The 124,150-nt window shown below is 41.1% G+C and overlaps 19 protein-coding genes across 79 annotated transcripts; 11 read left to right on the forward strand and 8 right to left on the reverse strand.

The window, feature by feature from the left end:
- The first annotated feature begins 944 nt into the window (after window positions 1–944).
- Reck (reversion-inducing-cysteine-rich protein with kazal motifs) lies at window positions 945–11,499 on the forward strand. 4 transcript variants are annotated; one of them, XM_034335908.2, is made up of 8 exons: window positions 945–1,087; window positions 5,639–5,691; window positions 7,687–7,770; window positions 8,057–8,093; window positions 8,189–8,536; window positions 8,603–9,035; window positions 9,103–10,480; window positions 10,663–11,499. In XM_034335908.2, the coding sequence occupies exons 1-8, from the start codon at window positions 1,015–1,017 to the stop codon at window positions 11,047–11,049; spliced, it is 2,793 nt and encodes a 930-aa protein (XP_034191799.1). In that variant the 5' UTR covers window positions 945–1,014; the 3' UTR covers window positions 11,050–11,499. The 4 variants fall into 4 exon arrangements, with proteins under 4 accessions (XP_034191799.1, XP_076545289.1, XP_076545288.1 ...); XM_076689173.1 differs by lacking the exon at window positions 945–1,087 and adding an exon at window positions 1,088–1,226; XM_076689174.1 differs by lacking the exon at window positions 7,687–7,770.
- Window positions 11,489–15,918, reverse strand: Prp5 (pre-mRNA processing factor 5). The gene is made up of 6 exons (XM_034335901.2): window positions 15,385–15,918; window positions 14,960–15,190; window positions 14,610–14,757; window positions 14,224–14,541; window positions 13,819–14,149; window positions 11,489–13,690 (listed from the first exon to the last, which is right to left on the reverse strand). The coding sequence occupies exons 1-6, from the start codon at window positions 15,402–15,404 to the stop codon at window positions 11,613–11,615; spliced, it is 3,126 nt and encodes a 1,041-aa protein (XP_034191792.2). The 5' UTR covers window positions 15,405–15,918; the 3' UTR covers window positions 11,489–11,612.
- A 1,145-nt stretch (window positions 15,919–17,063) lies between these two features.
- On the reverse strand, window positions 17,064–26,813 carry LOC117609518 (uncharacterized). Of its 6 annotated transcripts, none has more exons than XR_013062400.1 (4): window positions 26,681–26,813; window positions 23,560–26,586; window positions 20,121–22,285; window positions 17,064–17,923 (listed from the first exon to the last, which is right to left on the reverse strand). XR_013062400.1 is itself a non-coding variant. In XM_076689176.1 (4 exons), the coding sequence occupies exons 1-3, from the start codon at window positions 24,975–24,977 to the stop codon at window positions 20,124–20,126; spliced, it is 369 nt and encodes a 122-aa protein (XP_076545291.1). In that variant the 5' UTR covers window positions 24,978–25,034; the 3' UTR covers window positions 17,930–19,838; window positions 20,121–20,123. The 6 variants fall into 6 exon arrangements, 1 of the variants encoding a protein (XP_076545291.1); XR_013062402.1 differs by lacking the exon at window positions 17,064–17,923 and adding an exon at window positions 17,930–19,838; XR_013062401.1 differs by lacking the exon at window positions 17,064–17,923 and adding an exon at window positions 17,930–19,838 and having other exon boundaries at window positions 19,925–22,285.
- On the forward strand, window positions 18,719–28,458 carry LOC117609499 (MOXD1 homolog 1). 2 transcript variants are annotated; one of them, XM_034335905.2, is made up of 10 exons: window positions 18,719–19,723; window positions 25,033–25,185; window positions 25,607–25,780; window positions 25,867–25,950; window positions 26,387–26,576; window positions 26,732–26,997; window positions 27,065–27,483; window positions 27,535–27,749; window positions 27,837–27,967; window positions 28,037–28,458. In XM_034335905.2, exons 1-10 carry the CDS (start codon window positions 18,719–18,721, stop codon window positions 28,244–28,246), a joined length of 2,847 nt encoding a protein of 948 aa, XP_034191796.2. In that variant the 3' UTR covers window positions 28,247–28,458. The 2 variants fall into 2 exon arrangements, with proteins under 2 accessions (XP_034191796.2, XP_034191797.2); XM_034335906.2 differs by having other exon boundaries at window positions 27,550–27,749.
- Window positions 28,459–28,782: 324 nt separating this feature from the next.
- Window positions 28,783–30,618, forward strand: LOC117609501 (uncharacterized; the record flags this gene model as incomplete). Its single annotated transcript, XM_034335909.2, has 3 exons — window positions 28,783–29,118; window positions 29,381–29,545; window positions 29,676–30,618. Coding segments are annotated over exons 2-3 (1,107 nt in total), but the record flags the coding sequence as incomplete, so codon positions are not given.
- A 2,787-nt stretch (window positions 30,619–33,405) lies between these two features.
- Window positions 33,406–39,445, reverse strand: LOC117609496 (uncharacterized). Of its 3 annotated transcripts, none has more exons than XM_076689171.1 (6): window positions 38,528–39,445; window positions 38,018–38,302; window positions 37,831–37,930; window positions 34,118–37,743; window positions 33,838–33,999; window positions 33,406–33,679 (listed from the first exon to the last, which is right to left on the reverse strand). In XM_076689171.1, the coding sequence occupies exons 1-6, from the start codon at window positions 38,564–38,566 to the stop codon at window positions 33,455–33,457; spliced, it is 4,437 nt and encodes a 1,478-aa protein (XP_076545286.1). In that variant the 5' UTR covers window positions 38,567–39,445; the 3' UTR covers window positions 33,406–33,454. The 3 variants fall into 3 exon arrangements, with proteins under 3 accessions (XP_076545286.1, XP_034191791.2, XP_076545287.1); XM_034335900.2 differs by having other exon boundaries at window positions 34,106–37,743; XM_076689172.1 differs by having other exon boundaries at window positions 33,541–33,679; window positions 33,774–33,999; window positions 34,106–37,743.
- A 108-nt stretch (window positions 39,446–39,553) lies between these two features.
- Window positions 39,554–42,362, reverse strand: LOC117609505 (uncharacterized). 4 transcript variants are annotated; one of them, XM_034335940.2, is made up of 3 exons: window positions 42,041–42,362; window positions 41,884–41,956; window positions 39,554–41,173 (listed from the first exon to the last, which is right to left on the reverse strand). In XM_034335940.2, the coding sequence occupies exon 3, from the start codon at window positions 41,162–41,164 to the stop codon at window positions 39,689–39,691; it is 1,476 nt and encodes a 491-aa protein (XP_034191831.2). In that variant the 5' UTR covers window positions 41,165–41,173; window positions 41,884–41,956; window positions 42,041–42,362; the 3' UTR covers window positions 39,554–39,688. The 4 variants fall into 4 exon arrangements, with proteins under 4 accessions (XP_034191831.2, XP_034191830.2, XP_034191828.2 ...); XM_034335939.2 differs by having other exon boundaries at window positions 41,839–41,956; XM_034335937.2 differs by lacking the exon at window positions 41,884–41,956.
- A 4,149-nt stretch (window positions 42,363–46,511) lies between these two features.
- On the forward strand, window positions 46,512–50,937 carry tkv (serine/threonine receptor kinase thickveins). 2 transcript variants are annotated; one of them, XM_034335944.2, is made up of 4 exons: window positions 46,512–46,717; window positions 49,024–50,023; window positions 50,107–50,422; window positions 50,504–50,937. In XM_034335944.2, exons 1-4 carry the CDS (start codon window positions 46,627–46,629, stop codon window positions 50,630–50,632), a joined length of 1,536 nt encoding a protein of 511 aa, XP_034191835.1. In that variant the 5' UTR covers window positions 46,512–46,626; the 3' UTR covers window positions 50,633–50,937. The 2 variants fall into 2 exon arrangements, with proteins under 2 accessions (XP_034191835.1, XP_076545073.1); XM_076688958.1 differs by lacking the exon at window positions 46,512–46,717 and adding an exon at window positions 48,495–48,534.
- A 1,748-nt stretch (window positions 50,938–52,685) lies between these two features.
- lark (RNA-binding protein lark) lies at window positions 52,686–64,604 on the forward strand. 25 transcript variants are annotated; one of them, XR_013062339.1, is made up of 7 exons: window positions 53,715–53,873; window positions 54,648–54,810; window positions 54,994–55,539; window positions 55,727–55,796; window positions 55,911–56,010; window positions 57,392–57,478; window positions 60,609–61,694. XR_013062339.1 is itself a non-coding variant. In XM_076688972.1 (7 exons), the coding sequence occupies exons 2-7, from the start codon at window positions 54,667–54,669 to the stop codon at window positions 60,655–60,657; spliced, it is 957 nt and encodes a 318-aa protein (XP_076545087.1). In that variant the 5' UTR covers window positions 53,715–53,873; window positions 54,648–54,666; the 3' UTR covers window positions 60,658–61,694. The 25 variants fall into 25 exon arrangements, 20 of the variants coding, with proteins under 20 accessions (XP_034191810.1, XP_076545090.1, XP_076545087.1 ...); XM_076688972.1 differs by lacking the exon at window positions 57,392–57,478 and adding an exon at window positions 59,785–59,832; XM_076688973.1 differs by lacking the exon at window positions 57,392–57,478 and adding an exon at window positions 59,788–59,832.
- A 29-nt stretch (window positions 64,605–64,633) lies between these two features.
- Window positions 64,634–68,332, forward strand: Adk2 (Adenosine kinase 2). 2 transcript variants are annotated; one of them, XM_076688959.1, is made up of 6 exons: window positions 64,634–64,812; window positions 64,943–65,143; window positions 66,936–67,143; window positions 67,223–67,498; window positions 67,581–67,989; window positions 68,145–68,332. In XM_076688959.1, the coding sequence occupies exons 1-6, from the start codon at window positions 64,667–64,669 to the stop codon at window positions 68,270–68,272; spliced, it is 1,368 nt and encodes a 455-aa protein (XP_076545074.1). In that variant the 5' UTR covers window positions 64,634–64,666; the 3' UTR covers window positions 68,273–68,332. The 2 variants fall into 2 exon arrangements, with proteins under 2 accessions (XP_076545074.1, XP_034191815.1); XM_034335924.2 differs by lacking the exons at window positions 64,634–64,812; window positions 64,943–65,143 and adding an exon at window positions 65,811–66,362.
- A 605-nt stretch (window positions 68,333–68,937) lies between these two features.
- Window positions 68,938–85,757, forward strand: enok (histone acetyltransferase enoki mushroom). Of its 8 annotated transcripts, XM_034335898.2 has the most exons (7): window positions 68,938–69,060; window positions 69,249–69,358; window positions 73,000–73,781; window positions 75,691–76,154; window positions 76,385–78,276; window positions 80,220–80,617; window positions 80,744–85,757. In XM_034335898.2, the coding sequence occupies exons 3-7, from the start codon at window positions 73,236–73,238 to the stop codon at window positions 85,595–85,597; spliced, it is 8,154 nt and encodes a 2,717-aa protein (XP_034191789.2). In that variant the 5' UTR covers window positions 68,938–69,060; window positions 69,249–69,358; window positions 73,000–73,235; the 3' UTR covers window positions 85,598–85,757. The 8 variants fall into 8 exon arrangements, with proteins under 8 accessions (XP_034191789.2, XP_076545072.1, XP_034191782.2 ...); XM_076688957.1 differs by lacking the exon at window positions 68,938–69,060 and having other exon boundaries at window positions 69,304–69,410; XM_034335891.2 differs by lacking the exons at window positions 68,938–69,060; window positions 69,249–69,358 and adding an exon at window positions 69,893–70,048.
- Window positions 85,758–86,661: 904 nt separating this feature from the next.
- On the reverse strand, window positions 86,662–89,858 carry GXIVsPLA2 (phospholipase A2 group XII). Of its 2 annotated transcripts, XM_076688979.1 has the most exons (5): window positions 89,348–89,858; window positions 88,954–89,021; window positions 88,187–88,859; window positions 87,690–87,839; window positions 86,662–87,570 (listed from the first exon to the last, which is right to left on the reverse strand). In XM_076688979.1, the coding sequence occupies exons 1-3, from the start codon at window positions 89,580–89,582 to the stop codon at window positions 88,542–88,544; spliced, it is 621 nt and encodes a 206-aa protein (XP_076545094.1). In that variant the 5' UTR covers window positions 89,583–89,858; the 3' UTR covers window positions 86,662–87,570; window positions 87,690–87,839; window positions 88,187–88,541. The 2 variants fall into 2 exon arrangements, with proteins under 2 accessions (XP_076545094.1, XP_034191843.1); XM_034335952.2 differs by lacking the exon at window positions 86,662–87,570 and having other exon boundaries at window positions 87,821–87,960.
- Window positions 89,859–89,965: 107 nt separating this feature from the next.
- Window positions 89,966–90,665, reverse strand: LOC117609514 (uncharacterized). Its single transcript, XM_034335956.2, has 2 exons — window positions 90,325–90,665; window positions 89,966–90,251 (listed from the first exon to the last, which is right to left on the reverse strand). Exons 1-2 carry the CDS (start codon window positions 90,421–90,423, stop codon window positions 90,054–90,056), a joined length of 297 nt encoding a protein of 98 aa, XP_034191847.1. The 5' UTR covers window positions 90,424–90,665; the 3' UTR covers window positions 89,966–90,053.
- Window positions 90,666–91,332: 667 nt separating this feature from the next.
- On the forward strand, window positions 91,333–95,965 carry Clic (chloride intracellular channel protein 5). Of its 2 annotated transcripts, none has more exons than XM_034335949.2 (4): window positions 91,333–91,560; window positions 94,326–94,631; window positions 94,699–95,025; window positions 95,087–95,965. In XM_034335949.2, exons 1-4 carry the CDS (start codon window positions 91,492–91,494, stop codon window positions 95,165–95,167), a joined length of 783 nt encoding a protein of 260 aa, XP_034191840.1. In that variant the 5' UTR covers window positions 91,333–91,491; the 3' UTR covers window positions 95,168–95,965. The 2 variants fall into 2 exon arrangements, with proteins under 2 accessions (XP_034191840.1, XP_034191841.1); XM_034335950.2 differs by lacking the exon at window positions 91,333–91,560 and adding an exon at window positions 92,121–92,144.
- Window positions 95,966–96,859: 894 nt separating this feature from the next.
- On the forward strand, window positions 96,860–105,686 carry Tab2 (TAK1-associated binding protein 2). 7 transcript variants are annotated; one of them, XR_013062341.1, is made up of 11 exons: window positions 96,860–97,115; window positions 100,995–101,133; window positions 101,835–102,084; window positions 102,163–102,300; window positions 102,498–102,896; window positions 102,961–103,179; window positions 103,977–104,128; window positions 104,224–104,317; window positions 104,406–105,215; window positions 105,316–105,372; window positions 105,449–105,686. XR_013062341.1 is itself a non-coding variant. In XM_034335942.2 (10 exons), exons 2-10 carry the CDS (start codon window positions 101,026–101,028, stop codon window positions 105,472–105,474), a joined length of 1,764 nt encoding a protein of 587 aa, XP_034191833.2. In that variant the 5' UTR covers window positions 96,860–97,115; window positions 100,995–101,025; the 3' UTR covers window positions 105,475–105,686. The 7 variants fall into 7 exon arrangements, 2 of the variants coding, with proteins under 2 accessions (XP_034191833.2, XP_076545096.1); XR_004582607.2 differs by having other exon boundaries at window positions 101,856–102,300; XR_013062343.1 differs by lacking the exon at window positions 100,995–101,133 and having other exon boundaries at window positions 101,729–102,084.
- A 142-nt stretch (window positions 105,687–105,828) lies between these two features.
- Window positions 105,829–106,972, reverse strand: LOC117609510 (pre-mRNA-splicing factor SYF2). The gene is made up of 4 exons (XM_034335951.2): window positions 106,776–106,972; window positions 106,504–106,644; window positions 106,131–106,426; window positions 105,829–106,043 (listed from the first exon to the last, which is right to left on the reverse strand). The coding sequence occupies exons 1-4, from the start codon at window positions 106,854–106,856 to the stop codon at window positions 105,878–105,880; spliced, it is 684 nt and encodes a 227-aa protein (XP_034191842.1). The 5' UTR covers window positions 106,857–106,972; the 3' UTR covers window positions 105,829–105,877.
- Window positions 106,973–107,101: 129 nt separating this feature from the next.
- On the forward strand, window positions 107,102–112,244 carry Ire1 (serine/threonine-protein kinase/endoribonuclease Ire1). 3 transcript variants are annotated; one of them, XM_034335902.2, is made up of 14 exons: window positions 107,102–107,343; window positions 107,410–107,943; window positions 108,020–108,149; window positions 108,228–108,270; window positions 108,353–108,732; window positions 108,836–109,055; window positions 109,142–109,410; window positions 109,491–109,831; window positions 109,969–110,135; window positions 110,214–110,500; window positions 110,566–110,862; window positions 110,956–111,131; window positions 111,260–111,451; window positions 111,521–112,244. In XM_034335902.2, the coding sequence occupies exons 2-14, from the start codon at window positions 107,815–107,817 to the stop codon at window positions 111,890–111,892; spliced, it is 3,003 nt and encodes a 1,000-aa protein (XP_034191793.2). In that variant the 5' UTR covers window positions 107,102–107,343; window positions 107,410–107,814; the 3' UTR covers window positions 111,893–112,244. The 3 variants fall into 3 exon arrangements, with proteins under 3 accessions (XP_034191793.2, XP_034191794.2, XP_034191795.2); XM_034335903.2 differs by having other exon boundaries at window positions 109,972–110,135; XM_034335904.2 differs by lacking the exons at window positions 107,102–107,343; window positions 107,410–107,943 and having other exon boundaries at window positions 108,090–108,162.
- On the reverse strand, window positions 111,258–118,135 carry LOC117609508 (putative inorganic phosphate cotransporter). Of its 2 annotated transcripts, none has more exons than XM_076688982.1 (4): window positions 118,015–118,135; window positions 114,266–114,498; window positions 113,285–114,182; window positions 111,258–113,193 (listed from the first exon to the last, which is right to left on the reverse strand). In XM_076688982.1, the coding sequence occupies exons 1-4, from the start codon at window positions 118,016–118,018 to the stop codon at window positions 112,856–112,858; spliced, it is 1,473 nt and encodes a 490-aa protein (XP_076545097.1). In that variant the 5' UTR covers window positions 118,019–118,135; the 3' UTR covers window positions 111,258–112,855. The 2 variants fall into 2 exon arrangements, with proteins under 2 accessions (XP_076545097.1, XP_034191839.1); XM_034335948.2 differs by lacking the exon at window positions 118,015–118,135 and adding an exon at window positions 116,299–117,301.
- A 1,224-nt stretch (window positions 118,136–119,359) lies between these two features.
- LOC117609503 (cilia- and flagella-associated protein 52) lies at window positions 119,360–123,804 on the forward strand. 3 transcript variants are annotated; one of them, XM_034335930.2, is made up of 11 exons: window positions 119,404–119,535; window positions 119,825–120,128; window positions 120,210–120,409; window positions 120,522–120,699; window positions 120,791–121,040; window positions 121,164–121,431; window positions 121,494–121,666; window positions 121,825–121,973; window positions 122,070–122,215; window positions 122,289–122,440; window positions 122,525–123,804. In XM_034335930.2, exons 3-11 carry the CDS (start codon window positions 120,266–120,268, stop codon window positions 122,985–122,987), a joined length of 1,923 nt encoding a protein of 640 aa, XP_034191821.2. In that variant the 5' UTR covers window positions 119,404–119,535; window positions 119,825–120,128; window positions 120,210–120,265; the 3' UTR covers window positions 122,988–123,804. The 3 variants fall into 3 exon arrangements, with proteins under 3 accessions (XP_034191820.2, XP_034191821.2, XP_076545095.1); XM_076688980.1 differs by having other exon boundaries at window positions 119,825–120,122; XM_034335929.2 differs by lacking the exon at window positions 119,825–120,128 and having other exon boundaries at window positions 119,360–119,535.
- The last annotated feature ends 346 nt before the right edge of the window (window positions 123,805–124,150 follow it).

Genomic DNA, 124,150 nt, shown 5'->3' on the forward strand with positions numbered 1-124,150 from the left:
CTTTCTGTTCAGCCTGATGCGATGAAATTAATACGAATAACTTGTTTCTTCGGTGGACGATCTGTCGTTTAGGACAAGAAAAAGCAAGTACACGTTATTTGGGTTATTTCTGACAATGAGATATCGGTGTTCGAGAGATAGCTTTACTTGACGACCGTCATATTCGTAATACCTTTGGTCGTTATCGAAACAAGAATGTACATACACAAGCACGGTACTATAAAATTATCAGTTTATAGAAAGGAGGAAAAACATTGAACCCACGGGCTAGAATAAGCAGACTGATGTATCTTATTCAACTATTTTTTCTACTGCAAATGTCAATGAAATCTCGTTCGATTAGTTGTAAATAAAAGACACGTTTATAGAAAATTTGTCACTCTAAACGCAAAGACTTTCCTCCGCGTCTTCGTTGAATTACCCGCGCGAAATTCCAAGAAAAAATATGCACGAGCAGTATCGCGAAGAAGAGAGTGAGAAGCGAAAAGCGAAAAGCGAAAAGCGAAAGAAGGAAAGAAAAAAGAAAGATGTGGGTATCGTGGGTATCGTGGGTATCGTGGGTATAGCTGGAAGATGTGACAATAGCAGTTGCACTGCGTGACAACGGGCCACGCGTCTTTTCCCTCCACCTACACGCAATCCCTCCGTCCCTATCTCTCCCACTCTCTCTCTCTCTCCTTCTGTAATCTCTCCGTTTCTCGCCTTCTCTCCTTCTCTCCTTCTCTCCTTCTCTCATTTTCTCCTCTCTTTCTTCTTCTCACCCACAAAGGGCCGAGTAAAAAGCTTACTGGAGACTCGAGGCCTCAAGTGCCAGTCGAAAAGCTCAGTCGTCCGCGGTCCGCGCTCCAGTGCACTTGCTTTTTGCACCAACATGCCAACTCTGTCGCGTTCCCTCCTCGTACGATCTACACTTTACGCGTTTCTTATTGTTTATTGAAGCGATCCGCGCCGATGCGTACAATCGAATCACGGTTTAGGGATTCGTTGAAACGCGAGTTGCGGTGAGATTGCAGGATGTTGTCGATCGGTTTGCTGATGACCATGCTCGCACTCGTCGTCGCCAATCCTTTCCTCGATGCCACGCAAGGTAAATCATCTCGATCGTCTATTATCGTTTCCTGAAAACAATCATTAGATTGTTAGTGTGAGAAAGAAACAGCATTTTCTTCGTAAACGGACCAGCTACCCACTGTAGATGTTAAGTTTCACTTGCAATGTTGTCACACGTACGTATAATGAATAATGTTCAAGTTATTCGTCAACTGTTACGCAACATATACCGTGGCGAAAGGGATAAAATTAAAAATGAAAAGAAAAAAGGCAGTTTACGCGGCAATTTATCGTTGCGCCGCCGTGCCGCCGCGCCGCGCCGCCGCGCCGCGCCGCACTGGGCCGATGAACCGCGCCGGATGATTATTTTTAAAATAGCCGATGTCAACTGCTAGTATTTCGCGGCTGCGCTAAGATTTAGCGAATCCATCTCCGCGGATCTTTGTCATCGACGACAACTTCTTGGCCACATGTGTTCTCCATCTTTCATTCTCTCTTACTTACCATTTGCCTCCACCACTCTATTAATTCTCGCTACTTTTTTCCTTTTTCCGCCTCTTCCGCTCTTCGATTCGCGCCTTCTCGAACCTTATCGTCGCGTTTCAGCTTCTTTATCGAGTTTCCATGCTCGAACGTAAGTAGGTACATGAGAAGTTTGCTTCTTCAATTCGTTTGCCAACTGTACGCGCGACAAAAAGTCACGTTTCCTTCCGCAATCGTCGTTCGTTACTCCTATCTATCGAGTATTCACCTTCCCAACGCAGTCCCGTTTACCTATTTTTTATCTACTCAAATGGAGTATTTTACTTGATCGATCTTTAATTTATCCGTGTCATTCGTCAAGCGACATTTCTGTCGAAATTTACATGGTACACGGGCGTGTGAACGATGTGTCACTAACGGTCCTTTGCCTTTGCCTCTTCGAAAGCGTTCAACGGACCTCTGTGGCAAATAAAAGGAAGGAGAGTTGCAAAGTATATGTATTCTCGTACAAGTATATTCGCATAGCAGAGTCGAAGGTGATAACGCGTCTCGTTTCTAGCTGTTCCTTTCGCCTTTCCGTTCATTTCATTTCCTCCTCGATGGAACGCGTTGCTGGAATTTCATAAATTGAACAACGAAATGAAACAATTCTGTCTTTAGTTTTTACCGATTAGCGTATTAGCGTACCTGTGATGAAAATGAACAGAAATTGCATTCGACTTAAACTCCACTTGAATTGATATCTCGTAAATCCGTCAGCACTTTTTTCTTGTATTTTTCTTTGTCAACCGACTAGTTTGCGTTCTTTTCTATCTTCTATCTTCTATCTTCTATCTTCTATCTTCTATCTACATACATACATACATACATACATACATACATACATACATACATACATACATACATGTATATGAGTAAGCATATCGTAGCAAGGCGCAAGAATGAATGTTAACGTTGTTTTATAGCCTCGGTAGCAACTCCGATATTTATGCCATACAATGCTAATGCACTAAACAAGTAGCCTATCGGTTTTATCGAGGCTCGAAAGGCGTCGCGTCGATTTGGTGGGACAGTGTTTCTTTCCATGTTAGAGCAAGTTTCTTTTCTTTATTTAAAGTCTAAAGTCTAAAGTCTAAAGTCTAAAGTTAAAAATGTAAAAATGATTATGGATGGTGTTCTGCTAATTAATGTACGAATCGTAGGAAATTTCATGAAATGGCCAGTGCGACGCGCGTAAATCCTTTCTGTGGCTCGTGCAATGTCGTTCGTCTTACAGCTGGAAATTGGAACGCACCAGTTGCGTAACCGATTTATGGTAACACTTTGAATACATCGATCGAGGTTGATCTTATTAATTATTAAGCATACTTGAAGACTGAATCAAAGTTTAATCGAACATTGTTAAAAAATCTTGTTTGGGATCGAATTTTGAACTGGAATTATTGTTAGATACTTGATAAGATTATAGTTACTCAGGAAAATGATCAAGGCCAACTAAACGTTTGCATCGAGTCAATCTACTCTACTGTACTCTACCCTACCAACTTATTGAAATTAGTTATATCGAGAATAAATAAAATCGTGTTCTTTCCCCCGTATCTCTATGGTAGCCGTATCTCATGAAACCTTTATAAACGTTAAACGATCATCGAAACACCGATGGCAATTAGAGGGACGTCCTTTCAACTTGTTGAAGGATTTACGTCGATCCTGTTACCTCTTGTTGACCTCTTACAGCCAAGATCCTGAGGGACCAGTTGTCGCGAAACGCGTTGTTCAACGAAAGAAAAGAGAAAAGGCGAGGAGGAGGAGAAAGAAAAGGAAAAGGAAAAGTAAGAACGAAGGGGTTAAAGGAGAAGGCGACTTCCAATCGACACGGTCCAACAGCCGCGTGTACGCCTGTATACAAGCGTATTCTGCCTCTCGATACGCGTCCAGAAAACCAGCTGAGATAAATAAACACATAAAACCCCGTGACAGCTTCGCGTTGGATAAAAACATGTATCTCGATTCCCTTCTTCTTTTCTTTCTGCTCGACTGACGACCGTTCAAAAGGAACGTTTCTCTTCCTCTTCGACACCTTTTTATGTGGTCAATTCAGCTGACGGTTTTCATTGTAAAATTAAAAACTGACCCACCAACTTGCTCGTCGGTATGATAACTTGATATGTATCAATTAGTAATTAGTTAATAATTAACAGAGGGAGAGAGAATATCCTTGCCGGCTTCCTTCCACCCTTTTTCCTCCCGGTTACCGTGTAATTAAATTCCCATTCGACTAGCATCGGCTGCGCGTTTTTACCAGCAATATGACCGGAAAAATTCTTGGACCGAGGTTACCCAACAAGCTAATCCCCAAGGTTATCGGTGCGATAAGGGTGACGTAACGAAGTATCAGTCACGAGCATCCTCTCTCGTTGAAACGAAACACGTGGATAACGTGGATAACGTGGATAACGTGGAAGGATGCTAATTAGAATGGCTTGTACAGGGTACAGAATACAGAGAATTCAGTCCATTAGCTGTACTAGATTTTACAACTACGATATAATTATCTACACTGTTGGCTTGTGATTTTATAATATCTTCCATCTATCTTCTGTCAAAGACTATTCCTTTTCTTAAAAGGAGTTAAAACAATTTCTTTTCTTTTCTTTTTTCTTATTCAGCTGCGTCTCCATTTGATTTCGTACATTATTGTAAATATTTGAAATATCGCATGTCTTTTCACTTATCTTTTCCATCTGGTTCTGCCGAAAGGATTATTATCGCGAAGCGTGGGAGAATTGTGCGTGTTTTACGAGTGCAACAACAACGTGGATGTCACCGTTGCTCGACACGATATGACACGATACGACATGGCACGAGACAGCCTAAAGGTGCTGCAGCTGCGAGGCTAGTCAATTTCTTTTATATGCAACTGTATCGCATTTGCGACCAATTTCCATAGTCACTGTGCTTTTTATCTCGTTTTAGTCTTTACAAGAACGTTGCCTAATGGTTCACGTTGACGGTGATTTTCAAAGAGGACTAAAGTTGGCGAGTTGGCAAAGTGAAGGAGGTCTTGGTTGTTTCATTTCATTCGAGTGGATAAAATTAAGGGGACTTTCGCGGCTTAGATCGGCTATTTTAAAATCGTCCGCGAGAAAAGCCACAAACTCGCGACCATCTACCTACTTATATATCTTTACCATTAGATTATTTTTTATCTAACCATAGCTTTTCATCTAATAATGGTCTAAAGAATGGTGTAAAGGAAAGGCTACATCCCTGGATGAAATCGATATTCGAGAAAATTCCTACCTCCCTATGAAAACACGCTGCGACGCGACGCGTCATTTCCGATTCGACCAACTGTACAAATCTCTGTTGAATAAAATTCGAGATAGATTAAAATGATCGAGCTGTGTGCACGAGAAGAAAATATACGATGTACGAAGCGAGTCACGCAGAGGAACGTAGTACCCAGTCGCAATTTGTGTCCGACTGCTATCTATTAACTTAATTGTAACACGCTTCGAACCCTCTTGTCCACAGTCCAACTTCTATGCTCGTGTGCATCCTTTATTGTTCCCGACGTTCACGAGTTCGGTTGCTAGTACTCATAAGCCGGCAGTTTGACTGGACCCGCATACGGCGCACGTAAAGTCGTAAATGATCACTTACGACTTACGTTCCCACCCGTAAGATTATTTAATAAAAATAATATCCCCTTCAGAAAAACAACAGAAATGCTTGGAAGAAACTGGTATTTAAGCAAATTAAAACTGTATTTTATCAATTTCTAATCAATAAACGCACCAGCAACGAAACAGTTTTCAATTTTCAAAGAATTTATAATAATTTTTTCTTTTACCTTTTCACGATCAAAGAAAGCAGTTTGAGAGATGGTCCGAGAGAGTCCTTCAGCTTTGACATGCCTTACGTATCCTCATCCGGCAGCAGAAAAGCAGATCCTTTCTCTATCCGAATTGACGTAACGCAGGACACGCATCTGTTTTGTGTCTAGGGAAAATGCGAGGAAAGGATCCTCGAGTTCTAGTTGCCACATGTTTTCGCATCCTTCCGATAGATCTCCTATTCAATTCTGCTTTATTTGTTCCAGAGATGTCCTGTTGTTCTTTGGCCGCCGGATCGTGTCGCAGTGTCTGCTCCAAGGTACGCTTCTCTCAAACAATTGCCTAAAATAATGTCTCCAATCAGCATACACACACACACACATACACAAAAAGAAGAAAAAAGAAAAGAAAAAAGTTGAAAAGGAAAGAGATACTATCGCGTAGGTCGTATCAACTCGTGTGTTCTTATAAAAGTCGTTTCTAGCGTATCTATTACTTACACGCACGAAAGATCCCCGTGGGAATTTGAAAAAGACAAATTCGAGGGGTATAATTTCGCTGGGACGAACGCGATATCGCGGCAGCGGCTGATAAATATCGGTGGCCCGACCTCGCCACGATAAAGGATACAAAATATGCCGTGTCCACGGATATATTAGGATCCTCTCGAGTATAAAAAGTAAAGTGCGAGAAGGATGGAACACAAGTTGAGGGTAGAAGAAAGAGAAGAGGAAGCACGGTGGTTTTTCGACAGGGTCCAGCTGAAGAGCGAGGCGACGCGACACGGGGTGCACGCGTGGTTGTAGCTTCTTTAAAAGTGGCTGCAGGGCCCCATTGGAGATAATATCGGGAGACAGTGGGGCCCGCTGAGAGATTTACGCGGGACCCCCCTGGGGGTCCCTAGTCTGCTCATTCATACGCAAATATTACGAATTGACGCGCTCTACTCGGACAGTCGGACAGTCGGACAGTCGGACAGTCGGACAACCAGACAGCCAGACATCGTGTATCAATGATATCGCGTTTCCGTGCAATTTCTTACCGCGAAAACGGATCTTTTCCAACTTTTTTTTCTGATCTAGGATCGTACGAGTCGAGTAACTTCTTCAACAATGAATTCGCTGGGTGGTCCTTTGCTTCGTAAAAAATTTATCAAATACCTTCTATCGTTCAGATAGATATCGGTGACTCAACAAAGACCTTACCTTTCATCAAGTTTCATCAATGTCTGCAGTGACGAGTTACTCGAAGCAGGCTGGCCGACAGTCTTTACAATCGTTATTGTAAAACATACAAGTCGTTCTGCAAACAATAGTACAAACTGGTAACTAATGATTTTATCTAAAGATATAAGTGAAAATGAAAGTGAAAGTAAAAGTAAAAGCAAAAGCAAAGTCGTTACCCTTAGTTTATTTATCTTTAGCTGTACTTTCAATTCTCAGACAATGAAATTGAACTGGATCGAAAGAACGTTCGCCACTCATCGTGTCTAGTTTTTTGCAAGAAAAATGCAACCCTTTCGAAAATGGCGACGAGGCTTGGTAGCGCATAGCTCCCAGAATATACCGCGACAAAAATACCTGCGTCGTCTCCTCGGTTCGCTATCGTTTACGTCCTTAACGTTCGCAACACTTTCACTGCAAAGTTGTATTTAAAACTGCTCGATTCTTCGTTCTCTCTCCCTCTCTCTCTTTCAATGTATCTAGAAAAGAGAAAAGAAAAAAAGAAAAGAAAGAAGATGCTTTTAAAGTTAGAGACCGTGAAAAAAAAGAAAAGAAAAAGAAAAGAAAAAGAAAAAGAAAAAGAAAAAGAAAAATAAACGTCGTCCAATCGATAGTTTTGCGTTAAACAAGAAACGAGACATCTAACAGGATCCATAGTCGGGATAGTCGTAACTCTAGCTCGTGACAAGAGTACGAAATAGAAGCCGTGCGTCCTCGTGGTCGACGTCGATTGAATTCGAAATGAACTCCTAAATGGTGAAAACAGTCGATATCCGTGCGTGCGGTCTATTAACATTCAGTGGCGAGCAACAGGAAACTGAAAGCGTGTGACGAGCAAAGTGTGTGCTCCTCTCCTTGATTCTTAATAACTTTGAACCGGGTTGTAGCTCGCATTTCAGAAGAAATTGTGGAAACTGCCATCGTGAAATTCAGACGCACGGCTGTGTCGTCATTTTTCCTTCTTTCATCGTCTCGGTGTCTATTTTCTCCAATTCCATCGCGTACCCTCCACTACCCTGTCTTTTTGTGTGTCGCGCTACACCTTTAGCTTCCGATCATCAACATAAAAAATGTGATGGCGGTATTTTCAGATCTCTTTGGTGGTGTTAGGAGCAGAAGCAGAGGCGAGGGAGAACGCGACACGACGCCTGTTGGAGTTTTGTTCCGTAGAGCTGGTAAGCCGCCCTTTAATCGATCGCCTTTTTCATTCAATCCATCGTACTTATAGATTTTTTCGATCCTTGCTTTTGCCCTTGCTTGCTGCGTCACTTGTACAGATTCGAGTATATAAAAAAAAAAAAGAAAAAAAGAAAGAAAAAAAAAAGGTGGGACTAGAATAGATAGAGATGATCAGTGGCGGATAGAGTTCGAATCGTGTTACAAAAGAATCTTGCGATACCTTACTTTTTACGTTCGACTCGATTTACACTTTTTCTTGGACGACTATCTTCTTCCTTTCAGAGCGAATTCTGGGCCTGCGTCAACTCGACTCTACACGGTAAGCCAGTCAACGTAACTCTTCTTCTTTTCCATTGTAAACCCTTTTCGTCAATAGCAAAATTACTATTAATTCGTTACTATTCGCGTGCGTAGAGGTAAAGAAAGATGGAAACTGGACTGGTAGAGGTTGTTGTTACCTGGCGCAGAATCCAATATGTCGATCCAGCTGCGCTCTAGCAGGATCTAGAAAGCATCTGAACGATACTTGTCGGCCAAGCGACGAGCTCGAGTTCTTCTCGTGTTTGGAGAAGCGAGAGGAAGCCGAACACTGCTGCATCACCGTCTCCAACGACACCTGTAGATCCATATGTCAAGATCTGTTTTATAAACCCGGTAAAATGTCTAATTTAAAATTGTACACAAGCAAAGGGTGTTTTCATCAAGTTCCAAAGTGTTTAAAGAGCGTCGCCGAAGTGAAACACGCAGAGGATCCTAAGCAACGTAAGTAAGTCTTAAACGACAAAGAACTTAAACTCTTTTCACTCTTTTGTTTTATTATTGTTGCAGATCTACATTGTTGCAACGAAGCTAGTAGCCCAGCCTGTCTGGAAACGTGCAAAAGGATTCTGCACACCGCGACCACCGATCAAGAGATCATGGACGCTCTGACGGAGAAATGCAAACCAGTTTTACCCCAATCGCCGTTCTGGAGCTGTTTGCTAAAGTCTGGCTCGTCGAAACCGTCTCGTCTGCCGTTAGATGCGGGTAAATTGTCGTGCTGTACCAAAGCGAACAAGCCATCGTGTCAGAACTTGTGTTGGAGAGCGTTTCAATCTGACTGGGAGTCTGGCTGGCTTCAGCTGGACGCTGAATGTCTGTCTTCCAGTTTGGAAGGAGAGCTGAGGAGGTGTCTCGAGGATGCTGACGATCCTTGCGAAATCGGCTGTTCAGGACTATCTTATTGCGCTCGATTCAACGACAGATCAACGACACTCTTTAGGTAGTTGATTCTTCTTCTTCTTCTTCTTAACGCGAAGCATTTTCATTTCTTCCTCTACTTTCGTTAGAAGTTGCTCGACCGCTGCTGACGAAGCAGCCAAGTGGGAAGCCGACCACTGGTCCAGAGGTGGAATCATTCGAGGTCTGGGTGTTCCCGTTCGCGCTGCTGCCTCCTGTCCAGCGGAAACTTTGCGTGCAGCTGCCTGTCTGCTGCAACTGAGACCTTGCGAGACGAGAATTCACGAGACCAGACTCTGTCGAGAAGATTGTCTAGAATTAATGGCCAGTTGCGTTGATTGGACCGCTATCACGGAACCGCCGTATACCGCAGCTACGTTGTGCGGTAAGCTTTCACCTAGCAGTTCCGACGCTCCGTGCGTATCGTTGAAACCGTTTATTCTCGAGGATACTCGAGACAACGAATCCGTCCCAAGTCTCGAAGAGGATATCGTGACTCCTTGCAAGAGTAACCCTTGCGCTCAGACAGAAATTTGCCAGCCGCTTCGGTACGGACAGTCGTACCGTTGTTTACCGGCTTGCTCTTTGGGGGAGATGTCGAAACAGTTGGTACCGGTTGGATCCTGGCTGCAGATACCGCGGTTCGATCAACAGGGCTGTCTTAGAATCTGTCAGTGCACGTCGCACGGCCTCGACAAGTGTAGAACGTTGAATTGCTTCAAGTTCAATTCGTGCTGGGTGCACGATCGATACATCGCGCATAAAGCCAATTTTTATCTCGAGTGCAATCCTTGTCACTGTTTCGAGGGCGAATTTACCTGTTCGAAGAAGAATTGCGCAGAAATCCGAGTTCCCTCGTTACCTTGCGATTGTCCAGCTCATTACGTACCAGTCTGCGGACGGCTCGGCTTCACTTTCGCCTCTGCCTGTCTGGCGAAATGCGCCGAGATGTCAGCCAACGAGGTGGAGTTTGGTAGATGTTCTTCTCGAGACCCTTGCGCGTCGAATCCTTGCGACACCAGCGAAACATGCGTCCGAAGGAATAGGGTATGCTTGTCCGGGCTTCACAAACCCTGCCGTCAATACGAGTGCGTGCCCCTCGACTGTGATCCTCGGGACGAGAACACCGGTCCTGTTTGCGATAAGGAGAACCGTCAGCATCCTTCCATCTGCGCCATGATTCGTACTGGAGCTAGCCTAGGCTACAGGGGACCTTGCCTCGAGGGTTGTACGCTGCGTGGTCCTGTTTGCGGTGCTAACGGCGAGATTTACGCGAACGAGTGTGCTGCTTGGGCCGAGAGAACGGTCCTCGACTACTTTGGACCCTGTCTAGCCGTTGGATTGATCGGAGATCGAGCCGAACCTCGCTGTGCCCATCTCGTTCAGTGTCCTCGATTGATCGAACCTTACTGCGTCGGGGTTACACCGCCGGGTGCTTGCTGTCCAGTCTGTGGAGGTGCAGCCAAATTGTTTTACTCCAAGAAACAGGTACCATTTTTATCTTCTTCTTTCCGTCTTGCTACATCTATGCATCTCTAATACCTATAATACCACGAGTAGTACATAAATAGAAAAACTCTTTCTTTATTTTCTTATTTCTTCGATTGAAATAAAAACAGTAGAATATCTGTCACTTAAAGAGATATTATTATTCATTTGATTACTCTTAGTTGGAAAGGATATATTACATGATGGACGAAGAGGCGGACAAGGATTCGGTCACGCTGGACGCTCTGCTGACTGCTCTGGCACGGCAAATTCAAGTGGCGCAGTGTGCTCTTCGTGGAATGATGACACCAGACCGAGATGTATTCATCGTTATACAGTCCACCTCCAACAGACCTTCGACACTCCAGCTACGGGCCTGTGTGACGGAGACTGAGAAACTAGTTACCAGAATTTCCGAGAGAAGCCCTAAAATCGCGGCCGAAGTGCCTTTAGGTGCTCTTACCAGAGCAGAAATCGCTCATAGTTATATATCGAGTGCCATTACGAGCGGAACATGTTTTCCGCCAATGTTTTTCGGGATAGTTCTCCTTTATATTGTCATTTCTTGAGAAGACAAAAAAGAGAACCGAAAGGAAAAACAAAGAATATCACTGGTTGCGTCAATTTAAAATCGCAATCAGTGATTTACCGCCTATTTTAAAAGGTGCTGAGCGTTCTTCTTTTTTTTTTACCTAATGGCGTTATCGTCCGCGATATCGTCGATTTCATGACTGTGATTCTTCTAGTGCCTACGTAATATATATATATATATAGAGGAGAGTAGTTCTTTTTATCTTACCAAAGAAAACGGGTGTGTGCGCGTGCGTGCGTGCGTGCGTGCGTGATTTAAGGATGATTATGTTGCAAATTGTAAATAAAATCTTCCCAAACTAAAGTTACCAAACGACGACTACGCGTGGTCCGTGGATTTTTCACAGATTTGTATTAGTCACAGATACTCCCTTAAATGTTAAGCAAACTTGGTTATTGTATCGTTAAATACAAAGTTTTTTATCTTTTTTATAGTCATTTGTAAGTTTAATAAATGATAATACGCAATCCGATGAAATTCATTCTACTGCAGAGCATAAAAGTGCATATACAACGGAAAGCGAACGTGTTTCATCTTTTTTTACAAAACTTTATATCGTCCACGAGACGCGGTATGAGCCCCAGACGCTTGTAATTTGATCAATTCTTCCTTGATGAGTCGAGAAACCTCCGCCTTGGCTTTGCTCACCGCCAATTCACTGGTAGACTCGATGGCGAGATATAATTTCCTTTCTCCTTCTGGCGGGGCCTTGCCAGGAGCGATATAAGTTCCTCTGACGGTGAGACCGGCTTCCGAGTACTCGGAAATCTGTGCGAGAGCTTCCTTGCTGGTTACTCGCCATCTAGCTTGTTGCGGAAAGTCGTTGATCTCTAATTCCTCTTCGTATTTACGGAAGGTTTGTTCACCGGCCTCTGCGTCGCTCTCGACGAGATCTTCCTCGCGAGGCTGATAGTTTAATTTCGTGTTCAACTTGGCTGCTAGTTGTTCCGCGACCGTTTTCGCTGTAATCAGATTGGTAGGACCAGCTCCTTTAAGTATAGCTTCGGCAGCTTGTTGCGTAGCACCTTTTGCCTCGGCTCCCAAATTTTTCGCTATGTTGATCTTGGAGGCCAACCGCCTAGCCAACTCTAATTTATCGGTTGCGCTAGCTACGGGCTGACCAGCTACCGCGATGTTGCTAGCTGATGGTCTAGCAATTTCGCGAACCGTCCTTTTTGGCGCGAGCATGCTCTCTATTTGCTGGTCGATGTCGTTCTCTATATCTTCGTCGTCGGAATCTTGCAAACCGAGAGCCGCCTTTTGGAACTTTTTCTTCTCGTTGGCCAACGCCGCCTCGGACTCGTCAAACTTGAATCCTTTCCCGCTAAACCCACCTCCGGTGTGCACTTTCTTCCCGTCTGCCGCTTGTCGTGCTTTGTATCCTTCCCAGAGCTGACGCAAAGGTTCGGGAACCGGAACTCCTGCCAATTCGTGAGCACGCAGTATATCGCCAGCGTAACGTTCCTGTTCCGACGTGATAAACGTATACGCGTACCCCTTGTTTCCAGCTCTACCCGTTCTTCCGCATCTGTGCACATAATCTTCGTAATGATTCGGACAATCGTAATTTACTACCAACACCAAGTGTTTCACGTCTAGACCTCTGGCAGCTACGGATGTAGCAACCAACAATTTCGTTCTACCAGCTTTAAAGTCTAATATCGTCGAGTCCCTGTCGCATTGATCGATACCACCGTGAAGCGACATACACGAGTAAGAGGCTTTCATTAGATCTTTCAATAAAGTGTCCGCGTTCTCTTGTTTATCGACGAATATTATAGTAGAACCTTTATCCTGATAATGACCAAGGATTTCCAGCAACTTGTAAAACTTTTGATCTTCTTCGAGGACCACCACGTGCTGTTCAACGTCCTTGCAAACGATCGATCGTCCTCCGACTTGAACTTCTACGGGTCTGGTCAATATCCTTCTAGCTAGTGCTTCCATTTGACGAGGGAACGTCGCGCTGAACAATACAGTTTGTCGGTCCGGTCGAACGTTTTCCATGATCCGCATCACTTGAGGCTCGAAACCCATGTCAAACATTCTATCCGCTTCGTCAAGAACTACGTATGTTACTCTACGAAGATTAGTCACCCTTCCGCTATTCGCAGCAAGCATATCGATCATTCTTCCGGGAGTACAGACTATTATTTCAGCGCCTCTCTTTAGTTCGGCTATTTGTTCGGATATACCGGTTCCGCCGTAAACGCAAACATGAGAGAGTCCCAACGACTTGGTGAATTTTTTCGAGTCCCTTCCAATTTGCATACACAATTCTCTGGTTGGTGTCATGATCAATGCGATCGGTCCATCGCCGTCCGTTAACGGAGACTGATCAAGAATATGCCTAAACATCGGTAACAAAAATGCCAACGTTTTTCCACTACCTGTCTTTGCTATGCCTATCAAATCCCGACCAGACATTATTGCCGGTATAGCCTGACACTGTATCGGCGTTGGTTTTTCATAACCGAGTTTCTTCAAAACTTCCAACTCCTTTTTCGTCACACCACACTGGGCCCATGATTTGATGGGTTTTGGACAACCTTTGCCTTTCACGCGAATCCCTTCCAACTCTTCTTTATACGCTTCTACTTCTTCAGCTGTCATTCTTGCTGTACAAACACACACAAACACAACACGCAACAATTAACAATTGAAAATTGAAAATTGAAAATTGAAAATTGAAAATTGAAAATTAAACTAACTAAATTAATTATGCGTATATCGATCGATTACTTACCGATTTCAGGTACTTCAACGTAAAACGATTTTCTAAATGGCTGGTACTCGGTCGTTGCATGATCAACTTTCGCTAATTCTCGTTTCTGTTTATTTGCAATACCGGCAGCAGTTTCGTGCAAGTTTTCCCCTTCTTCTTCGCTAGAATATTCAAGACCATCTTGATTTTGTTCGATTAATTCTCCCTTTTGCTTTTGCACCTTCTTTTTCGCCACACCGGTAACGATAACAACCCCTCCACTTTGAGTACTTCCCGTACCACCCGTTCCGTTATTTGCGCTCTTTCCACTTTTACTATCAAGTTTGTTCACCTTACGAACTTCTTCTTGAACCTAAATACAACACGTATTTTCGTATAAATAAATTTTTCTTTCCGTATATCTACTTTTAATATATGTATATCTACCTCTGCCATGAAAGCATCGAGAGGATCAACTTCTTCTTCGTCGTCGCCTTTAACTTCTTCCGTAACTTCCTCCACCTCTTCTTTTGTTTCGCCATCTTCTTTCGCTTCCTTCTGGCTATTCTGAACGACAGGAGTCTCTTCGTCACTGTCATCTTCGAGGGACCACTTTTTCATAGGGAGCTGAAGGTTGGCTAATATAGATGCCTTACCATCTTTCTTAGTTGCCTCTAGTTCCTTCTTTTTCCGTTCTGCACGCCACCGTTCTATTCTTTCTCTCCTCTTTTGCATTTCCAGTTCCAATCTTTTCTGTTCTTCCTCCTATAGTGAGACAGACGTTAGGGGGTGGTTAAAAAGAAACGAAAGAATTTTCATACGAAATACATTACCTTGTCCAATTTAGTGTGATCGAACGGTAACTCATCGCTGTCGCCTTTCTCTTTCTCCTTGCGCTCCCTTGATCGCGATCTATTCGATCGGTCTTTGCCTGAACGCGAAGACTTTGAGCCTGTAAGACGCTTTTCTTTACTGTCTCCACTAGTATACCGAAAACAATCAATGTTAAAACATTATTCCATTATTACATAAATGAGAAATTTAACGTTTGAGAAAATCAACGACGTTCTATCTCTTGGACCTCTGTCTACTTTCAAAGTAGAAAATTATAATTTTAATTAATATCTTTTATTCTATAATAATAATAATAATAATAATAATAATAATAATAATAATAATGTACCCTTTTCTCTCACGATCTCTCTCCCTTTCTGAACGATCTCGTCTGTCGCTTCTTTCTCTTTCCCTTTCTCTGTCTCTGTCTCTGGAACGACTTCTTCGTTCCCTGTGTCGGCCCTTGTCTCTTTCCCTATCTCTATCCCTATCCCTGCTCCTAGAACGCCGTCGTTTCTTCTCCGGTGTGGCCGATCGAGACCTCGATCGCGATCTCGACCGTCTTCTGTGATGTCTATCCCTGTCAAACGAATCAATTATTATTTACCATACGTGTCATCGTTAACACGATAAATAATCGAATCCACAAACGTGTAGGTACATATTTACATGCATACCTATTGTAGCAATTTATAAGAAGCTACTTGTATACTTAACAACTTACGATTAATAAACTTAACCTATAAGGTTTGTCGAATGAAAGAATACACTTACTTGTCGCTACTTCGAACCATGCTTATCGTGGTTACTTAACAGTATAGTAAACACTGTTTATATATTTAGCTGTCTATAATACGAGAACATTTATAATGATTTTTTCCCAATTTTATCAGAAAATATACGACACAACTGCTTTCGTTTACAAACGCAAAGGCAATTTGCACATTTGCACTGGTCACTTAACTAGTGCTGCCACTCGACTCGATAGTCTATAGTCGATAGCCGATAGCAATGAAAAACTCTATCGGTATACATGAAATTACAGTTTCCAAACTTACTAACACACATTATGTCAGTAAATATTTAAATATTAGCTAATTTGCATCCGGTTTAGACAATATGTACGAATACGAATGATACCAACCGAAAGTTCCTGACTTTCGTTCACGTTACAATATAAATTCAAGTATCGTACGGAGTAGCTAAAACTATAATCAAGTTACCGAAGCCTTGAATCGAACAGTTCCTTCTTCGTAGGAATTTCCAGCTCAATTTAGCAAAATTTTGCATACCAAATCACGTACATAAAATATATTGCGTGCACGACCGGAATAATACACTGAAATCATTGTTCATCTATATATATATATACATACATACATACATACATACATACATACATACATACATTTTAGAACACTGTCATATATGTAGAACTGTCGCATATCTGGCAATCGAAATTCGAAATACAAAAAGGCAGATGGTGTGAACTCTCGAAGGAAAATTACTTTATAGCAGGTGTTCCCTGGACAGGGAACAGGTGACTGCAACGACTGTATATTATATGTATAGATATTACCTTTCTTCTTGATATTTTTAGAATTGATATAAAAATTGTACACGAAGCAGTAAGAAAGAAGAAACATTAACGATATACGTACAAAATATAAGAATAACTGTAAAACGTACCTAAAGTGAGCCGTATTGAATGCTAATTGAGAGACGGTCTTTCGATCAGTCCGTAAGTTGACTGGCGTTCGTGCTTACGAAATGATAAAAATCACTGATTCACTTCTTATGCTTCGTACCTATCACGAAGCTTTGGTTTTTCCCAGGACAACGAGATTTCCGAGCCGATATCGTGCCCTCTCTGGTAAATAACCCACGTGGAGGATGTTGAATAAATTCGCCAGTGGAATACTAAACGGCAGTTGAGTAGCTTCGCTTAATTCTCTGGACAGAAACGCGACGTCAGACAATTTTTTACTAATTTCCATCCTCTTGGATCATTCGAGGCACCTAGAAAATTGTAAAAGAATTAGAAAACGTTTGTAGAATTGAGACAATTTGAAAATCTAGAGAACTTGTGAAACTTAAAAGAAAAAAAAGCCAGGAAAGCTAGGAAAACTTCAGACTTCCACGTATCGTCTACCTCTCCTGTTTCCGAAGAATTCGCAATTTCTCCTTATAGAAAATGAAAGGTTCCTTCTGGCACGAATCCCAATCGGTCCACGGATTCCTGCGAACAAAGAAATAATGCAGTAAGCTTGCTTCTTGACCGACGACGTCTTTTCGCAATAAAGAAATTCTCTTTCACGATAAGCGATACCTGACTGAAAGAAATTTCTGGAAAAGCAATTCCATCTTCCATTGCCTATTAAAAGGTGAACCGAGTATCGATTCGTGTCAAACTTATTTACAAATAAATGTTTTTTTTTTGTCGAATTCATTCACGAAAGAATATGAAAGATTGCTAACCCTTCCTTGCAGAGTATAAAGTTTCAATGTTAGTTACCGGAAGTAACTTGATACAGAGTTGGCTTCCTAACACGCGTGCGGACGCATTTTTATGCGGTCATTTAAAGATTTGACAAATCAAATCACATAGCAGTTTATGGATACTTTGATGCTTTTATTACCATATGTAGTGACGCTTGTTTTACCCCAGATAAAACGAAATGTAGTAGACTCAATCAGTTGACGTAAGACAAACAATTATGATTGGTGTGTTTGTCTGATTTGCCGTCTGAATGAGAACCACTGTCGTCGCACAGAAGGGCGCGTGCCAAGAGTTCACATCTGCCGCAGTTGTTTTCGCAGCCCCTCGTTTCTTTCTGGAACACCACCACCACCACCACCACCACCACTGATAAATGCGTCTCCGGTTTCGAAAAAATGGCTTCCGCAGGAAGTAGCAGCAGCAGCAGCAGCAGCAGCAACAGACCTTTCCATTTCCCCATTTCCATTTCCTTTCCTTTCGGTCGGTCGCAAAGAATCCACCCTGGACGGAAAAAAGTTGAACGTTAGAAGGATTTTAGCCATCTTTCTACAAATTGATAAATAGCTCAAGTACACGTAGCTTAAGACTCGTCACTGTTCCATCCTGAAATATAAAAAGCTGAACGATGATTGCCCATTGTCTACTCGGTGCAGTATGTTTTCTTTACAAATTGTCTAGACGCGGAAGAGAATAATCGTGGAAGGAAAATAATAAGAGGAGAAGCATTCAGACGGTGTGACGATTTCCTCTTCCTTTCTCAAAAGACCCTTCTTCGGCTGTTTGTCGGCTTTGCAACGTCTCTTCAAGAATATCCTGAAAAAAAAAAAAAAACTGTAATAGACTGAGTTTTTAATAATTACAAATAACGTTGGTAAATACTTGAAAATTCATCGAATAGAAAGAGGTAAATGTTGAATATTTGTTTGAAAAAAAATCCGAGTCAATTAGGAAGCAAAATGAGTGTTGTTGGCTGAGTGGAATGGATCGAAAGGATAGGAGGACGCGACGAGAAGGTGAAAAATGTACAGTGGGGTGTCTGAGAAATAGAGGTACGGTCCTGAATAAGGGGGCCCAAGGAAGAAGGGGACGAACGCAGGTAAGCAGCTGCAAGTATCTGCAGGGGCAACAGCAGCCGCGTGCTTAAATTAGTCCCGGCACAACTGTCGTTCGTGTAACACGTCAAGAGACATCGTTCTGTGCTGTTAAAGAATCACGAATCACGAATCGCGAACCGATACACGAGTATTGTAATTGTAACAGAAAGAATCTGTATTTTTGTCTAATTTCGTCTTCTAGATAGCTGTTGTGAAACATTTATACGATAGAATCGATAGGATAAATGAATTGAAAACCATGATACAGGTAGACGTTTAAAGAAGATCATTGAACCAGATCGTTGGACTTTTAGTTGAGATATACGAACGAATAACGAACGATGAATCAGAAAGTGAATGTTAATAATTAAAAGAAGCTTGTGTAAAAAGGGCTTGAAGAACGTTAAATTAAGTAGTAAATAAACGGTTACTGATCGTATGAAGGTTGAAGAAGAAGAAGAAAAAGAAAAAGAAAAAGAAAAAGAAAAAGAAAAAGAAAAAGAAAAAGAAGAAGATGCTGATATTGAAGCTGTTGGTGGTATCGAGCGTTTGCTGGATGGCCAGGTGCGACCTGTTGGACCTGTACGTGCAGCACATGGACGAAACGATGAGGACTATGGCGTACAGCAGGAGCAGGCATCATCCAAAAGACATTTCGTCCAGGATAAAGAGAAGTTTCCGCGATGAACCGGTGCTCAGAGTTGGCACGTTCAAGAAACAACGTTTGGACGTTGACAAAGAGTGGTACGCACAGTGGAAAGCGAAAAGAAAGATTCATTACAAGAACGATGCTTTGGACTTTGTAAATTCTAAAGAGGAGAACCTCGAGCCGGATCAACACGAATTGTTGAAGAACCAAAGTGAAACTGTAGGAAAAGAGTGTGAAGAAACTACGACGATTACCAGCAGGTTGGAAAAGAAGGAGACATTTTCAGACGTGTTCGATATCGAGCTTTCAAACGAAGAATCCTCGACGTTAAACGACACGAATGATTCGTTTCCCAAACGAATTAACGATGAAAACGATGATGATTCAGCGGTCGAGATTGGATTCAGCGATCGAGAAGAGATGGTAATTGAAATGGAAACGGAGGAAACTGATTCAGAGAATCAGTTTGAGATGATCAAGAACCAGTCTGACCGAAATCTCTTCGATGATCCTATATTGAAGAGAAGGCCAAAATCGCGAGATAGAGTACCAAAAAAGTATATCCCATCTACAGAGAAGCTAGCCAAGGTTGTTCGTGGCTGCAAGTATATGGAGTGCACCGAGGATAAGCTGGACAATAGAGAGAAAAGAAGCATCAAGGAGCCAAAGTTCACGAGACACGAGATACTGGATGACAATGGCGAGGTTATCCTCGAGTGGGATCCTTCTGACGAGAAAATGGTCACGTTCAAGGTCACCGCAAAGACCTTGGGCTACATTAGTATCGGCTTCAACGAGAAGAATCACATGAAAGGAGCTGATATCCTGCTTGCTTGGGTGGATGATCAGACAGGCACCGTCAATCTGCTGGTAAGTCCTTTTCTATTCGAAATTTTGCTATGCGTATCTCTCGTTCGTGTGATCGATGAGAGGGACTGGACTGGTTCAGGTATTCCGCCCAATGATCGATAGCCTTACTCTCCTTCTGAAAGAATCAATTTTTTTATTATTATTATCATCATCATCATAACATTTTTTCACTAACAATAATTTTTTTGCTAACAGACTTACGTAAAAGAACAAGTTTTTCGACTGATTTCGACTGATTTCGACTGATTTCGACTGTCGAACGTCATCGGTCGTTTCTTCTCATACTGTTAGGTGATAATTGATTGTTAGGGAAATGAGAATTGTACGAAACGAGAAATATCAAACAACACCTTGCAACGTGGATTCATCAACGAAAGAAATCTCCTCCTTCCCTTACCTTTCAACGAAGCAACAAGTTTTTCGCGATTCTTCCCTCTACACGGGACAGCTGAAGATCTATCGACCTGGGTCCTCGTTGCCATGAATCGAGCTGGAGAGAAGGAACTGAAAGAATATAAAAAGAAGAGGTAACAAAGAAGAAGAAGTGGAGAAAAAGGAGGTAAAAAGAAAGATTAAGAAGGCAAGGCGGTCGAGGCAGAAGGAGAGGTCGAAAACAGCAGTCTGAAGAACCTGCGGAGCTGAAAGAAGGAAAGAAAGATGAAAAAGAAAAAGAAAAAAGAGAATCGCGAATTAAAGTATCGGCCTCTTCTAACCGACCGCGACCGTACGACGAAATCCCTTTCGAAAGGGATATCTCTTTGATCCCACGTTTCGCGTGCACCTTTCGTATTAACGAGTTTCGTTTAATTAACGCATCACAATTGATTCTACTCGATTTTAAAGAACGGAATTTCTACCGCAACACGATAAAACTTTGAACCGAACGCCAAGTCAACTTTCAGTCAACTTTGAATGAGAAGATATGCAATAAAAGGATTAAATTAAAAAAAAAGAAACTGGTTATCGAAACCTGCTTGAAAACTACAGCTTCTCCGAATTCCTAATCTTAATTAAATTTATATCCGTCCAAGGTATGCAGCGTCAACGGGAACCTGTTCACTGTACAATTATCCAATGCGCCTCTGTCTGTGTCTACGATTTACCATTTTTACTCGATGCAATTAACTTTTGGAAAACGATAGAGATTCGACCAAGGGGTAAGAACGGTGCTTAATATGTGAAACAAATATGAATCCTTTAAGAATTTAGCCGATTCTCGTCCTGTGATACAACGAAGGGTTGAAAAAGAAAGAAGAGATGCGAGCAGGTGGGAGAGAAGAGAGAAAGAGAGAGAGATAGAGAAGAACGGCTGGTAGAAAATTAACGAACGTCGTTCCACCGGTCGAGATAAAGTCATGATAAATTTACGTCCGTCGAGGGCAGCGAGGCATTTCTCGCCCCTTTTTTACCTTGACGAATTCGGAACCCATGACCGCTCGTCGAACGCATGACTGGACAGATTACCCCTGGAATGGAATTACCGAAATGAAGAAGAAAAAAAAGAAAATCAAACTGTCAATTATTATTGAAAATCAGTGAAACATTTGCATTTTTTACTAATCGACATGAATCGATGATTATTGTGTTCGGTTAACGGTAATTGTTGTTTGAAATTTCTGTATCGCCTGGTGTATCGTAGGTTACAAAAGGTGGCAAAGAAGGTATTGGAGAGGTTGCGTGACTAAACGTGCGACCAACACACGTATGGAAAGGATCGCGACGCGACGGCAGGCAGGCAGGCAGGCAGGGGTTCCAATGGGGCCCAGTCAAGGCCTCCAGACATTGGCGAGGGGAGGCTATACGCTATACACGAATCTTTCGGTATCGTTGCGAAGAAAGAAAAAAAGCCCTCCATTTCTCAGCCATGCGATCGTTTTCATTAATAATAATTGAAATAGAAAGAGGAAAACGTCTTCTTTTAATTTCTACGAAATTTCACGCGAAACAATCTCATGGGCGGAGAAGAAAGTTGAGCAACTCGAAAGTTATTCGCATGGAGCAACGGGACGTGCACGTACAACGATTACGATCGTAATTTATTACAGAGGCAAGGGAACGCGTTTCGCAAAGTGAATTTGAAATGCAAGCTAATCTGCGATCCGTCCATCTCCTGGTCCAACAACAGGCTTACTCGGTGCATAGATCGTTCCCCTTACCTTCCGACGTGATCTTTTTCTCATTATCTTCGACATGTACCCTCTTCTTCCTCTTCTTTCAAAGCCCGCGAATACAACCAGTTTTCGTTTGTTTTTTCGCTGCAACTTCACCTCCCACCCTTCCTTTTCTTTGCCCGATAAGGCCGATAAGCATTATTTTTCACGGGGACGTAATTAAATGCGACTTGACAGCTCTCTTATCGAGTTCATCCAAGATAATTCAATGTAGAAAGAGAAGAAAAAAAGACAATTTTTACCCACTTCTTTCTATGTAGACTTTTCGATTCGCCTTGAGGGCTGAGGTGAAAATTATCACTAGCTGGTTGAACCGGTGCCAAACTGGTTCGCGGAAGCTGATTCCTCGTGCTGCTGCTTCCGAGCCGATCAATTCACACGGTAACCGGATCTGTAAATCATATTAAGTATGTTAAGTATGTTAAAATCTTTCTCAATCGAGGCATTGTTATCCTGATTACTCATCGATCACCAGCTCAACCGGTATTTGAAAAAATAAATAAATAAAGAAATAAAAAGGGTTGAAATGTGCCAAAGCAAAGTGCGCAATTCTAAGCGAGAAAGGGAGAGTCAAGATCACAGACCTTGACAGCAACGTTTCCACTAGATTTTAATTCGTCGATTATTATTCCGCATACGCTCGTAAAAGTAAGTACGATGAGCTATAACGAGCCGGTGAGCATAATTGCGCGTAGCTACTTTTCTCACCGTTAGCGTACACGTGTGAGAACCGGATCGACTTGTACGCTGGCGACATGTTGGAAATTACTCGTATTATTTTACGAGAGTTTAATACAATAACGGTAGACGGAAGATGCGTTAACTGGCTGAAACTTTGGAAAATTATAGATGGGACCATCTAAAACAGGATCGGTTTCGATTGGACTTTAGCTCCGCTTAGAGAGCGGTTATCCCCTTTCAAGAGTTCGCTTTGCGCTACCAGCTGCTGTTTCTGCCAGGTGGTAAAAAGGAGAGCCCCTATGACCAGGGAAGAGACAGAGCAATGAAACGAAAGAAGGAGAGAAAGAGAAGAGTATGTAGGGAGCGAATAGTCGGCTTTCTCGAGGCGTTGTCGAAAAGAGAGGGGAAAAAGTTGGAGGGTAGAAAGAAAAAAAGAAATGAGAAAGGGAAAGGGAAAGGAATACCGGCGAAACGTTCGAAACGTTCGAAACGATCGAAACGGGTAGAGAAGAGAAAGAGAATGAGGCTCTACCCCAAAACACCTGGCAGTTGGCAGGCATCGTCCTCCTAGTGGCGCCTCATGAGAGAATTTCTCTCTTTTTCATAGCAACTTGGCTCCCATGGGAACCACGACGACGTTTCAGAGGTATAAAGACAAGTTTTTCTTTTCTTTTCTCTTCTTTTTTTTTCGTGGTCTGTACTTGTATACAGATTGGAAAGCATTTTTTTTTTTTTTTTTTTTTTTTTTTTCAAGATCGATTACACCGATAGACGAGGGCGACGTCGATGCTGTATTGAAATATTTCGCGAGAATCGCTCACGGTTAATTTTTATAAAATTTCTATTCCAAGCAATCACAAGAAAAAATCAAACATACGTCGCAAATTAAAATTCCTAACGTGAAATAATTAACACTGAAAAAAGTGAAAAAAGAGAAAAGAAAAACTAGTAATTTGTATATTGTTCTCACACTTACTTACGTACGTACGTACGTATGTATGTATGTATGTATGTGGGCTATAAGGGATCTCTTCTGAAACGTACAGGTTTCTCAGAAGACTCGCATAGGAAATGCGAGTACCGATCCATGACGTCACATCCGTCGAATTAATTTTCCGCATCCACGCACGCCTGCCTCTTTTCCCATGCATCCGTGACTCTCCCTCCGTTCTCCAAGGATATCGAGGAGCTTTGGTAGCAACAACTTTTGCTAATTCTTCTTCCATTTCTCGCCCCCCATTCGGTGTAATTGCACCGAATCGGTGAACGTAGGTATCTGTTCCGGAAAGGCGAATGTCTAACTCGCCAACCAACTTTTCCAGCAATCCTTTGCCTAATCTCCGTATCGCGATCAAACTGGACGCGGTAAATGCTTTTCCTCTTAATCAAGCACGCATAAATAACAGCAATTAAAGCGTCACTCGGCGAAAGAGACGAGTCGATTCAAGAAATCGCCACGGAATCTCCAGCAATTCCAGGGTCGTGTTAATTAGTCCAACGACGATGAGAATATCCGGGTGCTATGAGAAAATCCCTTGCAAACTTCGTGAGAACGCGCTTAAACCCCGCCCGAATAACACACCACGACCGGTCGCAATTAAAAAGCAGAATTATGTGTATCTCCTTCTTTCGTTTTTTCTTTCCTTCGTTTCTTCCTTCCTTCCTTCCTTCCTTCCTTCCTTCCTTCCTTCCTTCCTTCCTTCCTTCCTTCGTTCGTCCTGCTATCAACGATTCTCCGCTGATAAATTCTTCGATAGCGAACAATTCTTTCAGAAGAAGAATGTTTATTCTGTAAATAGAACACAGAACAAGAACGTTAGCTTCTTTTTTCCGATACGATATCGAACATTATTACCATTTCCTCTTTGCACGTGCTCGGTACAAAACACGCAGCAAGCATGACGACGTTCGGTCAATTATTTCGATTCATTACGAACAGGAAGGAGACTTCCCTTCGGCTTCTTACAAACTTTAGCGCCCGACCATAATCGGAATTCAACGGACCCAAACGCCTGCGGCCTCCCTTCTGCCTTTCAGACGATGCTCTCTTTTTCCTTCGGATACAACGTATATACATATACTGTTGTTTATACTACACACATACATACGCTTAAAAAGTAAAATCAAATATGATTTCTCCATTTTCCTTTTCAATACACTAATTCAACATACTGTCTGACCAAAGAAGAGTAGAGGAGAAAGTGCAGCAGGAGAAGAGTAACAAATGGAGGCTGACAGAAAGTTTTGGTGCGTTGTCGATTGTAAACACCTGGCGCGCTCACCTGACCCGATAAACTTCTCGGTCTGCTCGATCTGCTGCTCGATCTGCTGCTCGTCTCCTGGCCCTCGAGCACCTTTCGCCTGCGTGCGTTCACCTTGCCTGCGATTTCAACATTTTTCATTTATTTTTTTTCTTCTTCTTCTTCTTCTTCTTCTTCTTCTTCTTATTTATTTCAGGACTCGCACGGAATCGAGGATACAGACACCGCGTTGGTTATAGACGCGTCTCAAGACGTCAAAGTGATAGGAGGCTCGCAAAACGAGACGCACACAAGCGTAATCTTCTCGAGAAACTGGCAGACATGCGATCCTCAGGATCATCGGCTTACGGTAAGCCTGGAAGCGTAAAGAACAGCACTATAAGTTTGAATTATTTCAAGACCTCAAAATGATCCTACTTACCATTTTAATCGGCTACAGAATACCATTCTCATTTACCTTCTTTAATTATCCATCTTAGCGTTCTTCACCGTTCTTCGTCGTTCTTCGTCGTTCTGCGCCGTTCGACACGACGCGACACACTTGTAAAATAAATTATTCACCTTTTTAATTTCACCTGACGGAGCATGAGAATATTTAGAAGATAGAGACAAAGGGCTGATATTTAGGCATTTAGCATGCCATTCGCGATCCTCTGCATCCTCCATGATTCTCATTCTCCAAACGCAGCAGGTTTAAACAGCGTGCTTCGAAATCCATCCATCGCATCGATTCGAAGGTTAACAAAAATATCCTATTCCCATATATGTAGGGTGATACCATTCGAGTCCTATGGGCGCTTCATCGAAGCGATCCCGAGTTAAATACTGCGATTTGGCCAGGTGACAAACGCGGTGGTCGAGCTTTGCGTCTGAAAACTGCCGCTCCGCACTCACCGCCGCAACACACGCAAGACATCAGACACTGGGATGTAAAACTGAATCAAGTACGTACATCTTGCATTCAACTTATTCCCCGATAAATCGGCGTTAACTGCTACAATGAATTATATATGTTTCTCTTGATGCATAGCCCCCGGTTTCAGACAACACCGACACCACCTACTGGTGCAAGATCTTCAAAGCGCCTCATAAGGAGAAGCATCACATGATCGGGGTAAGTGATCGCATTTTTGTTGTACGCTAAAGCCTGCACAGACTCGATAGTAACAATCTAGATTGCCGATTCGAGAATAGGAATTGATTACGTGTAGAAAAGCGAGATGCGCGTAGGAATTCTGTAAAGGTTGGGCCTGATTCGTATGTGCTTCACGAATCACGGTCATCCGTGCCGGACATGGCACCGTGTAGACTGTAGACGGACATCGTTAGAATAGAAAGAAGGGGCTCTCCGAATGATGTCATTCCACGTCCGAAACGTTCCTCGATTGTCAATGCTACCTTCTCGAAGCCATCCTCTCCCAGAGAGGAACTGAATTCGGTATTCCGAATCATTGTCTTCTTCGAATTCGCACGACTCGGCTGAAATGTTAATAAAGAAAAAAAAAAAAAAAAAAAAAAAACAAGCGCCAATTGTTTCTTTTTTCTTTCAGTATACACCTTTGGTGGAAAAAGAGAACGAGGATCTGGTTCATCATATAATATTGTACGAATGTGCCTCGACCTTACCGATTCTTGGACGACACGCGAGGATCGTTGGTGCACCTTGTTACAGTCCTACGATGCCTCGAGAATGGGAATCTTGTTTGCAGCCGGTCCTTGCTTGGGCTCGTGGCAGTACAGGTGTGGTAACCTAATAATACCATGTCATATCTTATTAATATAATAATAATAATAATAATAATAATAATAATAATAATAATAATAATAATAGCTACTACTCGTACCTACACTAATTGTATCAGCTGCTAATTGCTAATCAGCAGTAAATTTTCTAGGCGAGTGGCTTCCAGAGCACGTTGGTATTCCGATCGCAGAACATCCAGAAGGCTCTTATTACATGTTGGAAGTACATTATAATAATCCAACGATGAAAAAAGTGGTGGACAGTAGCGGAGTACGACTTCATTTAACTGCGAAACTTCGAGAACAAGAAGCAGGAATTCTCGTGGCTGGTGTAGCAGTGAGTCCTTTGCATCTGATACCTCCGAAACAAAAGGAATATGCCACGGCGGGATACTGTACTCCTCACTGTACGAACACGGTAATTGCATTTGTAATTTACCTGGTATAACATAGTTGTCCACGGCTTCTTATCATCTTTCTTACAGATGTTCCCTGAAACCGGTGTAAACATTGTTTCGGTAGCATTGCACTCTCACCTAGCCGGTCGTCGGCTCAGTTTGAAGCACATTCGTCAAGGCAAAGAGTTGCCTAGAATAGTCCAAGACAACCATTTTGATTTCGAATATCAACAATCTCACACACTGGAGAAAGAAGTTAAGGTTCTTCCTGGTGACGAATTGGTGGCTGAATGTGTATACGGCACACTAGACAGGACGAAACCAACGTTGGGAGGGTACGCTGCGTCTCAGGAAATGTGTTTAGCCTTCGTGGTGCATTATCCGAGAACACCACTTGCCGCTTGCTACAGTATGACACCGGTCAAAGATCTTTTCAAAACTCTTGGCGTTTACAGCTTCAGGGGTGTCACTATGGATCACTTGGAGAAGCTCTTCTTAACCACTAGGTATGCTAAAAGAAATGTTTAGAGTTTAAAACAACTTTTATAATAAATAAGTACCGTAATATTTAGAACGGATGCTGTTACGATACCTTCGACGGGAACGCAACAGCTTCCTGTTTATCCAGCCACCAGACCGAGCGAGGAAATCGACGAGGATCTTATTGAAGAAGCAAAGTCAGCGCTAAAGGCAATGAGAGATTACACGGCGGAAGAAGATAACGATAATGTATTTTCTCGATTGATCATTGAGAAACCTGACGAATTCAGAGGCAAGTTTAAAGAGGAGATGCAAGAGGAAATTTCACATTTTCAAATCTAAAATCTTCAATTTTATGAAATTTATTTTACGTTAATAGGTCGAACGTTAGCGGAACACATGTTGGCATTACCCTGGACAGAGGAACTTCTTGCAAGATCTATCGAATGGAGCCTATACCATGGTAGACACATGACTTTCTGTAGGAAAAGGGACGATAAACTTGCCCTGGTAAGTTTATCTTTAAACTTGTTTCGATATTTTTTTATAATAACTACGGCTACTTTTATCTTTTTACAGCCAGCAGATATCCAAATGTTTCCAAACTATACAGCACTGCCAGAATTGAACGAAACAACGTGCAGTGAAATTGGCACATCATCCGCTACATCGACAAATTCCTACTCCAAGTTTATCGGCATTTTCACGATCTTCCTCGCAACCATCATCGTTTCGTCAAGTCTCACCAGACAGACTTTCACCCTATCGGGACAACACCTTGTACATTAATCCTTCTCGCTTAGCGTGGCTGTTCGAAACAGGCTGAAAATGAGCGACAATATTAAATTCATGACCGGAGATGGCAAAATTTTCGAAAAATTTTCACGGTCCAAACACGATTTATACATATATATAGATATTATAATATATATGTAATGTAATGTAATGTAATGTAAATATACGATTAACATAGTATTTATAAGATTCATGCGCTACAAGCCTTCCTGTATTTTATATTAATTTTGTATAAAGAAAAAATGAAATTAAAACCTTTATCAAATTTTTCAATGATTTTCAATCATTTTCTACCATTTAGTAATATAGACAATATAAAAATGTTTCCGAATCGATATGTATTGGATGATGAAAATTTTAGCCAAGCAGACGTATCGCATTATAAAATTGAAATAAATTAAATTTCGAAAAATAAAGCATACAAGGTTGAAAGTTTTTAAAATCGATCTACCTTTGAATCTCGCCTACACGCGAACTGGCTAACAGTGGCGTATCAGTTGCTGCCACTCACGATGCCAGGTGTGTTCTGGCTCGCAATTTTCTGGATGATTAACCAATTACAAAGGCGTTTGCAGTAGTTTCACTCAACGCGCATCGTCCGGCTCGATTTAGTTCACGGTGATTTTCACCTATTGGAATATAGGGTCCCATGTGGTCGGTGCTGATAAGCACTGGATTGAACTTATATCAAATTGCGGCTGAAACTCGCGGGTATAAAAGCTCGATTCCTTGGTGCTCGAAGCATCAGCAGCTCTCTGGAGCTCCAAGGAGTAACAGGACTCTCCGAGCCTCCGAGCCTTCGAACCTCCGAGCATCCACAACCGCTCCTACCATTCGACGATACAGTTGCTGCTAACAACAGCCAAGTAAGTATGTACAGTGATAAAAAAAAATAGAAAATTGTCAAGCCTTCTAACGTTCTGCTATTAGAAAGCTAAGTGCACCTTCAGATTTTGAAATGTGCAACTCGTACAAGTTTTTCAGTGTCTTTGAAAGGAATTTTAGTCAAGACACTATTTCGGTATTACACCTATTCACAATGAAATTTCGATAAACTTAAACTTTCCTTTCATTTGTCATTTCGTCACATTTCGTCATTTCGTCTTTTTATCGTCCTCTCCTTTCCAGCATGCGACGTACGAGGTACGTTGCATTACCAGTACGAGCATGGCAGTACGTCGGCCTTCTGGTAGTGTCTCTCGCCTGCCTGACGTTAGGACTAGTCTCCAGGGATAAGGAAGGACGAGCAGGCAGTCTGGCAGGACCTGAAATGGAACACGAAGCGCCTCATAAGTAAGTAAGACGTTACCAGCTATTATTTTTATATTATATTGTACAGTGAAACATATTTTAACACTAGACTCGAGAGGGGGAAGGGTTAAACTGTTTTTTCACGGGGTTGAAATATGATAAATATTCACAGAGTGGATGCCTGTCCCAACTGGAGTCCTTTCACCGAGTTGCCTTCCGCCTTAAAGCCTGACCAAGACCAGAGCAGAAACATTAGGACTACCTTGGTACCATCTCGATCTCGAAACGTGGATCGCGTCATCAGAGGAACGAGATCACGATTAGGTAAAGAACGAGAGGAAAGAAATTTCTCTGGACGTAGTCTGGAATTCAGACTTGGAACGAGGAATCAAGATCGTTCGTTCAGACGCTCATCTGATCCAGCAATACGATTTTCACCAACTATGGAAAGGCGTACCAACGAGGCATCCCGTGAACGACGATTCCTTACCCTTACACGATCCATCGAACGTGTCGAACGAGTTGCGAGAGAAAGAAACAATGTTCGTCAGGACGAGCGATCTCTGAGGAACATCGAGGAGGCACGATCTCGAATGCGATCGATGGTTAGACCAGATTCGAGACTGGACCAGGATCGTAGATCTTTCGTTAGATCAGAGGAACGCCGAGAACGAGTCAGTCGATCGAACGATCCTAGATCATTGAAAGTTTCCACGATCGAGGACTCGGACCGATTCTATTTGGTTCGCGAGAAGCGTGAATCCGAAGCTCCTACGGCCAACTCGGAGGAATTGAGAGGACGGCGAATCGAGAATCGTCGCTCGGTTTCAACTTCTAGACGAACTTCCGAAAGAAGCTCGGTATCACTCGAGTCCAGAAATCGCGAAGAAATTAGAGCTGAGCGTCGATCTAAGGAACGAAGGTCCGATCGTCGTGTCGTAGAAGAAAGGTTTAATCACCGATCCACGGAACAGAAGCTCGACCGTAGTCTATCGGAACGAAGATCCGAGCGTCGATCCACTGATCGTCGTCGTCGCGTAGAAGAAAGATTTGACCGTCGTCGTCGTCCCGTTGAACAAAGGTTTAATCACCGATCCACGGAGCAAAGATCCGATCGTCGTAACGTTGAACAGATTGAACAGATTGAACAGATTGAACAGATTGAACAGAGGTTCAATCATCGATCGACCGAGCAGAGGTCTGATCGTCGTCGACTTCCAGAGGAAAGATCTGATCGTCGTCTGATGGAACAAAGGTTCAATCAGCGATCCACCGAGTCGGGGTTTGATCGTCGTCTTCCAGAAAAAAAGCTTAATCGTCGCCTCGCGGAACAACAGAGATCTGATCGTCGTCGTCATCGTCGTTTTCCAGAACACGAATTCGTTGGACAGAGATACGACGACGCCAACCGATTACAACGAACACGCTCTATGCCTCGACTTTCTCTACGATTTAGCCAAAAGGAAGACAGACTTACCGATCAAATTCGTGTTACAGACAACGATTTCCCGAGCTATTCCATCCAAAAAACTACTTCATCAGACGATTCGGCCGCCTTTCGTAGTCACGCTAGATCATCACGAGTCCAGCTTGGCGGCAGTTCGCAACACCCTATAAATAATCGATTTTCTGAATCACGAGAAAAGCTTTTGAACCGTAACAATGGTATATTATCCAGGGCAAACCTTTTTACTGCTTCTGACATCCTGAAACAAAAGAATTCCATGAAATATGCGCTAACGTTCGAAATTATACGCCAGGCTCTTGTCGTTGCTCTCTGTATTATGTACAGTTTATCTCTTTTCCGTGGAAAACGTGGATCCATTGTCAGGTAAGCGAATATTTTTCTTTCCCTTCTATCAACTTTATCTGTCTGTCTGTCTGTCTGTCTGTCTGTCTTTCTTTATTTTTTTATCAATTATCTGTTACAGCAATCTTGTAAGGCAGGCACCACGGTTCATTCTATGGTAGATGAAGCTTACCCACGTCTCTAGAAAAATCAACGATCCGCTACTTTCATCACCTGCTTTTAGTCAATGTTCTAGCGTAATACACTTGCGTTTGCACTCTTCCACTCTGTACTTGAACAAGTTTCTATACTGTATATTAATGTACAGCTAATGTATTCTATGTAAAATCAGAAATGTATCGCTTCTACCTAACATAAGAAGATATATTTTGTCCGAATAAATTGTTCAAATCAAAATCAAATTTACTCTATTTACTATCCCCGTCCATCTATTAGTTATCCTAAAACAAAAGAAAGAGAGAGAGAGAGAGAGAGAGAGAAAACACTTGTAATAATATTTATTTCCATAAAATTAACTGCAAGATTAACGTAAATTTAACGTACCTTCTAAAAATGTTTTCTCATCATACACACGCGCACACACACTCGTACACACAAGCGCATCGCATTGATGAGTGAATGAACAGGACGTGCGGATGCATGCCAGGCTAAATGATCAAAGAGAAAAGTAATTTATTAAAGTCATAATCTCGTGGTTTTTGTACATTACGGTTGTTCAGATTAAAAATAATTATTAAAAAAGTGCTTACAATGATTCGATCAAAAAAGAGAAAAAAAAAATACAACCTGAAGAAAGCAAAGTAACTTCTAAAACGATGGTCACGTCCTGAAACAAAGATTTTTAAACGATTACATGTAGAATATGTAGTTGACTTTGTGCGATTTACGTGTGCTTCGTGACAGTACAAAGAGAGTCAATTGTCTTTCTACTAAAATGTATATAAATATATGATACAGCATGACGATTTCATTACAAATGAATTCGTTGATAGTCGAAGTTGAAAAATTTGTTGGTATAAATATGAAATAAATACAATTACTCGATACGATGCTTATTTATATGTATGTACAAAACGCAAGACGAAGAAAAGCCTTTTGTAAAAAAGAATGGCTATTCAATTTTACGTAACTTTGGAAGATGCCTTGTTTCCGAAAGTTATTCATTTCTAACGTCAAACCACTTTGTCAACAAGTACTGATACAAGGCTAAAACTAGCAGTCCGGTTTTTCTGTCTTACTGTTAATCCTACGTTATTAGATAAATAAAAAGTCTGCAGTTTATAGTAAATATAGATGAAAATATTTCTATCTATGTACGATATTTGATACTCTGACTAACCGTTTTATTACTCCCCGACTATGGACGAGACTATGTCCATGTGCATTGAACGCACAGTGGCAAGAAATTAGTGTCGACGAGAAGTTACGATAAAACGGTAACTCCTTTCGTCTTTTTTTCTTTTTTTTCTTTTTTTTTTTTTACATCTTTGGCAGTGATCCCAGTCGATCGTTACGTGTGAACTATCCCGAGATCGATATGATTTCATTGGTATAATCCATACCTCATAATAAAACAAACGTATCGTTCACCTTCGTAGAAGGATTCGTAATATTTAAAAAAATAAAAAAATAAAAAAATAAAAAAATAAAAAAAATTTAAAAAAGACGTTCAACATTTTGGACATTTTTAGAGCAATATTTGTGCATTCGTTTATACGTATAAAATGATCAACAACGCGATAAATTTACCTAATGAACATTTAACGCATTACGGTCTTTTTACACACTCACAATAATCTAGCGATTAATGTCTTGGGAGCATTAAATGCTATGAAACATTAATTATAAACTCCATCTAGTTAGAGAAAATGACCTAAATTTTGATTACACGTTGAAAATATGTTATTTAACTGTAATGCGTAAAAATCCATTCCAGTACGTTTGAAGCATACGAATTATCACAATGCTCGATAACAAGTCGAGCAACGTCTCGTGTTTCAAGTACGTTATTGCAATCAATGGACGATTTCTCAGCATTTCATGAGCACCACCGGTCAGCGCGTGCACAGACAAACGCACGCACGCACGCACGCACGCACGCACGCACGCACACACATATACGATAATTTAGTTGATCAGAATCAATGAACATTGGCAATTTCCTGAAGCATCCCAAGAATATGATCCAACTCTTGTCGAAAATAACATAATTGTCGATTTTTACCCTTCTCGTTCTTACAGTCCTTACATTGGGTACGATTGCGAAGTAAATCACGCACCAGGCTCTGCAAAGTCATCTCACGACTCTCGTGCCGTTGCTGAAGAATCGTTATTTTATCCTGCAGCAACTGCAACTGCTCCGTACTCTGAAACGAAATCAATGGAATAGATGTGAAAGTGAAAATAACCGAACGTGGTGGTGTATCGTCTCTCGTTGAAGCGACTAGGTTTCTTGACTACCTTTTTAAATTGCAACCTTTCTACCACAGTCTGTATTAGACACTGTGTACCCTGCGTTACGTACCGGCGTTGATAAATACTTGACTTTTTCATTCAACGTCTTCACCCTATTCTCCAAATGATCCCGTTCTGCCTTAAGAACCACCATCTGTTCCTTACAGTCTTTCAATTTTTCAATCTGTTGCTTCAAATGTGATATCACCGCCAGCTGCGTGTTTATCTGACTCTGTCGAGAAAAATAAAACTAGGTCTGTTAAAATACCATAAAATACGAGTGATAGTACTACGTGAAAACATTCGAAAATTGATAGTGCGCACGTAATACTACGGACCTGCAACTTTACCACTTTAGAGTCGCCAAACTTTACGCTGTATTCTTTCAGCAAGCTAGCCATTTCGCGTTCGTGTTCCTCTTGCAACAGATTCAAGTCATGCAATCGCTTATTTTTCAAAGCCATAAAGTCCTTGTTCATCTTATTTAATTCCTCTTTCAAAATATCATTCTCGTCGGTTAATCTCTTGACGAGATTGCTGTCACCGAGATTTTCGGTGTATCGCATGGGATCGTAAAGTAGCTTTTGAACAGAGTTTGAACAAGACGACACGTGTCCATTCTGATAAACGTTCGAGTTCTGATCGTTTCCTTCGGAACATTTCAAAGTCTGTAACTTTGAATCAGCCGAGGACACCATGGCTCGATTCATCCTCTCAAAATCCGTGCTGCTTTTAACGGATCTCCTATCGTTTAGTAATTTCTCTCGTTCCTTTTGTAATTTTCTGTTAGTCTTCTGTAGCTCCTGCAATTCTTTGCCAACTTTCGACAATGCTTTATCTTTGTTTGCCAGTTCGAATTTCAGTCCACGTATAGTGGCCATAAGATATGCATCATCCTTCAGATTCTGAGACTTTAGATTAACTACTTTATTAACATTAACTGGCTTCTGATCCTTTTTATTATCTTCCTTCTCGAACGAGCCAGCTCTCTCCTCTTTTCTAATAGTTTCTACAGCTCTACTCTCGACAGGTTTCGATATCGTCTGTGTGAACATGTCGTTGTAAATTTTACGATTCTTAATATCAGCCTCGAGTAGTTTCTCCTCCAATTCCATTATCTGCGAACAGTATTTTTCCTTCATGTCGGAAAACTTTTTTTGAAATTCCATCACCTTCTGCTGCGCCAACTGATCCTTTGCTTTTATCTCATTTTCCAAACTTGAAATTCTATCCTCTAGTAGCTTCAATTTTTCTCCACCAATTTTCTCTTGCTCCGAATTAGCCGTCAGTATAAGAGCGGACACAGAATCGGGATTCTTTCTCTTCAATATCCTTTCCATTTCACGTATCTGTCTGTTCAAATCGATGATCTTTTTGCTGTCAAGGATCACCTGATCCTTCAATTTTTGAGTCAACTGTTTCTCACGTTCCACGTGACTTCTGGCTACCTGTAGCTTCTCTTCAAGATTCCCTTCTTTCACTCGCAATTCTAGCAGCTCCTTCTCCAATGGCAGTACGTTTTGCTGAATCTTGTCAAACTGCTGTTTCACGATTCGTAACTGTTCGGTCTTCGAGCTGAGCTTGATCGTCAAATCCTCCAGCTGTTTCTTCAGTTCCAACTCGACGTTGGTTATTGCTTGCAACCGGTCCGTGATGAAATCGTTCTTCGTCCTCAGTTGTTCCTTGAACATCTCCAACTCGTCGTTCAGTAAACTATTCTGCTGGATTAGATCCTCGTTCTTTAACGCGTAGTCCGCGTTCTTCTCTCGAACCTCCGAAATTTCTAGATTCACTTTCAGCCTCTCCTCCTCGAGATCCTTTACTTTATCCGCAAGCTCTTGCATCTTACCAGACTCGAGCGGTGCAGTATTTTTCTGTTTCTGCAATTGCTTCATCTCTTCTTGCATGCTTTTTGTGTCTTGCATCAATTTCTTGTTCTCCGTTTCGTATGCGCGAATCAATTTCTCTTGCTTCTCCAATTCTTTCTCTAAAAGCACGATTTTAGTGTCCTTCTTCGGTTGAAAAGCGTCTACGCGTTTATCATTCAACAACAGTTCGTCGAGCCTTGCCTTTAGAATGATATTTTGCTTTTTCACTGCGAACAATTCTTCCTCAAAAGATACACGCATATTGTCTATTTGATTTTTGTACAATTTCACTTCAGCCTCTAGTTGCTGTTTCAAAAGAACATTCTTGTGTCTCTCCTCGCGACACAAGTTCTCCCAATTCGGTGTCACCGAATTGTGTTTTGTATCACCACCAGCAGCAGCAGCAGCAGCAGCCACAATGGACCGCTTTATATGATTATCTGGCGATTTTATTTGGTACCCTTTATACGTGGAAGACAAAGAGGAAGTAAAACCAACAGTCTTGATAAGATCTTTCTTTGGTTTCGATTTTGGTTTTACTTTTGCTTTTGCTTTTGCTTTTGGAAGTACCCTGGTCTTGGAAGGAAGCCTCGTTACGATAGGCTTAACAGTACTTGACTTCGATATCGGGGATCGTCTGCTGCTCGTCAGATTACCGATGGCAGGATTTTTCACGGTATCCGAAGATTTAGCTACCTTCAAGTTTTCTACGGACGTTCGAAACGGTGTTGTCTTACAGATCTGATCGTAACTTTTTGACTTTGAAAATTTGATTTCTTTTTTTTGCGTCTTACTGCTCGACGATGCGTTAACTGGATGCGATAGTAGTCGTTGAGTAGTCGTTGCGATACCGCTGCTTTTGATCTCAGTATTGGAAGTAGTTTTGCGTACGGTCGTTTTCACATGCGTCCCCCCGTCGCATTCTACTGACTTTTCGGCTAACAATTTTGGGATTGCATCCGCAAACAATTCTAATCGTGGCGTAAGCCCAACCGTGTAAAGTTCTTCCTTAGACGTACCTGTTTTCTTTATATCCTTCGACACGATTACACGATCCTTACACGATGATGTTTCATACTTTTTATTATTCGTCGTAAGCTTCGATTCGCTTTTCCTCTTACCGCTACTAACACTGACTGACCGTTTACGATCTTGGTCGCTCGAATTGCCATCCGTTTCAATAATTTCATCCTCTAATTTTCGATCGCTTGTTTTAGGCAGTTCTTTCTCTAAAATATCGGAAATTTCTTTTTCTGGAAATTCCGGACTTTTCTCGTTCAACGATACTTTTTCCAAAACGGAGACTTGTTTGTCCGAAGATTTTAAAAGAGTTTCGTGGGTAGGATTTGATTCTTCTTCTTCTTCTTCTTCTTCTCCCTTTTTATCGCTTTGCCCTTGTAAAAGTTTTAAAAAATGCGAAAAATCTTCTTGCCCGAAACTCGAACTACCCGACATACCACCACCCTCGGCCCTTTCTTTCGATTTTCTTAACAAATCTTCAAAAAAATCTTTATCTACATCAGTTATTTCTTTCTGTAAATTATCTTTATCCGATAATTCTATCTTTCTTATACTATTTATTAGTTCTTCCGACTTGGAATGCCTTTCAATCGGATCATCTAAATCTGAACTACTCGACACTTCCATCTTCTGTTCTTCGAACCTTCTTCTTTGGAGTTCCAAAGTTTTCGGGGCCTTTAAACAATTGACATTTTCGTAGAGTATATCGAAACCAGGACTATCGTCGCTTTTTTTTTCGTTTTTCGGACTCCTTCTTATCTTTTCTGTCTCCTTATGCACTTCTTCTTCTATCAGCTGAAAAATGTCAGCTTCCAGCTGCCTGACCCTACCGAGGCTTTCTACATCCTCACCGATATTTTCAGGTACTAAAGTATCAGATTTTGATCCACTTTTCGATAAACTACTACTATTTTTTCGTACAAGTTTTTCAGCTTCTTCTAACAATTCTTCGACAGATTTTTCTTCTTCCGTGGAATTCTTAACGCAAGTCTTTGATTTCGTACGATCTGCAGCTGAATTGGGGCTTAGAGCACCAGCGATCTTACTCATTTCTTCCAAGATGCTACCTATATCTTCGTCTGTTGCATCTGTACAAACGATTTTCAACATTGTTATACATTTCAAAAGCAATCAGTCGACAATAAACGTTGAATAATTCTTATGAAAATACCAACTTTCAAAATCGGATGGGTATTTGTCAAAAGCTGCAGAAGCTAAGATATCGCACAAAGTATCGTCTCTGTCTTTCATCTCTAATTCGCTTTTATGCATAGCCTGCACAAAATGAAACAAGAAAATGTAACGTGTGTCTCTGTTGAAAATTTTAATTACATAAAAGCAAAAGTACTCTACGCATCTTACTTTACACATCTTTTCTTTCTCAAGAAATTCTTTCATAGAAGAACTAACATCCGGCGATATGGACGGGGACTGTTTTGTCTTTGCTTCTACCGGAACATTAGGAACATCCAGGCAGGTATCTGGCTTCTTCAACCACCATTGTTCTTCCTTCTGATCGTTATCATTCTTTTCATCCGGCTCAGATTTCTTCGACACTTTGGGCCTTTCTTTTATTCTAATAGAATTTTCATCCACGCTAAGACTAATCGATGTACCCAAAGTATCGTCTTCGGACTTTGAGATCAACTGCAGAAATGAAATGAAACATGTGTATGAAATTGTACTTCTCCAGAAGAAAAAATATAGAAATTTCATTATTGTTAATGTTCGATCAAACGACGCCTTATATAAAACAACATAAGTTTATAGAAACAAAAAAAACGGTGAAATATTTTAAGTCGTATCGAACGCGTGAAATAAACGAAAATAGGTTAACGTAAGCGATCCCTGATTATATACGCTTATACTTACATCCTCGTAACGAGGAGACTTTTTTGAATTTGAAGACATTCGGATTTCTTAATAGTAATACTTTTGAAAGATAGACATACAATAATAAATCATATTTTCAAAATCGCTTGACACTTGCTGTACGTTTTGTTTGTTGTTTGTGATTTAATTCGTTCCGATTCGTTCGATGGTCGTCTCGCAACCGCAACGCCCTCCTCGTCTATTCAATAACGCACGGCAATTTTTTCGATCCTGTGTCCATAAAAAGCAAATGTTGAAAGGATTACATAACATAACAGGATTATTAACGAATCTAACCAAGAACATAACGAATAACGAGAGCAATTTACACCGCAATTATAGTTTATTTATTAATCGATTCATCAATATTGTAAGGATACCCTATAAGTTACGGGTGCTGCAATCCTTTGCAATCATTGTATGTATTTATATTGCACGATGATGAATAGAAAATAATAATATGAATAATAAACTTTAAATTGTATAACATAACAAGCTTATAATAAAGGAAAAGAAATGTTAGATATTCTAAACTTTCACGACGTGTATTATCGTATCGAATCGAATGATTAGTGGAAACATAAAAAAAAACATGTTCATATTGCATCATTCACATAGCATCATCAATTAATTATTCGACATCGATGATAATGACCAATATTGATATTACCATATTGATTTACTTTCTCACAAAAGAACGAGTGCACATCTATCATCCTTTCATCATTTACATATCACAATATCGTCTGTATATTGTATATATATGAATGTTTGACATTTCTTAAAATATATATATATATATGTATATCTCTTGAACTTCAACGTTTGTTATAACTCTGTATGTACATACATCAACTTTGTATATCATAGATCATACTCGTAGTGTGTTTTTTATCATAAAAATAGAGATTTCGATATATATATTAATGTTCGTCTTTATAATGCGTGATTCATTCGTGCGTCCCCCGAATGATAAGTATTTCGTAAAAATTTCTTTTTCAAAGGGGGGGGGGGGGGGGGAATCAATATACAATTAGTAATCATGGGACTGTAGAGATGAAAAATCACGACTGCATTTGTACAAGCGTAAATAGACTGAACGAGAACCACTTGATCTCGAAAAGTATCCGAAAGAAAAATAAATCTATATTCGACAAAAAGTCAATGATAACACGCATGAAGTTTAAATAATTCTCTGTTGAAGAAACTGGTGTTACATTCTTCGCAATAGCGCTTAATATTATCGATCAACGATGCTGACATCTTTTTCGAGGTATTTATACCTCGAATCGTCTTGATCAAATTCGTTCCGACAGTTTGACTGTTGTTCGTGATATTTCCAAGACTTTGTAATTTCCTGGACGATAGTTGGATGTTATCAAATTTTTTGATTTTACCGCTTCTAAGATATAAATTTTGACTTCTTAAATACTTGGGCGGATAGTTGATCGGAGCGATACGGTTCGAGCGAATCTTTCTCAATCTACCGACGATGATGTTAGGGTGTCCACGATTTAATAAACTACCATCTATTCTACTATTTTGTACATTCGCAACAAAATCGTTAGGCAATGAGTCTATTTGACTGGCCAAATGGATGGTGTCTCTTCTACGTTCACAATTTTTCGATAATGTTGCAGATACCGATTCGTGAAACGGCACCGTATCTTCCGGATCGGGCAGTTGTTGCTCTTGTTTTATACCTAATTTAATTGTATTCTCTAACAAAATTGGCATCTTTTTCATAGGTATTTTCAATTTGTTCGCTATATTTCGAACTTTCTGTTTCTTTATTGACCGATGATACTTGTCATCCTCTGGCGATCTTTGGTTCGTATCTATGAATTTCGAGTACTTTCGTTTTGGTCCTATGTAATCGATCGTTCCTTTTCTTGGTCTTAATGTACGACCTTCGACGCCGTGAAAGGGTTCAACTTTAATTTGCGTTGCTGAAAATTTTGCAAGCGATGTTGAAAACTTTGTATCCGTAATCTTCGATCGACTTTCATTCCTCGACGAAATAACGGGATTGTGTTTTTTCTTCGTGCCCGTATAATCTATAAAACCCTTCCTGGGCCTTAAATTTCGAACAATAATACTCGTTGATAGCTCTTTGTTCGATCGTTTCCTATGCGATTTATTCGCTAACACATTTTTCTTCACAGCCTGCTGTAATTCGTTGGCGCAGCCATTGCTGCCCGAGGTAACGTTCTTCAGCCTATTGCACCTTGGTATCGTATTTTTATAATTCGTACATACAGTTTGATTACTTTGGTCCGTTTTATCACAGTAACAAGCGCAACGTGCATACGCCGTATACGTAATGCCCTCGGGGATACCGTTCGGCTGGATACCGTTCACCGGAAAAGTTACCGAGCTAACTGAATTTATATAGTTTACGTTATCGACCATGGGATTCATCTCGTATACATCGTAATCCGGAGGCTCTAATTTCATCTTAACGTTCTCTATGTGAACCATCGGTACGCCAATCGTTTCCTTCGAGTTCTCCTTTCTCATCCAGGACAATTGACTTTTTAAATCCGCGTCCGTCTTCAAACAGTCCACGTAAAACTTGTGAAATTCTTCCAATTTGTAGCTGCACCGGTGACACATGTGCTTTGGTAACAAATCCATTTCGTGTACCTGCGGATATACGATATATGTATGTATCTACTATACGTAGTCGGTACAAGTTATGTATGGCTATGAACAATCGTGACTGCGTCTGCGTCATCTTTATATCACATAATCGTTTAAGAGAAACGAACGACAAGTGGGAGTACTTATTGCACGTGTCGTGTCGTTTCAGATCAACTACATATTTCATGTAATAATAACGAAGACCACAGACACGATGTAACGCGTCTTTACGCACCACGGGGTGTTTAGTGTTTTCTTTCTTTTTCTTTTCTTTTCTTTTTTTCTTTAAATTAGGTTTTATAAGATGCAACTGAAACTTTCTTTGCACGTGTACAAAGACTGTACATATATGTATGTATATATATAAAATACATCTAAATACGACACAAGAAATATCTAACTGGTTTCAAAGAGCCGATAAATTTTGAAACACAAGATATTTCTGGTATCTTTGAAAAATTTTGTAAAGTTTAATAATAATAATAATAATAATAATTATGCAATACATGAAAAGTGTTTATGAAGCACATTGGCGCGAAGCAACGATAACCTCACTTTTAGGATTATAAACACGAACAGCATAACGTTTAGAAATGAATAACAAGAAAGCTGAAATTTCAAACTTGTTGTGTCCAAATATGTTTATAGTCTAGAGAAAAAAAAAATACCGGATATTCGTTTTTATAGGAAGAAAGGTGTTGCGTGTTCAGTACTTGGCACTATGTAGTAGTAGGATCCGTGGCGAAAAGGTGGTTCAGGAAGGGGCATTTATGATGTCAGAAAATGCTGTGAAAAATAGGTATAAAATTCGTGTGAGAAACGCGGCGATACGAAAGTATATAGAAGGGAAAAGAATGATATGTGACATACCATGACTGGGAGAATGGCGTTGATTTTCTTCACATGGCTTTCATTCTTATCGAAAATATTAATCGAAATACCGGATTGTTTACCGCAAAGACGGCAAATGCGGCTAGATTCGAGAGTCTCCATAACGGTGTAAGAATGAATTTGTCCAGGTGTGAGAGTGGCGGAAACGTTGAATAGCGTGCAAATCCTCTCTATCCTTATTAATCGTTTCGAAGTGAGTTTTCGCGACACCCCAACCGCGCGCTTCGCGGGAATCCCTGAAAAATCTGAGTCTGAGCGCGAACTTTCCTTTGTAACCCAGTCGTCGCCAGCGTATAATTCTGCGTCACGTTTCACCGTCGCGTCGCATCGCGTCGCGTCGAGTTGTCGGGGTTCGCGCAAACGCAAGCAAACACTTGTAACAACTGTGCTGTGATCGGCCGATACTATTACCGAACACCGACGCCGACGCGTCATTCTAGGGATAATGGCAGTCTAAGCCAAACTGGGCATTTTATAACTTTTTCACGATTTGGGTGATATAAGGACCAAACTAACATTCTTTACAGGTTCCTCAAATTTGTTGAGAACTCGTTTCTATGGATTTTTCTAGGGACTGTCGGTAAAGTTTTCAACATATTATTATTTGCAAATCTTGCGACAATCGTCGGTACTCGGGGTTTCCATTCAATGTTTCGGTTAATTTCTCATAGATGACACCACCATTCAGTTTATCACGTTTAGACAGTAGAGGCAGGCAAGCAGGCAGGTAGGCAGGCAGGTAATAGAAAAAATCTAAAACTGTAAAGAAATAAAAAGATTTTTCTGAGATCAAGCATGAAAATTATTTGAAAATTATTTGTAAAATAGTTTGTACTTATCTAACGCTCTATTTCAGCATTTGACGTATATGTACATACATAGAAAATACGATGAAGGTACGCGATCAAGATAAAAACGAAAACACAAAACGGTGAGGAAAATCATAATTTGATAAATTATTTTATTTAGTATGTATGTATGTATGGCATACGGATCGGTAGCAAAACTTGATCGGTTGGAATCGGATTTAATTGACGGCTATAAAATGTAGCGAGAGCGTATCAGGAAAGAGGCAGCGTTGCTGTGTGATTCCTATAATTTTCAGGGTTCGTGCTTGACAAAATAACAATTGGGTGAGTGGGTGGGTGTCGGTTTTCACACCCGCGGCTCGATGGGGTCGCTTCGGAGAATGTAAAAAAGGCCAGAACTCGAAACCGGTCCCGATGGATCTTTCTTATACATACATGTACATACATCTACTATACATACATGTAGGTAGGGACCTACCCTGGCGTCCACACTTTCCTCCCGCCTCTCGCTCGCCTCTTGCCCCACGTTCCTCGTTTTACTTTGAATAAAGATCGAGCGTGTCAGGAACGTAGCTATCACGACGAGCGTAGACCTTTTCTCCTCTTTATTCGAATCAGTTTTGTATCCGATGCTTTTATCGAAAATCTGGTAGGCGATTGGTACTGGGTTAACGAGTACGATCAATCGTGTCAAATTTCTCGGTGAAAATGAAATGGTCTGATTTGTCCTAAGCGTTTGACGAAGCGTTTGGGGCTGTAGCAGATTCGCTTTGATCGAGTACCGGTGGCCCCGATTCACACCTGACTTTTACCGATAAAAACAGGCTCCGAAAGATATCATTATACGAGCAATAGCCAACAGGCGCTACTCAGACCGAACGAAAGGGAACTGTTATCGGTAGGCAGGTAGTCCGCGCTTACTGCTTACGCTTTTAATCAGACGAATTCATTTGGTTGCTGTCGCGACTTTTCCTCTTTTTCGTCCCCTGATAATAACACGCTATCCGCCTACTAATGGCTCATAGAGTGAAACGTTTTCTTGATCGCACGGTCGGCAAGTCGATGTACATAATACGCTTTCATTGACGCTTTGACGATTACACAATTATTATGCACCTCTTGTAGTTTGGAGGAAAAGTAAAAATGTTTATTTTAATAAGAGAGTGTCGGAAGAAAAAGGCCGGTGTGTTGAACAAAGATACATAGTTAGCTGAAATTCGTGTTGCGGTTGAATAGAAAAAGGTTGGCCGACATGGTCGAAGAGGGTTTGGCTTTAGGTTTGGGCCTAGACGTAAGGGCAAAACTAGGGACGCTGCGGCGAATTTTCGTCCTTTTGTGGCTGAATATACATATGTACATATCTACATATGAACAACGTCGTCCGTGTTCGGCCGAATGAAATATGTATGTATACCTTTAGTCCATTTTAACGCGCTCCTCGTAACTGGCGCCAAACGGATCAACATTTTCTCTTTCTCGCTTTCTCTCTGACGATGAACGCGCGAACATACAGACACGTACAAATACAGAGGCGCGAACTATACCTACGATAGCATCAGCGTCCCTTTTTTCTCCACCTCATCCAGATTTCTCGTCCGCTAACCTGTTGTCAGGTTCGTTTTATCACCGATTCTTCTTGACGCGTTTAGAAAGAAACAGAATACGTTAAACCTAAAGCTGGCTTTCGGTTTCGTTAACTTGTTCGATCACGCTCTTTCCGTTTGTCATGTGTCTACTCCCCCGTACCATGTCATGTAGCAAGAAAGCTCTGAATTTGTCGTCGTGGTTACATATGTACAACTATGAGTTAGGACTTGGCTCGAACTGTCGAACATTGAGTAGTATGTATGTAAGTACATAACTCGGTAAATTAACAAGCCGATCGATGAATGAACAAGTCTCCTGCTCAGTGCTCAGTGCTCAGTGCTCAGCTAATCGTTGCGTAGACGACGCATTTCGCGATGTACATTATGTACAAAGTATGTACATACACTGTTACGGTGATTGTATTGCCATTTTATCTTAACCCCCGTAGTTAGTTCTCCTCGAGTAAGCACATTTTGGTCAAACGACTTTGCTTTTCTCTCTGTTCACTAGCGATAATACATAACAGGCGAGAACTTATTTCGTCGAAAGAAAGAAAAGAAAGAAAAGAAAGGAAAATGGAAAGAAGGAAGGGGTAGATTTTTCAATTGATACACATAGCTATTGTAGAAATGGAAATAAAAATGAACTACGTACGATACGATACGATACGATGATGCTGAACAAGTGGAAGAGGCTCGTTAATAAAAACGAGACGACTAGTAGTAGCACAAATCAATCTGGGTCATAGATTCCACGTCGCAGTCGGAAAGAGACGCGCAGTAGCAGGCTTTTCAGAAGAACTTGGAAGTAAATGAAACGTATTCCGTTGAAAGTTGAAACGATCGTCGTCGTAGCTCTGTAAATAAAATACTCGTATGTAGGTGCACTGGCGGTACGTGGCATTGAGCTTTGAAATCGCAGATCGCAGCATGGGTGCGCGCCCTCGTGCTGTGCGTACCTACCGCTTTTCATCGTTCGGTAACATTCGGCTGGCTCGATCGCCGAATCGGCGCCGTTCAAGCGCGAATGCACCACTTTCCAGACGCTCACCACCGCCTTCCTAACCGATTCTTCTCTTTTTCTCAACTTCTTCTCCTCCCCCTCTTCTTTCTCTCAACTTCCAAGCAATTCCGTCATTCGGTTTGCTCCCTTCCACTTGTTCCTTGCTTCTTTTGGCTCATTATCAGCTTTGATTTGCAGCACCAAATAATCGACAGATCGATGCTCGTTGAATTCTTATCGAACAGTGAGACATCGAATAAAACGAGCACGCGTACGATATAACTACATCGTATGTATGTATGTATGTAAAAAAACAGATTCTCGTTTAATCAGAATTGTAACTGTCAATTGTATTGTAGTTCCCGCGCGAGATGATGCGAGATGATGCGAGATGATGCGAGATGATGCGTGATGACGCGTGACCACGCGACCCTGTAAAGACATTCGCGCCTTTTCGAGAAACCGTTCTTCTCAGCCTGACTTTTTCTCCGTTTCTCCATATGGTTTCCCATCATTCGTTCTGGAGCAGAACGGGTCGGTACATACCGCGTAACCATGCTCGTCGAGAGAGAAAAGAAGATCGGTGGAAGCCGCGCTCGTCCTTGTCGCGGCACGGTGGCGCCCATAGGGTGCCCATGTACCTACTTACATACATACGTATACGTACGACGTGACGATGTCAGGGACGTAGTTAAAATCTTACGTGCCCAAATTCCGATTCGTTTCGTTTCGTTTCGTTTCGTTTCGTTTCGAAATGATTTTGATGGAAATGAAGTACTGAACGCGTTCTAGATTTTGTTATTAATTACGATTTAGTTTAGAAACTGCGTTAAAAAAGAATCGAGCATGCGTTTTGGCACGCAACCTCTTATTCTTACAATTAGTTTATGTTCGCTAAAAGGAACTGGGTTACTTCGAATTCGAGATACATCGTCGATAGATGCGCGCGCTCCTATTTATTGTTGTCTCGTTCTGTTACAGCGGCGTAAACCGGTCTCTTCGTTCGAGAGCCGACGCGATCCGATCTGGCATCCAACGAGCTATCACCAGTCCTTTCCATGAACCGACGGAAATAGCCGAGGCAGGACAGGCTGTGCTGGCCTGCGCTTTGCGAACGACGCAAACCGCCCTACGTCACAGTGAAGTATGTGCTCTCGAGTGTAGAAAATGGCTGCGCTCTCCGCTACCCCGGGTCGGCACGGATGTAAATACGGCCTGTGGATCAGCTTTGGAGTGTTTATCGTAAGATTTGTTGGTGGTGAGTAAATTTGTGCTTTGTTACGCGATCGCAACTGCATGTGTTTCCCGTTAAATAAGTGAACGCGGAACGTGGAACGTGCAGTGTACCAGAGAATCGATCGGATGCGGATTTTTAGTACGATTGATGCCTGCTATCTATCGACTACCTTTCGCCTTCTGCTACACAGATGTCATGTATGCTCTCTTGGTATATAGCCTCTTTACCCCGTCACTCCTCCGAATTCTCCCATCATCCCCTCCTCTCGCTTTAATCGTCAATCGCATCGCATCGTATCGTATCGTATCGTATCGTATCGTATCGTATCGTTTCGTTTCGTTGTTTTCGACATATCGATGATAAACACTGTAGGTATGTACGTCAATGCTTACATACACGGATATCGAGTGTTTTACGAAAGATTTTTCTTCTTTTCCTCTCATAGTTAAGAAAATCTTCAACTTCTCTTCGATTTGATATTATGTGCCAATATATTTATTATACATACGTACCTACTTACGTTTCGCGCATTCGAATGCACGATCCGTTTTGCCGTACGATCTAGGCGATTCTCGTGTGAGAAATTCTTGTGCCAAAAACGTGTACTTACGTCGTTTCTTATCCATGACTCGAGAAGAAGTGAGATGAAGAGAGAGAGAGAGAGAGAGAGAGAGAGAGAATGAAAAATAAAAAGAAAAAAGGGATAACATAACGCGAAAAAAGGAGTAAGGGAACGGGCAAGAAAGGGAGAAGGAAGAAAGAAAAGAGAGGTTAGGGACTGAAATACCAGCGACTATCTCGCTGCTTTAGCCGCTTCTAAAGTCTCGCCTCGCGCCACAGGTCTCGCGCCTTGCCTACCTCGATCTTTTTTTCACGTGAGAAAATAAAATTCTGTATTTCTGGCTCGATTCTTCTGGTTTCGCCGTGACTTCTCTTCGAATTAATCTTACCGATCCTACAGTTGTTTCGATTCTTCTCTTTATTTCCTCTTGAAGGATTTACGCGTTGTTCGCCGTTGGATCAGGATGCGCCTCACCTACGCGCAATATATACCTTGCTTCTCGGTTGCGTGCCCCTCTGCATCTGCGAAACATTATCGGATTAACAATAATGTAGCCAAGCGGTTATAAATAAATAAATATTAGATTCCGCGATACGTCGCGACGGTTGTCAGAATTGCCTATAAACGATTTAACAGGGATTAATCGCGCGAGGCGAGTACGTAACGACGACTGACTAAACAAAATTGGCTGGATGGATGATCGTTCTATGAACGCTCGGAAACAAGTATTGTTGTTGCCGATTAATTGACGCGAACGCGATAAAGAAAAAAGCAACAGGTGTTTGGGTCAAGTCCGTTTTCGAATTGATGTAATAATCGACGTTTTATGGGGAACGACGAATCACAGGAATTAATGTTCGCGCATCGTAAAACTGGAAACACGCAGGAATATGACACGTGTATGTACATATACATATATGTGTATAAACCGCAAACGATAATAGCTTAATTGGATGAGTTTGTTATCGTATCAGAACACGTATTTCGAGCAACGAAACTGTTATATGCTTGACTTACATATATACTAAAAACGACGCTGAAAGAGAGGACGAAACACGTTTACCTCTGTTGGAAGTCGATTGATAATCGTGCACCGGCGATTTCCTTGTACGGTACGATCGGCGTGCGTACCTACATGGCGTTACATGCGGTAGCCTGAGGTGTACCGTGCTAGGAAAAGGCTCGACTCGGAGCTTGCTTTCTGCCGCGTCTCTCTTGAAAAACTCGTCGTGTAAAGAAAGGTTTGTCGAAATGAAGAAAAAAGAAAAGGAAATAGGTAACTGAAAACGAGTCTGTTACATACATACATAGAATAGGTAGACGCGTTCACTTTGAGAATCGATCCTTCGTCCAAATACTTGGGGATGATATAAATAGAGCGGTCACCACCGTAAAATAGACGCAAGGGAGCAATTCCGCGACGTAAGATACGTTGCTCTACCCAGCTAATTTGATACGTATGACCGACCGATTCGAGTGAAAAGTTTGAAAATCGTCTTCTTTCACGTGTTAACGCGTGTTATATAGATAATCTTAAAGCAGTCGGTTTAACATAGTTCTCTTTCGATTTCGATTTCGATTTCGATTTCGATTTCGATTTCGATGATAGGAAAAACGCGAACGAAATGGCTGTCCACCTACGCCAAACACGTTATATGTAGTTTAATAACGTCTTTCTATGTATGTATTACCGCGGCAAGCCATTACCCTTTCGCTTTCTCTTCGACGATATAGATATCTATGTATATTCTCTTTTCGATTTCAGCGTTAGGTATCACTTGCTATTGCGAAGGACACTGCCCGGACGATCGACAAAATGGAACGTGCGAAGGAAGACCCGGCGGTCATTGTTTCAGCGCCGTGGAGGAAGTTTGGGACGCGGAATCAGGAGAATACGTGCCGGAATGGTCGTTTGGCTGTTTACCGCCCGACGAGCAAGGTTTCATGCAATGCAAAGGATATCTGGTGCCACATTTGCAAGGGAAAAGCATAGTGTGTTGTAACAAAAGTGCTCTTTGCAACAAGGACTTGTATCCCGAATACAAACCTAGACCCACCGCGGTACCTAATCCTATGGCTATAGCATCCGGTGCACCGTTGATAATATTAGCTACCGTTCTTTCCGTCTGCTTGATGGTCGTTTCGATAGCTATGTTACTGATATATCAGAAATACAGAAGAAAAGAGAGAGGTCCCTGCCTGGTGCCTCCTGCAGGAACGTTGAAAGACTTTATCGATCAGAGCAGCGGATCTGGTTCGGGATTACCCCTTCTGGTGCAACGAACGATCGCTAAACAATTGGCTTTATCTCAGTGCGTCGGCAAGGGACGTTACGGTGAAGTTTGGCTTGCCAGATGGAGAGGAGAAAAGGTCGCGGTCAAGGTATTTTTTACGCTCGAGGAAGCCTCTTGGTTCAGGGAAACGGAGATTTATCAGACCGTATTGATGAGGCACGATAACATATTGGGCTTTATCGCTGCGGACATCAAAGGAACCGGCTCTTGGACGCAAATGTTACTAATCACCGATTATCACGAGAGAGGATCGTTGTACGATTACCTACAGACCACCGTTCTCGATCACCCTGCTCTCTTGGCCATTTGCCTTTCGATCGCCTCTGGAATCGCTCATCTTCATACCGAGATATTTGGCACCCGCGGCAAGCCTGCCATAGCTCATCGAGACATCAAGAGTAGAAATATTTTAGTAAAAAGAAACGGCGAATGCGCCATCGCCGATTTCGGTTTGGCGGTAAGATATATTAGGTAAGTGATTTAACCTTTAGTGATTTATTCACATATCACATCAGACTTTTTCATTTCTACTTTCATTTCTACTTTGTTCGCAGTGAAAGCGGAGAAATCGATATCGCGCCAAACACCCGAGTCGGTACACGTCGATACATGGCTCCGGAAGTTTTGGAGGAAACTTTGAACACATCCTCTTTTGATGCCTTCAAAATGGCCGACATGTATTCGGTTGGTTTGGTGCTTTGGGAAGCGTGTAGAAGATGCGTAACCGGTGGAAAAAATTCAATCGTCGAACCGTACGCTTTACCCTATCACGACGTCGTGCCGAGTGATCCAGATTTCGAGGATATGCGGTTGGCTGTTTGCGTGAAACGGTTACGTCCAGTCATACCTCCGCGATGGGAAAACGACACGGTACGAATAAAATTGATCGATCGCATCCACCCAAATCCGTCTGATAAACTCGTTCATTATTTTCTCTCTTTTTACTTGCAGATCCTATTCGCTCTGAGTAAGCTTATGGCCGAGTGCTGGCACGCGAATCCTGCCGTTCGTTTAACAGCGCTACGCGTCAAAAAAACGATATCTAAACTACACATCGACAATGCCATCAAAATTGTCTAGCGCTTGGCAAACTTACGATTAGTCGAATTTGTTCCAAGCTTATTACATTTTACAAGCTTACAAACTATTTTCCCCTTGTATATATGCTCCTGGTGTACATAAGTTTATCGACAGACTGCAAGCCTGAAGACTGAGTACTAACATTTATAAATACACAAAGATGGATGAATGCGAACATTTTGATGATCGATGGATGATTGGTTAATTGGTTATTGCTTCTCATCAACGAACTCAACGAACGAATGAGTATGTATTTTATACGTATACGAATGTCAATTTTACTTTTTCCTTTTTTCTTTTTTCTTTTTTCTTTTTTTTCTTCCAATCAACACATCCGCGAAACGCTCCTCCTCTTTTAACGCGTTTCCTTTCGTTCCCTTCAACGTCGTTCAACTCGTCGTATAACTCGTTAGCAAAGGTAACGTTGTTTCGTTGCTAAACGAAACTACAGGTTCGCGAGTAGTAAATTTAGTTAAAACTACAAAAAAATCTATCTTTAATAGGAACAACAGCTTTATCGTTTTCATCGTAGCATTTCAGTCTGTTCTATTTACTTATTTAGCGGCGTGACCTTTATATTCGTTGAAAAGTGATCATCATCCAAGATTACAACGCGACGATGTCGATGTCGATGTCGATGCAATAATTTATCGTCAATCAGAAAGTTTCGCAGGATACATACATGTTCAGAATCATTCAGAAATACAATGCTTTTCACGTTAAAAACCTTCGACAAAAGTATAATGTTTACGTGTTCGAAATATTCTTCTACGCCGGAATATCTCTGGCTATGCAGAAAAATATTTTATACGATTCTTTGCAAATCATTCATTTTATTATCCTTTTCTTTCCATCGATCGTGTTACGCTCGATTTTTAATTTCAAAGGCAGGAAAATTACATTTTATCGATATTACCAGCAGTTGTGTTGATACTTGCACACTGTTTCTTTCTCTTCATATATGATCCTATATTATCTGTACAGTATGTAATTTATGTTTTTAAGTTGTACAAATGGGATATATTGTTTAGCTTAAGAAAAATTAGAATCATTAAGTATACTATATTAAAAACGTTGATTCCCTAAACTCGAAAGATATCTTTTAACAAGATGATCGGAGCAGCGATAATCGTTTTTGCGGCTCGTTGATCTTTTATGTACGTATCAATAGTTTGGTGTATTTGTAAACTTTGTAAAATCGCTGGATTATACCCAAGTACCTACCTAAATTTTCAACGAAAAGTTTCATAAAATCGTTGCTCTAAAAGTTTGACAAACTATGTTTTTAGCTATTGACTTCAAGTCCTTGTTACATACGATTTCCGTATACGCGTATTATGTAACAAAACTCACTGTTAAATAGTGTTTAAGTTTTCATTTTCGTTTTCGTTTTCGTTTTCGTTTTCGTTTTCGTTTTCGTTTTCGTTTTCGTTTTCGTTTGGGAAAATCAACTGTAATTGCATTAAAAATCATAGCTAATAGTTAGTTGATCGCTGACAATGAAATTTATATTTTTAACAAGTATTAAATATTATCGTCTTTTTAAAACAGATATCAACTTTACTTATTTTTTTGACGGTGTAGAGTGTAGGGTATTATCATCCCATTTTTCTATCTGTTTTACTATTTGAAAATAGTTAAACGCGTACTATATACATACACGCAAGTACGTTTTTATCATGTTTTTACATATATATAAATTTGATTACAAGTAAATCCCTAAAACTCGTGTAAATCATTGCCGCTGTTTAATTTATATCTAATTTTATATTAATACATACATACGTATATATGTATACTTGAAAATCACTAGGCTTTGTGTCTCTATTGTTTCCGATATACCAGTCGTATGTATGTATGTACATACATACATACATACATACATGTATAAATTTTCGGGAAAGTGCAACGTCACTAAATGTACATATGTACATACAACAATGTTTGAAATATATTTTTCAAAATAGAAGATAAATCAGTACTCCACATAACGATGTTGATATTAATGTTGATGTTGGTAATTTTTTTCTTCACCAGTTGGCCATACTGTAGTTCCACGAGATGCAATAGGAAAAAGGGACGCCACTCTCCACTTTTCTCTTGGTCTATTTTAGTCCGCCATTTTTTTACTTCGGGAAGCGTGTAGTTCAGAGTGGTGTGTTGTCGTGCTTTTTTACAGAAATACTGACTTGGTAAGTAATTAAATGATTCTAAACTACGTTCTATGTAATTTGTTATCGTATAAAAACAGCATGTGCGTTCAGAAACGTAGTTTAGTCACGATATTGATCATGATATTGTACCGCCAAGATCCAGGATACTCGAATCACGCCATTTCGTGCTCGTTCGGTACTATTTTCGCATAACGCTACGTACGTTTTCCATTGCATTTTACTTCAGAGACACAAACATTACTTATTATTCCATTAAGTATAACATAAAAGGGTAAATGGGTTTAGAAAATTGGAAAACGGTTGCAATCGTAGTACACGTATACATACATAAATATATACATAGGTAAAGTATGTATGGTCGGTGTATCCGTGCATATGCTTTCTTCGTCGCACCTCCTCGATAGCTATTTGTGTAACTCGATTACTCCAAGTTACTGTAATTTTCCATCAAAATTTACATGAAAAATTAAAAACAAAATACGTTGTTTTGTACTTGTGTATCTAATGGATAAAATCTGCATTTGCGATTGTTTTTGTGGACATGAATAACGCGCTATATTGGAGGGATTAAACCAACGCTTTTATTTTTTTGTTTTTTAGATTCATAAACGCGTCGATTTTGTTACCGTAGGATCGTTTACAATAACAAGTATCGTCTTGAGGTTGTTTAATTTCTTCAGACAATTTAAAAAAGCTACACGTTTCTGACGAGTAAGCAAACGAAGTGACGATAATTGTTCACTCTTATAATAACTTTTTGTATTATCGTATGCCTTAAGAATGAAAAACACGAGAAGCAAAGAAGCAAAGTAGTTCCCGCGTTGAATTATTTTTAGCATACAAAACGAATTTCGAGACAGGTCACTCACGGTAGATTTCTGAATGTACTCGGTTCACGCGATTCATTGTACTGTAGTTGACTGTCAGAGGTCGCTAGTGGAACGCAGAAACGGAGAAGCGGACGCGGCCAGTAAGACGCCATTGTTAGATTGCGTTCTCTCGTGTAAAGTCGTGTACGTAGTGCTGGTGTGAGGTATTTCGCTAAAAATTATACGCAGTAGCTGTCGGTGAGTTACGAGAAAACATACGATAGGTTGAATGCGAAAGGTGCGTAATAATTGTTGGTAAATGTAATTACGTGTATTTGGTGAACCGTGAAACTAGTGCGCCATTTCGACAAGGTCGGCGGTTCGCTCTTTGTACTGCGTGCTTTCATACAGTATTAGATACTCGTCGTAGCTTGGATTCGTTCTTCTCATCCTGTTCGTCTAGAGATTCGAAAATTAAGTGCATTTCACAGCTATTGGTCACATAAGTGACTTTTACGTAAAATTATTTCGATGCATGATTCAGATAATCGAGCAGAATCACAACGACTCCCGAAATTCGAAAACTTGGATCGTTAGCAAAATGGTGGAAAGAAGCATCCTAGAGTGTGTGTGTGTGTGTGTGTGTGAGGAGGGTGGGGGGTGCGGCGGGCAATAGGGTGGGAGCAGAGAGCAGGGGTCTAAACAATCGCGTCATCATCGAGTATCCTTGACGAATTGCTTGGTTGGTTCGTTTAGCGATATGTTTTTTCTCGTACAAAACTGAATCGGTTAAATGGTATTGCGATTAAAACGGGGACAGACAGCGGTGCGTTTCAATGGATGTATATGATGTATGTAAGTACGCGGCATCACGACGCCGCGTAGATTCTTGTTAATAACTAGAAACGTTGATTTTCTTTTCGTATCGTAATTTTTCCAGCATGCTTGCTGTATAGTACGTTGTTCGTAAGAAATGTTACGAACACGAATTAGCTGTAAATAATATTTGAAATGTTTTGTTTGTGAAACTAGGTTCTAGAACGAGCCGAAAATGCCAGGTTTTAGTAGCGTTGGCACGTTTAAAATCTTTATCGGCAATTTAGCCGACAAGACGTCGAATGCTGATATTAAACCGTTGTTCGAGAAGTACGGAAAGGTTGTAGAATGCGACGTGGTGAAAAATTATGGATTTGTGGTAAGTTTGAACTTTTCGATACGCAGCAATTTGTTTAAAAAATTGTACGGAAGTTACATGGAATGTTAGGAAGGTTGACATTCTTGCCCCTCTTTCTTTCACTTATTCATTTATTTTTCCTTTCTTTCTTTTTACGTTGTTGTAAGGGACAAGTATTATGAGATGATATTATATGTTCAACAGCATATGGAAAACGAAGAGGCAGGGAGAAACGCGATACAAAATTTGAATGGACAAATAGTTCATGGGCAGCCAATTAAATGCGAGGCTGCGAAGAGTCGTAAGGGGCCAAATACTCCTACGACAAAAATATTTGTTGGCAATCTCACAGATAATACGAAAGCCCCGCAAGTGCGGGAACTTTTCGCTAAATACGGCACAGTTGTAGAATGTGATATTGTGAGAAATTACGGCTTCGTTCATCTCGAAGCAACAGGTGATGTGAACGACGCTATCAAGGAACTGAACGGACAAATGGTAGATGGTCAACCAATGAAAGTTCAGATTTCTACGAGCAGAGTACGACAGAGGCCAGGAATGGGAGATCCTGAACAATGCTATCGATGCGGCCGCGGCGGTCATTGGTCCAAGGAATGTCCGAAAGGAGGAATGGGAGGAGGTCCGGATAGAAACGGATACAGGGACCGAATGTTTGGACGCGACCCGTACCCTCCACCGCCGCCACCACCGTTCCTTCGGGATCGGTTAATGGGTGGTGGCCGCTTTGGAGTAAGTACTTTTTTTCTTTTTTTTCTTTGTATTTCTATTTGTTTTTTTTTTTTTTTTTTTTTTTCAATTATTTTACACGATAATCAAAGGGAACGTGAAATTTATCTCGCACGTTTGTCGTTCAGGCTGGTGTTAACGGAAAGGGAAAGATGTATTAACGCGTTGGACTTTTCCTTTTCTTTCATAGGACTACGAAAGCTACTATGACAGAAGGGGCTTCGAGGACACCAGGGATCTCTACGAGAGGCGGTTTACGGGTATGACAGGGCCCTGTGACATGGGAAGTTCCATGTGCGGGCTTGACTTTCCACCAATGACAATGCCACCTCTACCCCCAAGACGAGACCCAATGCCTCCTATGCCTCCTCTAGGTATGGGATCCATGCGCGACACCGGCTTCTCCCGTGGCAACGAGTATGGCATGTTCAGCCGCCGATCACCCCCTCCAAGTGGCAACAACGGCCGGTTCAGGTGAGTAGAGCCATCGTGTACCGACTGCCCATTCGTCCGACTTAACATTGTGAACGTTCCAGGCTGGATTAACAGCTCATGCGAATTGGGGTTCGGTGATTCGTCGACATTTTATATATATCATTTTATATATATATATATATATATATATATTACATGTGTATATATACATATATACACGCGCACGCGCACACACATACACACACACATATCCATACCATATTGTCTTCCTTACGAATCTTAAATTTCTTTTTTTTTTCTTTTTTCTTTGTCTTTGTCCGTTCGAGTATCGTTGTTCCTTAGAAAAGCGGAAATTTCTCCAATTGGTCGTATACATACACGTTTACAGGTATATATATGTGCTTACGGCACGGTCGCGTGTAAATACGTCTGCGATTTGTACATTGATACGCACTATTTGTCCTTAGATTGGGTAATATTCAATTGTACTTGTTTGGCCAGCGATGAAACTTGGATCGCGTAAACGTTGCTCATTTGCGTATAGTTGCTCGTAATCGAATCCGTGCATAGCTGCATCTTTCCGGTTTATTTATTTTTTCTTTTCGTAACACAGACATACATAGGATGGGATGTGTTGTTAAAGTTGTATGCCTCGGAAAGTGGATTCTCCGAGCCGAAACGGTTGAAACAGCCCTTTACCATCGTTTTACAATTCGCGGCTTCGTTTTCGAGATAGGACTGTTTTAAAATTGGCTGTTTAACGTTTCGAGCGTTCCGAGCGGTTCGATTAAACCCGATTGAAATCGAGCGAATAATTGGACACGTGGTCGCGGGTATCTACTGTCGGCACAATTACCCCTTTCAAACAGTAATACATATAGGGTATGTCGCGCTACGACATAGTATCTAGGGGGGATTGTATAAGGTGAGAGTGCTTACCCCTCTAATCGCACTTGAACAATTCGTTGGCTCGTATGTAGAACTTAAAGTGGTGGTAAGCTCCGATGTCTAGCTGTTCGTTACGAGAAAGGAAATAGAAAATTACAAAATGATGATACAGGGGGGTTTTTTATTCGTTTCTTCTGGCACGGAGAGTCTGTAGCTTTCGAATGATACAACTTGTTTGGAAAACACGGAGTGAATATGGATGAATTAGTGCTTGTTCGAATGGACGTGTCTGTCTGTCGAATATGTTACGCGTGGTCGTGTTGTTTATATATCGCATATCGTGTATGTTTCTGTTCTTTTGCGTGTAGTTGAGACAATATAATTGGTAAATTTTTTTTATTTTTTTTATTTTTTTAAATTTTCTAATTCAAGTACGAGTGTCGACCCGATGCCCACATGAGTGCAGAGTCTGCGTAATAAAATGTTAATTGTAATATGACGCTTGGACGTTTCTGTACATTCTAAATTTCAGTGCACCTCAGGCTGCGTACCATCTTTGTCCATGAACGCGGGCAACCCTAGAGAGACAGTCCCGGGCCAACGTTCAAGTCGTGCAAGAGTAAGTCTTTGACCACTTTTGTTAGCGAGTAGTCGTACCTCGTTCTTGTCGCTGACGCGCATTCTATACGAGCAGCTTCCCTCACTTGCATTAATAGAAATAAATACGCGGGAAATTCCGGGTCTCGACTGATCGTACCTTGAACATGTCGACTGCTCTTCTAGGGATGTCCCTGTTCATAGACTCTCTTGATCCATGGCGTTAACTGCGAGATTGGCCTGTATGTCTCTCATAAATCCTTTGTGTTTCAAGCGCTCCCTATTACGTACATCACTCAACCGGGAGTGGCGCGGAGGCCTGGGATGAAGAAACGTTCCTAAGGAATGCGAACTAGATTTCTTGATCGCACTACCGCGAGCCAGGATATGCGATTCTACACGATTCTAAAAAACTCGTACGCTGTAGATAGAAAAGAAAAGAAAAGAAAAGAAAAGAAAACGAAACGAAACGATAAAAAGAAAATAAAAGAAAAACAAAGAAAAAGAAAAGAGTAAGGGTTGACGCGATTTTCAGGAACGACGCCTATCGATTATCTTTGAAACGTCTTGTAAGTAGAAATCAGCTTTCCAGACGTATTGGACAATAAGTTTTGATATCGCCGGTTCGCAATAATAGTTGTTCAGGCCAGTTTCCAATAATGGATATACATACCCCTCTTCAAATAGTCTGTTTAGTCTCGCTTTCAACGTATTCTCGACTCTGATAATCGTGACTTTACACAAGAATATTTTTTCTTTTCTTATTCATTCTTCGTCTTGCGTTAGAAAAAGGGAAGAAGTTACGACATATACCAGGTTTCCATACACGTATTGTGAGTATTCTTTACCTTCTTTTGGTTCTCAGCTAATCGTTCTTCTTTTTTTCTTTTTTTTTTACGTCGTTTTGCCTATCGTCTGTCTGTCTGAAACTTATCGTTATTGTTTCTCTCCCCCTCTCCTCTTCGATCCTCGTTTTTCTTTCTGTTACTTTCTTCGTGCAGATTATACGCAGGACTTTCTCTAGCTTGTTTCTGTAAGATAGTTTCGTCAACGAGGTATAAAATAGCGTTAATTGGTTGAAAAGTCGATACCGTTCGAACGTTTAGACGCTGAATTGTGTTGAAGGTTTAATGAAATCGGGCCGGTACGAAAAATATCGAAACGGCGATAGATGTCGTTAAAAAAAGCTGCAAACACATTGTTTACGTACATACATACGAGCATATATATATATATATATATATATATATATATATATATACAAAGCACACGCATTACACAGGTAGTTGTAACAAACTCGAAAATTACGATCCATAGTTCTTGAAGCTGACTTCTACTCGCGAGGTTCAAAGCTTTTCATGTATGTAAAATTCATTCGCAAACTTTCAAATAGAAAACAGAATTGATTGAATTTCTCAATCCTTCTGAATACTTTGAACTTGTTGTTGCACGTTACCTTATTACCCTATATAATCCCAGCCTGGGCTGCAAACGGCTCGTTTACATTCTGAATATTCAATGATGAGATATTCGTAGAATTCGAATAATTTGAACAATCGCATGGGTTCAAAATCCAGTCTACCGCTGCCTGCCTCATATGACTGGCTATAAAAAAAAAGAAAGAAAAAATATGTCGTGTTACGCCGTTACGAAGCTGTTGTATCCCTATTGCGCGTATATTTGTACGTTTCATTGTTTCAGTTCAGTTGAGTTCAGTTCAGTTCAGTTCAGTTCATTTCAATTCCTTTCAAGTGATTTCTCAACAAGCGTGTAGTATCTCGCGTCGAACAAAGCGAATACAGATACTCTGTGCTTTTTGCATCAGTATCGCATCGTTTATAGGTAGAATCGAAGCGCGTGCAGTAAACGTGCGAGTTTAGAACAGATTGAAATGACATGCTTCCAAGTGCTGTCCATCGAATGCTATTCTTTCTCGTTCTCGTTCTTTCTTGCCTTTGAAAGTGCTGAATTCCTTTGTATCGTTGAAAATGTAGGGGTTGTTGTTGTTGTTGTTGTTGTTGTTGTTATTGTTGTCGTCGTCGTCGTCGTCGTCGTTGTTGTTGTTGTTGTTGTTGAAGTGGTGCTTCAGATCTCGAATTAAGATTAGCAGCGAACAAATTTGTTCCTATGTTTCCTGGTGTTTCTTCACCTTCCATTACCTATCTTGACAGTCATATTAGGCAGCACGCAATCACTTTTCTTTGATTTTGAATATATGTACAGGGACTAATTCACAAAGTTAAGCCTTGGACAAGGGAGCAAGTTACCGGTATATGTTGATCTCTGATCATCCGTAGATTCGATTATTTATTATACCCGCTGTTATAGTAGAGGCATGTACGAGGACTTCAGCCGAGATTCATTCGAAGAGCGTAGGTAAGTAGACGCGTGATGGGTTGATGGGTTGATGGGTTGCGCGTCAGCCTGATTCGCGAAACGTGAATCGTTTCTTCGTATTCGATTGTTTTCGGTGATATAGATTCAACTAACTTTATCCTCTTCTTTACGAGCTACGGTACGACATCGCCGAATTGCCTCGCTCTTATTAACAATTGAATATTTTCAAATTACCACGAACGTTGTCCGACGAAGAAGCTGCTTCACAGCGAAACGATAAATGCGGCGAAGCGTACGGTTTCGTAAAGAAGTACGCGCATCTCGTTTGAAAAATGGTCTGTCCTCGTCGGTGAGAAACAGACGTGTACGTTTATGGTACAAGTTGTTGGGGCGTATTAGCGAGAAAAACGAGGAAGTACATACTCTTTATATGATTAAAATTGGACGCTGTTTTTATCTTTTTCTCTAATTTTGTTTCTTTTTTAATCTCTTTTAATCTTTTTTAATCTTTTTTAATCTTTTTCCCGCTTCTTTCAATGTCTCCCCGCACCTTTCGTAAGACGCAGTATGTGCGTACGTATGCGCTTATATTATTTAGCGCATACGCGCGTACCTGTGCATCTCGTTCTTTCCGACGATCGATAGATCGTGTAATTTTATTCTTTTTTTTTCCCCGTAGTACTCTATGTATGTACCCTTGTCTACTTACCTATTTGCCCTGTTTTGTATCTCACAAGTTGTTCCTCGCTTAGCCCGTGTTTTGAAATCGTTTGATCGATCTCGTGTAACTGACGTAGCTTCATTTTGGTTACCAGACCGGGATTACGAGGGCCATCGCCGTCGCGCCGGTTCGCACCATACTAAATCGTCGCGTCGGTCTCGGATCGGTCTCTGTGTCTCTGTCGGGTCTGTCGGGTCTGTCTCTGTGTGTCGCTAGCAGGAAGCCTCGGGACCGAGATACTCTTGGCCGTCTATCGATCTGCACGCGCGAAGATCTACTACCCATTCGGCCGCTCTAGCGGAATCGGAACATGTATTTCCCTCTTTGCTATATGCGCCATTTACACGGAATAAGCGGAAACAAAAAGAAAGAAAGAAAAGAAAAAAAAAACAGAGAGCAAAATGTCTGGCGAATTAAGCAGCAAACAAAACGAAAATGAGTTCGATCGAATCGCAAGCTTTTCTTGCGCCCCTTTATTTTACCTTTATTTCCAGTTTTCCTATTCCCGACACGTAAAATTTTTCGTCGTCGTCGTCGTCGTCGTCGTCGTCGTCGTTGTCGTCGTCGTCGCCGCCGCCAACATCGTCTCCGTTGCCGCCAACGCCGTCGTCGTCATCGTCGTTGTCGTCCCCTTCGACTTCGTCGTCGTCGTCGTCGTCGTCGTCGTCATCGCCTTCGCCTTCGCCGCCGTCACCGCAACCACCATCACTTCCGGTATCGTTGTAATTCGCTGTTCGACACCTACCGTTTCCCGTTACCACCCTCGCTCACCCATCATCAAACGTGTCCTTTCTGTTCTCATCGCTCATACCTGATCTCGTTCGTCCCAAAATGCGTGAAATTAGGCGTGTACATCGTATTTTATTTAGTATCGAGTCGATGGGTTCGTTTTCTCGATGTAAGAAACCGGCATCCTCCTACCGACATGCAATTTTTCGACTCGTAATTAGGCTTTTTATCGAAAATGGTGCAAGGATTTGCAAACGAGAAGAAAGAGTAAATTCGAAAAATCATTTTGGTAGGACGATGCTTACGACGACGATACGTACCATATGTTTTTAATGCTCGTTTTTTGTGACGATGACGAGCGCGCGCGTCCACGCCAACTCCCATATACACAGAAATGCATACGTGCCGTTCTCGCTTCGATAGTGTTATTTTTTTTCTCTTTCTTTTTTTTGGACGAGACAGTTCAGTCGACCGAAACCGTACGCGAAAATGTAAATTCTCGATGACGGAATGTTTCTATCGACGAGCGGTCAAAGTTGCTTGATATTTTTCAATCGATGTAAGCGTGCGTCGGCGGTCGCGTTTGAAAAGCATCGAAATAGCATAACCCACCTTTCTCGCGTCGTGACCACGCAAAAATCGGATGATCGTATGAATGTACACAGTTTGGAGAGCGGCTTCTTTGCGTTCGAATAGCGCGCGTTAGGTCAGTCGCGATCGTCAGACGGTTCGCGGCTCGACTTCGTACGGACTTCCTTTCCCGATGAGTTTCATCAAACGTAATTGTAAAAGAAAGACGGCTTTTCGTTTAAATCATTGCACAGATCAAGTATAAGGTACGTTTGCTGCTTACCACCGTTTCTAGACGTCATCGATACGAACAAGAACGTACTGCGCGTGACCGATCAATCGTAATTTTTTCACTGCTTGACGTTCAACATTTTCTTCCTTTTACGTGGCATATATACATATATGTATATGCAGAGAGTATATCTATATCGTTAGCGCCACCAAACTCGTATTATTAAACTAATACGAAAAAATAAAAATAAAAAAAAACGTAGCACGCGAATAAAGAAACGGAGAAAACGTGAAATACGTATATCGTGTTCAGCTTCCACTAAGATTTCTAATGATTATCCCTCCGTTGAAAACGAAAGGAGGAAAAAGCGTGCGGGTTTTATCGTTTGAACTGCTGATTATCGATTAGGATGAGCGTACTTGAAAAATTCCGATTCCAGATACGAAAATACCAGATACGGTAGATTGGTAGGATGCGTCGATTCTGTATGGGAAGTCAACTGGGTCGTGCGAACATTATATCGTTAGCCTGTAGTCACGTAATATCGTTTTATTAACATATTAGAATTAATTAAAATAAAAAGTTAACTGAAGATTAATATACGGTAATCGCAACTGCGCTCCGTTTAGCTTACGCATACGTACGTGTATATCGACGATCACCGTTTCTAGTTTCAACCAACGTGTATAGATACACGTTTACCGTCTAATAACTTTTATTCTCCTTTTCTGTTTAGCCTTTTTTCTCTCTCGTTTCTTTCATAATACGACCTGTTTTTTCATGATAATTACATTAATAATAATCATACTGATAATGGATAAAGAAACCAATGTAATAAGAACAATGTACTTGTGGAATTCACAAAAAAAAACGGCGTTTCGTGTTCTTTAATCATGAATTGAACTGTTCTGCGTTACTCAAGCCCACCCTTGGCCAAAATATGATCCCGTCCGTTAGTCCGTTAGTCCGTTAGTCCGTTATACCGTATTCAATTCCCTCGCGAGATAGAATCGCGTCTGGTGCGACGATATAGAAGGAATCGACATCGACGGAAAGGGACGAACGCGCTTACTTGGCTTCCTGCGCGTCGCGACGTCGCGTCGTCGGGCGCGTCTTACAGTCGACCGCGATTCGCCGCGATTTTCAATCTCGCTTTCAGTTTCCTAAATCATTTATCTTCTATTCCTATCCTGTGTATTGTATACTTTCGAATGGACGAACATTATAGTTTCCTAAAATCAATTCGTCTCTATTCGAATTTTCTCGTTTAACCGCGACTGATGCGTCGCGTACTAGAAATCCGTAAGAATTCTCTCGTGTACGGATAGCGTTTTACGGCGATTTCTATACCGCGATAAGACGAGCTCAGTTTAAAACAAAGGAGCGGGCAAACGAGTAAATGTCCACAAAAGTACAGACTTTTTACGCGAAAAGAAACAATGCAAGCATGTGCCAGTTGTTAATATATTGTAGTTTGGAAACATGCGTGTAGTTTTCCAGACCCAGAATATTCCCTTGCGAATCTCCAATTTTCGGGTAAAAATCGAAATCGTGTTCCATCTCGGTTCCTTCTCGGTTCCTTCTCGATATGCGTAAGAGTCTGTGCTGTTTGTAATCCAGAGAACGTAAAACGAGGATAAGAGACATAGCGTAAGAGTCAGAGAAAATAGAAAAAAATGAAATTTACCTATTAATAGGATGCCTATCGAAGATTACGTTGTATCGAAATAAAATAGGTTGGGAAAAAAGATACGGGATAATTAGTGCACACACAGTCTCGTATTTGATAAGATCGTTTCGAACGTTCGAACCGTTGGTACCGGTCGAGTTGAGTTCGCATACATCGTCGCCGTCGGGATGTAGCCGTATTGAGAAATGATCGACCAGAATCGAAACCCGCACTCACGCACGCTTCGGATTTCCGTCAAGTCCCCTCACGGAATGACGAGTATAAAAAAGCGCGATGTATGCGTTGATGACGCGTGATACACGCGACTTTTCAGAGACGGACGGCTCGTGTGAAAACGGAAGATGCTGACGAAAAAGCTGCTCCATGCATTAGAGAAACACGAAGCGTTAGAAATCGAACTTAGGAATAATACGTGCGTGGTGCGCGATATCAATCAACTAATAGAATCTGCTACACGGGAATAGGGACGTGCGATTGTTCGCAGGCGTGACGAATAAATCGTGACGATCGCGTCTCGTACCGCCGGGTCGTCGTCGGTTACCAGTTACCAAACGGAAAACGGAAAACAGAAAACGGAAAAACGAAACTGATAGAGAGACGCGCCACGAGGAAATGTAAAGATACCATGCATATTGTAATGTGATGTATGATAATAGGACACCATAGCCCCTACCTGAAATGCTTGCGGACAATCGTGGAAGAAGAAGCTGCTGAGCCATTCTCATCGTCTATCGACGACGACTACCCGGAAGGAAAGGGAAAAGGGAAAAAGAAGTAAAGTGAGAAATGAGAATGAACCGTACAAACAGAAAAATTAGAGATAGAGAGAGAGAGAGAGAGAGAGAGAGAGAGAAAGAGAAAGAGAAAAAGAAAAAGAAAGAGAAAGAGAGAGAGAGTGAGAAAGAGAGGAAGAAGGGCTGTAGGGAGGCAGATGGTTTGGATCAAGACATCAATGCGTATCCTGTATAGCAAGGTAATTGTCGACCAGGCAGAACTTTGTCGACGCTTGGCGTCTCCTGGTAGATCCGGCCAAGCAGATAAACACGCGCAGAGATGTAAAATCACCTCGGTATCAAGGCAAGTCTATCCATACCATTTTCATTCGTGTAAAACAGCAAATAAAGTGAAATCTTTGCTCGTATTAAAATTCTTCTTTACACTTTTCTCTAGCGATAGAACCTTTTCAAGACCATCTTTTCTTTCTTAGGAGATGCAGCGGTGAAGCGCGCATGCACGCGCACCCGAACCTACGCGTACTGAAATCAGCTTTACGAAGATACGTATGCAAATACAGTAATACAAATCCAGACAATGGTGATGCTGCGGCATACCTACGCCTCAGCGCTTCTTTCTCCTACCTAATGAACGGGGTTTGTTATATTTTTCTCTACAGTGTGAAAGCACAAAGGTAACCGTAACCGTAAACGCAAACGCAAAGTCCCAGTCCTTTTCTTTCTTTTTCCTCTTATACGGTAAATCATATATATATTTTTTTTTTTTTTTTTATATACCAATCATTTCACCACCGTACAAATTTTTATTCCTTTACTTTTTTCATTTGATCTTTTTCCTTTTCACGTTACAAAAACGTGTACAAAGGATGTGTCACGCGTATTGCACGCCGTCAAAGTGTCGTTAATTGTACAAATTTTAGAACGGTAAGTAGAGTAGTGCTCTTAATCCTGGTGAGGTATGCATACACGGTATCAGGAGTTGATAAATATTTCGCAAAAAAATAAAAAATAAAAAATAAGAAAAGGAAAAGAAAAATTGTTACGTCTTTTTATGCGATAGTGTATTTGCACTTATTTCAACACTATTAAACGATAAGAGTTCTTTGCCGCATGTGATTCGTAACGTACATACATATGTAGAATAGTATGTTAAGATCATCCATGACACACATCCCCATCATTTATCGCGTAGTAAAGTTTCGTTAAATATCAAAGTGGAAAAAGATCAGTTAACAAAGTATTGGTTGTATCGTTGTTTCTTGGATGAAATAGGATAAATTAAATTAAATTAAATTAAATTAAATTAAATTGTTCTGCCTAAAATTATTCATTTCTTTTTAGTCCAATTGAACAAAGCGAACAACGATTATGTATTATCGCGTATTTACGTTAACAAGAAAGCGAATCGTTTTATTTGTCAAGTATACGGTGTTGAAATCGAATTCGATGCAGGTACGATGACATTCGAAGAAATGACGCGTTAAAAGGTATTTTTATTTTTAGTTTATGCTCAATGTTAATTTAACAGCCCGTCCATATGAAATAAGCAGTGTTTTTACAAACGTTTTGCGTCTATGTAATCTTTTAAAGCAGGTATGCAGAAAAACGCGATCTTTCATGCTTTGTTTGCTTTTCAACGCAAGTTTTTATAGTTTGTCGGTGATCGCGCGGTAACAGATCGACGTAAAGAGTACGAAGCGATAACATTGATGATAGCATAACTATGCAAATATCGCTAAAAATAAACAATATTTCGATGACTAGTATTCGTTGTGAAATACGGAATTGCTTCGTTGCGCGGCTCAGTGGCGCGCCGATATTATTCGCGAACGTTACGTTTGAAATCGTTCTTCTCGGTTAGCTGAAGTTGTAACAAATGGCTGTGGATTTACGGTATGATCGATTCGTCTTACAAGCGATTTTTCTTCAGTTGTTTCTCTTTTATTTTTATCTCTCTTTCTATTTTCGTCGGTAATTTCAGTAATGTCGGTGATCTTTCTTTAAGAAATTCAATTTTAAGGTTAGGTTAGGTTGAAATGCTGACGAAGGCATGCACGTTCCGTGCACGCGGTTGATCATGTGCTCGCATGCTTGAATGTTACACCCGGTTATATCGGTTCTTACATAATTCAATTACGAATTTTTTTATTATTCCTTCTAACTTGTCAATTTTTCCTTGGTATAATTTCTATTAGACTTCCTAATTATGTAGACACGTATGTAACATAATTTACATTTTTTCGATAATCTTCTATATATCTCTATATACATATGTATGTACGTAGATACATACGGTGATGTAAGAAAAGATATAGGTTAAGGTTGAACCACGAGCATAGGGAACCGGTGTAAATATGTACGGAGTAGGCATTGTTGAAAAATTCATTTTCATAACTGTTCGAAATAACATTTTATTTTCAACTTTCGAAATTTCATTAATATAAAAAAAACGATAAAACATTTCAGAGAAGGTCTACTGCTAGGCATGGGTAATCCCCTTCTTGATATTTCAGCAACTGTAGATGACGATTTTTTGAAAAAGTACCAGTTAAATTCTAACGATGCTATTCTTGCTCAAGAGAAACACAAACCCATGTACGATGAATTAATCGAACAATACAAGGCAGACTTTATCGCCGGAGGTTCTGTACAAAATACTATGAGAGTAGCACAAGTAAATTCTTTATAACATATTAGTATATTACATATTAAGTTGCGTTCTATGTACAAATCTGGATTAAATGTGGTTTTAGTGGTTTCTGGAAAAACCAAGAGTTGCCACTTACATGGGGTGCGTCGGAGTAGATAAATATTCAAAAATTTTAGAGGAGAAAGCAAGAGCGGATGGCTTGAACGTTCGCTATCAATATACGAATAAAGAATCTACTGGTACCTGTGCAGTTCTTATTACTGGAAGCGAACGATCTTTGTGCGCCAATTTGGCTGCTGCCAATTGCTTTTCGCTTTCGCACATAGAAGAACCTGAAAATAAAAAGTTTGTAGAAGCGGCCGAGTATATTTATGTTTCAGTATGTACAATCCAGATACAATCCGCCCTTGTTTTAACGCAGCCGAGCAGTTTTAACGCAGCTTTAATTTTTCTCATTCTAGGGCTTCTTCTTAACCGTAAGTCCAGAAACGATCCAAGCAGTTGCTCAACATGCTTACGAAAGAAATAAAATGTTTATGATGAATCTTAGCGCACCTTTTTTGTGTGAATTTTATAAGGAGCCAATGCTAGCGGCTCTTCCTTACGTCGATATTTTATTTGGTAACGAGATAGAAGCGGACACGTTTGCAAAAGTAAACGATTTTCAAACAACGGATAGAAAAGAAATTGCATTGAAACTGTCGGAAATGAGAAAAATGAACGAGAAGAGGAAAAGAATTGTAGTGATAACGCAAGGTGCCGACAATATATTAGTAGCCAAAGATAACAAACTACTGGAATTTCCTGCTATTAAACTACCAAAAGAGAAAGTTGTAGACACAAATGGAGCAGGGGATGCTTTTGTTGGAGGTTCAGTTTCTTTCTTGTCAAGTTTTTGCCCCCCTTTAAAATTGCTAACATTTTTAACATTTTTAACATTTTTAACATTTTTAACATTTTTAACATTTTTAACATTTTTAACATTTTTAACATTTTTAACATTGTTAACATTGTTAACATTGCAGGTTTCTTGGCTCAACTTATACAAGGGAAAGACATTGAAGTTTGCGTTAAATGTGGTATTTGGGCTGCAACGCAAATTGTACAAAGATCTGGATGTACTTACGAAGGAAAACCTACCTTTGCTCTTTGATGCCTCTTAATCAGTTAGTAACTGTGAATTTTGTACTTAATAAACACACTTTAGCGTTTTTCACTTTGTTTCCTTTGATTAGGGTATACTGTTTATACATTGAGAACGTTACTTTTCCCATTTATACGTGTATAGAGACGCTTTGATTGGAAAAACGTAAGAGGTAGCTATTCATTATTTTGACGCTATGTTTAGTAATGAAAGTTGAATTTGATAAGAATGCTAATTAAGATTGACAAGAAGGATACGCAAGACAAGAGTAAGTTGAATAAGATGCTCCTTTTCTTTTATTCTTTTTCCCACGATTCCCGTAATCCTTCGTTGCGTGGTTATACTTGGTCGATTTACGTTAGACACTCTCAATCTGGCACGTAGTTAGTGTTTTCTAATGGATACCAATTCATCGCGTGGATGTTTCATTTACGTAAAAGTTGGAAAAAAGAATCAATAAAATCACCTGTATTCTTGTCGTTTCATCAAGAATGCTCGCGTATTACGTGAAATATAAAGGCACACAAGTTGAAACAGCCAAAAGAGGAAAGAAAAACAATTACCAGGAATGTGTAACACGCCTGCGCCGCGCCGTTTGACATACGTATATGTATACATGTCTTATATTCTGCAATACGTAGAGTAGAATAAAGATGAAACGACAACGATAAAGATGTATGCATGTAGCTGGACGGGATACTACGGGATACTACGGGATACTAAAGGGCAGTGAAAAAAAAAGGAGAATCAATAATGTTGTTGGAAAATGATTGCATACGATACAGATGTTTTACGCGGTAAGAACGACGATGGTGAAAAGTTTTACATTTTACGTTTTGTGTAGCCACAAGGTCGCTATTTCTGAAATGAAATCATTTTTTATACGTTTTATAAAAGCGATAAAGATTGAAGAAAACGGTAAAAAGCAAAAACGTTTGAACGGTAAAGTATATAACGCTATCCTGACAATTATTTATTTGTACAGTGGTAGGCAGGTGGTTCGAAGGAACAAGATTACAGCCCTGAAAACTGTCTGACGGAAGCTTGTGGCAGTGTCGCGGGCGTAGCAGTCTTGTTCACTAGCGTGTCTAGAAGGTAATTGGAAATGGTCAAATGGAGCAGAAAGTGGGGGATGAGCATACCAAAGGTACTTGGAAGTATACTTGGTACGGTGGAAAGAATAGAGAAAAGCTGTTTGCACGTTATATGTTTATATTTGATTTGATTTGATTTGATTTGATTTGATTTGATTCAATTTAATATAGATATCGTGTACGTAACAATGTTTCGCACAATGTTGGAACGGTTTTGGTATTCGACTTGGTTACGGCTTATATTCCCGCGTTCGAAAGGTTTTTCCTAGGTGTCCCAGTCCCACAGGCCATCGTATGACGTAGAGATAATTCGTGTAGAAACAGTAGGCGCGTTTGTGTGCCGGGCAAAAAGAAGGAGACGCGATGCACGTGTGACCGGTAACGAGAATGTGCGAGTTAAAGCGAACAGTTTGATTGGTCGAGGAAAACGCGTGCCGCTACGACTGTTTCATCATTCCGCCGTAGCTAGGAGCGCGGTGTGCGCAGTGCGCTCCCCACCGCGTGCGCACAATATGTAACCCCCGCGACCGCCATCTTTGTCAAGTGGGTAACCTTTGTTGATTTGTGTGAAATGTGACGCCGTTGTTGCAAGATAATTGGTGATCGTGATTACGCATCCCACGTTTCGGTATAACTAGTGATTCGTGTGTTTGTTCGATCGCGAACTTATGCATCGGATTACCGTGATCAGGTAAAAATAATTTGGTTGTCTTTAAATGTCGCAAGAGAACCACGCGAATCATCGCTCGACGCATACGGGCCAGCGGGTCTGGTCGCCAGCTCAAGCCACGAGAGGGAGTGAGAGAAAGAAAAGAGATAGATAGGTAAAGAGAGAGAGAGAGAGCGAGAATATGTGAGTGATTGTACACGAGAGGGACGGGGGGAGAAAGAGAGAGAGAGTAAGCTATTGGAGCGCGAAAGAGAGAGAGAGACTATGTTCCGTACGCAAGTGTTGTTTCTCCTTGTACTTTCTTGACATTTTTCATTGATTACGCGGAAATATACAAAGTTTGTAATACTATGGAATAGTTGCAGATCTCTCGGTGAATCGAAGCGGTGCGATATTATAACGGAAGTGTGGTTATTGCGCGCGAAAAATTGTGCGAAACGTTGGAGAGTTGGCCGTGCCTACCCAAGATGGCTGCCCGTCGGGCTTCGAGAAACTTGTGTTCTCATGGTGTAGTTTAACGCGATTGCAGAGTGTCGAGTTTGTGTGGATCGTTGCGAGGTGCGTCAAGTCTCGAAATAAACGAAAGAGGAAAAAAGTGCGTGCGGGTATCGTTAGGTTCGAAAAAGAAGCGATAGGAAATAGCGTCGGGAGAACGGACGGGTTCGTGGGCGACGGCCGTCGCTATTACGTTTATCGTCCGGTCCGTAAGGAATCGCACAAGAGTTATCGGTGGTCGTGGTCGAGTAACGCGAATCATGTTAAAAGTATGTGTTTCAAAGTTGATTATGTAAAATGGCTACCAACGGCAAAGAGTTTGTGGTTACTGGAAAACGTATCAGGCGTACGATCGTTCGGCAATTATTGGCCAGTTGTAACGCAGAATGTCTGGATCGGTGCATGGTTATCGTTTTGGCGTGGTCGAAGGTGGATCATCGAGCGGAGTAGCATCGATTTCGATAATATTAATAGGCAGATTTTGTCGGAAGAGAATTTCAGAAGCGAGGCGTAACGACGAAAGAGAAACGAGAAGCGACGGGCGGCGGTGGTTAGAGCCGTTCGGTAACCGTCCGTTTTCTCAGTGGCAGCTGCTCTCTCTCCGCTGGCCTGTTCTCTCTTCTACTCTCCGTCGGGTGAGAGGGGCCCCGGCAAATACACTCAGCCGGCCTGACTGGCCTCTCTTCGCCCTCGTCCCCGTGATCGTCTTAACCGGAGGAACGACGCGACGCGACGCGACGGACAAATAGACGGACGTGGTGTCGGTTCGTTCGTTCGTTCGTTCGTTCGTACGTTCGTTCGTTCGTTCATTCATTCATTCGTTCGACCGATACATGATTTTCTTCGATACGATAATGAATTGACGAAATTGAAACAGAAGGCACACTCGTGTGAGCGATCGAGAGAAGAAATTGATAAATTTAGGTAAATCAATCAAAGTCGTTTTGCGTTTACTTGCGCCGTAAAATCGTTGGAAGCGTGCCGGTGATTGGCCGATTAACGAATTCGAGCCAAGGCTGACGTTTAAAATCCAAGTTTTAAGCGGAAACATAATCGTGTTGAAAATACATGTATTCTGACATACGGTTTATCATTGTATTTATTTATCGGTGCAACTTATTGTAGCTAGAACGATTGCGTATACATATGTAGATGTTTTAGACCACGTGTTGAACAGCGCGGCGCGGCATGGCGCGGCATGGCGCGGCATGGCGCGGCACGGCGAATCGCATTCTTCGAGTCAATCAAAGCCGTACTTATGTCACGTTTGAAAATTTCGTGGAAAAACCAAGTATCGACTCAATTTGAACATGTTTCATTGAAAATAGTCATGCTTTTGAGTAAAGGTTTAGTCCTTATCGCATCGTTAAGAATATCGAGTTTTTTTGTGAAGGGCAGATATTACGCGGGAACACCAATAAGATCGTTTCTACGATGGTTGGACCATACCATTTCTATTCGGGTTCTATGCACATATTGACAGCGTATCCATACGTTCGTGTACATATTCTAAAGGATAATTATAAAGTTGGGAAAACGCGTTTAAACGTTGTAACGGGTTGAGAGATTTTGGCGGGAACGAGCGTATTTGAGAGGGAACGGATCGCGATCAGATTGAAGTATTCAAAAGGGGTATCTTTCAGCTTTTCATTTTATTTGGTTTATTTGTGCATGAACGCGTATAGCTAGATTTCAATCTATTACTATCACGGTATGGTATAATTGGTGTTTGGTACAACAGTGATCGGTTGAAAAACTGAAGGAAGATTCGTTTTCGTTGAATCATCACTGATGGAAAATGAGTAAAAGTATTAGTAAATGATTTACCGATGACTAGAATAGTTTCGACTGGTTGAGGTTCGGAGAAGGTATATTTTAGCAGAGTTTGTGCATTTGCAGGTTTACGCGATCGATTTAATTTAAGCCGCGTGTCTGTAGGTCGTTTGATGTTGCGCAATGGAAGCGCGCGAAGCCGAAGCGATTTGAAATATTTCTCTCCGTTCCAGGTGTAGGGATACTACGTTCTCGAGATGGCTCGCGTCGAGGAGAAAGTTTGCCACTTAACGAATTGAACGAAATTGAACGAAATTGAACGGTTTTAAATGCCGGATAATTGGCGGGGATAACATAAGGTGGGATGGGATAGGGTAGGAGGGAGAGTTAGCCATCTCGAATTAGCGCGTGATTGAAAGTAAAGGATCGTTTGATTTATTTGGTCTCGGGGCTGAAAGAGGAAGTTGTACAAGTGACAGCAGTATGGTATGCTCGAAGAATGTTCGCAAGGTGTCGAAACGCGATTTGTTCGAAACAGGAAGTCGATCGATAAAGGTCACGCGTTCGTACGCGTATTACGAAGAGAAAATAAATAAAAAAGGATGGTGGTGGTGGTGGTGGTGGTGGTGGCGGTGGTGGTGGAATGTACTTGGAGAGAAGAAGGGTATTATTCTAATTGATGGGTACTTGTGTTTTGATTTTAGGGTGGGCTAAAGAAGAGTACGGCGATCGTAGGCGAAGGAGGTGAAGGAACCTCTGATAAAAATCAAGGTACAAGTGGCGCAGGATGTGAGTATCGCAGCGACGCAAAGAGGAACGATCCGGAGACGGTCGAGCGTTGTCGTCGATCGAGTGCGCGTACTCTGGAGAGATACGTGATCATCGTCGCCGGCGGCGTCATCCCCGTCGGCGGACGGCCGACGAAATCGAAGAGGAAGCAATGGACGAACCCGAGTCTGCTGAGACCTGGTCGGCCTGGTTTCTCGACGCGATCCGCAAGATCCGCAGTCAAAAGCAGAGGCCGAGCGTGGAACGGATATGCCACGCGATCCGTCAGCACCACAATTACCACGAGGAGGAGATTGCCGAGCACCTGGAAGTGGCCGTGAAACGCGGCGATGTGCTAAAGATCTTCAACAAGGGCCAGTCCTCGTACAAAGACCCTGGTGGTTTGCAGTCGAAACCGCTCAAGGTCGGCAAGGCGTCCGATCTTAGCAAAGTGCTGGGCAAGGCCGTCAGAGAGCTCGGCGAGAGGGAAGGTTCGAGCCTGAAGAACATCGAAAAGTACATTAGACAGAGTCACACGGTCGAAGAAGAAGCCGAGGGTGATTTGAGGACGGCGCTCAGGATATCGGCGAAAAGAGCCGTCGATCGAGGACTAGTGATCCAGGACGGTAGACTTTTCCGCCAACCGGACAGACCGCCTTGTATCAAGAAGCACGGTGAAAACGTTCAGCTCACCCTACCGGAACACCCTGTGCCCAAGGTCAGTAGTCTCTTATACCTCTTTTACGATATTTACTTTCATCGTTTCATCGTTTCATCGTTTCATCGTTTCATCGTTTCATCTTGGCTACTTGAACGATCGTTGACGTACCTCGCGGTACCTCTGTGATCGAGGAAATGTAGAGAAGGAGAGAGCAAGAGAGTAGGAGGTAGTATCGCTAGAATTTCCACCCGACCTTGAACTCGAGAGAGCACGAGACGGGGCAGAGTTGTTTGCCGCGTTATTCCATCAGTATGCTCGATTAAGCATACGGTTTTATATTCTCATTAGTCTTCGTATCGTACGGTTTTCGTATTTCAGTACATCATCGATTAAACTTAAGCTTAGGGATAGTATACTTAGTTGTTCCGTATATATGTATGTAGCTTTCGGAGCGTGAGTCTGAAATTGGTAACGGAGTGCGACCAGGGGCGATGGAATTGTGAGTAAGATCGATGCAAGTATACCTCGTGTCTTGATGCGTTGAAGAACTGAATAAGGAAGGATGGAAGGGGATTGTGGGTGTTGGGATATTCGATGAGATGAAAGCTAAGAAAAATTTGCAATATTCGCCAAGTTCGTCAAGTTCGTGGCTCGTGACTCGCATGTATCAACAATGAAAATACATATTACGCACTCGTTACGATCCCCTGTTTGCGACTGGGGAATCACGCCGTATATCCACGCCTCAAGATGGTTAGATGCGGTCAAGAGAGTAGCGGCGACGATGGTATTGCATGTGCATGCGCGCCCGTGTGCGCGCGTGTGTGAGGATTGGAAGGAGGGATTGGGAGAGAAGGACACGCGTCCGAGAAAGAGGAGATACAGAGGCAAAGCGGCTCGAAATGATGCGCTATCCTTTGGCGACTCGACTTCCGGCGACTCGTTTGTACATTACTTCTTTTATTGATCTTTCACGCACATGGAATCTCTCTTGCTCTCTCTCGTGCTTTTTTCGCCTCATTCTCTTAACCCGTTCTCCGCATTTTATACGTGTCAACCCGCAAAGAGCACGGAAAGTTAGTTATAGAAGGATCGACGTAATGCGACGTAATGCGATGCATTGCTCCCCATTCGTCAGGATCACTCGTCAACCACGTTCTTCCCGTTCGATTTATTCACGACTCATAGTATTGTAAATTTGTATCTGCAACTGATTCGTGGTAGTTGGCAATTACCACTGCTGAAGTTCAACTGAGCAACGAGTCTAGCAACAGCAGTTCGTTGTTGTGCAACAAGTTGTTCATTCGGGGTGCGGATATTGTTTGCGACTTTCGTCTCGTTTGGGGAAAGATTGTTTATTAAAACGCGGAAAAGCAAAAGCAAAGAAACAGAAGCAGCAGCAGCAGCAGCAGCGTCTTCAACTTTTTCGATAAGTTCATGTTTTTCTTCAACGCGACGTGGTTCGATCGCGATGTCATCGTACCGATCATGGCTCGATTGCAAATTGCAACGTTTATAAAAATGGAATAATTAAATTTACGCGGTATATTATAATAGTTTTGTAGATTGCGTTCGACCATTTGTTCAACGACTTTACAGATTCGCTGAATTTCTTGTCAACGTAGAAAAATTGATTGAACGAGTAACTTGATATCTAACGGTAAAAATTTGCTCATAAACCGTTCGTTTTCACGTTGAAAAATCCCTTTGATAATTGTTCCTGCGACTGTTGCTGTTGGGAGTGGTAGTGGTGGTCCCTTAATAAGATGCACCCTTGCTGATGCATAGATATACTAGAACTGGCTTGCATATTACCGGAAGAAATTAATTACGTTCATACGATGTATACCTAGGAAAAAACCGGCAGATTGCTTTGGTAAAATACGTAAGAATGGGAATCGCGTCAGTTGTTCACTTTTCGCGTGGAAAGAAATGTTTGTACGTTGGTTGATTTGATTTGTCGCAGCTACCAGCTCCGCTACCGATATGCAAAGAGTGTCTCGGTGCGACGATAGCGGGCAACAACAATACGAAACGAAACGCCACGGAAAAGTTGAGCCGATGTAGCGCGTGCGGTGCAGCCCTGCACAACTCCTGCGCACCTCCGGAACTCTCGATCCTGGTCGATAGAGGTGTAACGTGGTGTTGCGACGATTGCTCGCCAATTTGCGCCGGCTGCCAGCTGGAACGAGAGTCGCAGAATTATCTGGTCAGATGCGCCGGCTGCGTAAAGTGTTACCATCCCACCTGCCTGGACCCCGCGCTCGACAAAAAGAACAAAGCACCCTGGAGGTGTCGACACTGTCAGACAGCGCATACACCGATCGGCAAGGATGACGGGAAAAGAGGCAAAACACAGGACGTTAGTTGCCTCGACGACACGCCGACTAGCGCAAGGAAGAGACTCAGCAAATTACGCGAGAGTAGAAAGTAAGCAAACGTTATCTTAATTTTTCAAAGGCAATTTTCCAAGATATTTCGTGGAAGAAAAATTAAAAGCTTTTTTCATATTTCGATCTGTGTGTAATTGGTTCGCGATACGCGATACGCGATACGCGATACGCGATACGCGATACGCGAAATAACATACGCGTCTAGACTAACGAGATCGGAAAGGGTGATAAGCGATAAGCTAAGAACTAGAATTATGCTTATTACAGATCGGCGATATCCAGAAAGAGCTTGACGAGTACGAGTCCCGGCAAGAAAGGCAGTGCAGGAGTGGCACAGGTGGACAGCAACTCGGACGGTAATGCGGGTGTTGTCTCCCCTCGTCAACCACCTTTGATTTCCTCTCCTTTACCACAACCCCCCACCCCACTCGCAGGCCAGGGTAGGCTACTCGAAGAAAAAAATGACCGGATCTCCAAAGAGAAGCAAAAGTTTTTTAGACTGAGCGCATTTAACGCGGACCACAATAAATTGAAGCGGGTGGGGGGCGGTGAGAAATTTAAATCTTCGCAAAACGTTAGTCCTAGGTTGACTCGAGGTAATGCTGCTGCCGCCGTAGCCGCAGCCGCCGCCGCAGCCGCAGCCGCCGCCGCCGCCGCTGCAGCCGCAGTCACAGCCACAATTGCAACCACAACCATAACTGCAACCGCAGTTGCAGCCAGTGTCGCGAATAAGAACGAAAAACAACAAACGGTAGTGGGTAAAAGGTTGCCGCTAATGTCCAGCAGCAGCAGCACCAGCAGCAGCACCAGCACCACCACCACCAATAGTAACAGTAACAGCAACAGCAATAGCAATAGCAATAGCAACAGTAGTAGCAGCAGCAGCAGCAGCGGCGGCGGCAGCAGCAGTAGCGAGGCGAGTGACAGCGATTCCTCCGACGCAAGTGACGATACCACCGACAACGAGGACGAAGATGACGAAGAGGTTAACAGTTCAAGCGAATCTAGCGATTCATCGTCCGCAGACGACGGCCAGCAAGAACGACTGCCAGTTGTTGAGTCTCCGAAACCGAGGGGTCCGTTCTCTTGCGACTTCAACGAGGACAAACCTTGGGGTTTCGCCGCGGCCGCTGCTGCTGCTAAACTGAATATGGAATCGCCGTTTTTTAGCAATATCACCAACACGTTCGGTGCCCCGTTACCCAAGCTCGACGTCAGTAGTACGCCGACGTTTGGTTTACACATACAACAACCCGCTACTGCCGCCAATTCGCCGTTGCTCGACTGCGAGAAAAAGAAAGAGAAAAACGATCGCGGCTTTGCAGCCGATTTCACCACAGCGGACGGCAAAGTAAAACCTGGTGCCGGTCAATTGAAAGGTCTGTTTGACGGTTTGAGTCACTTTTTTTCAGTACCTAGTAACGGTAGAGCGAGGTCTAGCGCGCCAACGCCTAATTACGCTCCCGATAGAAGAAAACGGCCTAACACGGACGAAGCGAGTAACACGAGCAGCACGAGCAAATCGGCTAAATTATCCAAAGGGATACAGAGCAACAAAAGGCTGCTCAGTTTACCCGATACCCCGAAATCGAGAGAGAAGAGGAAAATACAAGAGGGGTCGAGCGATGAACCGAAACTACCACGGCCTGGAATCTTCTTGCCTTCCGACGAGGCATTCTTCTCCGCTCCCCTTGACGAAAAATTAACAAAAATGACACCGTCGAATTTGGTGAAAACAGCGGTGAATAGCAAAAGGCACGAACACGAGAGGAGAAAGCTGATGAAAGACGACGCGTCGTCGCTGATCAAATGCGCTGTGATGGATTTATCGTCACCGGCATCAGCGTCCACGTCCACGTCGGCGCTGGCGCCGGCGTCGTTACGCTCGCCCTCCTCCTCTTCGGCGTCGACCTCGATCTTGAGGCACGATCAACAAGATCAGCACGATCAACACGATCAATATTCGCGAAAGAAAAGCCCGCTCGTCGACGCGTCGAATCAGTCACGCCACCCTGTGCCCGCCGTTTTTAAATCTGGCCTGTGTTCCGATTCCGTCAAATCAAATCCCAACCCAAAGTCCATTCCACGAGCCTGTACTAGCGCCACCACCACCAACACCACCACGACACCCCGCGCGACACCCTGCTCCACCAGGAAGGGTAAGAGTCTACCCCACCCGTTCACGAGTCCTAACCTTGACGATGCACCCGATTCGCAAACAACAGTTCCCTCTAATCTAATCCTCGCTCACCACCACGTGGATGTGTTGGCGGTGTGGTGTGCTATGATATGTATGCGTGCGTGTGTGCCTGAACGTATGCGTCTTCTATTATTCTACTCTTCTAGTCTTCTCGTCTCTCTCTCTCTCTCCCTCTAACTCTCTCTTTCTCACTATCTTTTTTTCTTTCTTTGTGTGCCTGTGCGCGTGTTTGGGCGTCTGTACATGTACGTCCGACGTAACTTCCTCCAAGATAACATGATTGTTCCACTAACGGTTAAATGGTTGTTCAATTTAAATATGACGAATGTTATAACACTTTTTTTACATTCTTTATGTTATTACATATCTATAATTAAAGTATGCCTTTTCGAACGAGAACAATCATGTTCCCCCGTAGGATGATGTTTGTCGTCGTTTGTGTAGCGTAAAACTCCTGATGGAAATGTTTATGCAGAGTTGGGTATTAAACAGTACTTGTCGCACTTGTCGCGAAGGGCTCGTATGTTCCTGTACTTTTCGATTCATGCTCGATCTCTGTTAAAAGCATGGCTGAACTTTCCATACGTTTTACACTGCAGAAACTTTACCCGGTTATTGCATGCTTATTACTAATATTGTTGTTGCTATTATGATTAATATTACTATTGTTGTCGTCGACGTCGTCGTCGTCGTCGTCGTCGTCGTCGTCAACATTATTACCATGATTATTATTCTTACCATCATCATCATCCTTCTCGTTACTATTACTATTAATATCTTTATTATTTCTTGGCTCTGGCATACTTACTCTTCTGTTTCTATTTTATTTTTTTCTTGCCGAAGGTACGTAATTAATACACGTTCAAGAAAACGTAAGCAAACAATTATTCAATTGTTCGCTTTACGCTCAGAAAACTATCTTTACAAAAATCTTTGTTTACTAGAATCGGCTGGTAAAGTTTATCACCGTTACGATCGGTTTCGGCATACCGAACATCCTGTACAGCTCGAGCTATTATAATTCCACCTAAGAAATGAATAGTAATCTGTGTTGTTCCGTTTCCAGGATCGAAGAAATACGTCACTGATATTATCCGATAATGCAAAGTTAACCTGCTGCTGGTGCTGCTGACATTTAGCAGGCACGCAATTTTCCTAATACTTTCTCACCGCCCCTCTCCTTCGTTCGAAAGAAACGAACTAAAAGACTGGAAAGAAAGTTGCCTTTACCATCGAGCAGCCAGTTTCTTATATTCTGCCAACACATCCCATTAAACCTATCCCATAGCGTTGCTTTGGATATTAGTCACGATATTAACATGACTTACTAATTATTATCATCGTACTCGATGCTACTTAACCGAGGGTTATTGGTACACAACTTGATATTTACGCTTTGCTATTATAGTATTTTTGCTTCTTTACCTTAAAAGGGTATCAGCCATTCTAAAAAGTGGACATTGTTGTGTGTCGTGTGAAATCTTGACGGTACCTGTTTTTTTCCTTTTTTTTTTGTTTTGTTTTGTTTTCTTCTACTTTAATTTACTTTACTTTGCTTAACTTTACTTTACTTTACTTTACTTTACTTTACTTTACTTTACTTTACTTTATTTCACTTTGTTTTACTTTACTTTCATCACTACTTTTTATTCGATATTGTGTAGGTTTAATTGTTGGGTAATGTAAGCATATCGCGTGTCCTTTTTTTGACACAAGAGTCGATCGATCGATCGATCGATTGATCGATCGATCGATCGGCAGTAGTGTTGAAAGTCACGCGTAAATTATATTAACGAGAGTGGTCGTTCAGTAAGTGGATATCGATCAAGTTTGATTTCCTTCCTTCGATCGATAGCGCGGGGAAGTAATCGGTAAAAAGCAGTGCGTCGATTCTGTTTACAGAGGAACCGATTCTACCGCAGAGCCTACCACCGGGTGTCACTCAGAAGGACGTGGATCTGTTCAAGGAGGCTCGAGATAGAGCAGCTCGGTTAACTACTGCAAACGGAGAAAGCGAAGAAAGTAGCAGCGTGGTGTCTGTGAGCGCAGGGAGCAGCAGCGGTACAACCGGTGGAAGCCGAAATCCCGCGGCCATAGTTTTCGGTCGATACGAAGTCGAGACTTGGTATTCCAGCCCGTTTCCCCAGGAGTACGCGAGATTGCCGAAACTGTTCTTTTGTGAATTCTGCTTAAAGTACACCAAGAGTCGGGCGGTACTTGACAGGCATATGGACAAGTGCCAGTGGAGGCATCCACCGGCCACCGAGATCTATAGGTGTAACGGGCTATCCGTTTTCGAGGTACGTGTACTTCCGAATTCTTTCGTTCAACCTTTCTCAATGTTTCTCGGTTCATCGTTACATACTGCACCTGATAGCTCTCAACTTCTCTCGACTAACCAGATTACTTGCTTTTCCATTTTTCAGATCGATGGTAACGTGAACAAGATCTATTGCCAAAACTTGTGTCTATTAGCGAAATTGTTCTTAGATCATAAAACTCTCTATTACGACGTGGAGCCGTTTTTGTTTTACGCGGTGACGAAAAATGACAAGTACGGTTGCCATTTGGTTGGCTACTTTAGTAAAGAGAAACATTGTCCGGCGCAGAGGTACAACGTGTCGTGTATCATGACTCTGCCCCAATATCAGAGGCAAGGGTTCGGAAGGTTTCTCATCGAGTTCAGTTACCTTTTGTCCAAGGTCGAAGGGATTCCTGGAACACCGGAAAAGCCACTTTCCGATCTTGGCCGTGTATCGTACCATTCCTTTTGGAAAAGCGTCGTGCTCGAGTATCTTGACGCTCACAGAGATTCGACGGAAATCAAACTGGGAGATATAACGAAAGAAACCGGAGTTTCTGCCCACGATATCGCTACCGCGATGCAATTGTTGGGTTTCGTCAGATCGGTCCATCTACCGGGCGAGGGAAACTCGAAGGTGGCCGTAGTAGTCGATTGGGGCAAAGTGGACGTTCATATGGCCAAGATACGAAAAAGTTCGCGTATCAAGTTGGACCCTGATTGTCTCAGGTGGATACCGTTGCTCACGCAAATTCCAAATCCGTATCAAAGCCCGGAAGAAAGCGGCGACACTAGTTCCGAATCGTCACCGGTCGCGGCCGAACCTAAACACGTAGCAGCCGTTGTCGAGAAAATACAAAAGGTAAAGATCAAGAGAAAACCGAGAGGCAGGAGGTTGGGACAAAGAAGATCGTCCCCCTTGAAACCAAAAGCTCTTCAAAAATCTTCGGTACAAAAGGACACCGGTTTCAAAGAACCAAAGGACTCGAAGGAAACGAGACAAATCAAGGACTCGAAGGAAACGAAAGAGTTTAAAGAGACGACAAAAGAGAGCAAAGAGAATAAAGAGACGAAAGAACCAAAGGAACCGAAAGAATCGAAAACAACGAAAGAGGCAGGAGAGATGGAGAAAGAGCCGCGAAGCACCGCAACCGTTGTCCCGGAAAATGGCAAGATGATGGAGGTTGAAGCGAAGCATGTTACATCGACTCCGAGAAATTCTCGAACGATGGCTGCATCGAAAAGCTCGAACAACTCGGTGAACTCGGCTAAGTCGACACCTCTGTCAGCGGTATCGACGACGCCTAGACGAAAGATCAGGGTGCCGAGAACCCCTCTAGTCGAATCGGTAGTGACGCCTTTGCGAAAACGAAAACATTCCGAAAAGACTGAAAGCGAAGATAAAGAGGACAAGTGCGAAGTGAGTTGTAGAAAGAGGACTCGTGAGTCGTTGAGAGAAAAGGAGAAGGAAAAGGAGCGGGAAAGAGAGAAGGAGAAGGAGAAGGAGAAACCGAAGGAAAAAGACAGGGCAAAGGATAAAGATAGGGATAAGGATAAGGATAAGGATAAGGATAAGGATAAGGATAAGGATAAAGATAAGGATAAAGATAATTCGACAAAGGAGAAAGACAATAATTCCGTTATGGAAGGAGAAAAGCTGTCCTCTAAAGAGATGGGGATAGAATCAGTTCCGTTCTCCGGTGTCCAGAAACCGGCTAAAAAGCAGTGCAAAGTAGACGACATCCTGTTGAAGATAACCAGTCGACAAAGCGGGAAATACCTGCAGACGAAACAAGGGAAAGAGAAAAAGCTTTCGGAGCAAAACCAATGTAACGGAGGAAAAGAGGAGGCAAAGGAAATTGTTAAAGGTTCGCCGGTATCGAGACGTGGTAGGGCGAAAGCCGAGAAAGATGCTTTAAAGATGCCACAATTGAAACCGGAAGCAGTTTGTACAGAAGAGAGAGCGGATAGTCCCATTACGGTAGCACCTCCCCCAGCTTTATCCCCTTCGCCAGACTCGGAGAAAACAGATTCACCTGTTACCGACAAACAGCTCTGTGTTTTTGAATCGAATCCTGCTAATCAGCCGGATAACGCGACGGAAACGAATGAGATCGATACCAGCGTGGTTACTGCCGATATCGGTCGAACAAGCAGCGTTGTCGTTCCACCGGAACCGGAGGCGGAGGTAACCTCTGCCAGTCCTGGAGAATACGAGGGTGGTGACGAAGACGAAGGGGAGGAAGAAGTACCTGCGCCGAGACCGAAATCTGTGACACAGTGTTCAAGCGTAACTGGCGGAAATATTGATTCGAACGAACAAACCGCCGCAGAGATAATGACGGAAGATAATCGAGTCGATGAACGGAAAGAAGTAGAGAAATACTTCCTGCAGAATGTGGAATCGGAATCGCAATCGCAATCGCAATCGCAATCGCAATCGCAATCGCAGATTGCGAACGATCGGAACGAACAAGTTGCGAAAGAATGTGATAAAGATTCAGAGACTGAAAAAGCAATTTGTAGTCCGGAAACGCTGAAATTGGTACCTGATGTTCCTTCGCCTAAACGCGAGGAAAACGAAAAATTAAAAGTTATTGCTCAGGATAAGGATGAGGATAGTTGTAAGGATGAGGCGGTTTCCGATAGGTTAGCTTTAAAAGATTCGAGGGAAGATTTCACACGAACGAAAGTGGAAACTTGTCCGACTGCTCCTATGGAAAAGAAAGAATCGATCGTTGCTTTGAACGTTGCGTCGCCTGAAACGGAGTCCCTCACGCCACAAGAGAAGGTTCTTTCCGTCGTGGAGCAGCAACAACAACAACAGCAGCAGCAGCATCATCATCATCATCACCACCACCATCATCACCACCATCACCAACAGCAGCAGCAACCACCACCACCACCACCGCCGCCGCAACAACAACAACAACAACAACAACAGCAGCAGCAGCAGCAGCAGCAACAGCAACAACAGGAGAATTTGCATCTTCAAACTCAATCGGAAGAGTTGAAACAAAATTCTCCCGAAAGTGGCAAAACGACGCCTCATTTGGAAAATCCTGGCTCGGTGAAACGCACGCCTCCTTCGCAACCGGATTTGCCCTCGATGGGTGTATACACGCCTGATTCGACTACAAATTCGGTGCATTCGTTGCATTACGGCCACTGCGATTTGGATGTTAGTCAATTGGGACTGGAATCTCCGACTTCGATCGCGAGCGATCTCGCGTCGCAAAACAGCGTCGAGAGGCCACCGAGCGCTTTGCCATCGATGCCGGCTTCGGTCACATCGGTTCCGCCACCCTCGGTACCCATGCAAATAGCTACTCCGCCAGTGACTTCCGTTACCGTAAATATATCACCGCAAGTACAGTACTCTGACTGTTCGATGCCTCAACATACGCAATCGACGGCGCACGTGAATATGCATCCGATGCAGCATCAACCTCATACACCGCAACCCCTTCAACAGCCTCGAACGCCACAGTCGCATACTCCTCAAAGTATACCGACCCAAAGTCCGCAACCCCTTCCGCAAAGTCATACGCCACAACCGTTGCCTCAGTCTCATACTCCGCAGCCTCTTCCTCAGTCTCACACGCCTCAGAGTATACCGACCCAAAGCCCTCAACCGATGCCTCAAAGTCGTACGCCGCAACCTTTGCCCCAGTCTCATACGCCGCAACCGATACAGTTGTCTCTGACTCAACAAGCACAGAACCAAAACATAGCGCATAGTCAGTCTCAACCTCAGCAGCAACAGCAACAGCAACAGCAACAGCAACAGCAACAGCAACAGCAGCAGCAGCAGCAACAACAACAGCAGCAGCAACAGCAACCGCAATCGCAATCTCACAGCAACAAGAGAGCTAGTGGTTCGCAAACTACTCATAGATCGAGATCGACTCAACAGAGTAGTAGCCGATCGCATCGAAGCACGCCTCCTACGTCGCATGCGCAAGCCTCCTCTCAACATTCGAGCTCTCACAGTAGTCACGCGAGCTCTCATAGCAGCCACACCACCGTGGCGCACAGCACGCACGTGCCACCTCAGTACCAGCAATCTTCGTCGATGAGCGTACCGCCGGTACCTCATCCTCATTCTCACACGCACGCTGCTCATTCGCACAATATGGCCGTTATCTCGCAAGGAAATTACATGGCAGTCGCCTCGCAAAACTTTCCAACGCAAAACACGTACGTGATTCAGCATCGTAGCGGCAGATCGGGCGCGCCTACACCTTGCACCACCGCGACAAACTTTTACATTCAGACGAGCGCGATGCCTCCGCATTCGCACACTCCGGCACCTTCTTTATCCGCATCCGGAAATCATCAGACGACAAATTCCTGTAGCTTGGCAAAATTGCAGCAACTTACAAATGGTTTGGAAATGATACCACCCACGCCTCCACCAAGTATGAATTTGACACCACCGCCACCGATACCGCATACGATGACTCCACCGCAAAGCTCGCGACAATTATCGACTCCGCCTCAGGTGCCTCTTGGTTATCCGAAGAATTATTACAACGTGAACACTGTTCCACCAAGCACTCCCGGCCCGCCGAGCAGGTCAGCTTCGAGATCATCGGCTAACGCGAACATGGCCTCTCTAACGCAACCGTATCCAAGCGATAGTCTTTATCGACAAACTCTCGACCCTGGAAGTACATGCCCTCAGATGCAGAGCGCGGCTAGTAGGGTCAGCCCTAACGTCGCTTTGAACACGAATCTTATGGCTCAGTATGGTTATAGAGTAGCACAACCAGCCACCGGCTACATGAATCAAGCGGCTCAACTCGGTGGTTTCATGAATCAGGCCAGTCAGCTGCCCGTCGGAGTCGTAAATGTACCTGCACCATACCCCCAGGACCCTCATCAACAGAACCCAGCGGCGGTCTACACCACCTATCACGGTTACATCAACGGAGGCCTTATGCAGCCTCTGAACAGTTCGATGAGGCCGCGTTAGCCCTCCGATCAACCGAACGCACACTCTACTATTATTCCTCGTAACAAAGAAGCGACGGAACGCGCCTGAAATCTTGGCTACTCTTTCAGAATTATCCAATCGATTGGAATCTCTTCTATACAAATTTCGAGTGTAAAGTATAACGAGGGAACGTTGACGGGATCGCTTTCGCTTTCATTTTCATTTTCGCTTTCGCTTTCGCTTTCGCTTTCGTTTTCGTCTCTTAACGTTATCGGTGTTCGGCAGCACCCTTCTCAATATCCGCCATATTCTTCACGTTTTTACGTCAGGATCAAAGGATTCTCAAGTTGTCGGATAGCTGTATATGGTTGAACATGGCTAAGCGATCGAAACTTGCATAGGAGAGTAAATCGACGAAACTTGCAGAAAAACGGATGAGTGGATGTAATTAGGTATGTTTGAAAATCAATCTGCAAAGTATGGATTCGTAAGTTGTGCATTTAAAGTGATTAATAATAATAGTCTACCTTGAAGGTCGATTAGGGATCTATTAGGGTAGATAAACGTTGTATATTCACGATCGACGAAACAAACACCTATTTTTATTAGTAGGGCATTCCCTCCCGAAACTGCAACAGTGTTACGTTTTGTGTATGATAATATACATATGCGTATATATGTATATGTATTACACATGATATTTGCAAATAATATTCTGTTTGATATTATCGATTGTTGAACGTTGTTGTTTACTTTTTCTTCGAGGCACACTGTACTTTACTGTATCATAAAATACTTGTATCGCTCTAATAATTCTAATTGTATTATTGCAAATTTAATTACGATCGCTGTTGGGATTGTTTTTAAACGCGTTCGTTTCGTTGTCATCGACTGGTAAATGAGCAGTATCAACCACATGTTTCATCTTTTCATCCTTTCACCTTTCTACGTGATACCGTTTTTATTATCGTAATTATTCTATTACTGCTACTATTATTACCTCTATGATTATGATGATGATGATTATTATTATTATTATTATTATTATTATTATTATTATTATTATTATTATTATTATTATTATTATTATTATTATAATCATTATCATCATCATCATCATCATCATCATCATCATCATCATCATCTCCATCGTCACTGTCTTTATTTTTATCTTCGTAATCGCACCATCGTTATTGTCGTTATCATCGTCGTCGACGTGATCATCGATCGTTCGAAACAGAATTATATTTTATTCGTTGTCACTCCCTAAACCCGTCACGATACGCCAAACGTACTGACGGTATAGAGAAAATACACATAAGAAGATCGAAAAACGTTCGTTCGTTCGTTCTTGTGTATTATACGTAACGTTTTATCATCTACATTTATAGAGTACGGAGCGAGATACAACTAGGATCACACACGTACTAGTTACAAGAATGATTACGGATGCGTAAAAGAAACTCTTCCACGGAGCGTCGTAAAAAATTTATGCTAAAATTATTTTTTGTATCGAGTTATAAGAGAAAAGTCGAGAACCTAATTCCCCGTTTAGCCTGTTTGTGGGAAATTTTAAATGGTGCTCGTTCGTGTACTTTCAATTGTAATTTCCCTTCCTTGTGACGCTTCGAGGAACGATCGCGAACAAATAATATATTTATAGTATGTTACGAATTTAATTTTTTCAGACGAGACTATAAGAGCGAGAGGCAATGATTTGCCTAGTTTTTAGCGTATCTATTAAACGATAAGAAAAAGTTATGAATAGTGTAAAAATACATCAATATTTATTGTACATAGATCTAAAAAAAGTACTAACAAATAAAAAGGAATCAAAAATACGGAGATTTGTGCGTATAGAATTTGAGCGAATCTGTTAGTTAAATGGGCTGACACGAAGCATTGAAAACTATCTTCGATCTTCGATCTTCGATCTTCGACACGATTAATTTCTTCTCAGTCTTCTCGGTCAGTTTCTCATTAATCCTCCGTCCGTATCTCGTTACCTTCTTCTACGTGAAGAATCGCAACGACAAGAATTAATTGCACCTCTTATACCTTGTACATACATATTGTTCATATAATTATAGAATGATAGAAACAGGAGCAGTTGAAGGGTTCGATGCGTTACCTTGGCCTTCGTTTTCTTCTCCTCTCTTCGCGTCTTTTTTTTTCGGCTTTTGCCAAATCAATGTACTTTTTCCTTTGATCCGGAGTCATCCTAGTCCATAATTTTCCGGCTGCTCGCGCGATTACGGTTACGTGCTCCTTCGGCTTCTTACTACGCAACCGTAAGAAAAAGATGATGAAGGGATTAGTGGTGCGATATTTGATCAATTCCCTTCCATTAACCTGCGACTCGGGACCGTTGACAACTTTCTTAGTCCTTCCGGGACGATCATCTACGCTACCCAAAATTAAAAAGTCGAAACCACGAGTTTATCAAGAGATGTATAGAAGAAATCGCGTACTTTCGTTTAAGAAAGAAAACGAACCTAACAAACCGGAAATTGTCTTACCCGTTATCGCGTTCTTTCCGTTCTTTTCGACATCGACTTTTCGATGATTCAGCGGATCCGGCGTTTCCCATATCGCCCCCACCCCCCTTAACTGCCCTCGGATACGAACCTTTAGCAAATTACCTTAACCTGCACCGTTTTACACATTACTTGATAATTTTGTCTTGAATTTTTTTCTCGAAAACTGAAGTTGAAGCATGTCAACGAAAAAAGTATGCTTTCGTTGTTTCGCCAAGAAAAAGGGATAAACAAAAGAAGAATAAGGAAAAGTAGTATCTAACGAAGTATTTACGATTAGATAGATAGGTTTGTTGGGAAAAATGGTAAATTTTAATATTGTACTTAATTCTATTTTCTATATTACATTTTACATTTTACATTTTATATCTTATAGTTTCGTATTTCAAATAGAAATATAAAACAATGAAAGTTTCAGATCATCGAGGCAAACGAGGATTACTTTTTCATAGCTCTCCACCCGCTTGAGCTGCTTTCTTCGGTTTCTTGTTCTTGTTCCATTTATCTCCGCAGTAACAAGCTTCTTTTTGAGCGTCCATATAACTTTTGCATCCTAAAGCCGTGGTACCGGTAAACAGCACTTTTGCGGCAGCTTTGCACGTGTTGATCACGGTGGACGATTGATACCCTTCGCAATATTTATATAAACATCTCTTAAATTCCAAGTCGCACTTTTCCTTATCCGAATTACAAGTATCGTAACAGATATCGTGCGCGTCGCAACATTTAGTCATTTCTGTAAGTGGCAAGTACTCTTGGTTTATCTGAAATGATCGTTGCTCGATTAATCTTTTCCACGCCGATTATGTAATGTTCACCGGACGAATATTTCGATTATTTTTCATTGAAATTGCCTACTTCGATTCCCAGGGAACCGCATCCGTTGCTCTGCGGTTTATGGTTCCAATCCGGTTTCGGTGGGATTCCTATAATTACAAGAAATTTCGCGCCATACGAACATAGGAAAGAACAACTAAAATATTAATACGTAAAACGGGGTAACAACCAATAGAGTTCTCTCAGCTATAAATACACGTTACATACTTGAATTGTAATTTTTCTTAAATCACGTCATTTTACCACGTGACTTGACAAAGTTCGCCTCGTCGCGGATACGATACGCGTTTACTCATCATGCTGTAAGTTTTACGTACGTGTCAGAAATTCCGGCCAATAGCACAATAGCACAATAGCAACTGTGGATCGACTTTAACGTGAAAGATAACGTATCGGAGATTCGATAAAAGCCTACCTCCTGGACACTGGAAGACGCAGGTTTCTTCCACGGCTGCGTCAAACACTTCGTGTATGTCTTTGATTTTTCTAGCCACGGTGATCGCGTTTTCGAAGAAATCTTGAAAAACCGACTCTGCCGCTAATACAGCATCTCTTAAATTCGATAATAAACCAGCGCCATAGCCAGACCACGCGTACGCTAGGAAAGTTAAAACGTAAATCAGGGCTTTCCGATACTGCGAAAAATCCATTCTGACACCTTCCTGATGCACTACTGATACACCGTTACATCGGCTTATGGATATTTTTAGGTAAATCGAGTCACATGTGTACGTAGGTAAACGTACATGATCGTGGCCACGTGGTAACGGACGACGAAATAATTTCTTGCTCTATACTTTCGTCATTATAACATATAGCGATACGTATGTATGTATACTATCTGTAATACTACACGACTTGGACGTACGCGTATCCGTGTAATCCACGATCAGCTGTTTCATTTCTTTTGTATATTCTTTTTCTTTTTTTTTCAGAAATTTAACAGTCATTCGATTTAACGAGTCATCGTGGCATTGTTAGCTTGTGTTCGGTCTCAGAAATCCGAAAAATAAAACTTAAGGTTTTCCTTGTTGTACAAACAACCATCTTTATTAATTTAAAGAAAAATCTTGGACATACAAATTACTCTTACAATGTAAAATACGTGTAGGAGTAAAGAATTAAAGTTTCTTTTGCAGCTCTCCGCTCTCATATAATTTCTTTATATCTGTGCCACCTCCCAAACATACTCCTTTGACAAACACTCTAGGAACTGTTCTAGCACCCGTCATTACACCCAATATGCTTTGAATTTCATCCCCATCCTCTCTTTCGTCCAACTCGATGGCAGTATATTTCTTCTGCATGTTATCAAATACCTATAGAAATATCTGCATAAGCAACGTTGCACAAATTCTAAGATTACGTAGATCCGATAAGATTACTCTTTACCTGTTTGGCCATTTTACAATATGGACATTGTGTTTTAGAGAATATTACCACTGCATCTGAAGCGATTAGCTGTTCCACTTGCTCTTTTGATATCGACATAGTTGTGTTCTGTGCGCGCTAGAAACAAAACACAATGCTAGTTACCCGAAGAGAAGACTGTTAATTGTTGAAAGGAAAGTTGTCACGAAAGAGGTCTATCTTATGAGATTTCTCTATGTACACTGTTGTCACTGGCACTGATAAAATTAATTCGCTGGTTTTATCAATTATCATGAAATCAATCAGTTTCAAACCACGTCGTCCGTTTTCACCATTCTCCTTTCGCAAACTACAGTGCCGAAAACGCTAAACTTCCCTAGTCCTTAGGGAAAATCATGACATGGGGGAAAGTACTCCCACCATTCCTATCCTTTTACTTTCTTTCTTTCCATGCTTCCAGTTTCCACTTTGATATTACATCATTTCTGACGCTTTGTACGAAATTATGACAGACAAGAATGATACACGATAATTGTGCAAAAAAGTATGCACAGTATAATAGGTTCCGTAATGAAAGGGTCTTAGGAAATAAATAAACTTCGGAAAGAAATTAGAGGATGATTATTATACTGGTTGTGCCCTCTACGTACGGGTCTGATTTCATTTTGGGGTGTTAGAGACCGCGTAGCTAAAATTGTAATCTCTGTAACTTTTAGTCTCGCAACAGCGAGACCTTTGTAACGACGTATAAAGCGTATCTCTAACTCTAGTACTAGTTGTCAAGTTTATATATACATATGTACATACGTCGAAAACTTTACCGACAGTTTCTAGAAAAATCCCTAGATGCGAGTTGGTGCTGCTACTTACTAGCAGCGCAAGTGGTACAACCTAGCGGATAAAGTGTAGACTGTTATATACCAGTTTCAGGCGATATAACAGAAGAGAAGAGAATAGAATACCGACCGAACTGGATAAAATATACTTGAGATTTCGTCCAAGAAGAGGCGCTATTGCCGTGAACGTGGCGCGACACACGCTGCGTCAGTATTCCGCGAGCTTCCATCGCGTTCTGTCGAAGTTTGTCTCGGAAGAATTTCTCTTGTTCGATTGTAACTGCGAAGAAGAAGAAGAAGAAGAAGAAGAAAAAGTGCTTTTCCCATAAACTAAGAGGGTACGGATAAAAGGATGGCAGACGACAGCCATGAGAACGGCACCAGCAACGGCGACGTGCCCGAGATCGAGTTGATCATCAAGGTGAGTTTACCACGCGTGGAGCAAAGCCGAGGAAGAAGGAGAAAGAGATAGGAAAAAAGGCAATGGTTTCGTGCACGATATGGGCGTGGAACGAATCACTGAATTCTTCCTATACTTTCCTCTTCTCTTTCGATATTTCTACTTTTTTTCTTCTTCCATTCGGTGATTGCACGAGCATGGAAGCTCGAGACAAAAGTTTAACAGCGAGAACCGCTTGGAAAATAAAGTGACCATTGACCGTTCGTTCGTTCGTTCGTTCGTTCGTTCGTTCGTTCGTTCGTTAGTTAGTTAGTAACGTCCACTCGCGGTTCTTCAGCTGTCTTTGACTTTTCTTCACCCTCTTGTATCAATTGCACCGATCCATCAATCGGTCGAAACGTCGATGACAATACTCGTTGGACTTTGACTGGTGGAATATGGTGGCGGATAGCAGGCGTTACAAAGCTTTTCATATTTGTCGATGACTAATTGCAAGCACAACGGATATGAACGAATACACAGAACAGTTTTTTGCCACGAAACCGACGTAACGTTCGCGGAAGAATACGTGTCTCTATACTCTATGTATTTATATGTATACATAAGTAAGTAAGTACTTACTTACGCGAGATTTCTATATACGTCATTCACTTGGTTGGAAGAAACCCTTAACTCTTATCTCGTGATATGTTTTAAACGGTAATGTTTAATCTTTTTTGTCTTTTCCCGCGTAATTCGTGAAAAAATGTAGACATTTAACATGATAATTTAACATGATTAGAAAAGGTTCTAAATATAGTAATGACACGAATCGACATTTTCAATAGCATTCCAAAAATAGGATATTGTATTAGTTCGTTAGATGATAGATCTTTTCTTCTGATCGTCAACCTACAGATAATCGATTTAATCGAGAACGAACTCGATTCAGTTTCTCGAAACTACTCTCTTTTGCACTCGAGATTTTCTTGGAAACGTCTCCTTAGAAGGAAAGAGGCTTCTCTCGATTAAACTTTCGCCAATCGGACAAAACTCGATTCACCTGTATCGTATAAAAGCGGTAATCTTATCGTCTCTTCCATCGGTTTGTCGATCCAGAACGCGATGCGTAAGCACCTTTCTTTATTGTTGTATATATATGTATGTACTCGTAATACGTAAGTATGTAGATAGATAAATAAATTGTATCGAGTTGTGTTTCGTCTACGACTGCTACGACCTACGAGCAATCACCAAGTAGATTTTCTAGCTAAGCTGGCCCACCAACAGCATTGTTTCAGGTTAACCATCGCCATAAATAAATCGTAAAAAGAGTAAAATCGTGCGATAGGAGAAGATGGATAATGGTTAATGGTAACTGGCCGACCTTGCACTCGCAAGCCGATCATGCGAGGTCTTGGCGTAAGTGTGTCAAACGGGATGAAACGATGGGCAACTCGACGAGAGAGGTCCTCCAGAGATTCTACCGTTAAACGATCAACTCCTTTGCCTTCCGCTTTCCTCGTTTCTCGTTCTCCTCTATTCTATTCTATTCTGTTACTCTACTCTACTCTACTCTACTCTACTCTATCATATGATATGTATAATAAATAGAATTATACATACGCGAACGTACACGAAGAGGAATTCATTCACACTGTCCGAAAGATTCATTGAATGACCGTGCGAAAGGACAGAAACATCACCGTGCTGGTGATGTCGTTTATAAATAGGAAAATACTCTAGAAACAAGATTATTCGAGGTTGCACGCGTGTTGAAGGTAAGAGAAATATCGCGTGACCGAGTGCGGTTATAAAAAATCGATCGGACGCTTAATCTTCCTTCCTTAAGGTCATTACGAGCCTGTTCCCGGTTACCATATTAGCCTTACCAAAATCATCCTCCAGCTGTTTTCTAGTTTTTTCAAAACTCTTCCTTTCTACTAACGCAGCCAGTCTTTTCTTGTATAGCTTACCACGTAGAAATCAGGATTTATGAAAATGCGAAAATGAAATAATTTACATAGTCAGACATAGTAGTGTAATATAGCATCGTCAGTGAAATTTTCACGATTTTGCAACAGTGAGAGAGAAAGGAAAAGCAAGAGGAGGTTGACATTTGATCCAGCATGATACTTTGTGACACGGATACCTTTGCTAATACACCATAATCAATTTTCTTTCGTAGTGAAAATTCTATTTTTCAAAATGGTCTGATTCTGAGTTGCTTGGCTGGTTATGGCCTTGGTTAAAAAGTTGTCGAGCTTGGTATAATAAGACACTGGAGGCTACTTATTTCTTGTGTGTATCATCGTTCTGAAAAGTTGGAGGTCAAACTAGCGTATTCCTTCCTTCCGAACAATTTCATTTTAGACATTGAAAATGACGACGACTCGACTCGGTGTTCGAGTAAAGGCGATTGTTGAAACCGAGTGAAAATAGAAACGCGACACGTTCTTGGTAGAAGATATTGGCACTTTGCCAAGAGTAGTTAGTATGTATACAGTTCACTCGTGATCGATCCGATACCACCGAATCCTTCTTATCAGCCTTTTCACTTAACGATATATTATATGTACCCAAGTAATAAAATTTGCAAGTATACATAGTATACTGGTATATATTCGAGTAAGAAAAAGAAAGCAGCGTGCATCACTACGAGGGGAATAAATAAACCGTGACACGGAGAAAATGAGATAGATACTTGTTTCTCTTGACAAACATTTGAAAATACAGGGACCAGAGGCTAGGGGGTTAATTAATAAGCTGGAAAATTATAATACGAGATGGTCTTTTATTTTTTGCAGGCTTCTACGATCGATGGTCGTCGGAAAGGTGCATGCCTCTTCTGCCAAGAATACTTTATGGATTTATATCTGTTGGCCGAATTGAAGACCATCTCGCTGAAGGTAACCACGGTGGACATGCAGAAACCGCCTCCAGATTTTCGTACAAACTTCCAAGCAACGCCACCACCGATATTAATCGACAACGGTGATGCGATATTGGAGAACGAGAAAATTGAACGGCACATCATGAAGAACATTCCTGGCGGGCACAATCTCTTCGTGCAGGACAAAGAAGTGGCTACCCTCGTTGAAAATTTATTCAGCGTATGTAATAACTGAAAGTTACAGTAAACAGTAAACTTAACTGATAAAATTATTATTTCTATTGCAGAAATTGAAACTACTGCTACTGAACGCAAAGGACAAGGATAAGGATCCAAAGTCTTCGTCGTTGATGGCACATTTGCGTAAAATCGACGAACACTTGGGTCGTAAGGGTACACGGTTCCTCACAGGTGACACAATGTGTTGTTTCGATTGTGAGTTGATGCCTCGACTGCAACATATCAGGGTTGCTGGCAAGTACTTTGCAGACTTTGAAATTCCCGAAACTTTGGTGCATCTCTGGCGATATATGCATCATATGTACAGGCTAGATGCCTTTTTGCAAAGTTGCCCAGCTGATCAGGACATTATCAATCACTACAAGTTGCAACAGGTATTTGAGAATTGTAGAAACTTCAATTTGATTTTCAATTAACGTCTACGTTTCTTTACAGAGCATGAAGATGAAGAAACACGAAGAATTAGAAACTCCAACGTTCACGACTAGTATCCCAATCGAGGTCAACGACGACTAGGCTGGACCTGTGCCGTCGGGTCTACGATCTCGTTACTTTCATTCAGAAAGATCGTCGATGTATCGGTGTGGTAAGCCCACAGCCCACACGACGTCTAAACACGACGGCGCGGCGCAGCAAACCTTTTTGCTTATCTTCAAGAAGAATCCATTATTTATATAAAAGTATTTCGGAGTCGCTAAAATAGCGCTTCATTTCAATTTTCATCGATGCCACGTACACCGATTTATACAATATTTTTGCTACGTCTATTTCATAGATGATCGTCGATGCACTCTTTTATTGGCCTAAACTCATGCAGAACGAGTAGCTTTTTTACCGCAGGCGACAGAAGGATATACATATACGTATAAGTGTACTAAGGCTTCAAAAAAACGACTTGTATGCGTGTCCAGAAAACTGTATGGATCTTACCCTTTCCTTACGCTCCAACTTAACTTTTTCCTTTTTCTTCTCATTTTTTCTTTTTATCTTCGTTACGTATATATTTCGTACGTAATCTTCATTTGAGTAGCATTATTATTATTATTATTATTATTATTATTATTAATTATTATTATTATTAGAGAACGCATTTTAATCTTTTACATATAGTTTAGATCAAAACCTTGTACTTTTCAAAAGAAACAGTTATCTGTTATCATTTAATGACAAACAACGTGATGAAATGGCAAATGCAAAAGGGACGTATGCATTTGAATGGCAATCGTTTTTCTTTTGAAAAATTACCATGTATTTATATCGTACATCTAAATACTAATCAATAAAGTAATTCACCGATGGTTATTTTTTATAAACCATTACATCTTTCCTTCGTTGCATCGACCTATGTAAAACAATAAATCAGAGAAAACATTCTAACTTTAGTCTATCGTGCCGTGAACAGTTTACATTGAGCAAATTCGAAAGGATTTTATTTTTAAACGTGATTTACGATAACGGAATTTCAATAAACGTTAGTGCATACGTTTCTTCGCTATAACATTTATTCCTCGTTAACCATTTCATTGAAAATTATTTACACAATTGATATCGCAAAGTGTGAAGAGAATCGAGTAAGTTATAGCATAATCATGAATTTCTCTGCAGATGCTGAACTAGATAAGATAAAACAACATTTATAATATCTTAAATAGAGAGAGTAACAAATTCGATGTTTCGTATTAGTAATTGTATTATTATTATTATTATTATTATTATTATTATTATTATTATAAATGATTATTTCTATTATTGTATTATTTTGATTGATATTTTTAGTATTGAATATACCAGTATTTACATCGACCTTTATGTTTACAGGTGTTCTTGTTAATGCAACTTGTGCACATTTTCAAGTTATTATACAAGAAAGAAAAAACGAAAAGGAATATATCTATCTGATAGTTAAAGATGTTGCTTTTCATTCGTATGTTTTAAAATAGCACGCGGGTTCCCCTTCCACTTGACCACGGCTGACTGTTACGACATGTCTTCCATTCATAAATAGGGAAGCACTTGTGCGAGGGGCCATCTTGACTACGTACTACAATCAAGTATCTCTTTACTTTGATGTTTTTAACAATAAAATTTCATTTTAATTTGAAACTAGGTAAATATGAAATTGAAATAAAATTCTTCAAATTTATTCAAATTTATTCAAATATTATCGATGAATATTATTTCATTGAAAAATAAACAGTTTTTCTATTGACTTTGGTCGTTTCAATACGCAGTGCACAGCTGATCAGTAGTGGTCTGAACGGACGGTCGCCGCTTGTTCGTGCTTTGAAATCTTGGATAACGACCGAAAAGTTACTGTTATCCATATGACTGCGTGGTGCCAATTGGAATTTCCATCTTTAATACGTGGATAAAGTTGCGGCATTCACCAAGTGTCTGTATCAAGTGTCCAAAGTGAACGGTTGCTGTTGCTCGTTCGTTCGACATTTCCAATGGTTGCCGTCCGGTAAGTTTTAACGATACCATTTAAAAATCAATTACTCGTTAAAGTAACAACGTTGAAATCCGATTAAACTATTCAACGATTTTTCGATTATTCGTCACTTTGTAGATTTAATATTTTTGTTAATTAGCATATATGTATAGGAATAGGAGAGAGAGGAAGAAACAATACTTTGACTTTTAATTATGTTTGTTTCACGCAACACAGATATACATATTACATAGATATGGAATATAGTTAAATTCCTTGTTGATAATCAGCCGCTATTTCAAATATAAACAAGTTTTTCTATTCCGATCATCGATACCTGCAATTTCGAAACGGTCTTGTTTACCACAATGCCACGCTATGCTGATATCTAGTACGATATCTAGTTATAATAATTACAATTATAATTTTGGTATACAATCAAGAATAAGTTATTGTCGATAGTAAATATGATTTTTTTCTTTTTTCGTTAACTGATACATACATAATGCATAATGTACTTAAATACATGTATACATAGTAGTACATATCTTACATATGCTTATCGCTCCGTTTAATCATCACGTTCTTTTTTTATTTACGTACTTACATATCAGTTGACCTGCCAAATAATTGAAGAAATCTTATAGATGATAAAAGATCGATAATGGTATCATATCAATTGTAACTACTTTAGTCAGTCGAACATATTATGTAGTGGAAAAATAAAAATAATAGAAACCTAGTTAGACGGTATAGCATCTGCCACGAGTTATGTAATCGTTAATCGTTATTCGATTCGCGATCAATTCATTATAAAATCGTTTTCAATATAAAATCGTTGCAAGTACGAAATGAAATTTTTTGGCACATGCTGAAAAGCGATTTAAAGGTCGATGATATTTATAATAACGTAAAAGAGCTGTTTCGAGAGTTTTACGAGGACACGTGAATTATCGCAATCGTAAAAAGTGTCCGGTGCAGTGTCCGTCAGTATGGTAAGCATATTCATACATATCATAAATACTAATAAATAGTGTTGCTCACGTCATAAACTGTTTCATTGTCAGTATTATTTCATTTGTTCGATTGAAATTTTTATAGTAAAGTAAGAAACATAGGGAACAATTTGAATTTGATTGTCTCGCTGATTGGTTTCTTCTAACACAGAAGATGCCTATGTGATAGTAAACTCTGATGTTTTCTACGCGAAAAATGAAAATGAAAAAGAAAAAAGTATAACATTATTTTCAGGATAGTGTTTATTTTCGCCTCCAGACATAACTTATCGTAGCTCTGCTTAACGTTAGCGTTAGCATTAGTTCCTTATTTTTATCTGCTACTACTGAATTCGACGCATCGAGGTTCTTGGTGCAACAATTTTCTGTTCTTTCAGAATTTATTATAGAACAGTAAGAATTTCCAATTGTCAGCACTATTATCGTTCGATGGATGCGCAGTGTGTATCGTGAAGCAACAGGTGTCGAGCAAAATTTTCAACAGACTACAGACGGGTATTACCTATGCGAGCTAAATTACCGTTTAATTAAATGAGCCGAATGTTTGTCTCATAGAAAGGGTAATAAAAGGTTTCAAACTCCTACACTTCCTTGATTCTAGAGCTACCGGTTTTTCAACTAACGAGGTATATAATATTATAGAAAGCTAACAAGTTTTTAACCAATTAGAAAAATAAAAGGTCTTTCTTTCTTTCTTTCTTTCTTTTTTTTTCGTTTTTTTTTTCTTTTTTTTTTTTTTTCAAACGGCAGACATTTAAAAAGGAACGTTGAAAATGATTCCAAATGCGTGAAAATACTTGTGGAATTTGCTTTTCCCCGCATTGCCTGGAGCAGACGAAAACAGCCACGCTGTGTCTCCTGGGTATTTCATGACACAAATATCTTGCCGGCATGTTGGAATTCAGCTTTTCCTTTTTCGCCTGTCCCGACGAACCACGCTCTCTTCTTCTTCTTCTCTTAAAATCTCCTCTGTCACTACTGATGGAAACATCCTGCGCGTGTCCGTCTTTCTACCCCGATTAAAATCAGGTAACTGTGTAATCAGCGTAACGCAATTGCCAATACTCGTGGCATCAGAAATGTCGTTTTTCAACTCGTTCAGCTTGTTGGCTTAATAAGATTAGCTCGACAGAATACTTAAGTATGATAATATAAGTTGATAATATTGCATAATACAGGTATAACTAGTTTGAGGTTGCTTGAAACAGCTAGTGGCTTGATGATCGACGGAGAGAGAATTTCTTGAAAAAACACGAGTCAGATGAAAGTAAGAATTCCGTTTGGCAAAGGGAAGCGAATTCAACCGAGATTTAGAGAATTTGCAGCGGGTCGGTAGAAATTTGATTCGCTGTTACAAATTTCCGCATCGAATTTTCCTGCCCACACCTGGTTATTTACATTTTCATCATTTGCGTGTCGACGAAGAACCGCGCGATACGCTTTGGCAAACTGTGCAGAGAAAATTGTCAGACTTATAGAAGGTGTATTACTTAGATTTAGGTATCGAAGGTTTAGGGAGAGAATATCGATTTTGTTGGGATAGGAGGATCGCGTTAACCGTGTTGTTTCCTTTTGATTGATGTTTCGCTCACCTGCCACGTTGTGTTGCCAGTTGCCAGTTGCCAGTTGCCAGGTGCGAAAGAAACTACGGAAGAAAGGGAAGCAAATTATTAAATATTCTATCTAGCAGTTTATTTCTCTCCGATGGCCTTTTGCCAAGTGCGAATTGCACGCGAACAGTTTCTACCCTCTTCGCTCTTTAGTTTTATACGATCGAGCAAACGGTTCTCCAGATTCGCTAGCAAATTTTTCTCTCTCATAGGTACCTACATAAATGGGCGTTTATATGGAAGATAATAGGTATACACGTACATTTCACAGTGTTAAGTTTCTAATAATAAGTGAAGTAATGTGCGAAAAGTGGTCGACGGTAAAGCAAATGGATTTTCTATGATTTTGTAAATTTCAAGAAAGATTGAAAACAACACTTGCAGGAAGCTGACCGTAGTAGAGTGTAGAGTGTAGAGTGTAGAATGTACATACATACATACACATATGTACATACTTTGGGAGCGTGGCACGCGCAGAACCGGCTAATTATGTGCCACTCCTACGTTCCACGCGGCACAGGTGTCCACCGTTTCTTTACTCATTGCCAATTCCGTCATCTAACGGGTGCCAAATCGAGTAGATCTAACTTTCTTGTAAAAGTTTACCTTTTCTATATTATAAGTTTCTTTCTTTTTCTTTCTTTTTCTTTCTTTTTCTTTATTTATTATTGAAGCAATACTCCTTGTGCACGTATCAGTGTTAAAATCTATATGAAAATCATATTGAAATGATTAATTGTAAGTAGGTAAGTTGATTAGCGAAGAGATTTTTCTTGAATGAAAAATGGGTGAAATAGTCTCAGGTTTAAATAAAGAACGACGGTTCTCGCGAATAGCAAGGACGCTTTTATTCTTTTTCACCGTTTTCCGAAAGAAAAAGGGGGCGAAGAATGAATCGAATCGATCGTGACGGGTGTAAAAAATGATTGTTATAATTATATGTATTTGAATGAATCTCGGACAAGCGATGCCAGGTTCCTCGGTCTTATATGTATCATCAGAACAGAACTTTGTCTCCATTAATCGCATTCCCACCCGCTCATCTGTAATTCAATAATTCGAAACATTTTCTCTTACCGACGCGAAACTGCAGGAAACATCGTATTTGGAGACGATCCAAATCGTTTATCCACGAAACTAGACGTATTTTTTCGACAATTTCAATATGTAGATATCTGATTCTCGTTCTTCTTGGTTCGTCAACGCGTAAACACTTAGTTGGTGTTATAGTTACATCAAGTCAAGTCTACTTGTTAGTCTGTAACAAGAAAACCTGGCACCCACAGGTAGGCCTTGCCAGGAGGATGGGGGCGCACGATGGGGGAGTGCCATTGCTCTAACATCGCTATCATGCAGCTGTTCCATGAGCTGAAGCAGCAGTTCCCTGCGCTCCCTGATCACGTCGTATCCCAGTGCATCGCCCAGGTATTGTCCTCCGTTATTCTCACGACGAGCATGAAATTTTATAAATCCTTCCCTAACGCTTCAGGAACGAGACTCCCCCATTGTACAGTTTAGAAAGATTTCGCTCATCCTTTCTAACGACTAACCAAACAATTCTATTACGAACATCTAAATCCATCGCATTCTACTTTCTTTCCTCTCTTTGCACGAGCGTGGAACCTGTGTGTTGCAAACATTTTTTCTGAAACAATGCTATCCATTAATCAGCAACGATTGAACGAACTAAAAATTTCATCTCTAGTTTTAGGGGTTGGGAGTTCTGAATTTTCTAGCCCTATACTTGTTTCAACATTTCAACAAAGTTTAATCAATGTAAGTATGTATGTATGTATGTAAGTAGCGTAAGGTTTCAGGTTTGATGTAGCTAGAAATTTCAGAACTATCCCAGTACCGATGATACTCTGATAAAGTATACCTGAAAGACATACATAGTTGAACCGAGCAGAGTGTTAACCTGTTAATTATAACCTTGTAAACTCGTATCACGAATTTCTACGCGACAATTCAATCCACGCTTAACGGGTTAGCGCTACATCTGTTCTCTTCCTTTGCCTAGAACGCGTCGATCACCAGTCGTCGGTGTTACGACTATCGGAAACGATCGTTGCGATCTAGAAGAAGTCGACTTTTGCTAACCGATGACGGGAAATTGGCTGACCCAGGTGTGCGTGTGTGCGTTGCAGAACAGCCACGATCGGGAGACATGCGCGAGAAGCCTTCGTGCCACCCAACAGTCACGACAGTCTCCGGGCGCGTTTCCTCCGGCGGCACTTTGCAGTCTTCTTCAACAGCAACAGCAGCAGCAACAACAACAACAACAACAACAACAACAACAATCACCAATGAAACAATCGCAACGAACTGGCACGAACAACAACGCGCGACCACACAGGCCATCCTCGTTGGACATCGGTATGGCACGACGCTGTCCTGTCAGCTGTACACGAGCCACCACTATTTCAGCTGCTAATTCAGCCATCCCTTCTTCAGCACCAGCCGCGTGCACAACACGCGGTTTCTTCGACGATTGCGACGCGAATTGCGCGAACAAAGTTAAGAACGCGGCCAACGAGCCAGCTGGATTCGAGCTGAACGTGAACGTTGCCTGTAGTCCTGCTGGTAATCGCGGTACGCATACGTTTAGGTTCAATGAAAAATGCAAATGCTTATTAGGTAAATTCTTCCGTGTATGCATCGATCCCAATCACGTGCCGATTAGTTTACTTAAGGTTATTTCTTTACGCTATTCATGGTATAATTGGTAAAAATTGGTAAAAATTGGTAAAAATTGGTAAAAATTGGTAAAAATTGGTAAAAATTGGTAGACTTTCGAACGGTACCTACGATTGCTGGTGCCTGTAAACGAAGCGATCTCGTCCTCGATCCACCAACGCATTACGCAGAGTCTTTATTGAACGTGGAGAAGACAGGGCCGCAGATCGATCATACTCGAAGCTACACGTCGGTTAGCCTGACGTTGAGGCCACCATCCTCGGAACCACAACCACCGATCGACATAAGATCGCAGGGCTCGAGTTTGACTTACTCGAGCTCTTCTTTGGATCCTCGGGGTTTTCAAAGTCGTCTGCAAATCAGCATCGGCGCAGGAGCCGTTGGCAGTGTAGCGGCTGCAAGGATAAGACCGCCGATGGGCTCCAACAGGCTGAACAGGCCCAACAGCTTGATACCACCGGTACAACAAACCGGTCCGCAAAGGCCACCAGGTTTGTCTATTACCATTTTTTATCTATTATTCAGAAGAAAGAGAAACGTTATGAAAAATTTCAGGTCTTCCAGCAGGACCACCTAGTCAATTACCAAGGCCGACGACGACGATGAGCGCCCCAACCACACCCTCCGTTCCATCGACAACCAACATCGTTCCTCCTACTACAAGCCTTCCAACCACACCGTCAGCACCGACAACGACGACCTCGCCACCCTCTAGTCCCCTTGGCGAACGGATACAAACCAATTCCGATCAGAATCGATCGCCTTTCAATCAAGGTATCTCTATTTGACAATAATAATAATTAATAATAATAATAATAACATTGTATCCGCTAATGTATCTGCGAGCAGCATACTACGGTCGCGTCGCGCGTACTACGCCCACGCATCCAACACCGAGAACGATATTTACGCATTCCTGACCCCACGCTCCGTCTATAGATAGCCTCGGTTGCGGTTACTCTACGTGTGGACCACCTGATCCGTTTTTCCTTCTCGTCAGCGGGCTAACATCATCTCGATCTTCTTGTTGACGCCTTTCCTTTCATTGCCTTTCATTGCCTTTCATTGCATTTCCTTACCTCTGTAATCACCCGCACGCGACCAAAATCAAACAACCACGACACGTGTATGTAATCCTTGGATGAAAAATCCTTTGTCACTCTAGAAATTGACTGGCTCATTTTCGAATGTACCGTGGCTAGATTTCACTTTCCTGCAGCCTATGAGTTGTAGCGTCATAAATAATCTTTTACCGTTTCATTATTATACTCGTATTCTTCTCTAACTTACTCGTCTAACGTTTAAATTGCCTTACCGTATACAATATGTATATCATTTCCTGAAACTACCTGTCTACCTATAATATAATAGTATCGCAGGGATAAGATAACGATTACATCGTTCGTGAAACTAGAGATAGATTTTCTAAAACTAATTATAGCGACACTTTCCCACTCTAAAAATGGTGTCGTACGTTGGATTATATTACCTCTGACTGCTTGTGTTTCTTCTTCTCTCTTATGCGTTCTAATTTTTAACTCTTACTATTAATGTTAATATTATTGTTACAGTGGCGGAGCACCAAAGGAGATTGGTTGCAGAACAATTAGCTAGAAAAGACAAACTCGCCAGGGAATTGAAGGCCGAGAAAGGACGACTCGAAGCGATGAAGAAGGAGCTGCAATCTCTCTCGAGGCCCTTCGATTCTTCGATGCCGCCTCAAGTACAATACCCATGCTTTCGATAACTTGTTACCTATTTTTTTATCTTGTCATTGCAACGCAAAATATTGTAGTAATCGGTGCTTTTATTTACCAGGAGTTAAAGAAAAAATTAAGAAGCGAGATATATCAATTGCAAGTAGAGTGCGATAGACTCGCGGAAGAAGTGGATCGCTGGTCGGATCTAAGAGGTAGCTAATCGTTTACACCTTTATTTAATTATGTCGTTTCGAAACTATTTTTTCTTTAGAAAATGGCTGTTACGTTGTTTATTTTCAGTGCCGTTGGGTGAAACAAACGAAAAATTTTATCAGCACATTTACACAGGTCAACCCTTACCCTCCAGGTCTACCAGTTCGAATCCACCTCCTCCTTTACCAAGCCAGCCACCTGCCTGGCAACCAGAACTCACCGGAAACAACGACACGGACGAACGAGACGGCCCTTCTTGGATCTGCAGAATGTGTACGTTTAAGAATCATCCGTTGATGAACAAATGCGAGCAGTGCGACATGCCCAGGCTATTGGATCACGGAAATACAGGTACGACTTCTCGAAAATCGATCGATCATCTTGCGACCTCGTTAATTCGTTTGGACGTCGATCAACTACCACCTCCGCCGTCGCCGTCGCCGTCGCCGTCGCCGTCACCGTCACGACCGGAATCGTAAAAAAAAAGCTGCCTTAAGCCTTAACAGCATGTGTCTTTGTTTTTGGATGAAACAAGTTATTTTCTAGCAAACAAGAAAATAACAATCTCCTACCCTCTGGTTCGAGCAGAGTGGATGTTTTACGCTTGGACACACTGTGATGATGCGCGCAACCAAAGTTGATATTTTATCATTGTAAGATATTCCATGTATCGACCGCCGCGCCTTTACGATATCTTTTAACTATCGTATAAATAATAAATTTAAATATGGCGCATGTTATTTTCTCATTAATTTAATCACGTCTAATTTAGCACGTATTTTTATTCAAATGTTATTATTAATCATTTTTACATTGCCGAGCTGTCTTGTCTTTTTACGCATTATACTTAACACAAGTTGACGATCACGCAACAAAAAGTTTTATGGATAGAAATTGGTAAGTAAACAAATTATTCAGATATATGTATATGGATAGAATTGTGCAATTATGCCTGTTACTTTCACTTGTACAGTAATGGAACTTGTACGATTTGCAGGCGAAACGCAAGATATTCATATACGAGTTACGCATCATCACAACTTTTCACCAAGTCGTGAGTATTCGGTGTTTAAAGGAACTAAAGATTACGTAAAACTGTACGTAATGTAAAAGAGTTTTATATTTTTCAGGAACGGTGCACAGTTGGGTGGTATGACGCGAACTGCATTAGAAATTTGAAAAACTGTATATAAAATCATCATTTAAATTAAATAAAAAGTCGTAATTGACAGAGTACGAAAGAAAAGCACAAGTTTCAATGATTAAATTCAGTGTAAGTTTTTTCTTTTTTTCATCATTATTTTTATTATTATTTACGGTGATGTACATTATATTTAAAAGTAATATACTTTAGTAATAATTAAAATTATATATAAACTGAATCTGAATTTAAAGATCGCAATCACCGTGACACGAAATGTACCATCTGCACTTATAATTACTAAATAATACCAACAAATTATCAGTAGTTTGACACCTATTTGTATCAGTTTTGACATACTATTTAAAATACAAGTTATTTGTAGTAAGTTTATTAGTGTAATATATTTTCTTTGCCATTATATAGCTGTACCCCTTTCCAGATTCAACTTTGTTTCACGCGTGTATTCTCCATAAAATCTTTCCAATTTTTGATTGAATTTAGCATTACGTTCGTTGATGTAATCGATATCGGCATCGTCGTTGTGCATTCTTCTTCTGCTGTACTTGTCCCTCTTTGCAATCCTAAAAAGAAAGAGATGCATGAAAATTGATGAAAATACCGGCGTAAAAATAATGTTATTTTTCTTTCTTTTCCAACAATCTACTAACTGTTTCTCTAAATCTTGAACCATTTTATCAATAGCCTCTTTTTTATCTTCGTGAAGACCATGCAGTATGGTGTTTCTGTCTCCATAGAAAGCTGGACCTAATTTTTCTCTGGCCTCGTCGTAACAGTCCATATTTGGTTTAATATTTTTTACTAATCTATTGTACTGTCTGATGGCTGCTTGTTCATAATCAGAGAAACCTGGATCTGGATTTTTTTTATTCCTCTTTTTCCTTGCTATACGTTCTGCCTCTGTTGCATCGATGTGAAGTAATTTCGTTCGTTCGTAATCTTCCCCCTAACAAATATGTATGTAAACGGTTAATTAATGCGTTATAAATGCACTTTTTCAGTAGTAAATGGAGGGATAGTAACTTTTTCTTGTGCTATTTTTTTTGCAGCTTCATCCTGCATCATCCATTCTGCTTGCCTCTTACGTGATTCCCAGTTCGAAGGAAGCTTACTTCTTTTGTCCTCTTCTATAACCTCTTTATGATTCTGCTGTCTGGCCTCATTCTATGAAATCAAGGCATTATATTTATAAGAAATACACAATCCAGCAGGTAGGTTTGAAAAATCAAAGAAACAAATAGGAATGATAGGAATGTAAAGTGTAAAGGTTAGAACATCTAACATTTCCTACTTACTCTCTTTCCATGCAGCTCTCGCAAACGCTTCATTCGTTCCCTATGCTTTTCTGTGGCTGATTTTTCACTCTCCTTTTCCATTATAATTTTCGAGGTCAGATTAAAACGCGATCGTTTATCAAATTCAGTTACGTTCAACCAGGTTGATTCTGATTGGAAATAAACACGTAATAATGCTTCATGTTTTCACGAAAGTTTTAACAGATGTCACCACGATACGGTTCGTGGAGAAAAAAGGTGATGAATTCGAAAATTAACCGTAAGAATGAAAAAAATAAAGAAAAAGCAACGTTGACGTTTCTGTATCGTGAATGTATGTATAATACGCGATATAACCAAAACTAGTGTTTTGTTCATGAACCATGCAATGTATGCAAATGTATGTATGTATTGTTGCTCGAACGCACGTGAGCCACGTGTCTATGTCTATGACGTTGTCACTGTTCTTTGGATTGATGTGCGTTACTTTTATCACGAGTGAAGCGTTAAAATTTTTCACTCCTTTAAGATGGATTATGAAATATTTTCTTTGATTATGCTGCTGACACGGATGCTTTAAAAGGAAATTGTATGTATACATACATATATTGAGATATATGTGGATGCATTTAAAATATGCATTGTTTCTCTTTAGAATGTATGCCATGTGACGTTTGGTTTTCAACGATCAACAGTTTAGATCGAAAACAGATTTACACGAATGGCAATATTAATTGAGAGAAAGCATTTTTACTGCTTTCATTTTAACCAAATATCGTCAAATTGACAATAGTATGTGATACCTTACTAGTATTGGTTACATGGCAAAAGAAAGGAAAAAAGCGTTTTCTGTCGAGATACCCGATCAAAGATACTCGAAAAGATCGTAAAAGGTGCTCGAACAAAATGAACAACCAAACGATTATTTATTGGAACGAAGAACATAAGTTAAGGAATATTTTCCATCTTAACGATAAGGTTCAGTACTTTTCTTTGAAAGACGTAGGATTTTGATTTTATTTATTGTTGAAGTAACAGTCGATAATCCGTTTGGTAAACAATGAGATTGAAACTGTTTATATCGATGATCCATTTGATCATTGGTACTTTGTATATCCATGTTGTCGGAGAAAGCGCAGCAGAGTCCCGAACAAAATCAAATCATGTTCAGCCACCTTTGGACCGAGAAGTAAGTTGATTTCTTCTTTTAAACTTTTCTGTATGAAACGTTGGTAATAAAATACTTATTAGAAATGTTTTTACAGTACAAACACAGACAAAATACAGAATTGATACCAGAACAAGACGATCCTTTGCTGATGTTTTCCACGTTAGATGGCTCGCTGATAGGTATAGAACAACGTTCTGGAAAGGTGCTTTGGCGGCAAAGCGATGGTACTGTAAATAGGTATAATTAATCGAATAAATGATTTCTCGATTTCGCTTAGTACAACTTGAAAATCTGTGTTCCAGAACCAATCGTCAAGGTACCGGTAGATCTAGCGACAACTTCTACGTATGTATTTTCCTAATTTTCACTTGGATAATATCGTCAAGTTTTTCTTCGTGTCTAATATCTGTTTGTTTGTTTATTACAGACCTATGTTTTTACCCGATCCAAAGGATGGTTCTTTATACGTATTTGGAGCAGAAACCGAAGCAGTGAAAAAACTACCATTTACCATTCCTCAACTCGTAGCGAATAGTCCTTGCCGTAGTAGCGATGGAATATTGTATACCGGTAGAAAGATAGATACCTGGTTCGGTGTCGATCCCCGAACTGGCGAAAGGGAACAACTTCTTGGATTCGATAAGGTTAAAAATACTTGTCCCGTCGAGATGCAGAATGCTGTCTTCGTTGGACGCACTGAATATAACATCATTATGGTGGATAGCAAACAAAAGAATCGCAAATGGAACGTTACGTTTTACGATTATTCTGCTACGAAAATGGAACCCGATGGGATAGAAAATTACGGTTTAGTAGCGATACCAGTCTAATAATAACAACGATAACATCGGTACAGAGAGTACGAAATTCTTTTTTTTTTTTTTTTTTTTTTTTCTTCTTTCCCTTACAGAGATGGTTCACTTTACGACGAGTGCGACCGGACGCATCGTCACCGTAGACAGAAGATTGGGGGTCGTCCTATGGGAACTCGATGTACAGAGTCCAGTAATAGCGGTGTATATCGTAAGGGAAGACGGTTTGCTAACAGTTCCCTTCACTAGCGTTGCTGACGAAACTTTGGATCTGCTTCTGAAACGTTTTGCAAAAAAACCGAGCGACATTCAGTTATTGTCAGTAATGAAATGAAATGAAATGAAATGTATCTGTTGTAATATGTTTTAGCGAAGATGGTAATTTTTGTTTTTCTCGGTGGTAGTCCAACGTTATACATTGGTCAGCACAGGCACGGACTTTACGCTCTACCATCTCTGGTCGATTCAACAACGGCTACGGTATCTAGTAACATTGGACAGTTATTGTTGGAGGGTCCGTTATCGGTTCCTCGATTGGGTGAAAACGGGAACGGGAACCGGAACCGGAACCGGAACCGGAACACACCTTTATCGAACGATCGCGTACATGCGGCCACCACCACCACCACCGATACCGTTGCTCAGATGGGGTATCAAACTGTCATAAGATTAGGTATCGGTTTACTACGGTACTATAACCACATAATTGGATAAATTTAATAATTTAAATAATGTAAATAATTTAAATAATAGGTTATTACGAAATACCGGCTGAATATAAATTACAAGATGAACCGCCGCTTCAAATTACCGGTCGATCCGATCCTGTGATCGAAACGTTACCACTACGATACTCGAACACAACGAAAGAAGCATCATCGTTTGCCTTGCAATCCGATGACGAATCAAACGACGACGCGACCGGTAAATCTTGGCACGAGTTTCTACGAAATACTTACGCTACGAGCAAAAGTTGGTTCAGTCAACAAGAAAATAAAGGGTTGAAATTAACGTTGATTATATTGCTAGGATGCATATTAACAATGTTTTGGTACTTGAACGCACAGTTAAAGGAATTTCAACAACTTTCTCAGGTATTTAAAAAGTTTTGCGTTTCTCTCATTTTATTTGATACGTATATAAAAAAAAGAATATAAATATAAATATAAATATAGTGTAAATATCGGTGTTTTTGGGAATTCGGTTGGTTTGTTAAGAGATGAATTATCAGCAGAGCTCGCGAGGAAGCAATCGAAGCGTGGATTATTATGGAACGCGATCGAACGCGTTGCTCGCAGTCCCGGAAGACATAGGAGAAGGGGTGGTGAAGATCGGAAAGATAACTTTCGATACCGGTCAAGTTTTAGGCAAAGGATGCGAGGGAACGTTCGTGTATAGGTAAGTAGAGAGGTTTAAGCAGGATAGAATGAATAAAATGAATAACGAAATGAACGATCTCGAATTTTATTTTCTCAGGGGCGAATTCGACGGTCGTTCGGTGGCCGTGAAGCGTTTGTTACCGGATTGCTTCACCTTTGCCGATCGAGAAGTAGCACTGCTCAGAGAATCGGATGCGCACGCGAACGTTGTACGATATTTTTGTACCGAGCAGGATAGAATGTTTAGGTATATCGCTTTGGAACTAGCAGAAGCAACTCTGCAAGATTACGTTGCCGGTAAATACGATAGACGAAAGATATCTGTGAAAAGTATTCTACGACAGGCAACGTCGGGTCTAGCTCATCTACATTTTCTCGATATAGGTGAGAGGAATCATCTTTAACGATAAATTTGATATATCGTTATTACTTATGTACTTATTTTATAGTGCATAGAGACATAAAACCGCACAACGTATTGTTGTCGACACCAGGACCACGGGGAGAAGTTCGAGCTATGATATCGGATTTTGGTTTGTGCAAGAAGCTCCAATTAGGTCGCGTGTCATTTTCACGTAGATCGGGTGTAACTGGAACGGACGGTTGGATTGCACCAGAAATGTTGAACGGAAGCAGAACCACTTGCGCCGTGGACATCTTCTCTCTTGGTTGTGTATTTTACTACGTCCTGTCCGATGGAAAACATCCATTCGGAGATCCGTTGCGGCGACAGGCTAATATTTTATGTAAGAAAGACGTTATTTATTATACACCTATGACACTTGTTCTTTCTGATTTACCGGAAAAGCGTTTGTGAACTCTCGTTACTATCACGGTAGGCGGAGAAAGCGATTTGACGGCCCTTCACGATGTAATTTCTCAAAGCGACAAGGAATTGGCGTTGGTACTTATAAAAGCGATGATCGCAAATAATCCGTCGGAACGACCACCCGTAACGGCCGTCCACGATCATCCGATCTTTTGGGAATCCGTACGAGTTCTTGGATTTTTTCAGGTATCTATCCTATCCTATCCTATCCTATCCTATCCTATCCTATCCTATCCTATCCTATCCTATCTACATATAATCAGTTAAAATTGCCTTTAGATCGCGATATTCCCTTTTTAACTTTTTCCAATTAGGACGTGAGCGATCGCGTAGAAAAAGAACAAGCAGATAGTCCGGCACTGATAGCGTTGGAATCTGACAACGGTCGCGTTGTACAGGGTGATTGGAGGTTGTCGATCGACGTACAAGTTGCAACCGATCTTCGAAAGTATAGAAGCTATCGAGGCGAAAGCGTTCGAGACTTACTAAGAGCGTTACGAAACAAGGTAACCGATAGAGAACAGGCGGATAGAAGGAATTAATCAACGACTTTCGTTTCTTTTTATCATTCGTAGAAACATCACTACAGAGAACTCAGTCCACAGGCTCAAGAAAGTCTCGGGGATATTCCCGATAAATTCACCGATTACTGGCTTTCTAGATTTCCTTGTTTGCTTTCGCACGTTTGGTGCGCGATGCAAGCATTCCGTGACGAGTCAACGCTAAGGGATTATTATCACGTCGATTACATGTTTGCAACTAGTTGCGAAACGGTATCTACAGGAAAGGTTACACATTCTACGAACGATACGTTAGTAGAAAATTCCTGGAGAGTCCGCGACAGTATCGACTGGAGTCCTAACAGAACACGGTATCGTGGTCAACGAAGAAAACAAGAGAAGAAAAAAATTAACGCCCCGCTTACTTGGACCTTACCGTCGAGCTAGTAACGTCGGATGCAACGCGCCAAAGTGTCGTCGATTTATTTTTGTCTTACCTTGCATCTTGGAATTGTAATTTTACTTGCTTCGACAAAAGGACCATTATTACCCGATACGAACACTTGCAAATACTTGTAAATATAGTATAGGATATCAACGAGGAGGGAACATTTCTAAAGATTTAAGTTTATTACCGTGATAATGATAATGATAACGATGATGATAACAAAAGAACAGTAGTAATAATGATACAAGAAATACGTTTAATGAAAATTCGTCTAAACGTCTATGTTGGATAAAACGAGATAGGATAAATTGTACAATTTAAAGATAAATAGATACATGTATATCTTTTTCACGCAATTTGTATAACTGTAGTAGGTAACGAAACCACACAGCGATATAAAGGATCAACAACCTGTCGAAATGTGGTTTTTCGCTGTCAAGCGTTACACATGTGAGTACATCATATATGTATATGCATATGCATATTCGTACTCTTATCCCTCTTATCTTTAACAGTTTTTATTCACGTTACGAGTGTCTAATCGACGAACAATGCAGCGTAATCGTAAGAATATTTTCAGGTACATTGGAATTCGTTTGCGAAAATTACGTCGATGCATTTCGTTCTCGCTCGACAATACATTGGTCCTACTACTGTTTCGTCGTTGTCGTACGTTTCGTGGAAATCTTTCACTTCCTCTTTCGCTCCTGGAGAATACAAGAAATTCGGACTAGATGGGAAAAAGAAATTACACAGATGAAAAGTTTCAAACAACGACAAGGTAATTAGGAAAATGAAGAAATAGAATGCAACAGAGCTTTTTAGTTTTGTTTCGATCAAACGAACTGCTCGAAGCATACGCGTATACTTATTTTTAGTAACAAGTTGTAGGTAAGTGTAATATATATATATATATATATATATATATAAGTAAGTGCGTGAACGCCGTTGAAATGACTTATTTACGGTAAAGTTTTCTCAATCTTTTCTTCCCCGTTTTTCATAGCTTTCGTTCGTCTTTCTTTCCTATCCTGCCTGATGAACTCGGGATCGTTCCAACATTCGACTTCTCCGCTCGCGTAAAGTACGAAAACCAAATTGGTCACTAAGAATACAGCTAAGACGATCCAAAACACTAATCTCCATTCGGTAAGGGAGCCGTTCGGAGTCAATTCACCGACGATATACGGTGTTAGAATACCGCTGAAAGCGCCTATTCCATTTACAAGTGCCATCAAAGTGCCGGAATAATTCGGGCTAAGATCCAAAGCGTTAACCTTCATTCCTGGATAGAATGTGCCTGAAAGAATGTAGAAGATGGATCTTGGTAAATTTCGTGTAGAAAGTGGTTAAGGTAGACCGAGGTAAAAAAAAGGTAATATAGGACTCACCCATCAAAGTAGTGCCGAGAGTAAACATGAGAACGACCGTGGTTCTGTCGCATTCGGCGTAAGAGGCACCCATAATGAACGCTCCTGGGCCAAGCGAGGCAATCGTGGTTCCGAGTTTGCGTACGTTGGTACGTGACATGAAACCCCTGGTGATCATCCAGTCGGCCAAACAGGATGTAACGACGCTACAAATCCACATGGTCAAGTAGGGTAACGCGGACAACAATCCGTTGCTCTTGATCGAATACTTGAGAACGCTGCTCATGTATTTGGGGAGGTCGTTCACCAAGGTGAAGAAACCCCAATCGTGACCAATTTGCGCGGCTATCAGTGCCCAAAGCGGAACAGATGTAAGAAGGTGTCTCCACGGTACCGAGGGTGGTTTCTTATGGGTATGCGCCTGCATTCTTTCCCGCAAGAAGTTGATCTCGTTTTCGGAAATGAACGGATGCGTGTCCGGACTGTTGTAACAGGTGATCAACCATACGAGAAACCAAAGTACACCGACACTGCCAAACACGTAGAATACAGCCGGCCATCCAACGGTCGAATAATGAAGAATAATACCGGACAAGGAGTTTGCAAAGACAGTGCCAAGTTGCGCACCAGCAAACACCAACGAACCGATCATCGATCTTTCCTGGGGAGGTGTCCATTGAGCGAGCATCGCGTTCAACGCCGGATACGTGGTACCTTCGCAGAGACCCATCAACACGCGTACAATGATCAGGGCTGGTGCTTCCCCGAGATCCACAACGAGCGGCGTGAGCAGCGTAAATACCGCGGTTGCCAAGATTCCCAGACCCAACGAATATTTTCCACCGAATTTTTCCGACAGCATACCTCCGGGTAAATGCGTGATCACGTAACCCCAGTAAAACGACGATAAGATTATACCCTGAACAGACAACGCGATCGTATTATAATCACCATCACCTTTCTTCTTTTTTTTTTTTTTCTTTTCTTCTTCATCTTTTTTACCTGAGTGCGTTCGTCCCACTCGTATTGTTTCGCGTTGGACGGTTTCGAATCCGCGTTATCATCTAGATCGTTTCCCATCATCTGACAAGTACCGTTGTTGGGTTTCGTTGTAATCTCCGATGCGCGTACCATCTCGGTGATCGTGATCGAAAGGCAGACTCTCATCGCGTAAGCGTTGAACACCGCCAAAAATCCCATTATCGCGAATATCCATCGTTGCGGTATTCTGCCACCTGTGTACAATAAATACGAACGGTAGTAATAGTATCGACGATAAATAACAGACCCACGAGACGGCAAAGAAAGCCCGAGGTCAACGGCGCGGAAGGAATTACGATTAGCAAAGCCTTTCCCTATTGGCAGCTGTCTAACGAGCCGTACAAACTTATCTAGGTAAAGGTCAGATTCCTTGCACGTATCACTGACTCGGCTATCAGCACAATTTTCAATTTCGACTCGCGCCTGTTCAGAAGGCGAACCGGCAAACAGGCAAGCTTTCAAATGGTACTAAAACAGCAACGAGAAACAAAGACAAACAAACAGAGCGGGGGGCCGAGTTAAAGAGACCGAGAGAGAGTAAGAGAGAATTTTCGATGGATTGACAGATCCTTGAAATCCGAAAAAGGTCGTCGCACGACCTTTCGCATCGATGATTCGTGATTCGATTACAACTACAGGTACATACGTCTCTAATCAACGAGAAAAACAGTTTCGTAATTTATCTTTTTTTTTCATTTTCGTAATTTGGTACCGCTTAAATACAAAAGCGATTAATGAAATTCGGGAGTTTCAAGATCGTCCCTTGGACCTTGGATAGAGAAAGGATTTGACGACGACGTCGACGACGACGACTACGACGACGATGACGATGATGATGATAAGGTTAATCACTAAAGTTTAACGTATCGATGTTGAAATAAGCGATAATTCGTTACAGATCACGGATACTTGTTGTTGATCGTAAAAAAGAAGATTGTGTAAAATTTTTGATACAATCGAGAGGATCAAGAAACTGAGATAAAACATAATACTTTGAAGTCGATCGACGACCGTTGTCTCTCCGTCGGCAAATGTATAAATTTTCTGATTTTTTTTTTCCTTCCTCCTTATTTCGGTTCGTTTGGTTAAAAATAAATAAAATACTATCAATCAGACACAGTATCGAATAGTTTATCTTATCTATCTGACGATCAGCTGGAAACCTAAACATAAGAGGCTGAAAACTACCAATAACATTGCTGACAATACATATAATGTATAAATATATCATTCGCTGATTTGTCGCGACGATGTTGGCTTACTCCACTTTCTGTATCATAGATACCCGTAAATCTTGTTAATTCCTGTAATCTTCTCTCTCAAAGAGCGAGTTATTTTCCCTGTTTTAGTCGTTATTCATTTTATCTGACACACAAAACAGGTTTATCCGTCGACCGTGGAACAATAAATCTTATCATGACAGATCTTCCTAACTAATTTCTGTTTTCGATTACAATTTCAATCGTACCTATTTTGTTTTTGATAAGCTTGTTTAGTTTAGAATTGTATTCGGAAGTAGAGGAAAAATGGACAGGTAATGATCAGAAAGTGTAATAAATTATAATATCCTTCGTTCGTGTCTATACTTGTGTAAATGCATTTGGTGGCGAAGGTTGTTTCTTGATTCGTTAACCAACGGCATGTTATTTTTTCTTAACAGATCAATAATGACGAATATTGTCGGAATTACCAAAAGTTAAATCAACAGTCTGTTGTTTCAGTACAACTTTGTTCGCATAACACGAATCCCTCTCTCTTTCTCTCGTTTCCTATTTTATTTACCAAGATCGAGTCATCGAATTGAAAACCGAAAGCGAAAAACGATTGGAAACATAAGAGAATGTAGTTTGAAAAGTGCACTAGTTTCCCGAACGAGATTCAATGTTTCAATACGAGTAAGGCGCGTACGAAGAAGGGAATTTGAAAAATTTTTCATACGATCCTTTTTAAAATTGCGCACTATTTCATCGATACTATACGCAAGTAATACTTACAGCATGCCTTCCAAACGGATAACATCCCGTCGATACGTTAAATACGTTCTTTCAGGATCGGCTAACAATCGGCTGAAGTGAAACGAACACAGAAAAAAACAGCTCGTACAGTTTCGATGATACGAGTTCACTTTTTTTCTTCGAAATTGTATTAGGAATATTAGCGAAAAGAGAAAAGAAAAGAAGAGTAACACGATAATCTACAGGTTGAAACGGTCGTCGGTTCTTATATACATCTTATTGTTAACCACATGTCGCGAGTAACTGAATCGACGCTCTCTGTGCGAATTCGTTTTATACTCGTAGAACACGTGCTTCTTAATAAACGCGAAAAGGGAAAGGAATCGTGGATAAAAGGCCATACGAACTGGTAAAAGTTGATATGGACAAGGCATAACCGATAAATGAAGAAGAGAGAGGGGGTTATAAAGCAGGTGAAGAGGAAGAGAAGGAGTAGGAGGAGGAGAAGGAACGATAACGCGATCCGCAACATATGTAACTTTACACTTATTCTCGATAAACTTGTAAAGTTGTATTATAAATCTATTATAAATTGCAATAGGGAGTTCGATAGGACGAAAAAAAAAAAAGGAAATAAAGGATAAAGGAAGATATTTTCAGAGAAAACAGTATACATATACATATTTCTTTCAATTTCCTTCCGAACTGGAACCATCGCACTGCTCCGTTCAAAATTTACATCACGTTTAAGATTGCCGCGAAACGAAGCTTCGATAAGGCTGTCGGTAATCCATCGAGTGCAAGGCTTAAATCGAACCGCCAGATAACGAATACGATTCCTACTATCTAATGAAACGGCCGCAACGTAAGATACTTGGTCGTGTTCTTACCGCGCTGACGCGTATCGTCATAAATTTTACCTTTGCTGCTTCGATTCAAAGGTACGGGTTACAATTTCGCAACATCTCATTGTCAGATAAACAAAGACGTCGTAAAGGAAATTTTAGTTTTCCACGTTTAAAATTGTATCGTATCGTATCGTGTCGTATCGTATCGTACAGTGTTTTGTTTCTTTATCAATCAGTTTACTCGAAATCAACGTGTACAAACATTTTCAGCCGCAAAATCGTTAAAACTGTCAATAAAGAACACCTTTTCGTAACAGAAAATGAAATAATAATTGTTCTTAATCGCTTTACAAGCGACAAATCTTTTCTTCTTAAAACCATTATCTTTCATTCTATGATTAATATGTACCAACGTATACGATACGATAACAACACCGTACGATATAGAATGAAGAAAGTTTAATGAAAAAAGAAAGAAAGAAAGAAAGAGGGAGAGAAATTAATCTCGTCGTTAATAAAGAAACAACATCGCCGCTTTCTCAGTAACTGCAACATTTATTTGGGAAAAAAATAGAAAAATAAACTTATAGTATAATATAAAAAGTAGGAAAGGATATTTATTTAATCGAAAGCTTCAGAATTCTTCTTCAGTTCTTTATAAATACGAGGTATGTCATGCATCAATCTCGCGCTTTCTTCCTTCGCTTTATCCAGAGCGCACTCCAATTCACGCGTCTGTAATATATAGAGGATTTTTTTGCTTTTACCGTTTCTCTCTAATCTGCGGGGCCACGTCCGCGTTAACATCCAACGGCTATAAACGCGTCGACTATTGCGCCGTGATACGCGGAAAATACCTTTGATTAAACAAAGATGTGGCCCCAACGTAACGATTAAGTATACTTACGCATTCCTTTACCGTGTAAATTTTAAACAGATCGAACAATTCCCGTACGGTCCATGAAGCTTCGTCAAATTTTTGTAATTTTATAAATGGACATTCAGGCTGATGTTTCAGATGTTCTTGCCTGTTAACAGTAACCGTGAGCTATAGTATTAAAACGCATTAGGAGAAAGAGGAAACATTTAAAAGAAAGAAAACAACTGGTACCAGGGATCGTCGTCGGGATCCCAACCGTCGAGTTGTTTGGAACAGACGAAACACTCGACCAAATCAGGTTCCCCTTCGCCACCGATAGCGTAAAATCCGGCAGCTGCCATCTTTGCAGGGTTACACGAATGTTGGATAGACTGATAAGGCCAATGGTTGAAAGTCTTTAATCGACCAACCTTCCAAAATGTAGAGTCTACTCCTCTGAAGGAATAATAGAAAAAAAAAAAAAATGAAAGAGATTAGTATTAACGGGGAAACAGGATTCGTAGAAAGGTTAGGAGACAAGCGTTGGTTGTTCGTTTAGCAAAGAAAACGCGGTTATTTACAAACGATTATGAAACAATAGAAAAGAATCGTAAAGAATTACTTACGGAAAGAAATCCATGAATGCCTGATAAACGAACCGAATCGTAGGATAATCCGATATTTAAAAGAAAGTGGCGTCGCAACAGAACCACTTTTCGTCCCACCATTGCCACTGCCGGTGGCCGGTGCCCACCGTTGCCAATGCCAGTAGCGCCAAGTAGCGCGTAAACTCGAGCTCCGCTGCTGCAATCTATGTGCAACTATTTACCTTTGTATGTAGTATGTATGAACATACTATGTATGTATGTACATATGTATGTATGTATGTAGGTACGCAAGGTGGCCAACCTGAAATCTTGGAGCCAAAAAGTGTTTGAAAAAAAGCGAAAAATCCACAGGCACCTTATTCACGGACCAGAAATCCCAGAATTTCCCTACACCGCAAGGAGGACACGCAACAGCTGCATCGTTTATTCGGGTATTTTTAATTTTTACTTTTAATAGCCAAAATGTTGTAGAACAAGGATTGCAAAAAAGGGAAAAAGCGAAATCAATTTTTGGAAGGTAACCGAATTTAAAAAATGCCAAATTTCCGGAATTTGGCCTAGAAAACTCCAAGTTGGCAACCCTGCTTCTACGTTTGACAAATTGAACGAATCTCCACGATGGCAGAGATTTCCTTAGCAATCGACATTTCGACTCTTCACGACTCTTTACTTTTTCCGAAAATAAGTGCATACAAATTATTATGTACCTACTTATTTACTTATTGATCCATGTGTACATACATATGTATGATGGATCCCCATACATACGTATGTAGTACATCAATTACCATGGAAACACAATTGTTGTTTTATCAGGGTTTTGTGCGTCTCCAATAAAGTTACAGATCGTTCGTAAGGAGCGTACAAATCGAATTGTATCCTATCAAAGAGAATAATTTCGTCGGCCGTTTGATTATGAACGTTAACGAGCTTGAAATATTTAGCGTAGTAGCATTCGATGGTTAGTAAATACGAGATATCAAAGAAATATTCGTTGAATCTTCAAAGATAATAAAAAGAACGTAATCCCGTCCTAATCGACGTACAGGATACGTATAAATTATACTTTGTTACGTAAAGAAATACCTCTTAAACGAGTAAAGCACCGACGAGAGTGCTTACCAATGATTTTATAAGAAGTTTTTATAGAGTGTGAACCGAGTCTCGATTTCGTGACGTAACATTCGATTCGTTTCGTTTCGTTTCGTTTCGTTTCATTTCATTTCATTTCGAATTCTGCATTAAATTAGAACGCAACATGTAACGTGTTACAAAGAGAACACGGAGCAGGCAAAGAAAGAAAGGTAAATATTTAGAATAAGGGAGCCACCTCCGATTTCGTACTTTTCGTAAGTATCTAAAAAAGTCCTTGCCAAAGGGGTTAACGTCGTCGCTAGGGCGAAGCCCCTTATTGTAAATATTTACCCTGAAACGTCCTGGAAAAAATGCCTGGAAAGGGAAAGAAGCGAATTTTTAACAGGTGCGCGAAGAAAGCGCGCGTTCTATTGTTTTCGATGATCGGGTGGCTGACGGAAAACGAGTAGATATGTAAATGTACATACGCTTTGCAACACGCGGAAATTTCCGCTCTACGGTAGAAGCAATTTATTCGAGGAATCGCATTTCTACTTACAGGCATAACGAGAAACGGTTTAAGACAGCATCCAAACGGAGAGCATCTTGCGTATCCGATGGGCAACAAAGTCGCTGTAAAAAATTTAAAGACAAACGAACAATTCTTCCTTGCTGGGCACAAAAATGTAGTATCCGCTTTGTGTGTTTCACCTAATGGAAATCTATTAGCTTCCGGTCAAGTGAATCATTACGGTTTCAAGGTGATTTATTCGTGAGCATTATTCATTATAAATACACCGACGCATCAGTTGGTAGACATTGTTAAATCTCGGTCGTGTTGAAACGATCGATAATGATTTCCTTTCTTGACAGGCAATGGTGATAATATGGAACTTTGCGGAACGTAAAATCAAAGCTAGTCACGAAATACACAAAGTCAGAGTCGAGGACGTGTGTTTCACTAACGACGAACGGTATTTGATCAGTCTCGGGGGCATCGACGATGGTTGCATCGTGGTGTGGAATGTCGAAAACGGAACTCCACTTTGTGGTAATTTCCTTTCATTCATCCTACGTTCTAGGTTTTACGTTTTAGTTACTATACATGATATATGTAAACGTACCTACTTATGTACATTAAGGTACGTTGGCAAACAGCGGAATGTTTGGAAACGCTACAACGATCGCGCGAACAAATCTTTCTAAAATGAATTTTCTCACTGCCGGGGATGGAACATTAAAACTATGGTATATCGATGAAAAAGATGGAAAATTGAATGGGATCGAGGCGAAGATCGGGAAAATGAAACGTGCCATCAATTGTCTGGTCGTAGACGAAAACGATGAAAACGTTTATTGCGGAACGACATCCGGTGACATCTTAAAAGCAAGGTTGCTTTCGGTAGATCTCTTCGTTCTCTTTTCTTCTTTTTTCTTATTTTTTCTTATTTTTTCTTATTTTTTCTTATTTTTGCTATCGTTCTTTCTAATCAGATTTGCGAATGTTTTGCATAGGCTGAACATCGGAGAGTTGCAAGAATCGATAAAATGTCCGATTATGATCGGATGCTATTCAAAGATACCAAAGCACATGTCGCGAGGTAATTCAAACGGGGGAGAAGTATACGCGGGTGGTGTGAAAAATTTGTTACTCTTACCGAAAAAGAAAATAGTCGTAGGCGCAGGCGATGGAACGATCGAATTGATCGAGATAAAAGAAAACTCGGGATTCGTCAAAGACGAGGCAAAGAAGAATTCGTTGGTCATACCGTGTATAATAACGGTAAGTGCGATCTATTTGCGACAAGTTAGAAGTTAAACGAAGAATTGATTTCGTTGAGACAGCATCGTAGCGGGAACGTCTGCGCCACGGTAACATCGATGACCCGTTACCGAAACGATTTTCTACTGGTAGGAACAAGTTTATGCGAAATTCACGAAATCGAATTGTCAACTTTTCGTACACGTATAATCGTCACCTGTCACACCAGCGCTATACACGATCTGGCATTTCCACGGTAACGCGATCTTTTTGATCGGTACTGATCGGTACGACAACGCTTTAGCTACTTGTTTCGCAGAGAAATTTTGTTTCACTAGTAGCTAAAGGGTTTAAAGGGTTTAAAAGGTTTAGCAACGTTTAACGTATATTAATTTTTTTTTTCTTTTTTTTTAGTAACTCCTCGGAGATATTTGCAACGGCTGGAAAACACGATATACGAGTATGGAAGCTGTCAACGCAAAAAGAATTGCTCCGAATCACCGTACCGAATTTTGTCTGTTCTAGTCTCTGTTTTGATCGTAATGCCGGCTCAATAATATCTGGTAAGCGAAATCATTTATTACCTTGAAAGAAGTTAAAAATCATCATCAATCGTCGTCGCCGACGCATAAAAAGTCTGTCATTTTTATCGGAGGAAGCGTGGAACGACGGTACTCTACGAGGATTTGCTACGAACAGCGGAGAACTTTTATTTTCGATCGACTGTGCGCACACGAAACCTGTGACAACGGTTACGATCAGCAACGACGACAGTAAACTGATCAGCGGTGGTTGCGACGGCCAGGTAAACCTTCTATCGATCTCTTCCAACCGTAAAAACTTTCAATTGGCTAGTCTTCGTTTTTTTTTTTTTTTAGATACGGGTATGGAATGCAAAAACGTACGCGCGACAATTATTGACCGTGTTGAAGGAACACAGAGGACCGATAACATCGCTGCACGTTTCACCGGACAACGAAAGTTTTATCAGTTCCAGCAGCGATGGTACATGCGTGATGTGGGACGCAGGGTAGGTATTATATCTAACAGATGGATGGAAAGAAAGTAAATTACACACGTATATTCTATGGTATATTTGTTTCTGGTTACTCAGAACATTGAAGCGTAAGTTCACACTGAGAGGAAACACAATGTATATGGCAACGTGCTTCGCTTCCGGTGGCGTACAAATTTTAACCTGTGGTACGGATGGTAAAATAGCGTACTGGGAGAGCTTGGATGGTTCGTTGGTTCGTGAAGTGGAAGGTTCAGCAGTTGGCACGTTAAACGCTATAAATATAAGTCCCGATGGACGGTATTTCGTCACCGGTTCAGACGACTGTATCGTAAAGCTTTGGGAATATCGTACCGGAAATATCATTCGCACAGGTGTTGTTCACGCTGCTGCTATCACTGGTTGTGCTTTCGCTCCCACCGGCGATTTCATCGTTACGATAAGCGCGGACGGAGCTATAATAATTTGGAAGTATCCTTTCGAAACGTCTAGCTCGAACGATAACGACGATTGCAACAAGTCTTCGCGTTGCGTTCGCGATACAAAAAATGTATCGTCGTAGAGAGAAGTCGCTCATAACGAATATCAAATCGTACACCCGCGTCAAAATATTTACGCGTAGCATTTCTGCATCATAGGTGTTAATTTGCAAATTTTTATTAAAACCAGATTTATTCAAATAATCTTTTCATCGTGCTAAAATTGTTCAATCACTTTGCAAAGCCATATTATTCTTCCACACACAACATTTATACTTAAGGTTGAATATTTCATATATATATATATATTAAAAGATGGGATGTGGGAAAATAAAGGAATAATTTTTTACACATAGTGAACGCGTTACTAAACTTCGATAATATCGATAGTTCATTCGTAATTAGGATGTATATCGAGAAACCCATTACGAACGATCTGCAAATTGTATCGAGAGACATAGAATAAGGAATACATAGATCTACCATCGCAAAACACGAAAACTTTGCCTTGGAAAAGAGCAATTTCCTCCTACGAACGCGCCATGTTGGGATCGATGTCGCAAGTAAAGGAAAAAATGAATTAATGAAAAGAGCATTTTCCGGAAAGGTTGGTCTCGGGAAGTACGGTATGCGGAAAGTTTGTCTTCGGAAAAGTCGATTTATCCCCTGTGGCTGGGGGTTTAGAATACAGCCACAGTAACCCCTGCTTGTCGTAGGAGGCGACTAAAAGGGGACGTTGTTACTGTTGAAGTAGCCTCGATTTCGATCCTGGGGCATAGACATAGTAACTATATTTACCTATTTTTTTATTTAAGAGCAAGATTTCATACGTATATACCGGCAATGTCACCTATTTGCGTATCGTTGCCTCCCTATATTTAAATAAACTATTATTTCCTATGTCGTACTTTCTACATATGTAAATACATTCCAAGTTATCTTTCCAACCAACTATTTGTTTCATAATATGTTTGAAAATCCGCTCAGCCGCGATGGCGCTCACGGTCGATCGATTTATCGATCGGGAGTCGTCCATCTAGGTGAACGCGTGACTAGTGGTCTTCTCGCCGGCTCGCGCGCAACGACCCCATTATCGAGCATCGATTCATCAAGTTCGGACTCATGCTCACTGGATTGATGAATATAGTCAGTTCAAGTGCAGTTCAGACGAAAAATATCGACCATCGAACGGTCGGTGAAACGCTCAAGATCCGCAGCAACAGTGCAAGCGACCGGAACAATTACA

Source organism: Osmia lignaria, chromosome 7 (assembly GCF_051020975.1).
Source record: "Osmia lignaria lignaria isolate PbOS001 chromosome 7, iyOsmLign1, whole genome shotgun sequence".
In the NCBI taxonomy this organism is placed as follows: Eukaryota; Metazoa; Arthropoda; class Insecta; order Hymenoptera; family Megachilidae; genus Osmia; species Osmia lignaria.

Excerpts from the sequence above, each read along its gene's own strand:
- Reck (XM_034335908.2), top strand. The coding sequence starts at position 1,015 with ATGTTGTCGATCGGTTTGCTGATGACCATGCTCGCACTCGTCGTCGCC. Across the intron at positions 1,088-5,638 it reads TTTCCTCGATGCCACGCAAG|AGATGTCCTGTTGTTCTTTG; the intron begins GTAAATCATCTC and ends TATTTGTTCCAG. Across the intron at positions 8,537-8,602 it reads CGCAGAGGATCCTAAGCAAC|ATCTACATTGTTGCAACGAA; the intron begins GTAAGTAAGTCT and ends TTATTGTTGCAG.
- Prp5 (XM_034335901.2), bottom strand. The coding sequence starts at position 15,404 with ATGGTTCGAAGTAGCGACAA. Across the intron at positions 14,758-14,959 it reads AGAGATCGTGAGAGAAAAGG|TGGAGACAGTAAAGAAAAGC; the intron begins GTACATTATTAT and ends TCGGTATACTAG. Across the intron at positions 13,691-13,818 it reads CGTTGAAGTACCTGAAATCG|CAAGAATGACAGCTGAAGAA; the intron begins GTAAGTAATCGA and ends GTGTTTGTACAG.
- LOC117609499 (XM_034335905.2), top strand. The coding sequence starts at position 18,719 with ATGCTGATATTGAAGCTGTTGGTGGTATCGAGCGTTTGCTGGATGGCC. Across the intron at positions 27,750-27,836 it reads GAAACCTGACGAATTCAGAG|GTCGAACGTTAGCGGAACAC; the intron begins GCAAGTTTAAAG and ends TTACGTTAATAG. Across the intron at positions 27,968-28,036 it reads GGGACGATAAACTTGCCCTG|CCAGCAGATATCCAAATGTT; the intron begins GTAAGTTTATCT and ends ATCTTTTTACAG.
- LOC117609518 (XM_076689176.1), bottom strand. The coding sequence starts at position 24,977 with ATGAAAAATGTTGAAATCGCAGGCAAGGTGAACGCACGCAGGCGAAAG. Across the intron at positions 22,286-24,857 it reads CGAGAAGTTTATCGGGTCAG|ATCCGGTTACCGTGTGAATT; the intron begins GTGAGCGCGCCA and ends TATGATTTACAG. Across the intron at positions 20,228-22,140 it reads AAAAGTCTACATAGAAAGAA|TTCCTTCTCTCCAGCTCGAT; the intron begins GTGGGTAAAAAT and ends ATATTCTTTCAG.
- LOC117609496 (XM_034335900.2), bottom strand. The coding sequence starts at position 38,566 with ATGTCTTCAAATTCAAAAAAGTCTCCTCGTTACGAGGAT. Across the intron at positions 38,303-38,527 it reads AGTCTCCTCGTTACGAGGAT|TTGATCTCAAAGTCCGAAGA; the intron begins GTAAGTATAAGC and ends TCATTTCTGCAG. Across the intron at positions 33,680-33,837 it reads TCAAGTATTTATCAACGCCG|AGTACGGAGCAGTTGCAGTT; the intron begins GTACGTAACGCA and ends ATTTCGTTTCAG.
- LOC117609505 (XM_034335937.2), bottom strand. The coding sequence starts at position 42,163 with ATGGAGACTCTCGAATCTAGCCGCATTTGCCGTCTTTGCGGTAAACAA. Across the intron at positions 41,174-42,040 it reads ACGCCATTCTCCCAGTCATG|GTACACGAAATGGATTTGTT; the intron begins GTATGTCACATA and ends GTATATCCGCAG.
- tkv (XM_034335944.2), top strand. The coding sequence starts at position 46,627 with ATGGCTGCGCTCTCCGCTACCCCGGGTCGGCACGGATGTAAATACGGC. Across the intron at positions 46,718-49,023 it reads TATCGTAAGATTTGTTGGTG|CGTTAGGTATCACTTGCTAT; the intron begins GTGAGTAAATTT and ends TTTCGATTTCAG. Across the intron at positions 50,423-50,503 it reads CGCGATGGGAAAACGACACG|ATCCTATTCGCTCTGAGTAA; the intron begins GTACGAATAAAA and ends TTTTACTTGCAG.
- lark (XM_034335919.2), top strand. The coding sequence starts at position 54,667 with ATGCCAGGTTTTAGTAGCGTTGGCACGTTTAAAATCTTTATCGGCAAT. Across the intron at positions 54,811-54,993 it reads TGAAAAATTATGGATTTGTG|CATATGGAAAACGAAGAGGC; the intron begins GTAAGTTTGAAC and ends TATGTTCAACAG. Across the intron at positions 59,833-60,608 it reads GATTCATTCGAAGAGCGTAG|ACCGGGATTACGAGGGCCAT; the intron begins GTAAGTAGACGC and ends TTTGGTTACCAG.
- Adk2 (XM_076688959.1), top strand. The coding sequence starts at position 64,667 with ATGGTTTGGATCAAGACATCAATGCGTATCCTGTATAGCAAGGTAATT. Across the intron at positions 65,144-66,935 it reads TACAGTGTGAAAGCACAAAG|AGAAGGTCTACTGCTAGGCA; the intron begins GTAACCGTAACC and ends AAAACATTTCAG. Across the intron at positions 67,990-68,144 it reads AGGGGATGCTTTTGTTGGAG|GTTTCTTGGCTCAACTTATA; the intron begins GTTCAGTTTCTT and ends TTAACATTGCAG.
- enok (XM_034335898.2), top strand. The coding sequence starts at position 73,236 with ATGGACGAACCCGAGTCTGCTGAGACCTGGTCGGCCTGGTTTCTCGAC. Across the intron at positions 76,155-76,384 it reads AAATTACGCGAGAGTAGAAA|ATCGGCGATATCCAGAAAGA; the intron begins GTAAGCAAACGT and ends TGCTTATTACAG. Across the intron at positions 80,618-80,743 it reads ACGGGCTATCCGTTTTCGAG|ATCGATGGTAACGTGAACAA; the intron begins GTACGTGTACTT and ends TCCATTTTTCAG.
- GXIVsPLA2 (XM_076688979.1), bottom strand. The coding sequence starts at position 89,582 with ATGGATTTTTCGCAGTATCGGAAAGCCCTGATTTACGTTTTAACTTTC. Across the intron at positions 89,022-89,347 it reads CGTCTTCCAGTGTCCAGGAG|GAATCCCACCGAAACCGGAT; the intron begins GTAGGCTTTTAT and ends TTGTAATTATAG. Across the intron at positions 88,860-88,953 it reads GCGGTTCCCTGGGAATCGAA|ATAAACCAAGAGTACTTGCC; the intron begins GTAGGCAATTTC and ends CGATCATTTCAG.
- LOC117609514 (XM_034335956.2), bottom strand. The coding sequence starts at position 90,423 with ATGTCGATATCAAAAGAGCAAGTGGAACAGCTAATCGCTTCAGATGCA. Across the intron at positions 90,252-90,324 it reads ATTGTAAAATGGCCAAACAG|GTATTTGATAACATGCAGAA; the intron begins GTAAAGAGTAAT and ends ATATTTCTATAG.
- Clic (XM_034335949.2), top strand. The coding sequence starts at position 91,492 with ATGGCAGACGACAGCCATGAGAACGGCACCAGCAACGGCGACGTGCCC. Across the intron at positions 91,561-94,325 it reads AGATCGAGTTGATCATCAAG|GCTTCTACGATCGATGGTCG; the intron begins GTGAGTTTACCA and ends TATTTTTTGCAG. Across the intron at positions 94,632-94,698 it reads TCGTTGAAAATTTATTCAGC|AAATTGAAACTACTGCTACT; the intron begins GTATGTAATAAC and ends TTTCTATTGCAG.
- Tab2 (XM_034335942.2), top strand. The coding sequence starts at position 101,026 with ATGGGGGAGTGCCATTGCTCTAACATCGCTATCATGCAGCTGTTCCAT. Across the intron at positions 101,134-101,855 it reads TATCCCAGTGCATCGCCCAG|AACAGCCACGATCGGGAGAC; the intron begins GTATTGTCCTCC and ends TGTGCGTTGCAG. Across the intron at positions 104,318-104,405 it reads TCGCTGGTCGGATCTAAGAG|TGCCGTTGGGTGAAACAAAC; the intron begins GTAGCTAATCGT and ends GTTTATTTTCAG.
- LOC117609510 (XM_034335951.2), bottom strand. The coding sequence starts at position 106,856 with ATGGAAAAGGAGAGTGAAAAATCAGCCACAGAAAAGCATAGGGAACGA. Across the intron at positions 106,645-106,775 it reads GAGAGCTGCATGGAAAGAGA|AATGAGGCCAGACAGCAGAA; the intron begins GTAAGTAGGAAA and ends TTGATTTCATAG. Across the intron at positions 106,427-106,503 it reads AAAAAATAGCACAAGAAAAA|GGGGAAGATTACGAACGAAC; the intron begins GTTACTATCCCT and ends CATATTTGTTAG.
- Ire1 (XM_034335902.2), top strand. The coding sequence starts at position 107,815 with ATGAGATTGAAACTGTTTATATCGATGATCCATTTGATCATTGGTACT. Across the intron at positions 109,411-109,490 it reads TCAAACTGTCATAAGATTAG|GTTATTACGAAATACCGGCT; the intron begins GTATCGGTTTAC and ends TTTAAATAATAG. Across the intron at positions 110,136-110,213 it reads GAGGGAACGTTCGTGTATAG|GGGCGAATTCGACGGTCGTT; the intron begins GTAAGTAGAGAG and ends TTATTTTCTCAG.
- LOC117609508 (XM_034335948.2), bottom strand. The coding sequence starts at position 116,323 with ATGTTATCCGTTTGGAAGGCATGCT. Across the intron at positions 114,183-114,265 it reads AGTGGGACGAACGCACTCAG|GGTATAATCTTATCGTCGTT; the intron begins GTAAAAAAGATG and ends TTGTCTGTTCAG. Across the intron at positions 113,194-113,284 it reads TCTCGGCACTACTTTGATGG|GCACATTCTATCCAGGAATG; the intron begins GTGAGTCCTATA and ends ACATTCTTTCAG.
- LOC117609503 (XM_034335929.2), top strand. The coding sequence starts at position 119,490 with ATGAACGTTAACGAGCTTGAAATATTTAGCGTAGTAGCATTCGATG. Across the intron at positions 121,974-122,069 it reads TGCCGGCTCAATAATATCTG|CGTGGAACGACGGTACTCTA; the intron begins GTAAGCGAAATC and ends TATCGGAGGAAG. Across the intron at positions 122,216-122,288 it reads GCGGTGGTTGCGACGGCCAG|ATACGGGTATGGAATGCAAA; the intron begins GTAAACCTTCTA and ends TTTTTTTTTTAG.